Genomic DNA, 143,004 nt, shown 5'->3' with positions numbered 1-143,004 from the left:
GACTACCTGTAGGTCTGGACCACTTGTAGGTCTGGACTACCTGTAGGTCTGGACTACCTGTAAGGTCTGGACTACCTGTAGGTCTGGACCACTTGTAGGTCTGGACCACTTGTAGGTCTGGACTACCTGTAGGTCTGGACCACTTGTAGGTCTGGACCACCTGTAGGTCTGGACCACCTGTAGGTCTGGACCACTTGTAGGTCTGGACCACTTGTAGGTCTGGACTACCTGTAGGTCTGGACTACCTGTAGGTCTGGACCACTTGTAGGTCTGGACCACCTGTAGGTCTGGACCATCTGTAGGTCTGGGTCTCCTGCAGGTCTGGACTACCTGTAGGTCTGGACTACCTGTAGGTCTGGACCACTTGTAGGTCTGGACTACCTGTAGGTCTGGACCACTTGTAGGTCTGGACTACCTGTAGGTCTGGACTACCTGTAGGTCTGGACCACTTGTAGGTCTGGACCACTTGTAGGTCTGGACTACCTGTAGGTCTGGACTACCTGTAGGTCTGGACCACTTGTAGGTCTGGACTACCTGTAGGTCTGGACCACTTGTAGGTCTGGACTACCTGTAGGTCTGGACCACTTGTAGGTCTGGACTACCTGTAGGTCTGGACTACCTGTAGGTCTGGACTACCTGTAGGTCTGGACCACTTGTAGGTCTGGACCACTTGTAGGTCTGGACCACTTGTAGGTCTGGACTACCTGTAGGTCTGGACCACTTGTAGGTCTGGACTACCTGTAGGTCTGGACTACCTGTAGGTCTGGACCACTTGTAGGTCTGGACTACCTGTAGGTCTGGACTACCTGTAGGTCTGGACCACTTGTAGGTCTGGACCACTTGTAGGTCTGGACCACCTGTAGGTCTGGACCACCTGTAGGTCTGGACCACCTGTAGGACCATGTACAGGTGGTGGTGAACACCTGAGTCAGCTACATCTCCACATTGACCTGTCTCTTTGTGTTTTTAGGGTTCTCCGGTGAAGACCGGCCCGTCCAGGACTGAAGACACGAAGAGACCCAGCAGGTACCAGTAGAAACCAGCTCAGATCCTGTGTGTCTTCATGTCCTGTTTAATGTCTTTCCACCTGTCCTTCAGGAGTGTGGTCGATGGAGTCATGGTGCCCTCCTTCTGCCAGGTAAGTCCTCCGAACCTGTCTGGGTGGACGTCTCTGAGACAAAGCCCTGCTTCAGGACTGACCCTCTGTCTTTTGTCCACCCGTCATCAGAGAGGAGGTGTGGAGAGGATGAGGAGAGAAGCTCAGCTCGCTGCTCTGAGGTACGACGAAGAGAGACAGAAAACCCGCTTGGTGCAGAGAGAAACCAGTTACACCAAGGTACAGTCCACTTTAACCAGTTCCAGACCACTTTAACCAGTTACAGTCCACTTTAACCAGTTACAGCCCACTTCAACCAGTTACAGCCCAGTTTATCCAGTTACAACCCACTTTAACCAGTTACAGCCCACTTTAACCAGTTACAGACCACTTTACCAGTTACAGTCCACTTTAACCAGTTACAGCCCACTTTAACCAGTTCCAGACCACTTTAACCAGTTACAGTCCACTTTAACCAGTTACAGCCCACTTCAACCAGTTACAGCCCAGTTTATCCAGTTACAACCCACTTTAACCAGTTACAGCCCACTTTAACCAGTTACAGACCACTTTACCAGTTACAGCCCACTTCAACCAGTTACAGACCACTTTACCAGTTACAGACCACTTTACCAGTTACAGCCCACTTTACCAGTTACAGCCCAGTTTATCCAGTTACAACCCACTTTAACCAGTTACAGTCCACTTTAACCAGTTACAGCCCACTTCAACCAGTTACAGCCCAGTTTATCCAGTTACAACCCACTTTAACCAGTTACAGCCCACTTTAACCAGTTACAGACCACTTTACCAGTTACAGCCCACTTCAACCAGTTACAGCCCACTTTACCAGTTACAGCCCACTTTACCAGTTACAGCCCACTTTACCAGTTACAGCCCAGTTTATCCAGTTACAACCCACTTTAACCAGTTACAGTCCACTTTAACCAGTTACAGTCCACTTTTAACCAGTTACAGCCTAGTTTATCCAGTTACAGTCCACTTTAACCAGTTACAGTCCACTTTAACCAGTTACAGCCCACTTTAACTAGTTACAACCCAGTTTATCCAGTTACAACCCACTTTAACCAGTTACAGCCTAGTTTATCCAGTTACAACCCACTTTAACCAGTTACAGTCCACTTCAACCAGTTACAGCCCACTTTAACCAGTTACAGCCCACTTTAACCAGTTACAGTCCAGTTTATCCAGTTACAACCCACTTCAACCAGTTACAGCCCACTTCAACCAGTTACAGCCCACTTTATCCAGTTACAGCCCACTTTAACCAGTTTCACCCCACTTTAACCAGTTATAGGTTATTGATGATGATGTGGATGATGATGACAATGTTCTTTTTCAGCACAAATCAGCTCAGAGTCCATCAAAGTCCAGTTCTGATTGCGAGGTAAGACCAGACCCAGTAATTATGGTTGACAAAACTGAATGTAGACCTGATATTTATACATATTCTTACCTGGAGCTCTGACATCATCCATGTAGCCCCGCCCCTTTTCCAGACCATGTCCAATCAGCATATCTGTGTTTGTTAATGTTTTGTGTCCGTGATGTTTGTGTGTTCAGAACATCTGTCCCTTCAGACGCTCCACCCACACAGATGACTCCTCCCTCTTTATGGTAAGAATTGTCCCGCCCCCAAAAGACATGGGAAAAAGAAACAAACTAATGAGAATGTCTCAGATTTAGCTTTGATCACCAGAAACATCAGAGATGAGTGGAAACTTTAATAAATCCAGGAGCCTCATTTATCAAACTGTACGTAGCAGCGATGACTCCAGGCGGCGTACGTATGGAAAACAGGAAATGCGGTGCGAAAAAACTTCACGATTTACAAAGCAGCACGTCCCACGCCTGTTTCCTTCATAAATCAGGATCGACAGTAAATGTTGCCACGTGAGGGAACATCTGGCCACGCCCACATGTTGGCTATAAAAGGTCAGGCCGACGCCCTGATAAATATGAATCCATCTCATTTCCATGACGGTTCTGCAGGAAAAAAGAGGAATTTTCTGGAAAATGAGGAAGAAATTCCAACAGATAAAGTTGTAAAATGTAAAAGTATTTTATCTGGTGGAGACGGGACGGACATCACCACCAGCAGAAAGACAGAGGAGGTCAGCAGGGGACAGATGCTGTCAGCGTCTCATCAGACCAGCGGACTTATCCAGAAAGGACAAATAAAGTGGTCAGACAGTAAAATGTAGGGAGAGAGGACATCTTGGTCCACAGGAGGAGGAAGGGGGGGGGGGGGGGGGGGAGCTACAGCAGCAGTTTGGTTCCAACATGATGGTTGGAGGTCGGGGACAACAGCGCTGGTCGCAGCTGAACGGGACACGTTACCATTTAGTAGCATGTTATGTAGCGTCTCCACTATCTGCACACATCTGCAGCTGTACAACAGGTTTCCTCCTGGGCATGGAGGCACCTCCACCTGCCTCCATCTGCCCGATGGCCGCTACACCACGTCTGGCTGTGGAGAACATCGTTCTGTTCCTCTGCTCTGGGTTGGGAAAAGGAGCGGACCCGACCTGTCAGTCCCTTCCCTTTGGAAGGTGCCGGACTGGAGTCCAGAGTCTCCATGTTCCATGTCCACCAGCAGGGACAGATAAGCCACATTGGGGAGCATTTTATATCCAACCATCACTTCATGTTCTGTATCTGCAGGTGGAGGAAACACCTGAGCAGCCTGATGATGGGCTGTTGTCATGGCGACCGCCTCCTTTTACCTGCAGGTCTTCATGTAGAGCTTTATTAGTACGGCAGCTTCTGTACGACTTATTAACTGTGTGATGTGGCTTTTCTAACATGTAGAACTGCTTGGTTTCAGAACATTTTCCTGCTGGACGTTTTACGTGCTGGAGGAACTTTTTCTCTTCTTCTGCAGATGCTGTTAATGTCCAACATTCTGGGGGAAAGTTTACATTTCATTTGGAACAAATGGCTCAGATTTCTTTTTATTTCCTGCCTTTGGTGTCGCCGTTTCCCGTTTCTCCAGATGTTGTCGTACGCCGGGGTCAGAGTTGGCGTGGAGGTCGGGACGTTTTACCGCCAAGTCCTGCTTTTAGAAACCCCAGAAGTGGACGAGAACCGGCGTACGGCGGGTTTTGTGCGACAGCTTCGTAAATGAGGCCTGAAGTCCACGTCAGATTATCAAATTCTGTATTCCTCACGAAGTTCTATTCTATTCTCCAGTCATGAACAGACGCATTTCCCCAAAGCCATGTGAGAGTGAGAACACCACCAGCAGGAAATCACAGATCAGTGCTGGTCAGAGTCCAGTTGGGTGCAGGTGTTGCCAGGTAGAGCTGGAGGCAGATCTATACTGTTCCCTCCCTGCAACAGTCTCTTTGTGAAAATACAGAAACAATGAATCCAACAATATTTGCTGCAGAGAACTAGACCAGGTTCTCCATCTGGTCTGACAAACAGTTCAGCTAAAAGCAGAACTGAACAACTGAGTCTGCAGCATAAAGCAGATCAGGACTCTGCAGATCGGACAGAGTTCGGCAGGTCGTTCCACCATCCTGGAACAGAGGAAAAGAGTCTGGCTGGTGATTCAGTCCCAAGTAGTCATGGTAACGCTAGGCGTCTTCCACTGGTGGAGCGTAACTGTGGAGAGGGAGTGCAGCTCTGGATGAAGGAGTGAAGGTAGACGGGAGACGTTTGACTTATTGTTGTGGAAACCAGAAGCAGAGCTTTGAATCTGATTCTGCAACTGGAAACCAGTGAAGTGGAATTAGCAGCGCCAGTTTGGACTGGTTGTAGACCAGACGTGCTGCTGGTTCTGGATCATCTGCAGAGGTTTAACCAGCATGCAGGCAGACCTGCCAGTAGGGAACTGCAGTAATCCATGTGCGAGATGATCAGAGCCTGAACCAGAAGCTGAGTCGTGTGTTCTGTCAGGTACGTCTGATTCTCTTGATGTTGTAGAGAGCATATCGGCAGGTACGGGCAACCGAGGCAACATGGACCTTAAAGGTCAGCTGGTCATCCACCATGACACCCAGATTCCAGGCAGCAGTCGTAGGAACAAGTGTGATAGAGTGGAGCTTCATACGTATCTGTGGAGGTAAGGAAGGATTGGCTGGACAGACAATGAGCTCTGTCTTGGACAGATGGAGCTGAAGGTGGCGATCCTTCATCCATGCAGAGATATCAGCAAGACAAGCTGATATTCTCAGTGAAACATTGTGTCGTCTGGTGGGAAGGAGAGGAAAAGCTGAGCGTCATCTGCATAGCAGTGGTAGGAGAAGCCATGAGAGCTTCTAACTGCACCGAGTGAGGAGGTGTATGGTGGAAAGAGAAGAGGGCCGAGCACCGATCCCTGAGGCTCCCCTGTTTTCATGTGATCTGGACACTTCTCCTCACCAGGATACTCTGAAGGATCTTCCTGAGAGGTAGGACGTGGACCACGAGAGGACAGATCCAGAGATGCCGAGCTCAGAGAGTGGAGAGGAGAATCTGATGGTTGGCTGGAAGACAGAGGGAGAGACAGCGGATTCCAGAGAGGAGATGATAATATGGGTCACTGCAGATTGATTGGAGGTAAAATGCTCTGCAGGATGTCGGTAGGGACCGGATCCAGAGGACAGCTAGTGGCTTTAGAGTTGACTAGAAGTTTAGAGACTTGGTCCTCATTCAGAGGGCAAAAAGGGCAAAGTGAGGCACCACTAGCTGGATGTGGTGGGTGGATCCAGAGGACAGCTGGTGGCTTTAGAGCTGACCAGAAGACCTGGTCCTCATTCAGAGGGCAGGAGGAGGAGGGAGACGTTCTCTGATCCATGTCACATGAGCAAACTGCTGCAGAGAACGGCTCCAGCAAGTTGCTGTCAGTTGTTTCCAAAGCGTGTTCGGGCTTTTCTGAAGCTGCTGTTTCTGTCTGTTGCCATTTCCAACGTGGCTGTTGTCCTCTCCTTCAGATTAACAAACTTCAACAATCCCCATCAATCCGTCCCTTTCAGACACAAACCTGACTCTGCAGGAGTCCACCTGACTGGTTCTGGTGATTGGACCTAAAGCGGACTCTTCAGCATGAACACATCTGTCTGTCTGTCACTCAGTTTCAGCCAATCCCCTGTGGCTGTGCTGTCAAGCCCCGCCCCTCCCCCGTCTCGCCGTGTGATGTTTGTTGTCATGTTCATGTTGCCTTGACGGAACATTCGGATCAGAACATTTGTACTGATGTGACTTGGTAGGTCTGGGTGGGTGATACTTTAATCTTCATCAGAGCAGGTGATGAAGGTCATTAACGTTCTCACACATCAGTGACGGCAGGTGGAGCGTGACACATAAATACATATATGTATCTCTCTCTCTCTCTATACATATATATATATATATATATATATATATATATATATACATATATATATACATATATATATATATATATATATCCTTTGATTAAAACAAATCATATTGATCCATCTGGATCTTTATGAAAACATAGAAATCCCGATATTTTAAGTGCAGCTCCATTTTATGCTGTTCTATAATCATCTGACTCTCGCTTGGAGAAGACGATGAGCGTTCTTATCTGGTCATTGCGCTACGCAGACGCCACTGCCCTGGCGTAATGCCACGATGTCTCGCTGCAACATCTTTTGTAGTTTAGAGAGAGGCGGGACTTGCTGACAGCGTGCCTGGGTCTGCGTTGTGATTGGCTGGGAGGAAGTCGTATGAACCAAACGTACGTGGTGTCATGGAAATATCATCCAGAACTTCTCCAGACAAACTGGAACTTGAACTTCCAGAATATCTGGTTGTATGTTGGGTCTGAAGCCATCATTGTGGCCCGCTGTTGGTGGTTTCCTCTCCAATATTGATCAGATATTAGTGATCATTGATCATATTTCCCAGTTTGTTTCCTCCCACTTTCCTTAGTTTCCTTTATCTTTGACGTCTTCCTCCCGTCCGTCAGTCTGCGTCTGCAGACAGCGGTCTCTGATAGCTCCGCCTCCTCCTGTCTGCTGCAGCTACACCCATGCTGCTTATGACATCACCAGTTGGGGTTTCTTTCAGTCTTTGCATGGGTTACCTGCTGACAGGTGTTCTGGCAGAACCAGGTCGTTTCTGCTGCAGAGTAGCCGGCGGTTCTGGTTCTGCAGTGACGGGTCCGACACCGAACCTGTCAGGTGTGTGACTGTGTGTGTTGTGTCTTAGCAGGGGGAAGATCAAGCCACCCTCTCTCCGACTGGTAAGCCCAAACACCACGGTGGCACAGCCACACTGCTCACCTTTACCTGTATGTGCATAGATGTGTTCCTCCTGTAGCCAATCGGTGGCTGTCTTTCCCCGGCTCAGGGGGCGTGGCTTCCTGTCGGAGCGCCAGTGTGAGACCAGAGAGCTTCCTGTACCGCCTCAGTCAGAGGGAGGAGAGGCCGAAAGGTGTGTACGCCGCCGTTAGATAGCAGCCAACAGGAGCTTCACCTGCCAGGTGTCTGACTGCTCCTCTTCTCTGTCCACCAGAAGATCCTGCTCCTCCTCAGAGGCAGCAGGAGGCTCCTCCACCTCCTGCTGCTCCTCCTCTGGATGAAGAGGATGCTGAGGTGGTGGAACAGCTCAGAAAGGTCTGTTCCTCCACCTGCTGCCCCTGTACACACACACACTGCTGCCCCTGTACACACACACACTGCTGCCCCTGTACACACACACACTGCTGCACCTGTACACACACACACTGCTGCCCCTGTACACACACACACTGCTGCACCTGTACACACACACACTGCTGCCCCTGTACACACACACACTGCTGCACCTGTACACACACACACTGCTGCCCCTGTACACACACACACTGCTGCACCTGTACACACACACACTGCTGCCCCTGTACACACACACACTGCTGCACCTGTACACACACACACTGCTGCACCTGTACACACACACACTGCTGCCCCTGTACACACACACACTGCTGCACCTGTACACACACACACTGCTGCCCCTGTACACACACACACTGCTGCACCTGTACACACACACACTGCTGCCCCTGTACACACACACACTGCTGCACCTGTACACACACACACTGCTGCACCTGTACACACACACACTGCTGCACCTGTACACACACACACTGCTGCACCTGTACACACACACACACTGCTGCCCCTGTACACACACACACTGCTGCCCCTGTACACACACACACTGCTGCCCCTGTACACACACACACTGCTGCCCCTGTACACACACACACTGCTGCCCCTGTACACACACACACTGCTGCACCTGTACACACACACACACTGCTGCCCCTGTACACACACACACTGCTGCCCCTGTACACACACACACTGCTGCACCTGTACACACACACACTGCTGCACCTGTACACACACACACTGCTGCCCCTGTACACACACACACTGCTGCCCCTGTACACACACACACTGCTGCCCCTGTACACACACACACTGCTGCCCCTGTACACACACACACTGCTGCACCTGTACACACACACACACTGCTGCCCCTGTACACACACACACACTGCTGCCCCTGTACACACACACACTGCTGCCCCTGTACACACACACACTGCTGCCCCTGTACACACACACACTGCTGCCCCTGTACACACACACACTGCTGCTCCTGTACACACACACACTGCTGCCCCTGTACACACACACACTGCTGCCCCTGTACACACACACACTGCTGCCCCTGTACACACACACACTGCTGCCCCTGTACACACACACACTGCTGCACCTGTACACACACACACACTGCTGCCCCTGTACACACACACACTGCTGCCCCTGTACACACACACACTGCTGCCCCTGTACACACACACACTGCTGCACCTGTACACACACACACTGCTGCACCTGTACACACACACACTGCTGCACCTGTACACACACACACTGCTGCACCTGTACACACACACACTGCTGCCCCTGTACACACACACACTGCTGCCCCTGTACACACACACACTGCTGCACCTGTACACACACACACTGCTGCCCCTGTACACACACACACTGCTGCACCTGTACACACACACACTGCTGCACCTGTACACACACACACTGCTGCCCCTGTACACACACACACTGCTGCACCTGTACACACACACACTGCTGCCCCTGTACACACACACACTGCTGCACCTGTACACACACACACACTGCTGCACCTGTACACACACACACTGCTGCCCCTGTACACACACACACTGCTGCACCTGTACACACACACACTGCTGCCCCTGTACACACACACACTGCTGCACCTGTACACACACACACACTGCTGCCCCTGTACACACACACACTGCTGCACCTGTACACACACACACACTGCTGCCCCTGTACACACACACACTGCTGCACCTGTACACACACACACTGCTGCACCTGTACACACACACACTGCTGCCCCTGTACACACACACACTGCTGCACCTGTACACACACACACACTGCTGCACCTGTACACACACACACTGCTGCACCTGTACACACACACACTGCTGCCCCTGTACACACACACACTGCTGCCCCTGTACACACACACACTGCTGCACCTGTACACACACACACACTGCTGCCCCTGTACACACACACACTGCTGCACCTGTACACACACACACTGCTGCACCTGTACACACACACCTGTTACTCTGTCCAGAACATTGAGGCTCGTCTGAAGGTGTCGCTGCCGAGCGACCTGGGAGCAGCTCTGTCGGACGGCGTGGTGCTGTGTCACCTGGCCAATCACGTGAGGCCGCGGTCTGTCCCTAGCATCCACGTCCCCTCCCCTGCTGTGGTGAGTCTCCAAACGTTGGTGGTTCCTTTAGAACCGGTTCCAACCTGCTTGACCCCATCTGCTCCGCCCTCCAGCCGAAACTCACCATGGCCAAATGTCGGCGGAACGTGGAGAACTTCCTGGAGGCGTGTCGCAGGATTGGGGTTCCTCAGGTAAGAAAACACACCTGAGCCTTCCTCATCGTACGGCAAGTCCAATTCAATTCAATTCAATTCAATTCAACTTTATTTATATAGCATCACATCATGGCAATGCCATCTCAAGACGCTTTACAGACAGAGGGGAAAACATAATGATTCAACACTGTTGGGGGGGGGGGATAAAAGAGAGAGATAAAGAGAAGAAGCTCAGTGTATCAGGAAATGTCCCTCAGCAGTCTAAACCTATAGCAGCATAACTAAGGGATGCTAACCATCCCTAGCTATAGGACTTATCAAAAAGATAAGTCTTCAGCCTAGTCTTAAAGGTGGGGAGGGTGTCTGCTTCCCTAACACTAACTGGGAGCTTATTCCATAAGAGAGGGGCCTGATAACCAAAGGCTCTGCCTCCTGCTCGGCTCTTTGAGACTCTCGGAACCACAAGTAAGCCTGCAGTCTGGGAACGAAGTACTCTGCTTGGTATATAAGGAACTATGAGGTCTTTGATATATAGTGGTGCCTGGTTGTGGAGGGCTTTATATGTAAGGAGAAGGATTTTAAATTCTATTCTAGATTCAACAGGCAGCCAATGAAGAGAGGCTAAAACTGGAGAAATATGATCTCTCATGCTGGTTCTGGTCAGGACTCTGGCTGCAGAATTCTGGATCAGCTGAAGGCTTTTCAGGGCATATTTAGGACAGCCCAGTAATAGAGAGTTACAGTAATCTAGTCTCGAAGTAACAAAAGCGTGAAGCAGTTTTTCTGCATCACTCTGAGACAGAATGTCCCTAATTTTGGCTTTATTACGTAAATGAAAGAAGGCTGTTTTAGTAACCTGCTTAACATGTGGACCAAAGGACAGGTCAGGGTCAAATATTACTCCAAGGTTTCTCACTGTAGCACTGGAAGCTAAAGTAATGCCATCCAGGTTCATTACAAAAGGATAAGTATATCTGAGTATCATCTGCATAACAATGAAAGTTTATTCCATGCTGTCTAATAATTTTGCCTAAAGGGAGCATATATAGCGTGAAGAGTACTGGTCCAAGTACAGAACCTTGAGGAACTCCATGACTTACTGTAGTTTGGGAGGAGGACTTGTCATTTACATGAACGAACTGAAGTCTAGCAGATAAATATGATTTAAACCAGCTTAACGCTGTACCTGTAATTCCAATCACCTGTTCTAGTCTTTGTAACAGAATGTTATGATCGACTGTATCAAATGCAGCACTAAGATCAAGCAAGATAAGTACGGACACAAGTCCTTTGTCTGAGGCCATAAGAAGGACATTAGTAACTTTCACCAATGCCGTCTCAGTGCTATGATTAGCTCTAAATCCTGACTGAAACTCCTCGCATAAATTATTTTTGCTCAGGTGGGCATGTAGCTGAGCTGAAACTATTTTCTCCAGAATTTTGGACATAAACGGGAGGTTAGATATAGGTCTATAATTTGCTATCACCTCTGGATCCAGAGATTGCTTTTTAAGTAAAGGCTTGATGACAGCAGTTTTAAATGATTGTGGTACATATCCTGTCACTAAAGACATATTGATAAGATTTAGTCGTGATGTATTAATTAAAGGGAAAATGTCCTTAAAGAGGCTCGTTGGGAGAGGGTCTAAGATACAGGTGGATGGTTTAGATGAAGCTATTATTTTAGTTAATTCAGAGGGTTGGACAGGACAGAAACTATTTAGACACAAGTCAGATCCTGGTTCTAAGGATGCTTCGGAGACCACAACAGGCTCAACATTATAGGTAGAAGGAAGAGTATTGTGGATTTGATCTCTAATAGTGTCAATTTTATTCCTGAAAAAATACATGAAATCATCACAGCTAAGTGAGAAAGGAATACATGGCTCCACAGCGCTCCGGCTCCTAGTAAGCCTAGCTACAGTGCTGAAAAGAAACCCAGGGTTGTGTTTGTTTTCCTCTATCAATGATGAATAATAAGCTGTTCTTGCCGTACGTAAGGCTTTTTTGTATACAATTAAACTTTCTTTCCAGGTTAAGTGAGACTCCTCTAGTCCTGATGAACGCCATCTGTTTTCCAAACGCCTTGACGCCTGTTTTAGAGCTCGAAGCTGGGAATTAAACCAGGGAGCCTTCATAATCTTACCTAATTTCTTCTTCTTTAGGGGGGCAACATTATCCAAGGTTGTACGCATTGAAGCTGTTATAGTATCAGCATGCTGATCAATCTGAGCAGGAGTAAGGCTTAAAGGGGGACTCTCAGTCATGCTAACACATGGTAGAGAGGAAAAAATTGATTCAATTGATTGTTTAAATTTTGTAATATTATTGTCTGATAAACATCTACTATAGTAGAATTTATTTTTGGTCAGTGAGTAATCAAATACAGTGAATTCAAAGGTTAATAAGAAGTGATCAGACAAGACAGGGTTTTGAGGAAATACTTTGAGCTTATCAGTCTCAATACCAGATGTTAGAACCAGATCAAGAGTATGACCATGAGAGTGAGTGGCTCCATGGACATTTTGTGAAAACCCAGTTGAGTTTAGAATAGAGCTAAAGGAAATGTTTAAACTATAATTTTCATGGTCAACATGAATATTAAAATCACCTAGTACAATGACCTTATCAGCAGTCAGCACTAACTCAGACAAGAGATCAGAGAATTGGGTCAGAAACTCGGAGTAAGGTCCAGGTGGGCGATACACTAATGCTAAAAGGAGCGGTTTCTCTCAATTCCATTTTGGATGAGATAAATTTAATGTCAGGAATTCAAAGGATTTATAGTTAGTTTTGTGCTTAGGATTAATTAAAAATTCTGACTGAAAAATAGCTGCAACACCTCCTCCTCTGCCTGTAGTTCTAGGAATGTGAAAGTTTAAATAGTTAGCTGGCGTAGCTTCATTAATACTAACATAATCCTCTTGCTGTAACCAGGTTTCCATAAGACAGAATAAATCAATGTGGTGATCACCTATCAAGTCATTGACTAATAAAGACTTATTTGGGAGGGATCTGATATTCAGTAGGCCACACTTTATGGTCTTATTTTCAGATTTTATTAGATCCATTGTTTTTATTTTTATGAGGTTTTCACGACTAACCCCAGAAGTGTTTTTGTGTTGTTTAATTCTTACTGCTGGGGAGTTGTATAAGGTCGGAATGGGGTTTTGGGTGGGCGGCGGCAGGTGGGAAGCTGCAGAAAAGTGTGTAGGACTACAATTCTGCCTCCTGGTCCCAACCCTGAGTTGTCAATTTAGCTGACTAATAAAAGATTCCATATTGCTAGATAAGAGAGCGGCTCCATCCAACGTGGGATGGATGCCATCTCTCCTAATAAGACCAGGCTTTCCCCAAAAAGCGCTCCAATTATCTATAAAACCCACGTTGTTATCGGGACACCACCTAGACAACCAGCGGTTGAAGGATGACATGCGGCTAAACATGTCATCGCTGATTAAATTTGGCAAGGGACCAGAGAAAACTACGGAGTCCGACATGCTCTTGGCAAAGTTACACACCGAAGCAACATTAATTTTAGTGACCTCCGATTGGCGTAACCGGGTGTCGTTACCGCCAACGTGAATTACAATCTTACGGTATTTACGTTTAGCCTTAGCCAGCAGTTTCAGATACGATTCGACGTGGCCCGCTCTGGTCCCAGGAATGCATTTGACTATGGTCCCCGGTGTCTCTAGAGCCACGTTTCTGACTATGGAACTACCTATAATCAGGGTTTCTGCCTCAGTGGGTGTGTCGCTGAGCGGGGAAAATCTGTTAGAAACGTGAACAGGTCGGTGGTGGCCAGTGGGTTTTGGTTTGGGGCTACGCTTCCGCCTGACCGTCGTCCAGCCCGCCTCGGCTCCCGGCTGCGCGGGAACTGCTGAGGAACCGCTAGGTGGGCTAGCTGCCCTGGCTGGTAGCTCCGCACTGGCTAATGGGGGCTTGCTGACTAACTGCTTCCCTAACTGAGTGCGGAGCTGGGCTTCTAACTCACAGAGCCTCGCCTCCAAGGCTGCCAAGCTGCTACACTTAATACACCTACCGTTATCACTAAAGGAGGCGGAGGAGTAGCTAAACATCAGACACACCGAGCAAGAGAAGGCAGGGGACCGGGGTGTGGGAAGAGAGCTAGCAGCCATGCTAAAACCGAGTGCTTGAGCTGTTTAAGTCAGTAAACAGAAAGCCTAAGATCCCGAAAATAAATGCAATATATAGAACAGTGGTTTGGGAAGATATTGTGCGCTGAAGTGAGTGGTTGGTTAACAATAGATAGAAGTTAGAAAGAAGTTAAAGGAGCCAACGGCTCGTAGTAATCCACAGAGTCACACGCTAGGGAAACAGGAAATGACACGTTACTGCAACGTCCAGCCAGAAAAATCAGTGCTGTACTGATCCAGTTCTCCCCAACTGGTTGACCTCGCCTCTGGAATGTTCTACACCTCAACAGGACCAGGAGTTCTGGTCTGGGTTTGTAAGCACACTGTGGATCTAAAACAGAACCATTTTTCCTCAGAACCAGACCAGAACCGAGTCATGCCTTTGTTGTTGGTCAGTTCTTGTCCTTCTCTAACAGCTTTCTCTCTTCTCCATCCTCCCGTCTCTCCTGACCGTCTGTCCCTTCGTCCATGTCCTCCACCATGTCCATCTCACGCTCAGGACCACCTCTGTTCGGTGGGGGACGTCCTCCAGGGGACGGGGGGCGGGGTTTACAGGACACTATGCATGCTGCTCTCCATGGCCCCGCCCCTGCTCAGCCCCTCCTTTCAGGTGCAGCTGGCCGGCTTCGCCCTCTTTTACCTGTCCATCGTATCGGTGCTGTGTGCCATCTACACCCACCTGACCCCCAGACCCTAAGGTCCTTTTCAGACCGGACCAGAGACACAAAATCAAACCCGTCTGGTTCTGGTCCTGCTCTGTGGACCATATCCCAGCTGATCCATGGAATCCTGCAGAACCATCTGAAGAACCTACTGCTCAGGACTGGGACTTGGTAACCTGAACCAGACGTCCTGGTCCAAACTAGGACATGTCAATCTGGTTCTGGACCTGTGAGTCCTGACAGCGACCTGATCCATCAGCCCACCACTCGGTGGTTTCCCCACCTGTTGAAGCTCCGCCCCTTGTGCCTTATGTCTGACTGTGCACGTGTGTGTGTGTGTGTGTTTCTGTGTGTGTGTGTGTGTGTTTTCTACCGGTTGGTTCTGAGCCCGTCAGCCAGACCCGAGTCAGGGTTCCCCCCCAAGCATTCTGGCCCAAATGAATTCTGGCTTTTTCTCGCCAAGTTGCCTGAACTGAACCAAAATTCTAGTAGTCTTCCTCATCCAGGTTCAGTACCAGGTTCAGTTCCAAAACCAGGTCCAGTACCAGGACCAGGTCCATGTTCAGTCCCAGGACCAGAACCAGGACAAGGTCCAGGTTCAGTACCAAAACCAGCTCCAGAACCAAAACCAGGTTCAGGTCCAGGACCAGAACCAGGCCAAGGTCCAGGACCAGAAAGTCCTGCAAGTGTCCTCAGACTGGTCCTCGTGTTCTGAGTCGATGGAACCCAGCAGATGTGGTTCTGACTCGCATCCAGCAGGTGAAACTCGATCCGGTACCAGGACACGAAAGGAAGCTGCTGACCCGTCCTCTTCCGCCTGTCCTCCATCACTTTCCTTTTTTATTTATTCTGCTGTTTTTCCTTTGTGTTGCCATGGTTACCGTTATTTTATCCATTAATTTAATTTACCATCTGTTGACCCACTTTCTGTTGCCCCTCCCCCCGCCCCGTGTCTTCTTCTGTGGTGTTTGTACAGAGTCAGTTGTGCCTTCCGCTGCACATCCTGGAGGAGCGAGGGCTCCCCCAAGTGGCCGGAACTGTCAGCGCGCTGCTCAGTCTGGCCCCGCCCAGACAGTCTGTTTCCACGGCAACATCCGGACCCTCCATCGCCATCTAGACCCCACTGCACTCAGTCAACCAAACGGCTGCCTGCGCTTCACAACACCAGAATGTAAACAAATGATGTCATCTGTTTATGAAACAAACAGGACCGCTCATCTTCATTGGTGCCATGGTTACAATCTCTGCGCTCCCATTGGTTCACGCCACCGGATGCTGTCTGGAAGCCCATGTCTGCCAGGAAGAGGCGTAGTAGCCGGTCTGTAGGTCTGGTCCTGGTTCTGGTCTTAGTTCTGGTCCGGGATTGGGTCTGGCTCCAGCTCTGACTTCTGGGATCAGGTCTGGATCCTGGATCAGGTTCGAAATGGGGTCTGGATTCTGGATCAGATCCGGGATCCGGTCTGGGTCCGGGTTCTGGTCCGGTTCAATTAAAGGTTTTCAGGAAAATTTGATTTAAAAAAGTTTTAAAACATTTAAATGAACAAAAATCTGAAATAGAATTTTAATTTATTTTATTTTTATTTATTTATTTATGTATTTTATTGGCAGAGATGGGCTTCCGTAGCAGCGCCAGGCGAGTCTGCAGGTAGAAACCTGATGAGCTGCATGTCGGTCTGACGGAGACCGGATCAGAACCTGTCGGTCTGACGGAGACCGGATCAGACCGGATCAGAACCTGTCGGTCTGACGGAGACCGGATCAGAACCTGTCGGTCTGACGGAGACCGGATCAGACCGGATCAGAACCTGTCGGTCTGACGGAGACCGGATCAGAACCTGTCGGTCTGACGGAGACCGGATCAGACCGGATCAGAACCTGTCGGTCTGACGGAGACCGGATCAGAACCTGTCGGTCTGACGGAGACCGGATCAGAACCTGTCGGTCTGACGGAGACCGGATCAGACCGGATCAGAACCTGTCGGTCTGACGGAGACCGGATCAGACCGGATCAGAACCTGTCGGTCTGACGGAGACCGGATTAGAACTGGAGCCACATGTTTAAACTGATCAGGATGATTGATCGTTCAGGAACAGATTGGTCTTCAGGTCCAGTGAACCATTTCAATCCAGGTCCAGCTTCTGGTCCTGGTTTTGGTCCTGGTTCTGGGCCAGGTCAAGGTCCAAGTCCAGGTTCTGGTTCTGGTCCAGGTCAGGGTATGAAGTCAAGGTCCAGGTTCTGGTCCAGGTCTCTGAATGTCGACACATTTCTGATCAGTTCTCAGATTTATCAATAATCACAAGAACATCAGCAGCTAATTTGTTAGCATGTTAGCGTAGCTTCCTGCTATTAGCATTTAGCTGCACGGCAGTGATGTCACTGCTTCAGGATCAGCCCTCCGCTGTCCTCTGATTGGCCAACCGCTGGGAGCTGGAGCAATCTGATTGGTCGGATAAGGAGTGTGTCTCCATCACATCCAGACATGAAGCTTCATGTTTCTCTGAGATGCACCAGGTGATGAACCCTGAACTCTGACCCAGCAGGGTCTACAGGATCCTGCGGGGTCTGGATCCGGGTCTTGTTTCTATGTAAAGTTTTTATTTTTCATCACGTCAGCCGTGGGTGTCTGTTGTGCTGCTTTGATGGAGGTTTCAGGTGGATCATGTGACCTGTCTGCAGGTCTCACCTTGATGTAAATATATACATACATAAGATATTTTCTGTATATAAGGCTGAAACCTGTGCGTTGCCATGGCGATGCATTTTCTTAGAGGTTCCTGTCACCATGGCGACACCTCGGTCATCGTTGTCAAGGATCCATTTTGTCCTCCTGTCCACACTACTTTAGCTGACTCAGCATTTTTCAGACTTTAGATTCCAGGTCCATCTGGTCTGCGGCGGCGTCGGGAACGGGCGTCGCCGTCTCTGGCTGCCTTCAGGAGACCTAGGACTTCAGAGCGCCGCCAAGACTAGAACCAAGATGTCAGAAAACATCTGGCTGTAACGGACGTGGACGTACGTCCTGCAACGCGTGACGGCGGCGCTGCTTCTGAAGGACATTCCACCATTTTAAAGGAAAACAAAAATAATTTTTTCACAAAACCTTTAAAAATAAAACATGAAATATTTTTATCTGGAACATGTGTTGGGTTTTTATTTTTCCCGCCGGTTCTGGGTCGGCATACATTCCAGTCCAGTTCTACCCACCAGAACTCCTCAGGATGACCAAACCGACCTGTTGATGCCCGACCAGTGGACAGGAGACGCTAAGCATTGTGGGTGAAGCGCGCCATGTTTATTCCATCAGTCACAGCGAGTTGGGACGCGGCGAGCAACTGGGCCAGAAGTCATGTGGACCCTTATTGAGTTCAAACCAAGACGGATCAACACCATGGGAAACTCCCAGATGTTGCCATGGCGATGGGAAACTCCCAGATGTTGCCATGGTGATGGGAAACTCCCAGATGTTGCCATGGCGATGGGAAACTCCCAGATGTTGCCATGGTGATGGGAAACTCCCAGATGTTGCCATGGCGATGGGAAACTCCCAGATGTTGCCATGGCGACATCTTTGGCTCCCTGGCCTGTGGTGCAAAACAGCTGATCCATTGGTGCAGAACCAGCATACATACAAAACAAGACGGCAAAATCTGAACCCCACGTGCTCCTGCAGAACCCCGTAGAACCTGATCTGCAATCATACTAATGAATTATTTAAACTTGTTATTTATATACAAATTGTAATAATTAGTATTCCAACCTAAATTCCAATAATTCCAGCCTGCACCTCCCCTCCTTGCAGAATGCTCCATCATGACAAACTGCCGCCGCTTCATCCACGGCTCCTGACATTTCTTCTGCTGCTGCTGCTTCTGTTTTATCGGTGGTTAACATGAAGCGGTGCCTTACCCGTCCTCAGCAGGAGTTGCGACAATAGTGGTCTGGTCCGGACCACTGAAATGAGTGGTTCCTGCCACTAGATTAGTGTTTGCTATATACTATATATTTCAGATGCCAATAAAAGAAAGGCTAATTTTAATAATTTATTTACATTTTTTGTGAAAGAACAATTTTAAAAAAAACCAGCTGGTATAAGAATATGAAAAATGAAGTAGTAAGACATTAGATTTTGAATCCTTGGTAGGTATAAAATTAATTTCTTAAATGCTCTTTTTTCACACATTTTCACAACTTTTTTTTCCTCATTCTTACACTTCATGTAAATATAATAGAATGATAGCCATTAATAGGAAGCCCATATTTAAACAGCATTAGTGTGAAAGAGGCATTTTCTTTGTCATGGATTTTTTGGACATACATGGAAATACTTTATCAACATTTATTTTCTTATTTTCCTACAGTATAATTAATTTAAGGCGAGCCAAGTATTCCTGAACCCCCTGCGTATTGTCTTACGTGATAGTTTGCAATATTTTTTTCTGAAACAGAGTTTAACAGAAATTGCAGTAGCAGGACTTGGTTTATTGAAAAATGTGTGGACTAACAAACTCATTACTACATTTTTATATCTACGAATTCCATAAATATGATCAAAACCAGACAGACAACAGATAAGCTTCTCTCAATGATAAAGCTGAGTCTAATGTTATAGACTGGGCCTATAAGATTCAAAGTAAATGAAAAACATTTTAAAATCATAATCTATCCATTATCAGACATTTTAAACTGTAGATTTGAATTTGAGGTAAACTCAAGCTCTTTCTGTAATGTTGTAGTAGAATCCTATGAGCAATTTGTTCCCTGTCCTTTGTCAATCAGTTTCTGGGTTAATATAAGGGACGGCTGTAATTAAAGACATACAATATTCCATCCTCTAGGTTTTTGACATTATGTTTACTTCATGGTTACTCTAACCCCAATTTCTCTGATGTTTACAACATTCATATTTTATTGGGAAAATGGAGAAATAACAAACCTTCTTATGCTTGTTTAAAAAATTCATTTTTCATATATCATTCACGCCTATAAGGAAAATCCCAAACAAGTATGCAAAAATAAATAAATCTGCAGAGAAAGGTCTTGTGCATTCCTTTTGCAATTTTTGTTCTCCATAAGTCATTTTAAATTATCTTTATGTAACTGATTCACATGATTTGATGTTGGCTTTTTATACTTGAATGCTCTTTATTTAACTGTCCACTAATAATTTTTCTTCATTTACTAAATCAGAATTCATAACTTTTGGTATGTTTTTATATCAATGCTTTTGCTGACCTAGTTCATGGTTGGATTGGTATATCTGGTGCATTCTATACATTTGTAAAGTACACCTCCCACATGATAGATTGGATTTATCAGCAGTAATAAAGAGGAAAAACTAATATCAGTGGTTCCTTTTAAGCACTGCTACATGATCCTTTTTGGGAAATAAGGCTTTCCTAAAATTTGGTAAAATTAATCTAACTTTTAAAAATATTTTGTAATTGTAACTATAAAGGACCACCCAGTGGAGAGGGATAACTGTTTGCAAAAAGGCAAAAAATAGACAAAAGACATAAATGATTAGAGGATCAAAAATGAAAACATAATCAGTTGATTTTTCCATTTCTTTGTAAATTTACTTTAGTTCTTAATTGAACCAAACCACACACTTTATTCAATTATTTTCTATTACTGTCATTATTTAAGTTGACTTATGTAAGGAGGTGTCCTTATTCTTTTTAATGTTTGATTATTATGATCTGTATTTTAAATATATTGTTCTTTAATTTAGTATTTTATTGTAACACACTTTTGAGTGTCATGAAAAGCGCTCTCTAGATAAAACATCACTGCCCAAGACCACTGTTATGGGTGGTCCTCACCACTAGGGGGCGAAATTAATCAGTGGTGCCAGAGTGATCTGTTAAGTGGGATGCAAAGGACAAGCAAATCGTAGCACGTTCAGTAGTAGGTTTACATTCCGCGGCGTGAGCATCGTATCTTGAGCATCTATTAAAGGAGTCATCACCCGGAAATTGCACTTTTTCGAGTTAAAACGTGCGTATTAGTGTTGGACGGAAGTGGTAACATTCCCGGAAGCCTTTCTGTTGAAGACGGCCAGGTTTTTACGTTTGGGCGCTTTGTTCGCAGCAAAACTGTTCGCAACACCGAAGTCTCGCAAACGCATTTTCTTTATTTTCTCCCCGGGTTGTCGACAACCCAGGGAGCTATTTGCATTAACCAGCCCCTTTTCCAGCCTAAATACACCTGCTGGACCTGCCTCAGTTGCTATTAGCAACAAGCTGTGTGAAGATGTGCGAGCAGCGATCATGTCCACTGCTCGGTTGTCTGTTACCAAAACCAACATCGGCAGGTTTTTTTTCCCCACGAGAGTCCACATAAAACCCAGAAAACTCAGCTACTGTGTTAACAGAATCAATAACTAAGAGTGAAAATGATCATTTTTATTTTATTACATTGAAAATGAGCATTGGTTTTATTTCTGTACACTAATAAAGATATTGTGTTTTAAAGAGCTGTATTTTTTTTTTTTACTTCAGTTTTACATTTTACATTCATAAGTCAGATGCATAAATGTGTATATGGTAAAGTTGTGTATTTACTGTAAATCAAATGCTATTGTTCTAAGTGAATGCAGTAAAGTTACTATTTGTTATATGTAATATGAAATGCCAAGAACATATATAATCACCTTTTACAGTTATTTGCCATTTGATTAGCTTTATTTCTGAATTTTTGCACAGAAGAGAAACTTGTCTCCCATTCCCTCCAACAGGTCAATGTACATAATCCTGCTTATAAATGTTTCCTGCATTTTGTAATGAAAAAGCATTGAAGCAGACTGGTTCCACGCCAGGATGTTGGGTCAGACACGGAGGAGTTTGGACCTGATTTATCCTTCCCAGCACCTAAGGAAATGAAAAGAGAAATGTTATTTTCTAAGCACAGTAATAATATCTTGCTGTCTATTTCTGTTGGCATGTGCAGCTTAACAGAAACAATTAGACCAACATAATAGATGGTAAGTGATGCTGGAATATATAAAACACGAGTCTATATTAGTCAGCAGGAAGCCTGATCAATGATACAAGATATCTGACTTCATGTTATTTATCTGTACAGTAACACAGCAGCCCACATCAGTGGCTGCATCAACCAGAGATCTGTCATGTTGACATAACTACATTTTTCACACTCCTGGCTAAAACTGGAAATCTATATAAGCTCATTAATTTAGAAAAACACTTGACGGTAAATAAAACCTCAATAAAATGTGCAGCTTCGTGAAACTCCGTGTGGTTAAAATGTGTGTGTGCTTATCTTGGTGCAGACCGGCCGGCAGCTGGACACTGAACGTACCGACCGGTTCAGTCAACATCCGTTTCATTTTTTACATCTAACCTTGGATTGTGTTAAAAAGTACATTTATTGTTTAAAAAATGGTCCAACACGGAGTAAAACTGAGAAGTATTAACATGAACGACATGCCTCGTTGTCAACATGCTATCTGAACAGGCAAGGCGAGCAGACATTAAAAGTGAGGACTTTACCATTCAGAGACAGTTTGTTGTAAACATGCTCCTTCCACCATCTCGGTGTCTTCTCTCTCAGGCTCAGAGTCCGGTTCAGACATCAATGCTGAATTCAGAAAGCTGCTGCTGTCGGGTTAGCTGCTATCACTAGCCGCTAATGTTTTTAGCATGGAGACTACTGGCCTCGCCCCCCTTCCGACTCCGGACTTCCAGCGACCAATCAGCGAGCAGCTCATTAACATTATTTTAATTGATGTCGAGGTTGGTGAAAATCTTGCGTGAATTCTCGCAAGAAAATTTTTATTATGAATAAAGTGTCAGAAAAAGCACTTTTAAAATTTTTTTGTTTAATAAGTTTTTAAACAGTTATTTAAAAACCGTTAGAGGACAGTGGGCACATGGAAAGACCAGGTTATGACTCCTTTAAGCATCAACCAAATAGAGAAAGCCATGGCTAATGATAAATAACTGACTTTTTTACATGTTCAGTATTTTGGCACATTTTTAACAGCATGATAGGAGACTAACACCTCGGCTTCTTTTTTTTTTTTTTTCTAGATACAGTATTCCGAAGGTTGGAAGATTTATATTCCAACGAGGGCAGGGACTGTCCATACTGCCAAATCAAAACAACAGCAACTCGACAACATATCAAAAATGTGCATTTTAAATACTCCGTGTTTTTTTTAGCGTTGAAGGCATTGGTAAGTTGAGTCATTCAGTCCTTTTTTTTTTTTTTAAAAATGTTTTTCTGGTATATGCTGTCTGTAGCTATTTGCCTTACCATTTAGTATGATTTAAAAAGAATTTATTCCAATTTATACAATAGGTTTAGTTTTTATAAATTACTGACAAGCTGATCTTCGTGCCCTCCTTTGTACAGGAAACGTACATGTTAAAGTAAAACAGTTTTACATGTATGTGTCTTTACAAAAAGCTGTATGTTAGTATTTGTGTATACAGCCAATATTTAACAGTATTTGAAGTACATAATAGTGTGCCTAATTTTTGGGTAAAGAGCCAAACTGAAATTCATGCAGTTTAAATAAATGAGCTCTTTATCTTGTGCACTGTCTTTGTTAGGATATGTACTTCATCTAATTTGCTTTGACTGAATGACTGATTTGAATTAAAAAAAGTTGTACTGGGGATTACTTTCAGTGGTAATGGTAATGGCAAATGCTAAACACACAATAGGACCTCCAATGAAATTCCTGACAGCAGCATTCCAAGGTTAGTGTGGCCTGAATGTAAACAAAGATGGCGACCGGTTCCATTCTTCTGGGATGTAGCATACCTGCATTTCAATTGTGGGCACATATTTATATTCATGTTGGTCAGGCTCTTAAGAGAGGGCAATGGATTCCACAGCATCTCAATCCACACAAAATTTGTTTTTTTTATATATCTGTTGCGTTCCTCTTTGTCAACTTATCTGTTCAGTCTTGTTGTTTGTATCAATTTTTCCAATAGAAAAGTTTTGCATACCATGCCACTGCAGCCTGAAACTGGCGCTGTCCTAACTGCACAGCAGTCATGCAAAGGAAGCATAACTTTCTTACACACTTGAGATCTGATGGTTAGAATTTCCTATTATCATTACTAATTGATGTTTAAACGGCTATAGATATGTTGTTGGGCATGAAGTCCATATTTCAAAGTGATGCTGTAAAAAACACTTCAGTGGTCTGCGATGTGTTTCAGAGAAACTTCATAAAGATTCACAAGAGACATACTGCAGTCACTTATGTGCATGTTTTTCTTTCTTTCCTTACTCCTTTTTTGACGGGTTTCACTCTGCTGGACAGCAAACATAAGGAAGATATCTAGCATTTATAAAAAGAATATTTAATGTTAAGTTTTTTTTAAGATTCCACATTTTATAATGGTCAAAGAAAGAAATTATAGAGAATGTATACATATTCATTTGTATGTATGTTTGGTAGGTCCATATTGTGCTAAGTTAATGTGTAAAAGGTAAGACTAATTACGACTGAGATTGGCATTGCCATGAAAATACTAATACTTTTTTTCAAATTTATTTACAGAGATAGAATATATTGAAGACACTGACCCAGTGGAGCACAAAATGAAACCTCACTGCCCAGCACGTCCATCAACATTCTTGACTTCAGCTTCATTGCGGCGACATGAACTGGAGAAACATGACAAGGCTTCAGAATCTATAATCTTGGTAGACCAGGAGATGGATTATTTATCACGACCCAAGACAAGTCTGGACCAAGAACTATTATTCATGGATGGGAGTCCTTTGATAGTCAAAGCTTTAACTGTGAGGTCGCAGCCTGTAGAGAATATGGCTGGAGGTCAGGAATGCATCCACCTTGAGCGCTGAAAGCACTATAGAGTTCATCAACCACCTCCTTTCCTGAAGAAGTCCTCAATAGACGACATGTTTGAAAAGGGCTTCATTTCCAGCCACACAAAAGAACAATGCTGTGAGATTCACGCCAAAGCTTCCAATGACAATCCAGCTGTAGTGTTCCCTGTTTTTCTTTTAGACCACGGTTACTCTGGCAGCAAAGCGTGTTTTCCAGTTTACACTGGACGGTTGAAAAGCTGGCATGTATTTGTCAGGGTCAGAGTAACTTTTGAGCTTGCCAGTGGTATGTGGATGTACTGCTGCAAAGAAACCACAAAGAGAATGTGTGTCCATATATACTTTTCAATGAGCTGGGTCTCCAGAGTTACTGAAAATTTTCCTGTGATGCTGCCATGTGGCCAGACTCTGAAGACGAGGGAGTGGAGGCAGAGCTCATGCAATGTGAAGCACTTCAGACACAAACACAGACCTCCTCCATCCAAATAAAAGCCATGGTGGAATATATGCTCAGGGTAAAAAGAATACCGCCTCAACTTCCAGAGGACATGTCTTTAAAACCACCAGACATCCTCCTCAAACTTTCTCCTCAGGAGACAATGTGCCCATGTTGCCCTGGCCAAACACCACCCGAACTGTCAGCAGAAGAATTGGTGACAAAAAAGGCAACAATATATGGGATTCTGTCAATTCACAAAGGTTTGTTAGTGTTGAGTCTTTTTCAGTGCTAAAAGATTTAAAATATTTCTTTGTATTTTTGGCACATCTTTTTAATATAAGAAAAAATAAAACTGCGTTCGTTGAAAAACATTGCTATTGCAAATGTATTCCATGTTCAATATCAATACAAAGGCTTTAACATTCCTTTCTCCCCAGATGTCCATGTTTACAAGAAAACCTGTCCAGTCTGTAACACACCAGTAATGTTTCAAGATTACACAACAGTTTGTGATTTTAACTCTGCAGCTTTGTTCGTTTCTGACTAATTTACTGAAGGTACATTAAGTTTTAAAATCATCAATAGTCTTTTGATATTCATTCATGTGAATATTTTTATTTTGTATTACCAATATTTTCTCACTGTCCAACAGAGTCACACTGCCACAGGAAGGTTCATAAAAGCCGTGGAACTTCAGCTGAACACAACGATCCACCATAACACAAGGAGAAAGACTTTTTTCCACTACTGCGCTCTCGCAGCATACAACTACAACTTTTCATGCCTCCGATGTGGCCACAACCCAGCTATTCTGATGGAAAATTTCATTTCCCTTGCCAGGTAAATATGTACCAATTTTCTTTCCCAGAAGAATGAAAACACATTGGAAAAGATTTTAAAGTACTTTTATTTTACTCGTTGAACAAGGCATAAAATGAGAAAACCAAACATCACACACATGCACAGAAAATTACTATATATATATGTTCATTGCATAAACATAAGAATTAGTCAACTTCATCTCTGTTAGATTGATGTAGTTTATGAAATTAGGCCAAACTCTCAATGTTAAAGCTTTTTAAATAATTTAAAAACATGTCAACACAAACCACTCTTTTTCACCATTAGTCAGTCTGAAGAGGCCCGTGTCAGAAGATGTGGGGAGGCTGACCTCTCAGTCAACATCAGACAGAAATGGGACCGGCTGGAAAGCCAGATTGTGGAAAGTGGAATCTGTGAAGGTTTGTTTGAAAGTATAATTCTTGTTTTAAGCTTTTAAGTTTTTAAAGCAAAGAAATGTAACACTCTTAATATTCATAATACATTTATGAGTCAATATATTGTCTTTTTTATATATATATATATATATATATATATATATATATATATATATATATATATATATATATATATATATATATATATATATAAACTTGAAAGCACAGAACCCATTCTCCGAGAAGCTGTCCCATTCCAATTTTACCCTGTGGATTGGAGTACACAGCCGGTTTGGTGATGTCGTTCCAAAAACTGAGCTACTTAAAGGCCTCACTCATAACTCCATTACAGCAGTTTCAAAATCCAAAAAGGGCAGGCCGTCAATGAGGATGAGCTCCGACGTCTAGTAGAATCCAAGAAGGTAGTGTCATTTTATTTGTATAAATCCCAGTTTTTCAAGCAAGCAGATTTGCGTACTTAGTTTTTATTTTAGATGCTCTAGAATTACTGTTATCTTAACTAATTTGCAGCCCTCTGAAGCTGATTTGGTGAAAGCCTGCTTGGATCTTGGAGTTTCATCCACTGGAACAGAGGCAGACTCAACTGTCTGCAGGAAATACTTCTGTACAAGATGTCTATCCAAAGATGTTTAAGCTGCAGAAAACTGGAGGTATGCATACAGTTACAGAATTAGCATGAAGTTTAGTTTAAGATTGTTATAAAACTATCACAACAAATCATCAACTTTAAAAAAATGTAGGGATATGGACTAAACCCTTTTACCTCTTTTAGAAATTTTTGTTCAAGAAGGATTTGCTTTCAAATAAAAATGATTCAGCAAAAATTGGTGTTATTGAACATCATCATTCTGAAAATGTTCATGTTCATAACATCCCTATTGTGTCTGTGTAGGTGGCGTGTTGCACATGGGCTGCACTCATGCCGTCACTATCACTCCCCTCTGCCATGACAAGAGTGTCCGGGACCGTGCAGATGGGCGCCTAAGTTTTGTCCATCCGCCAAATTATGTTTCAGAAATTGCTGGTCGTGTGGCAAGGCACACCAACAATAGAACAAGGCAGATGTTTTTCCAGCCTAACGATGGAAGACTGTGAACCATCTCCTGAAAACATAGTTGCTATGCAACAAAAGACACTAAAAGTTGAGCTGCCTTGGGTCAAAACCCTACAGTTCTGGAGACGCGCACCAAACACAAGCTGTCCTGAAACAAGGCAGCACCCCATCACTGGTACTTCAGATCACTATTTACTCTGACAGATTCCATCAAGAAAGGCCAGAGGAGCTTCTTAGAAGCCTTGACATTGCACCCGACCTGGCTTTCGTTGATTCCGCTGAGGCTGAGCAGAAGAATAGGGAACTGTCTGATGACAGATACTTCCTTTGCCAGCTTAAGGAATCACATTTTTATTCTGTTTACGCTTGGTGTTTCATTTACAAAATGAACAGATAAACCAAACGTTTATCAAAAAGATAAAAAAAAACAACCAGATGTCAGTACACACATCGGTGCAGATGGGCGACTGCTTCTCCACGCTGCAGGTAAATACAGGCAAATTTGTGTCTCAGAGATCTTTTGTAAGCGTGACTGTTCTTTTGAGTAAATAATTCCTAGATTATTGACCATGTGTATCTGTTTTGTGATTGTACCATTAGGAAACAGTCCCATATGTCTGTCTGTCTGATGATCTGTCTGGGTCATCAGAAGAATCTGAAACAGGTGGTCCCAGCATTGATGTTTGAAGCTTCTCATCAGTACAAAGTCTCCAGGCTGAAGTAAACGGAGCTGCTTAGACGCAGGTTCAGGAAGGTCTGCAGAAACCTGAGAGCAAACGCCTGAGAACATGCGGGTGGACCTGTGAAAAGAATCTACGGGGGGACCTGTTGGGTCCCCTTTTACGCATGCGCATGGACAACAGCACGAGAGGAAGTGCTCTGGTCCAAGGAAGGCCTGAGAGAGACCAAGGAGGAAATCTCTCCATCTGTGGGCCGTGAGAGAAAAGAGGAAGTGAGCAGCTGCAAGAGGAGGGTGGGCCAGAGACGCAGCCTTCATCTGCAGGAGAGTCACCTGTAGAGACAGGGTCAGAAGAGTCAGTGCACATGTGCATACAGCAACCTGTCAGGGGAGCAAAATGGCAGAAAGAAGGGAGTCAATAAGGCGACGGTGACGAACTGGGTCACCATCAGATGTCAGGAAACCACGGTGTTTCCACAGCGCTCCAAAACCCACACCTGGGTCTGGGTTCTGAGAGCGGAGCCATCAAGTCAGGGTCAACTCGAGGTCGGTCAGAGAGGTCAGGTCTGGGGGTGCAGAGGATGGACAGTCCAGCCACACAGTCATGGAGCGTGTCATCGACAGGAGCGGGGAGTAGAGAGGCTGGATGTAGGACTGTGTGTCGACTGACTGTCAAATTGGGAATAAAACATCCAACACTGATGTTAAAGATGATTTCATCCACTACAACAAGACTCACACACACACACACACACACACACAGCAATACCTCCTTCTTGAGAATGTTTTTCACTGTTACACACACTTCTCCACTGGACTTAACACAAATGTGTGTATCAGAAAAGGCCAAGGCTAACGGTCTAGCATAACTAGCTTAACCTTGGAAAGATCAATATTATCCCAGATGATCGGCCTCATGTTTATGGTATTTTGAAGACTTACGAGGTTCAATTACTTGTTTGTTGAGTGTGTTGACCCAGAGACCAGGCTGTCTACTGGCAGCCTTCACAAGAGTTGCTTCCCTTCGTCAAATAAAAGCACTTGATGTCAAATTAATAATAACAGAGTTCAGATCAGGACTAACACACCGGGCTGTCAGCATATAAAAACATGGAGGATTCCAACCTTTCCTAATATTTTTCTTCGATATTGCACCTGAGTGGCGAACACCGAAGCCAGGAAATTACCACCTTATTTATTGTCATACAGTTAATGCAGCCTTATGTTGTCTGGGCTGAAAATTTAGAAATGTACACGAGCCGGGAATACTCAGCAATCATCTGTGTTCTGTCTTTAAACAGGTTTGCCACCGTAACAGCCTGCCTGGTGCATGTTTTGTCAGAGACACTGAAGATAAATGTTTTGTGATGAGGCACAGCTAGAGATGTAGAGCGTGCCAGAAGTTGTTTTGTCTGTAAGAACTGATGTTTAGCTTCACTGCAGCAGAGCAGAGAAAATACTGGGACCTTGTTCAGTTGCAAAAGTCTGCAGGACTGCAGAACTTTGGATGCATGTTCAAAGTGTAGTATGAAGCTAAGCAGAAATAGTGAGAAAATGTTTGATCTTTGGTCTAATTGTTGGCCGGGTCATGTGGATACAAGGCCAGGAATATATGTAGGTGTGTATAATCATTCAGCTCGGACCACTCGGTCTGCTCAGGAATCAGATCCACTACAGTCACCACACCCCCCCCACCAATCAGCATACAAGCAGAAATTCATGCCAGGAAGTGCCCAACACATGTCTATTAAAGCTTCCTGGTTGATAAATCAGGTTCATATGTGTAATTAATAAAGACTGACATGTAAAGGATCAGAGAGGGGGACAAAAGGTTCCAGGAAGCAGATCCAGGTTTTCCACAGAGAACTGAGTGAACACAACAGTCTTTCTGACAGAATCAGGGTGCAGCTTATTCCAGAAAACATCATCTGACTCTGTAGTCGGGGTGGGACTCGTGCTGCCTGCCGGCCACATCCATTAGTCTTTTACTTCCAGAAAATCCCACAGTCAGTCTGAGGACAAGGAGGATCCATCACCTCCAGAGGTCTAAGGTGAAAACCAAGCCCACATGTCCCCCATAAAATCCATATCCACACTGTTCACAGTCACAACCAGCAGGGCTCTGCCAGACCCTCTGGTTCTGGGATCCCCGGGCCCCATCAGCAGCGGCCGGGTCCCTGCAGTCACATCTGCATATCAGGTCCTGCTCCAGGACTCAGAGCTGGCACAGGAGGAAGGTGGAGTGTTGCAGCATGTTGTCGGGACTGTTTCTGCTCCAGTGTCCTGACTGACAGCATGTGTGACACCCAGAACTCTGCAGTGGTCCAGACCAAAACTCCCCTTCCCCAGTCCACCCCCTGAATCCCCCTTGGGCATGTTAACATGTTGGGGTCCCTGTGGAGACCATGGTGCATGCTGACAAGGGTTAAAGGGGCGGTGAGCTGCCGTGGTCGACGCCGTGCAGCAGACGAGCTTCTGAGGCTGCATCTGAATCATTTAGTCATGTGATTATAGTCTCATAATTATAATAATCTTCTGTTGAATACTGTTGCAAACATATCGTGGACCATGTTCTGTGCTGTGAAAATCCTGGACTTTGGATCATAACTGTATCTGTGTGAGACTATAGTGGCAGTGGATCCATAAGTCAGTGTTTCCCTGGGAAAGCTGAACATGACCTCGCCAAGAAGATAACGCAGCTTTAACACATGAAGATGATGTTGGTGTGTCGTTCCTGTTTTAAAGCTTGAGATTTTACCTCTTTTTTTTCCCCTATAACACCATGCTTATCTTCAACATCTCTCAGCTGGGCATTTACCAAGCACAGCCCAAAGTCTTTCTCCGTTTATTTTCAGACAACATCAATTCATTTAGTCATAATAAACATAAAAATAACTGTAATCTTAAAGAAACAAAAGTCATCATTTAATGTCTGAAAGGGATTAAACAGAAGCCCATCCAGTCCACGCAATGCACACCAACCCAACAGAATCAGCTCCCAACGCCACACATCACGTCCCTCATCTTTCGGTTTATTCTTTACTTCATCCAATGTGTTGTTACAACTAAAAATGCTATGACATCATCCCCTTCAGTGAGCATAAGGCCTTGAATGAACACACTCTTCTTCCTCACTTCCCTCTCTCATGTTTTCCTTTCCTTTGCTCTGCCTTCCTCATCCAAGCTTCTCCTTATCTCCTCCACCTGCACTGATCAGTAGTTTGTAAAATACATGTAAACATGTTAGATGTGCTCTGAACTCGTCCTCTGCTTCTAACAGTTCTTTCTAAATTTCTTAAAATTTTCTAAACTATGCAATAATACATATTTCTGTCATTTAATCTTTAACCTCCTCTTCACTAAACTGTTAAGGGAAGATAATATTCTCTCTTTTCTTTCCTGGTCCATCCAGGCACGTTCTGCCACATCTAACAGAGTCTGCCTGAACCAGGCTTTACTGTCATCTTTTGGAGAAATGCCCGTGATCTAATTTTCAATCTTTAATATATTCTTGTTCTTAGACATTGACTTGAGAAAATTTGCTGAAACATTAGTTAGTTTGGACAACAATATGTGTCTATAATTTTGATGCTAGGTACATCAGATATGTGGATTCTACAACCACTTTACCATTTGCAGACCTTTCACGGGACTTATCATATAAGCAAACTTACACACACACTGATTTCTGTGTGAATGGCCGCTATGGCCCCGTGATATCACCCAAGCCGGCCAATCACAGTTTTATTTCACCCATGAAAAGAGTCACCAAAAATAACAAAAAAAAAAAAATATCCTACAATATTTCCACACAACTCTCCAGAGAATAGCAGGTCAAGTTAATTCCTCTTATGGAGAGTGAACCAGCCCACACATTAATGTATTTTATTTTTTTTTATTAAATAGTCCCCATCGTTACTTGGTCTTATATTTCTGTTATGTCAGTCCTAAAAGTCTACTCACAGGACTTCGTTTTGGAACCTGATCTCGTAGAGTCTATGTCTATTTTTGTTTTATTTTTATTTATTGTCAAAGTCAGTCCTGGGGAAAAGGAGCGCAACCACCATTATTTATAAATTATTTATAAACAACCTTTTTAGTTCGATTAGCAATGAGAATTACTCAGTCTACAATATTATATCAAAAATGCTTTCAATCAAATTATAATTTGGAAAAACTTACTTCTCACCAGATAAATCCACGGATGGGTTGAGATCCCGTCGTGCTCGACTGAAACCGGTGACTGTGGCCCTCGTCACTCTTAAGGCCTATTCGAGGTTTGAAGATGAATCGTTTGGATTCCGGCAGCCTGCCCCTCAGTCCGGTCCCGGCAGAAACACATGGGATCCCACTTCTGACACCAAATTGTCACGGAATTTATCCGATGAGAAATAAATCTATAAATCAACTGTTTTCTGTTTAATTTATTGACCATGTACAGATGTTGCGGGCGAGAGGTCTCGAGCTCTGCCCCTGCTCAGAGTGTTACAGCGATCTTTAAGCATACACAAGCAACCTTTGCCTGGCAGCACTAGTCAAAACAATTGCTAGCCTGGTGTTACAAACCCCAGCTCGCCAGTGAAAAGGGGAAAAGGTTTGTAAACATTAAACCGACAAATAAGTTCCTTTCAGAATAAAAAAGGTTTTTATTTGTAGGCAACACTGTTGCTGCCCATGACAAACAGGCAGGAAGAAGAAACACAAAGGTTTGTAACAGGCTTTGGGTCACACCCTGAACAACACTAAGGGTGACAAACTACCCACAACTAAACCACTGCTTTTAAGACAGCTTACAAATCACCCCTACTGGGCTAACAAATACAAAGATCCATACTACAGCACAAAACCACTGTCCCAGGCTGACAACCTAGCCAAAGTGAGGCAAACTGAGCCATCCACACTCAGCTGCCCTGAATGATTGCCAGCCTGCTCCTTAAATAGGGCTGACGAGCTGGCCCAGCTGAAGGTGATGATGATGTGGATCCTGGAAGGAGCAGTGCAGCCAGGTGTTGGTAGGAAACAAAGCCGTCAGCCAAGTCTAGTGGAGATCACAGTCAGATATGCACAAGCACTGGGACGTAACACTTGGAGATAACAACAGTCAAAGCTGAAACAGGCCTTGAGCAGAACACTTAGTTTTATGCATGAATCTACCAAAGCAAGCTTACTGAACTACTCTAAACTATGCAGAATGTATATCTTGTACTACTTAAAAGAAACTTAATAAATGAGTAACATATTAAAACTACACTATACGCATAATTCCACCACATAAATCGTATTTCTACTCACAGCTTTTATTTGTAACTAGGAAATGAACCAGAATTCATCCGTACCGTTTCCCCGTGTGGTTGGACACCCGACTCCAGAGACAGGAAATCATTTCATTCTTTGGGTGAGGACTTATTTAAAACAATGTTATGATGCTGATAGGATTCAGCAGCCTGTCAATGATGATAACATCTTATTCTATAGTTCTTATTTAAATTTCAGTGGCGAGGGTGCTCCAGAAAGAATTAGTTGTGAAAGTCACATTTTACAGTAGATATAGTATGGAAGTATGAACAATAACAACCTCTTTTACAGGTTTTGAATGGCTGCAAAAAAGAAATCATGGTGTATGATTCCATGAGGCACCACATGGTCATTCCTTCACAAGACATTAATATACTCAGGTATTGCTTTGTATACTTGTCACATAGCTACCTCTGATTTAAAGCAAATCAGAAGTGCCACAGATTGCAACTACAAAAAAGTACACACCAATGGTATATCATCATCTGTTGTCTTTCAGTCCTCTTCCCCCCACACAGCAGAGGCAGATGGCTGCCTGTCCTGAGCCGGGTTCTGCCGGAGGTTTCCTTCCTGTTAAAAGGGAGTTTTTACCTTCCCACTGTCGCCAGTGTGCTTGCTCAGGATGGGAGATTGAGTTGGACTCAACTCAATCTGTTGGTTTCCTTATATAGGCTGTTATGAATTGGCCTTCATTATATTTTCCTCTCTGTCTGTAAAGTGTCTTGAGATGGCATTGCCGTGATTTGACGCTATATAAATAAAGTTGAATTGAATTGAACTGAATTGAATCATTTCATAATTTACACTTGTTTCCATTTAAAGTCGAGCATTTGAGAATGTATGGAACCTCAAAGACTGGACAGTGACCTTCCCAAACCAGTGGAAACAGGGGGACTGTGTTAACCGTGGCGTCTTTGTCTGCACAGTAAGTATTGCTAATTTGATAGACATGTTGTTGAAAATTAATTTGGAATTACATTCACAGTCTTCCTACATATGACTGTTGTCAGACAGCAGACCTATACACCAGAGGACTACAAATGAAGAACGAAGACCTGAACCAGATTCAACTAGGCCATCTCAGAGTGTATCCCTCCCTGATGGCTGATGTGGTTCCAAAGGTTAAAAGACGTTGAATATTCATTGACCTCTTAAATACTACTACATTTTGCTTGCATGGAGGAGTCACCAGAATGTTGGGTTGGGTCGGTTAATGGAAATATGTTGTGGATCATATAAGCATTTTTTTCATTTCATACAGGGACAAAAAGTGTGTGAAAATTACCTGGCAGAGGTCATTCATGGCTGCATTTTCTATGACTACAGCAGAAAAGGACAGAAACAGTAAGCTATATATGACATTAAAAAACATCTGCAACACAACCATTTTTAAAGATCTATTTCATTTGGTGTTAACATAATACAGGATAGAAAGGAAGAACATTTTGCCATACAGTTCTAACTTGTTTTGGAGAAAAAAGTTGTGTATGTATAACTTTTAACACTTACAATTGTAAACATGCTGTCAATTTATTCACTATTGCAATGTTTACCATAAAGGTTTTTTTTTAAGTGCCTAGTGCGCGAATATTCGGGGGGGTGAGCCGTCTTGGTGAGGCTGGATTTTCTCAGCTTGAAAACATCATGCTCATTGTTGGTTAAAAATGATTCAAAATCACAAATAATAATAATATTTGGAGAGCGTGAATAACACTTTGTTTACAGGAATCAACAAAGGCGATCCCAGTGTGTCATTCACCTGTCTGTATTTCAGGAAGTTGTATCCTGACATTGACAAAGAAAATTGGATAAAGTGTGGGTCATGTAATGGTTGTCTTCATGTTGAATGTGCCACATGTGACGTCTCTGCATCCGCTGACATTTTTACATGTCTGTGATCTGGATGAGTTCAAGGTGGGAACAACTCTATGGTTTGCATTTAAACAAGTTTTCAATTTGAAGGTTGACTTGTTACTCTATTCAGATATTAAGTTTATATTCTGTTGTTTATTTTCTAATTATTTTCTAGTACTCTGAACTGCCTGCGCAACAATTAAGATTTATGTTTTTACAGTTGTACTAATAAATTCAGATACCCTGGCAGAATTAGAGGTTTTATGGTCACTTTCTAGAGACTCTAGTGGTGAGGGAAAAAAATATTCATTGTTTTTTTGGTCTCATGGACCAACTGAACTCTTCCTAACACTTCAACCACTTGTTCTCACACTTTGTCTTTGCACACATGATTTGGGAAAACTGTCAAAAGTAATTCCATTTGGAAATACTTCATATTTTGTATCAATTTAAAATATGTGCTTTGTGAATTATTCTAGATCTTTTTGTTATTGTACAGACTCTAAAAGACGTGTTGGACAGTGGGGAGAGGAAGTCCCAGAGAATGTATTTGTGGAAGAATCCTGGGCAGAAGCTCACATTAAAGCAGATTCTGAATGGCAGGTCATCTGCTTTTAGTGAAAAACATGGAAGTCTGAAGTTTTTATTGTTGTTTTTATGTATTGGTAATTTTTCCAGACCAATGTGAAGACTGTAACTGGTGGAGCAAGTACAATGTTGTTGTTTTTTTTTCTTTCTCTGACAGATGGAGGATCTTATCCACAGGATCAAGACATTAAATCTGGACCACAGTGATCTCAGGATTGTGGATTACATCATTGATGTCATGGTTCCAGAGGTTGACCAAAATACTTTTTTCTTTTAATCTTGATCTAATCACAACATATATTGGTACCATTGTCATGTTTGAATCTATATGTACTAACTTTTACATCTTTGTCAAGGTATACTAATTTTTCAAAACTTTTTCTCTTTACACAGGTCACAACTGACATCCTGATGACATTTGAGGGCATGACAAGACACCAGGCAGAAAAACTCCTGGGAACATCAGTTGATAAATAAACATACTAAAGAATGTTTTGTGTGGAAAAAAATGTTATGCGGTATTTGTCTGCTTTTTAAAACCCTTTTATGGCAAATGCTCAAAGTAAAGAAAAGTCAAGGTATGTTAGGGTTGTAAAAAATGTTTTAGTGCCCCTAGGAAAAGGTTGGAAACCATCAAAAATAATCATCTTCTATAATGCAGGTAGGAGTCAGAGTGGTGGTGTCATGTAGGGATTAAGTCCTAAATGAAATTAGAAAACTGTTTATACAAAATAATGGGCATCATGACAATATCAACTCCAAGAGGAAATGTGGAAGTGTTTTGAGGTTATGAAAATAATATAAATATGTGTAAGTTATTTTTCAAATTTTTTTTTTCAAATTGTTAGGTGATTAATTAACAGGCAGTATTGTAAATGGAACACAGTAGTGGTGCTGAAAGACAGGGAGCACAGTAAATAATGTGCCAGCACACTTATTTCATCACTCACAAATGGCAGAAAGAACATCCAACAACAGGTGACCATACTGTTCTGACTTAAACAAAATGAAAGGCCTAAATTTAATTAATTAAATCCAGTTAGTTTCAGAAAACAGAAATGTGGCCTAGCAGATATTAATGAATGCAAATGCGCTTGAATCATCTAAAAACAAATTAGGCATGGTCATTCTTTTTTTTTTTTTAAAAGTTAACTAATCCATTGGTGATAGTTGTGGCAAAAGATATATTTAAAAAAATATCTAAATCTTTCTACCTCTGTAGTGATGAGTCTACGGACCACGGCAAGGACCACTAACATAGTTGAAACTAGGTGGCAGAGACCACTCATTACAGTGGTCCGGGTGGTCCGGACCATGGCCTGGACCAGACCACTATTTTCGCAACAACCCCCTCTCCCCGTCCTGAATGTTCAGATTAGAGGAAATATGAAGCGGAGCGTTCTCCTGAACTTCCCTGTGAAACCGTTTCTGAAAGTCCTTTCTGTTGTTCAGACTCGGTTCTGCTGCAGCGGGTCATGTTGCTTCTGATGGGTTGTGGCCCAGATCGGACCGCCACTGCCATCTCTTCTCCTTGCAACGTCATAATTAGTAATGATTAGTAATAATTAGTAATAATTAGTATTGATTAGCCTTTCGTTTCTTGTTTTCTCCTGAATCCTACAAACATCGGATGTGAAAGCCGTCGATCTATAATTCCCTGGAAAGTCCTTCCCCGTCCTCCCAGACTGTCGTAGAGATCTAAAGCGGATCTCATCTTTTCCCGGTGATGACATCTTCATTTATCTCCGATTCATTCTGCTTCCACAAAAGGCCCCAAAAGAGAAAAGAGGAAAAATGCCCGACAGAAAATTACATCCTGAACAAAATGAAACCTTAAAACTAAAGTTAAAATCTAAAAGTTATATCTGACATGTCCACATCAACACAGAGACTGAAAATAAAAACAATTTACAAAGTTTTATACGATACAAAAACTAGGAAAAAATAATAGATGATTTAAAATGTAATGAGAATAAATGAACAAAAAGATTTATTTATAAATACGGTAATGTACGAGTTTTTACTAAAAATCACCATCTCCGGTTAAATTGTATTTATAAACAAAAAAACGTAGATTATAAAGATGGAAGTAATATTAAAGGTTAAGTCTGCAGGTTAAGGGGTTAAAATAATAATAATATTAAAGATTAAACCTGCAGGTTTAGGAGTTATAATAATAATAATATTAAACGTTAAAGCTGCAGGTGAACAGGACATAAAATGGAACATTTTGATCAGGCGGCGCCGCGGCCACCTCTGTAGACAGAAATTACCCAGCATTCCTCTCGGTCTTCCTTTCCCTCCATCTCTACGGACAGAAGCAGGTAAGTCCAACATGCCGGTTCCGATTCTTCCCGTTGACCCGGTTCCATGGTACCAATAACCGTCTGCGCGCCGCGGACATTGTCCGCTCGAGCCTCCGGGGTTCTTCTCCCCGCGCGGGAAGACCCGATGCAGCGGATTACGAGCGGATTGAGGAGCCGGCGGAACTCCGGCTCGTGACTTTCAGAACCGAACCGACCCGTTCCGAACTCCGCCCGGCCTGACTCCTGCTACCGGGTCCTCTGGTCCGGTTTACCGAACAGAACCGGACCGTAATGATGGTTCCGACTCTAGATGGGACATCATAGTTTTTAATGTGACATCATAGTTTTGCTTTGTGTCTTCAGGTGAACACACCTGAAGAGGACGACAATGCCTGGAAGGTAAGAAACCGCTCACCGGTCCTGGTCCGGGTCCAGGTCCTGGTTCTGATCCGTATCTGGTCTGCAGACTCTGGAGCAAGGCGATCTTTGCGGGCTACAAGCGTGGTCTGAGGAACCAGCGGGAGCACACGGCGCTGCTGAAGCTGGAGGGTTGCTATGGACGCGACCAGGTGGACTTCTACCTGGGCAAGCGCTGCGCCTACGTCTACAAGGCCAAGAAGTAGGCTGGATCACCGGTTCCGATCCGCTACAACCCCGCAGTAGCTGATCCGGGTTTTGTCTCCGCAGGAACACAGTGACCCCAGGTGGGAAGCCCAACAAGACCCGGGTGATCTGGGGCAAGGTGACCCGGGCTCACGGGAACAGCGGGATGGTCCGTGCCAAGTTCAGCACCAACCTGCCGGCCAAAGCCATCGGACACCGGATCAGAGTGGTGAGTCGGAACCAGCGCTGCCCAGTTCTGGATAAAATGACAATCAGGATTTTTTTCCAATATAAATATTTATTACACATATTACCGACACATGAACTTTACAACAGCTGAACATAAAAACAATAAATGTCTCTCTTCTCTTACACACACAACCTCTGAATCATTTTAATAATAACTTTTATGAACAATATATTTTTTGTGCATAAGGTGATGAGAGGTCGGTATGTTTCCTAAAATATAAACAACAGGAGGGTTTGACATGAAGCTAGAAACTTCACACAGCAGTCCTTTGGTTAAATTTGATATTCTGACATTTAACATTGGAGGACAAAAGTGATTTATGCAATGTGGGTCTAAATGGATTCAGAATCTCCTTTTTTAAAGTGATAGCCTATTTCAGTGGCAAAAAAAAGAAAAAAACTAAATAAAAACCAACAGAACAGAGTTTATTCATAGTACTAAACATATTTAGGGTGGTTTTGACTCACCTTTTGTTTCTCCCACATTATTCCTCTCTCCTACGACGTCCATTACATTACACGCATATGGCCAGTTATGCAAATTAGGCAATGACGTCATTCAGAGACTTTTAGAACAGCCAATAGCTGCTTTCTTTACTTTGGACCAGCAAAGTGACCCAAAAGAGACACTTTGGCAGAGTTACTTCGTTTTGTTTTTTTTTGTAGTTTTCTTACTTTCGGTTTGTTTTTAGTCAAAGTAAAACATGAACATATGTCGGCAAAAACACAACTTTAAACTACTTACTGGACAGACAGTTTAAACTGGACATTAACAATCTAAATGGACCAAACAGAGACAACAGAAATGATTAGTTTACATCCCACTCCACGCCTGATCGCCAGGCTGGGATCAGGCGTGGATTTGCACATGCACTATTCATTGTGACTGAGCACATGGACTTGTGCAGGTGTCCTTTCTGCTCCTCTTACTGGCTGGGAGTGCTTTATGATGGGGAGAGGCTCCCACTGCTCGTTCCTGACAGTAACCGCGAAACAAGATGTGCTTTCAAGTCAGTCGCCAAAACACCAGAAACGTCTCCAGTAAAAGTCGCTAGATTTGTCGCTGGTCGCTTTAAACAAAAAAAGTTGCCATGGGGGTTTGGAAAGTCACCAGATTTAGTGAGAAAGTTGCCAAGTTTTTTTCAACCAGCCGGCATCTTCGTCACGTGGTATAAGGATCCACCGTCGAAGGAGCGCTTGTTTTGATGCAGTTGATGTCCCAGTTCGAAATGCAGTACATATGTGGTGTTTTGTTTTTGTTTTTTTTAAATTGTCATTTGAAAATGAGATTGTATCCAAGTATGAATCGAAATCGCGATTTTTTTTTTTAACGATTAATTGTGCAGCTCTTGTCGGAACCGTCCGATGAGCTGCTGAGCAAAATCCGAAGCGACAACGATGGGCTAGTGTGGAGGTCCGGTTCTGACGGGTAGAACTGCAGATACATGATGTCATGGATCAATCAGGTGTTTTTTTGTTTTTTGTTTTTTCACTGAACTAAACGGCTGATTCATGTCAACATGCTGCAGTAAATCACCTGACTGTAGGTGTAGTGGTTCCTCAGCAGTCCGGTTCCGCAGCAGTCTGGTTCTGCAGTAATATGAATATAGGACAAATTAACCTAAGTCACATGAAGGTTTCTTCTCAAAACGGATTAAGTTAAAAACTGAAACCATCAAAGATTTTTATTGATGAACCCAAAGTTATGATTTAAATTCTGTTTTTACCGGGATCAGATCGGTTTCACGCGTCGTTGGTCCGGCGTGGTGCTAGCAACCCTTGGCTCGGCCCTGAAGCATCGCTGCAGAAACAGGAAACTTTTGCGGGGTGTAGAAATGAGGACATTGCCATATTTTATTTAGCAATGTTTGTGACCTTTTAACCAATCAGAAACCTCCTGCGGTTAAAAGTGAAGCCTATGTGGCAGGAATAAACATGTTTACAGCAGGAATAAACACGTTTACAGCCGGCTACAAAAATCCATTTTAGGTTTAATAGGTCAGGTTTACCTTCATGACAACTGTGGGGGCACTGAATATTTTTCTAAAAAGTAATTTAATCTCTAAATTCGGCATATTTAGGGGCGTGTCCTTTTGATTGACAGGTATCCGATCTCCCACTTCAAGTCAGAAGAACGTAGAACAACTGCGGTTTTTAGCCAGTTAACAATGTGACTTAGCTTTAGCCTGCTTACCTCCGTTAGCTGGTTAGCTCCTGTTATCTCCGGTTTAGCTCGGTTAGCTCTTAGCTACAGAAAGCTCGGAGTTCGCTTGATGTCAATCATCCACCATGACGCTCACAGCCCCCCTCTCAGATCCACCTCTTTGCCCATATTTGTATTTTCCGGGCGAGACGACACGCATGCCCCTGCCAACATGGTGATGGTAGGAACCGCCCACCGAGCTTCAATTCAGCTCTTCAGAAACCTACGGGTGACGTCGCGGAGGCTCCGCCTATCTCTTATATAAATTCTATGGTTAGGACCCGTCTGACCCACTGAACGTGGAAACGCTGCGGTGTGCCTACTCTTCTCATCTCGCCACAGCAATACCAGTCTGGTCCGGTCAGCGTGATGTTGGACCATCATCACCACGTGGCTTACAGATGAGCGTTGCCATAACGACAGGAAAATAAAGAGTTCAGCTTTATGTGAAGATGGGTTCATCACTGACCTGTAGAAATCACCGTTGCCTGAAGACACCGTCCATCTCTATGGAAACCGGGCCGCACACCCTGAGGAGGAAGCAGCCAGGCGCCATAGTCAAAGCTTGTCCATCCGTCATCAGGGTTCGTAGAACGTGGCGGAACGCCGCCAGTGGTTCTGCATGGTGGAACAGGGCGGTCCGAACAGGCCTGGCGTTCCACCGGGTCGCTGCTGCGCGTCTTCGAACCACGTCAACCTGCAGATTGCTGCAATTTGTAGACCTGCTGAAAGAAGCAGCGAGGCCTTCCAGAGTCTTCCTGCCCAGGGATCAGCTGTTCAGACTGGACGGGGTCCAGTTTGATCCCCAAGCCTCGGCTACTTTTTCTTCATGTTTGCCTGCACGCCGTTTAGCTGCGATGCCGTCACTGATGCGCCATCATATGTTAGTGCGACCTGAATGTCCAACCTGTCCAGGACACCCACGATGAAGCTGTCATCACTGTTCACCCAGAAAATCCTCCTCACTGCCCGATCCTAAAGTTAGGAGAGTTCAGCTTGATTTGCATGTCTGCGGTTTCATCTGCCTCCACAGCAACAAGCGGTGCAGCAGTCATGTTGTCCCTCAGAACAGTGACGGTCGCCTCAGTCGGGTCCTTCTGAATCCTGTTTGAAGCGACAGAAAACACCGTAGACGAAGCCAAGAGGATGGCAAGTCTAACATCCTCGCTAGCTGGCAGGTGCAGCAGGTTCCTGGTCCCCACGGAGAGCCAGCTGCTGTTTTCTGAGGAAACAACTGTGAAACTTTGAGGGTTTCTGTTCTTCCTGACTGTCTCATGGTGCCGACTCGTGCCCAGCCGTCTTGCTCATCCAGAACCCGGTCAGTTCTGCTGTGACCAGATGTTTTCAGAGCAACCTGGCTCTGCAGAGTTTCCATGAGACCAAGTTGTCTAAATCATCCAGGATTCGTCCGCCAAAGAGCAAACATGGAAACGGGACCAGCCGGTACGACTGGGGTTACCCCAACAGCCAGTTGTACCATTCTGTCGTAACGTAGGAAATACTTTCCGACCCTTCCTGAGGATCGGCTCGCTCGGGTGTTCGTCTCCGATCATTAAAAGTTCTTCCTCCAAGACGGGAAAACTGTTTCAGCCTCTTGAGCGAAGTCGTTTTTTTTTTTTTTTTTTGCTGAGCCCGCCAGTAAACTTCACACCAAAGGATCAATTCACAAATTCTCTCGACATACGCCGAGCATCTTCATAGTAACGTAGCTCTCTGGAGCTCCAGAGCTTTCCAGAGGAACTGGAAGGCTCTGGAGACTCCCACCAGACTCCGGTTGGCTGAGCAGAGCGAGTCCTCGGACTGGTTCTGATGGGGGTTCTCTGGTGGATCGTCAAAACCGTGCTGAGACCAGGTTGAGGAAGTTCTGACCTGGATCAGTGGCTCCAGGTTGTGCTGTAGTTTACAGACTGGACCAGACCAAACAGTTCAGAGTAAACAACCCAACAAAAATGTTTCATGTTAGTGAGTGATGTAACTTCCTGTCTGTCTTCCAGATGCTGTATCCGTCCCGGGTCTGAAGCGGATCACTGGTTCTGATGTTCATTTGTACAGGAATAATAAAGTGATCGAGTCCAAATCAGTTGTGACCTCTTTGTCTTGTCTCAGGTTGTCAGCAGGAAGCGGAGCGGCTGTGTTACCATGGTAACTGGTGGTGCTGGTTCTGGTTAGATCCTGTATATCATTGGAGCCTCAAAGATCTAATCACACAGCAGCAGTGCACAAAGTCCGGTCTCCCTGGATTAACCCCCCACATGGTGCCGGGCCGTCCACGCCGACGGGATAACGGCAGCCATTTTGCTGCTGAACGGAGCTTTTTGTGAGATCAGTAAAACAATCGTCTTATTATTAGCTGATCGCTGGCAGTGACATCATACACCGGTCCAGAGATCTGATATGTTAAAGATTGGATTTTATTGATTAGCAATCAGGTATAATTCCTTCTGCAGTCTGGGGGCCAAATAAAAGCCTGACATTTACCTTCCAACTTTATTACGTGTCAATATAAACATGTGATCAATCAGTTAGGGCGGATCGATTGTGACAAAAATCATCACCATGATCATTTTGACTAAAATTGAGATGATTATTTAACACAATAATCCAGTATTTATAAACAACGCTGCGCGTCGTGGTGTTCTAGACTCCGTGTCGTGCATTATAACCATCTAATGGACGGTTCAGAGTTGTTCAATCTGCTTTTACTGCTTATATAGGAACTATTAAACGCTGGCCTGGATGTACATTTTATACCAAACAACCGCTGTCAGGCTGCAGCGCGTTTCTCTCATCCACCTGTTAAAAGACGGCTGATCTGAACCAGCTGGTTAACGCGTTGCTATGGTAACGCCCCGTAACGGAGGGATATTACAGTGTTTAACTGGCCGAACTATGTATAGGAAAATAATGCAGCCAGTTGTCACTGACAATGGTATAAAGTATGTTTAGGTGAACTTCCACAACCTACTGCAGTTATTCTACATGGACCTGCAGCCGGAGCCGACTGAGACTGGCCGCCTGGGAGTGCTTTAGGACGGGAGAGGCTCCCGCTGCTCCTTCCTTACAGTAACTGTAGAACAATATGTGCCTTCAAGTCAGTCGCCAAAACACCAGAAAAGTCTCTAATAACTCCAGTAAAAGCTGCTAGATTTGTCGCTTTTAACAAAAAAAAGTCTCCAGATTTAGCGAGAAAGTCTCCAAGTTGGCAACAGTGTCTGAATGAAAGCAAAGCAGCTGTGGGAGGAGTTTACAACACAGCGCTGCAACGCCAGAGACGCTCGATTAGCAGCTGAAGACAGCAGGAGAGGAAACTGCAGAGAAAAATAATCACACCCTTTTATTTTTATCATCGTTGAAAACCCAGATTGTACTGAGATTACAATACGATTCATCGTCCAGACCTACAATGAGTTAGCGCCACTTCACACACAAAGTTGATGCGAGTTTCTTGTCAGGTTCCAAACTTACATTTCAATGGCTTCTGTAAGGAGTGTAAAACGGTTTGCTGCTACCTGCAGTATCTGGTAGAGCTTCATCAGGAACTGTTATCGTCACGTCACTAACACGCCAGTTGCGTCACTAACACGCCAGACAGGAAAGGAAAACTCTCAGAAGAACTCTCTGGATGCTGCGGAAGCCCCCCCCCATCCAGAAGAAGTCTCTAGAAGCTGCGGAAGTCCCTCCCCCGCCCAGAAGAACTCTCTAGAAGCTGCGGAAGTCCCTCCCCCGCCCAGAAGAACTTTCTAGAAGCTGCGTAAGCCCCTCCCCATCCAGAAGAACTCTCTAGAAGCTGCGGAAGCCCCTCCCCCGCCCAGAAGAACTCTCTAGAAGCTGCGGAAGTCCCTCCCCCGCCCAGAAGAACTCTCTAGAAGCTGCGTAAGCCCCTCCCCCATCCAGAAGAACTCTCTAGAAGCTGCGGAAGTCCCTCCCCCGCCCAGAAGAACTCTCTAGAAGCTGCGTAAGCCCCTCCCCCATCCAGAAGAACTCTCTAGAAGCTGCGGAAGTCCCTCCCCCGTCCAGAAGAACTTTCTAGAAGCTGCGGAAGTCCCTCCCCCGCCCAGAAGAACTCTCTAGAAGCTGCGGAAGTCCCTCCCCCGTCCAGAAGAACTTTCTAGAAGCTGCGTAAGCCCCTCCCCATCCAGAAGAACTCTCTAGAAGCTGCGGAAGTCCCTCCCCCGTCCAGAAGAACTTTCTAGAAGCTGCGTAAGCCCCTCCCCCATCCAGAAGAACTCTCTAGAAGCTGCGGAAGTCCCTCCCCCGCCCAGAAGAACTCTCTAGAAGCTGCGTAAGCCCCTCCCCCATCCAGAAGAACTCTCTAGAAGCTGCGTAAGCCCCTCCCCCGCCCAGAAGAACTCTCTAGAAGCTGCGGAAGTCCCTCCCCCGCCCAGAAGAACTTTCTAGAAGCTGCGGAAGTATCTCCCCCGTCCAGAAGAACTTTCTAGAAGCTGCGTAAGCCCCTCCCCCATCCAGAAGAACTCTCTAGAAGCTGCGGAAGTCCCTCCCCCGCCCAGAAGAACTCTCTAGAAGCTGCGTAAGCCCCTCCCCCATCCAGAAGAACTCTCTAGAAGCTGCGGAAGTCCCTCCCCCGCCCAGAAGAACTCTCTAGAAGCTGCGTAAGCCCCTCCCCCATCCAGAAGAACTCTCTAGAAGCTGCGGAAGTCCCTCCCCCGCCCAGAAGAACTCTCTAGAAGCTGCGGAAGTCCCTCCCCCATCCAGAAGAACTCTCTAGAAGCTGCGTAAGCCCCTCCCCCGTCCAGAAGAACTCTCTAGAAGCTGCGGAAGTCCCTCCCCCGTGCACCAGCAGTTGATATGGGAGCCGACAGCCAATTAAAAAGCAGGTGAGGTGTGATTGTGGAAACTATGGCAACTGCCCCTCGGCCCCGCCCACTACTACTATGGCCGGTTTAGTTGGCAGCGTAATTTAGCTGGAATTAAAGAGGTGGTTTTATACGGAAGCGAAAGAGAGGAGAGGGATGCATGTCTATTAGAAATGATGCCTTCTAGAGACACGTTCCTCCTCAAACTGAGAGGAAAACGAGGATGAAGAAGTCGTAGTAGATGATGTGGAAGTTAAGCCGGGTCTGAATCTGGAGGAGGCTACTGTTAGCCTGCAGCAGCGGGAATGTCAGAGGATTTTCCTTTTCATATCAGATATGTGTTTCACCAATAAGGAGAAAAGAAAAATGGCTGAGACACAGTCAGGATGGAGCGATGAAGGAAGACATGGAGAAAGGAGGATGGAGACAAGCACTGAGAGACAGAAAGGTGTGAAGGAAAATCTGAGACACGAACTGGCCTGATGGACGTGAACAAAATGTAGAAACAAGCCAGAAAGTTACAGCACAGTGTCTAGCGTGTTGCTGTTGGTCCCACCAGCTGAAAGATGTAAGAAATGTCATTTCACAGTAAATCGTTCACAATTTTCACAATGTTGTGGTGGGGGGCCTGGGACTCTCTGGGCCCAGGCACCTCTGCACTTTTAATATGGCCCTGGCTGAAGCCACAACACAGTTTACTGTCACGTTATAATGTGTTGGTGAAGAGGACGGAAACGTGGAGAACGTTAAAATTCTGCATCACACACACACACACACACACACACACACACACACACACACACACACACACACAGAAAAAGCCTGTAACTCTACATGTCAACGTCCAGCTGTTTCCCATGATGGTCTTAGTGGTTGTGTTGTTCTCCTATGAACGGATTAAGGGGTCTGTTAATGACTGGAGCATAGATTTGACTAGACTAGCATAGAACAGAATAGAATAGAACAGAACAGAATAGAATAGAACAGAACAGGACAGGACAGGATCGACCCTGAACAAGATGACGGGAGGAAGAGGATAGTGAAGATGAAGATGAGTCCATGGGGGAGGGGCTACCTGTCAACATCATGGAAATTAAAAAGATAAATAAAATAATTTAAATTAAAGAAAAATCTCATTAATTTGGTTCCTTTTTGCGTCAGCGATGACGTCACACCGTGACTCCATCTCCCATGATGCCCCGCGGCTCCACGGAACCGCTGCGGACCAGAAGCGGGACACCGCATCACCGAACCGGGCCGGGTCAGACTAGACTGGACCAAACCGTGCACGCGCCGCTCGGACACGCGACAAGGTGAGATAAAAAGAAAACAACCGACGTGAACGCGCACGACAACCCGTCGGTTCTGAGCCGTAGCATCCGCCTGAACTAACAGAATCGGACCGAACCTGACCTGAGGTCCGTTCCCTGGAGAAGGTTCCGGTTCTGCTGGGACACTTCAGAATGACGTCATCCTAACGAAATGACTAATTTCTGTTCGGGTCACAACAGAACCTCAGCAGAACTCTGACGCATCAGTCATGCTTGTTTGTTCCCTCATCTTCCTGCATCCGGTTCCGACCCACTGGTACTTCAATATGTTCAGTTCGGACTCTGATCTGTTTGTTTGTGGCTCTTCAGACAGGTTCTGGACTTTGTGGTGAACCAGGTCAGAGGTGTCCATGTGGTCTGACAGAACATGAGCCAACATGACTGTGGATGGAGCGGGTCGGAAGTCAACCAGGTGAGAACTGGACCAGACCGGGTGCCACGACTCGGCCCGGCTGGGGTTGTGCTATTAGGTCTGGCCCGGGTTCTGGTCCTCATCAGGGCTGATGCTCTATCAGTTCAGCATACATACTTCTTAGCAAAGGGTTCGGGAACCAGAACCAGCTAACTGGTTTCCACTCAGAAACCAAAACCAACAGAACCCATAATGCTTCTCTGACCCGGTATGCCAAACCTACAGAACACCGGGTCACTTGGTTCTGGAGGGATTAGGGTTTCATGGTTCTGGAAAGAAGACCGGCTGCAGGTGTCAGCCTGAAATGCTGGATTTCACGAAGCAGGTCACCGCTCCAGAACTCCATAATCAATCTTATCAATCAGATCAATACCAGGCTGTCATCGTATAAAGAGACCAGAACCAGGACTAGAACCAGAACCAGGTCTATAACCAGAACCAGAACCAGATCAAAGCTGCAGCTGCTCTCATAAATGTTTACATAATGAAGCTCCGCCCCCTGCTGGTGCTGATTGGCTGAAGCAGAATTACGAGGTGATGAGAAAGAACATGAACGTGAGAGCTGCACGTGCTCAGTGTGTGTGTGTGTGTGTGTGTGTGTGTGTGTGTGTGTATGTCTGAGCATGCGCAGTGAGAAGGTGCTGTATGACCCGGTTGTGGTTCTGGACAAATAAAGATGGATTGAATTAGAGAAGAGTCTTGAAATAAACTCGGAACCACATTGTTCCTGTTACCATGGTTACCTGAGACTAGTTACCACGGTTACTTGTAGGCTAATGTCCATCCAGTCTCTAACAGCTGACAGACAATCAGAGGGCAGCATCCTCTGTCAGGTGTGACAACATTTTGGGTTACCTGAGCTGATCACTTTCACTGGTATTCTGCTAGAGGTTTGACAGGTTATACTGGAGGTTCGAAAGGTTCTACTGGAGGTAACACAGGTTCCACTGGAGGTTCAACAGGTTATACTGTAGGTTCTACTGGAGGTTTTACAGGTTATACTGGAGGTTTGAAAGGTTATATTGGAGGTACTGGAGGTTTGACAGGTTATACTGGAGGTTCGACAGGTTCTATTGGAGGTTTGACAGGTTATACTGGAGGTTCTACTGGAGGTTTGACAGGTTCTATTGGAGGTTCTACTGGAGGTTCGACAGGTTCTACTGGAGGTTCTATTGGAGGTTTGACAGGTTATACTGGAGGTTCGAAAGGTTCTATTGGAGGTAACACAGGTTCCACTGGAGGTTCAACAGGTTATACTGTAGGTTCTACTGGAGGTTTTACAGGTTATACTGGAGGTTTGAAAGGTTATATTGGAGGTACTGGAGGTTTGACAGGTTATACTGGAGGTTCGACAGGTTCTATTGGAGGTTTGACAGGTTACACTGGAGGTTCTACTGGAGGTTTGACAGGTTCTATTGGAGGTTCTACTGGAGGTTCGACAGGTTCTACTGGAGGTTCTATTGGAGGTTTGACAGGTTATACTGGAGGTTCTACTGGAGGTTCCACAGGTTCTACTGGAGGTTTGACAGGTTATGCTGGAGGTTTGACAGGTTATACTGGAGGTTCTACTGGAGGTTTGACAGGTTATACCGGAGGTTCTACCGGAGGTTCAACAGGTTATACTGGAGGGTTCACTGGTGTTCTACTGGAGGTTCGACAGGTTATATTGGAGGTTCGACAGGTTATACTGGAGGTTCTACTGGTGGTTCTACTGGAGGATTGACAGGTTATACTGGAGATTCTACTGGATGTTCTACTTGAGGTTTGACAGGTTATACTAGAGGTTTTACTGGAGGTTTGAAAGGTTCTACTGGAGGTAAGACAAGTTCTACTGGAGGTTCTACTGGAGGTTCAACAGGTTATACTGGAGGTTTTACTGGAGGTTCGAAAGGTTCAACTGGAGGTAAGACAGGTTCTACTGGAGGTTCAACAGTTTATACTGTAGTTTCTACTGGAGGTTTGACAGGTTCTACTGGAGGTTCTACTGGAGATTCGACAGGTTATACTGGAGGTTCTACTGGAGGTTTGACAGGTTATACTGGAGCTTCCACTGGAGGTTCTACAGGTTCTATTGGAGGTTTGACAGGTTCTACTGGAGGTTTGACAGGTTATAATGGAGGTCCTACTGGAGGTTCGACAGGTTCTATTGGAGGTTTGACAGGTTAGACTGGAGGTTCGAAAGGTTATACTGGAGGTTCTACTGGCGGTTCTACTGGAGGTTCGACAGGTTATATTGGAGGTTCGACAGGTTATACTGGATATTCTACTGGCGGTTCTATTGGACGTTCGACAGGTTCTACTGGAGGTTCTACTGGAGGTTTGACAGGTTATACTTGAGGTTCTACTGAAGGTTTGACTGGTTTTACTGGAGGTTCTACTGGAGGTTTGACAGGTTCTACCCGATGTTCGACAGGTTATACTCGAGGGTTCACTGGTGTTCTACTGGAGGTTCTACAGGTTCTACTGGAGGTTTGACAGGTTATACTGGAGGTTTGACAGGTTATACTTAAAGTTCTACTGAAGGTTTGACAGGTTTTACTGGAGGTTCTACTGGAGGTTTGACAGGTTATACTGGAGGTTCTACCCGATGTTCGACAGGTTATACTCGAGGGTTCAGTGGTGTTCTACTGGAGGTTCGACAGGTTCTACTGGAGGTTCTATTGGAGGTTTGACAGGTTATACTGGAGGTTCTACTGGAGGTTCTACAGGTTCCACTGGAGGTTCTACAGGTTCTATTGGAGGTTTGACAGCTTTTACTGGAGGTTCTACTGGAGGTTTGACAGGTCATAATGGAGGTCCTACTGGAGGTTCGACAGGTTCTATTGGAGGTTTGACAGCTTATGCTGGAGGTTCGAAAGGTTCTACTGGAGGTTCGACAGCTTATATTGGAGGTTTGACAGGTTCTACTGGAGGTTCGACAGGTTCTACTGGAGGTTTGACAGCTTCTACTGGAGGTTCTACTGGAGGTTTGACAGGTCATAATGGAGGTCCTACTGGAGGTTCGACAGGTTCTATTGGAGGTTTGACAGCTTATGCTGGAGGTTCGAAAGGTTCTACTGGAGGTTCGACAGGTTATATTGGAGGTTCGACAGGTTCTACTGGAGGTTCGACAGGTTATACTGGAGGTTCTACTGGAGCTTCGACAGGTTATAAAGGAGGTTCCACTGGAGGTTCGACAGGTTCTATTGGAGGTTTGACAGGTTCTACTGGAGATTCGACAGGTTTTACTGGAGGTTCAACAGGTTATACTAGGAGGTTCTACTGGAGGTTTGACAGGTTATTCTGGAGGTTCTATTGGAGGTTTGACAGGTTATACTGGAGGTTCTACTGGAGGTTCTACTTGAGGTTCGACAGGTTCTACTGGAGGTTTGACAGCTTCTACTGGAGGTTCTACTGGAGGTTTGACAGGTCATAATGGAGGTCCTACTGGAGGTTCGACAGGTTCTATTGGAGGTTTGACAGCTTATGCTGGAGGTTCGAAAGGTTCTACTGGAGGTTCGACAGGTTATATTGGAGGTTTGACAGGTTCTACTGGAGGTTCGACAGGTTATACTGGAGGTTCTACTGGAGGTTCGACAGGTTCTACTGGAGGTTTGACAGGTTATACTGGAGGTTCTACTGGAGCTTCGACAGGTTATAACGGAGGTTCCACTGGAGGTTCGACAGGTTCTATTGGAGGTTTGACAGGTTCTACTGGAGGTTCGACAGGTTTTACTGGAGGTTCAACAGGTTATACTAGGAGGTTCTACTGGAGGTTTGACAGGTTATTCTGGAGGTTCTACTGGCGGTTCTACTGGACGTTCGACAGGTTATACTGGAGGTTCTACTGGAGGTTTGACAGGTTATACTTGAGGTTCTACTGAAGGTTTGACAGGTTTTACTGGAGGTTCTACTGGAGGTTTGACAGGTTATACTGGAGGTTCTACTGGAGGTTTGACAGGTTCTATTGGAGGTTTCACTGGTGTTCTACTAGAGGTTCGACGGGTTATATTGGAGGTTCGACAGGTTCTACTGGAGGTTTGAAAGGTTATATTGGAGGTACTGGAGGTTTGACAGGTTATACTGGAGGTTCTACTGGAGGTTCGACAAGTTATATATGAGGTTTGACAGGTTATACTGGAGGTCCTACTGGCGGTTCTACTGGATGTTCGACAGGTTCTACTGGAGGTTCTACTGGAGGTTTGACAGGTTATACTGGAGGTTCTACTGGAGTTTTGACAGGTTATAATGGAGGTTCTACTGGAGGTTCGACAGGTTCCATTGGAGGTTTGACAGGTTATGCTGGAGGTTCGATAGGTTCTACTGGGGGTTTCACTGGTGTTCTACTGGAGGTTCGACAGGTTATATTGGAGGTTCGACAGGTTATACTGGAGGTTCCACTGGCGGTTCTACTGGAGGTTTGACAGGTTATATTGGAGGTTTGACAGGTTATGCTGGAGGTTCGACAGGCTATATTGGAGGTTCGACAGGTTATACTGGAGGTTCTACTGTCGGTTCTACTGGAGGTTTGACAGGTTATACTGGAGGTTTGACAGGTTCTACTGGAGGTTTGAAAGGTTATATTGGAGGTACTGGAGATTTGACAGGTTATACTGGAGGTTCGACAGGTTCTATTGGAGATTTGACAGGTTATACTGGAGGTTCTACTGGAGGTTCGACAGGTTATATTGGAGATTTGACAGGTTCTACTGGAGGTTCTTCTGGCGGTTCTACTGGAGGTTCAACAGGTTATACTGGAGGTTCTACTGGCGGTTCTACTGGAGGGTCGACAGGTTCTACTGGAGGTTCTATTGGAGGTTTGACAGGTTATACTGGAGGTTTGACAGGTTATTCTGGAGGTTCTACAGGAGGTTTGACTCGTGTTATACTGGAGGTTCTACTGGAGGTTTGACAGGTTCTATTGGAGGTTTCACTGGTGTTCTACTAGAGGTTCGATGGGTTATATTGGAGGTTCGACAGGTTATATTGGAGGTTTGACAGGTTATACTGGAAGTTCGAAAGGTTCTACTGGAGGTAAGACAGGTTCTACTGGAGGTTCTACTGGAGGTTGAACAGGTTATACTGTAGGTTCTACTGGAGGTTTGACAGGTTATACTGGAGGTTTGACAGGTTCTACTTGAGGTTTGAAAGGTTATATTGGAGGTACTGGAGGTTTGACAGGTTATACTGGAGGTTTGACAGGTTCGACTTGAGGTTTGAAAGGTTATATTGGAGGTACTGGAGGTTTGACAGGTGATATTGGAGGTTCGACAGGTTATACTGGATATTCTACTGGCGGTTCTACTGGAGGTTCGACAGGTTATACTGGAGGTTCTACTGGAGGTTTGACAGGTTATACTGGAGGTTCTACTGGAGATTCGACAGGTTGTTTTGGAGGTTCGACAGGTTATACTGGAGGTTTCACTGGTGTTCTACTGGAGGTTCGACGGGTTATATTGGAGATTCGACAGGTTATACTGGATGTTTCACTGGTATTCTGCTAGAGGTTTGACAGATTATACTGGAGGTTCGAAAGGTTCTATTGGAGGTAACACAGGTTCCACTGGAGGTTCAACAGGTTATACTGTAGGTTCTACTGGAGGTTTTACAGGTTATACTGGAGGTTTGAAAGGTTATATTGGAGGTACTGGAGGTTTGACAGGTTATACTGGAGGTTCGACAGGTTCTATTGGAGGTTTGACAGGTTACACTGGAGGTTCTACTGGAGGTTTGACAGGTTCTATTGGAGGTTCGACAGGTTCTACTGGAGGTTCTATTGGAGGTTTGACAGGTTATACTGGAGGTTCTACTAGAGGTTCCACAGGTTCTACTGGAGGTTTTACAGGTTATACTGGAGGTTTGAAAGGTTATATTGGAGGTACTGGAGATTTGACAGGTTATACTGGAGGTTCGACATGTTCTATTGGAGGTTCGACAGGTTACACTGGAGGTTCTACTGGAGGTTTGACAGGTTCTATTGGAGGTTCTACTGGAGGTTCGACAGGTTCTACTGAAGGTTCTATTGGAGGTTTGACAGGTTATACTGGAGGTTCTACTAGAGGTTCCACAGGTTCTACTGGAGGTTTGACAGGTTATACTGGAGGTTCTACTGGAGGTTTGACAGGTTATACCGGAGGTTCTACCGGAGGTTCAACAGGTTATACTGGAGGGTTCACTGGTGTTCAACTGGAGGTTCGACAGGTTATATTGGAGGTTCGACAGGTTCTACTGGAGGTTCTACTGGCGGTTCTACTGGAGGATTGACAGGTTATACTGGAGATTCTACTGGAGGTTCTACTGTAGGTTTGACATGTTATACTGGATGTTCTACTTGAGGTTTGACAGGTTATACTAGAGGTTTTACTGGAGGTTTGAAAGGTTCTAGTGGAGGTAAGACAAGTTCTACTGGAGGTTCAACAGTATACTGTAGTTTCTACTGGAGGTTTGACAGGTTCTACTGGAGGTAAGACAAGTTCTACTGGAGGTTCTACTGGAGGTTCAACAGGTTATACTGGAGGTTTTACTGGAGGTTCGAAAGGTTCAACTGGAGGTAAGACAGGTTCTACTGGAGGTTCAACAGGTTATACTGTAGTTTCTACTGGAGGTTTGACAGGTTCTACTGGAGGTTCTACTGGAGATTCGACAGGTTATACTGGAGGTTCTACTGGAGGTTTGACAGGTTATACTGGAGGTTCCACTGGAGGTTCTACAGGTTCTATTGGAGGTTTGACAGGTTCTACTGGAGGTTTGACAGGTTATAATGGAGGTCCTACTGGAGGTTCGACAGGTTCTATTGGAGGTTTGACAGGTTATGCTGGAGGTTCGATAGGTTCTACTGGGGGTTTCACTGGTGTTCTACTGGAGGTTCGACAGGTTATATTGGAGGTTCGACAGGTTATACTGGATATTCTACTGGCGGTTCTACTGGACGTTCGACAGGTTATACTGGAGGTTCTACTGGAGGTTTGACAGGTTATACTGGAGGTTCTACTGGCGGTTCTACTGGAGGTTTGACAGGTTATACTGGAGGTTCTACTGGAGATTTGACAGGTTATACTGGAGGTTCGACAGGTTCTATTGGAGGTTTGACAGGTTATACTGGAGGTTCTACTGGAGGTTCGACAGGTTATATTGGAGATTTGACAGGTTCTACTGGAGGTTCTTCTGGCGGTTCTACTGGAGGTTCAACAGGTTATACTGGAGGTTCTACTGGCGGTTCTACTGGAGGTTCGACAGGTTCTACTGGAGGTTCTATTGGAGGTTTGACAGGTTATACTGGAGGTTTCACTGGAGGTTCTACTGGAGGTTTGACAGGTTATTCTGGAGGTTCTACAGGAGGTTTGACTCGTGTTATACGGGAGGTTCTACTGGAGGTTTGACAGGTTCTATTGGAGGTTTCACTGGTGTTCTACTAGAGGTTCGATGGGTTATATTGGAGGTTCGACAGGTTATATTGGAGGTTTGACAGGTTATACTGGAAGTTCGAAAGGTTCTACTGGAGGTAAGACAGGTTCTACTGGAGGTTCTACTGGAGGTTGAACAGGTTATATTGTAGGTTCTACTGGAGGTTTGACAGGTTATACTGGAGGTTTGACAGGTTCTACTTGAGGTTTGAAAGGTTATATTGGAGGTACTGGAGGTTTGACAGGTTATACTGGAGGTTTGACAGGTTCGACTTGAGGTTTGAAAGGTTATATTGGAGGTACTGGAGGTTTGACAGGTTATATTGGAGGTTCGACAGGTTATACTGGATATTCTACTGGCGGTTCTACTGGAGGTTCGACAGGTTATACTGGAGGTTCTACTGGAGGTTTGACAGGTTATACTGGATGTTTCACTGGTATTCTGCTAGAGGTTTGACAGGTTATACTGGAGGTTCGAAAGGTTCTATTGGAGGTAACACAGGTTCCACTGGAGGTTCAACAGGTTATACTGTAGGTTCTACTGGAGGTTTTACAGGTTATACTGGAGGTTTGAAAGGTTATATTGGAGGTACTGGAGGTTTGACAGGTTATGCTGGAGGTTCGACAGGTTCCATTGGAGGTTTGACAGGTTACACTGGAGGTTCTACTGGAGGTTTGACAGGTTCTATTGGAGGTTCTACTGGAGGTTCGACAGGTTCTACTGGAGGTTCTATTGGAGGTTTGACAGGTTATACTGGAGGTTCTACTAGAGGTTCCACAGGTTATACTGGAGGTTTTACAGGTTATACTGGAGGTTTGAAAGGTTATATTGGAGGTACTGGAGGTTTGACAGGTTATACTGGAGGTTCGACAGGTTCCATTGGAGGTTCGACAGGTTATACTGGAGGTTCTACTGGAGGTTTGACAGGTTCTATTGGAGGTTCTACTGGAGGTTCGACAGGTTCTACTGGAGGTTCTATTGGAGGTTTGACAGGTTATACTGGAGGTTCTACTAGAGGTTCTACAGGTTCTACTGGAGGTTTGACAGGTTATACTGGAGGGTTAACTGGTGTTCTACTGGAGGTTCGACAGGTTATACTGGAGGTTCTACTGGCGGTTCTACTGGAGGATTGACATGTTATACTGGATGTTCTACTTGAGGTTTGACAGGTTATACTAGAGGTTTTACTGGAGGTTTGAAAGGTTCTACTGGAGGTAAGACAAGTTCTACTGGAGGTTCAACAGGTTATACTAGGAGGTTCTACTGGAGGTTTGACAGGTTATTCTGGAGGTTCTACTGGCGGTTCTACTGGACGTTCGACAGGTTATACTGGAGGTTCTACTGGAGGTTTGACAGGTTATACTTGAGGTTCTACTGAAGGTTTGACAGGTTTTACTGGAGGTTCTACTGGAGGTTTGACAGGTTATACTGGAGGTTCTACTGGAGGTTTGACAGGTTCTATTGGAGGTTTCACTGGTGTTCTACTAGAGGTTCGACGGGTTATATTGGAGGTTCGACAGGTTCTACTGGAGGTTTGAAAGGTTATATTGGAGGTACTGGAGGTTTGACAGGTTATACTGGAGGTTCTACTGGAGGTTCGACAAGTTATATATGAGGTTTGACAGGTTATACTGGAGGTCCTACTGGCGGTTCTACTGGATGTTCGACAGGTTCTACTGGAGGTTCTACTGGAGGTTTGACAGGTTATACTGGAGGTTCTACTGGAGTTTTGACAGGTTATAATGGAGGTTCTACTGGAGGTTCGACAGGTTCCATTGGAGGTTTGACAGGTTATGCTGGAGGTTCGATAGGTTCTACTGGGGGTTTCACTGGTGTTCTACTGGAGGTTCGACAGGTTATATTGGAGGTTCGACAGGTTATACTGGAGGTTCCACTGGCGGTTCTACTGGAGGTTTGACAGGTTATATTGGAGGTTTGACAGGTTATGCTGGAGGTTCGACAGGCTATATTGGAGGTTCGACAGGTTATACTGGAGGTTCTACTGTCGGTTCTACTGGAGGTTTGACAGGTTATACTGGAGGTTTGACAGGTTCTACTGGAGGTTTGAAAGGTTATATTGGAGGTACTGGAGATTTGACAGGTTATACTGGAGGTTCGACAGGTTCTATTGGAGATTTGACAGGTTATACTGGAGGTTCTACTGGAGGTTCGACAGGTTATATTGGAGATTTGACAGGTTCTACTGGAGGTTCTTCTGGCGGTTCTACTGGAGGTTCAACAGGTTATACTGGAGGTTCTACTGGCGGTTCTACTGGAGGGTCGACAGGTTCTACTGGAGGTTCTATTGGAGGTTTGACAGGTTATACTGGAGGTTTGACAGGTTATTCTGGAGGTTCTACAGGAGGTTTGACTCGTGTTATACTGGAGGTTCTACTGGAGGTTTGACAGGTTCTATTGGAGGTTTCACTGGTGTTCTACTAGAGGTTCGATGGGTTATATTGGAGGTTCGACAGGTTATATTGGAGGTTTGACAGGTTATACTGGAAGTTCGAAAGGTTCTACTGGAGGTAAGACAGGTTCTACTGGAGGTTCTACTGGAGGTTGAACAGGTTATACTGTAGGTTCTACTGGAGGTTTGACAGGTTATACTGGAGGTTTGACAGGTTCTACTTGAGGTTTGAAAGGTTATATTGGAGGTACTGGAGGTTTGACAGGTTATACTGGAGGTTTGACAGGTTCGACTTGAGGTTTGAAAGGTTATATTGGAGGTACTGGAGGTTTGACAGGTGATATTGGAGGTTCGACAGGTTATACTGGATATTCTACTGGCGGTTCTACTGGAGGTTCGACAGGTTATACTGGAGGTTCTACTGGAGGTTTGACAGGTTATACTGGAGGTTCTACTGGAGATTCGACAGGTTGTTTTGGAGGTTCGACAGGTTATACTGGAGGTTTCACTGGTGTTCTACTGGAGGTTCGACGGGTTATATTGGAGATTCGACAGGTTATACTGGATGTTTCACTGGTATTCTGCTAGAGGTTTGACAGATTATACTGGAGGTTCGAAAGGTTCTATTGGAGGTAACACAGGTTCCACTGGAGGTTCAACAGGTTATACTGTAGGTTCTACTGGAGGTTTTACAGGTTATACTGGAGGTTTGAAAGGTTATATTGGAGGTACTGGAGGTTTGACAGGTTATACTGGAGGTTCGACAGGTTCTATTGGAGGTTTGACAGGTTACACTGGAGGTTCTACTGGAGGTTTGACAGGTTCTATTGGAGGTTCGACAGGTTCTACTGGAGGTTCTATTGGAGGTTTGACAGGTTATACTGGAGGTTCTACTAGAGGTTCCACAGGTTCTACTGGAGGTTTTACAGGTTATACTGGAGGTTTGAAAGGTTATATTGGAGGTACTGGAGATTTGACAGGTTATACTGGAGGTTCGACATGTTCTATTGGAGGTTCGACAGGTTACACTGGAGGTTCTACTGGAGGTTTGACAGGTTCTATTGGAGGTTCTACTGGAGGTTCGACAGGTTCTACTGAAGGTTCTATTGGAGGTTTGACAGGTTATACTGGAGGTTCTACTAGAGGTTCCACAGGTTCTACTGGAGGTTTGACAGGTTATACTGGAGGTTCTACTGGAGGTTTGACAGGTTATACCGGAGGTTCTACCGGAGGTTCAACAGGTTATACTGGAGGGTTCACTGGTGTTCAACTGGAGGTTCGACAGGTTATATTGGAGGTTCGACAGGTTATACTGGAGGTTCTACTGGCGGTTCTACTGGAGGATTGACAGGTTATACTGGAGATTCTACTGGAGGTTCTACTGTAGGTTTGACATGTTATACTGGATGTTCTACTTGAGGTTTGACAGGTTATACTAGAGGTTTTACTGGAGGTTTGAAAGGTTCTAGTGGAGGTAAGACAAGTTCTACTGGAGGTTCAACAGTATACTGTAGTTTCTACTGGAGGTTTGACAGGTTCTACTGGAGGTAAGACAAGTTCTACTGGAGGTTCTACTGGAGGTTCAACAGGTTATACTGGAGGTTTTACTGGAGGTTCGAAAGGTTCAACTGGAGGTAAGACAGGTTCTACTGGAGGTTCAACAGGTTATACTGTAGTTTCTACTGGAGGTTTGACAGGTTCTACTGGAGGTTCTACTGGAGATTCGACAGGTTATACTGGAGGTTCTACTGGAGGTTTGACAGGTTATACTGGAGGTTCCACTGGAGGTTCTACAGGTTCTATTGGAGGTTTGACAGGTTCTACTGGAGGTTTGACAGGTTATAATGGAGGTCCTACTGGAGGTTCGACAGGTTCTATTGGAGGTTTGACAGGTTATGCTGGAGGTTCGATAGGTTCTACTGGGGGTTTCACTGGTGTTCTACTGGAGGTTCGACAGGTTATATTGGAGGTTCGACAGGTTATACTGGATATTCTACTGGCGGTTCTACTGGACGTTCGACAGGTTATACTGGAGGTTCTACTGGAGGTTTGACAGGTTATACTGGAGGTTCTACTGGCGGTTCTACTGGAGGTTTGACAGGTTATACTGGAGGTTCTACTGGAGATTTGACAGGTTATACTGGAGGTTCGACAGGTTCTATTGGAGGTTTGACAGGTTATACTGGAGGTTCTACTGGAGGTTCGACAGGTTATATTGGAGATTTGACAGGTTCTACTGGAGGTTCTTCTGGCGGTTCTACTGGAGGTTCAACAGGTTATACTGGAGGTTCTACTGGCGGTTCTACTGGAGGTTCGACAGGTTCTACTGGAGGTTCTATTGGAGGTTTGACAGGTTATACTGGAGGTTTCACTGGAGGTTCTACTGGAGGTTTGACAGGTTATTCTGGAGGTTCTACAGGAGGTTTGACTCGTGTTATACGGGAGGTTCTACTGGAGGTTTGACAGGTTCTATTGGAGGTTTCACTGGTGTTCTACTAGAGGTTCGATGGGTTATATTGGAGGTTCGACAGGTTATATTGGAGGTTTGACAGGTTATACTGGAAGTTCGAAAGGTTCTACTGGAGGTAAGACAGGTTCTACTGGAGGTTCTACTGGAGGTTGAACAGGTTATATTGTAGGTTCTACTGGAGGTTTGACAGGTTATACTGGAGGTTTGACAGGTTCTACTTGAGGTTTGAAAGGTTATATTGGAGGTACTGGAGGTTTGACAGGTTATACTGGAGGTTTGACAGGTTCGACTTGAGGTTTGAAAGGTTATATTGGAGGTACTGGAGGTTTGACAGGTTATATTGGAGGTTCGACAGGTTATACTGGATATTCTACTGGCGGTTCTACTGGAGGTTCGACAGGTTATACTGGAGGTTCTACTGGAGGTTTGACAGGTTATACTGGATGTTTCACTGGTATTCTGCTAGAGGTTTGACAGGTTATACTGGAGGTTCGAAAGGTTCTATTGGAGGTAACACAGGTTCCACTGGAGGTTCAACAGGTTATACTGTAGGTTCTACTGGAGGTTTTACAGGTTATACTGGAGGTTTGAAAGGTTATATTGGAGGTACTGGAGGTTTGACAGGTTATGCTGGAGGTTCGACAGGTTCCATTGGAGGTTTGACAGGTTACACTGGAGGTTCTACTGGAGGTTTGACAGGTTCTATTGGAGGTTCTACTGGAGGTTCGACAGGTTCTACTGGAGGTTCTATTGGAGGTTTGACAGGTTATACTGGAGGTTCTACTAGAGGTTCCACAGGTTCTACTGGAGGTTTTACAGGTTATACTGGAGGTTTGAAAGGTTATATTGGAGGTACTGGAGGTTTGACAGGTTATACTGGAGGTTCGACAGGTTCTATTGGAGGTTCGACAGGTTACACTGGAGGTTCTACTGGAGGTTTGACAGGTTCTATTGGAGGTTCTACTGGAGGTTCGACAGGTTCTACTGGAGGTTCTATTGGAGGTTTGACAGGTTATACTGGAGGTTCTACTAGAGGTTCCACAGGTTCTACTGGAGGTTCGACAGGTTATACTGGAGGGTTCACTGGTGTTCTACTGGAGGTTCGACAGGTTATACTGGAGGTTCTACTGGCGGTTCTACTGGAGGATTGACATGTTATACTGGATGTTCTACTTGAGGTTTGACAGGTTATACTAGAGGTTTTACTGGAGGTTTGAAAGGTTCTACTGGAGGTAAGACAAGTTCTACTGGAGGTTCAACAGTATACTGTAGTTTCTACTGGAGGTTTGACAGGTTCTACTGGAGGTTCTACTGGAGATTCGACAGGTTATACTGGAGGTTCTACTGGAGGTTTGACAGGTTATACTGGAGGTTCTACTAGAGGTTCCACAGGTTCTACTGGAGGTTTTACAGGTTATACTGGAGGTTTGAAAGGTTATATTGGAGGTACTGGAGGTTTGACAGGTTATACTGGAGGTTCGACAGGTTCTATTGGAGGTTTGACAGGTTATACTGGAGGTTCTACTAGAGGTTCCACAGGTTCTACTGGAGGTTTTGCAGGTTATACTGGAGGTTTGAAAGGTTATATTGGAGGTACTGGAGGTTTGACAGGTTATACTGGAGGTTCGACAGGTTCTATTGGAGGTTCGACAGGTTACACTGGAGGTTCTACTGGAGGTTTGACAGGTTCTATTGGAGGTTCTACTGGAGGTTCGACAGGTTCTACTGGAGGTTCTATTGGAGGTTTGACAGGTTATACTGGAGGTTCTACTAGAGGTTCCACAGGTTCTACTGGAGGTTCGACAGGTTATACTGGAGGGTTCACTGGTGTTCTACTGGAGGTTCTACAGGTTATACTGGAGGTTCTACTGGCGGTTCTACTGGAGGATTGACATGTTATACTGGATGTTCTACTTGAGGTTTGACAGGTTATACTAGAGGTTTTACTGGAGGTTTGAAAGGTTCTACTGGAGGTAAGACAAGTTCTACTGGAGGTTCAACAGTATACTGTAGTTTCTACTGGAGGTTTGACAGGTTCTACTGGAGGTTCTACTGGAGATTCGACAGGTTATACTGGAGGTTCTACTGGAGGTTTGACAGGTTATACTGGAGGTTCTACTAGAGGTTCCACAGGTTCTACTGGAGGTTTTACAGGTTATACTGGAGGTTTGAAAGGTTATATTGGAGGTACTGGAGGTTTGACAGGTTACACTGGAGGTTCTACTGGAGGTTTGACAGGTTCTATTGGAGGTTCTACTGGAGGTTCGACAGGTTCTACTGGAGGTTCTATTGGAGGTTTGACAGGTTATACTGGAGGTTCTACTAGAGGTTCCACAGGTTCTACTGGAGGTTTGACAGGTTATACTGGAGGTTTGACAGGTTATACTGGAGGTTCTACTGGAGGTTTGACAGGTTATACCGGAGGTTCTACCGGAGGTTCAACAGGTTATACTGGAGGGTTCACTGGTGTTCTACTGGAGGTTCGACAGGTTATACTGGAGGTTCTACTGTAGGTTTGACATGTTATACTGGATGTTCTACTTGAGGTTTGACAGGTTATACTGGAGGTTTTACTGGAGGTTCGAAAGGTTCTACTGGAGGTAAGACAAGTTCTACTGGAGGTTCAACAGTATACTGTAGTTTCTACTGGAGGTTTGACAGGTTCTACTGGAGGTTCTACTGGAGATTCGACAGGTTCTACTGGAGGTTCTACTGGAGGTTTGACAGGTTAGACTGGAGGTTCGAAAGGTTCTACTGGAGGTTTCACTCGTGTTCTACTGGAGGTTCGACAGGTTATATTGGAGGTTCGACAGGTTATACTGGAGGTTCAACTGGAGGTTTGACAGGTTATACTTGAGGTTCTACTGAAGGTTTGACAGGTTTTACTGGAGGTTCTACTGGAGGTTTGACAGGTTATACTGGAGGTTCTACTGGAGGTTTGACAGGTTATACTGGAGGTTTGACAGGTTACACTGTAGGTTCTACTGGAGGTTTGACAGGTTATACTGGAGGTTTGACAGGTTCTACTGGAGGTTCTACTGGAGGTTTGACAGGTTATACCGGAGGTTCTACCGGAGGTTCGACAGGTTATACTGGAGGGTTCACTGGTGTTCTACTGGAGGTTCGACAGGTTATATTGGAGGTTCGACAGATTATACTGGAGGTTCTACTGGCGGTTCTACTGGAGGTTTGACAGGTTATACTGGAGGTTCTACTAGAGGTTCCACAGGTTCTACTGGAGGTTTGACAGGTTATACTGGAGGTTCGACAGGTTCTATTGGAGGTTCGACAGGTTCTATTGGAGGTTCTACTGGAGGTTCGACAGGTTCTACTGGAGGTTCTATTGGAGGTTTGACAGGTTATACTGGAGGTTCTACTAGAGGTTCCACAGGTTCTACTGGAGGTTTGACAGGTTATACTGGAGGTTTGACAGGTTATACTGGAGGTTCTACTGGAGGTTTGACAGGTTATACCGGAGGTTCTACCGGAGGTTCAACAGGTTATACTGGAGGGTTCACTGGTGTTCTACTGGAGGTTCGACAGGTTATACTGGAGGTTCTACTGGCGGTTCTACTGGAGGATTGACAGGTTATACTGGAGATTCTACTGGAGGTTCTACTGTAGGTTTGACATGTTATACTGGATGTTCTACTTGAGGTTTGACAGGTTATACTGGAGGTTTTACTGGAGGTTCGAAAGGTTCTACTGGAGGTAAGACAAGTTCTACTGGAGGTTCAACAGTATACTGTAGTTTCTACTGGAGGTTTGACAGGTTCTACTGGAGGTTCTACTGGAGATTCGACAGGTTATACTGGAGGTTCTACTGGAGGTTTGACAGGTTATACTGGAGGTTCTACAGGTTCTATTGGAGGTTTGACAGGTTATAATGGAGGTCCTACTGGAGGTTCGACGGGTTATATTGGAGGTTCGACAGGTTATACTGGATGTTTCACTGGTATTCTGCTAGAGGTTTGACAGGTTATACTGGAGGTTCGAAAGGTTCTATTGGAGGTAACACAGGTTCCACTGGAGGTTCAACAGGTTATACTGTAGGTTCTACTGGAGGTTTTACAGGTTATACTGGAGGTTTGAAAGGTTATATTGGAGGTACTGGAGGTTTGACAGGTTATGCTGGAGGTTCGACAGGTTCCATTGGAGGTTTGACAGGTTACACTGGAGGTTCTACTGGAGGTTTGACAGGTTCTATTGGAGGTTCTACTGGAGGTTCGACAGGTTCTACTGGAGGTTCTATTGGAGGTTTGACAGGTTATACTGGAGGTTCTACTAGAGGTTCCACAGGTTCTACTGGAGGTTTTACAGGTTATACTGGAGGTTTGAAAGGTTATATTGGAGGTACTGGAGGTTTGACAGGTTATACTGGAGGTTCGACAGGTTCTATTGGAGGTTCGACAGGTTACACTGGAGGTTCTACTGGAGGTTTGACAGGTTCTATTGGAGGTTCTACTGGAGGTTCGACAGGTTCTACTGGAGGTTCTATTGGAGGTTTGACAGGTTATACTGGAGGTTCTACTAGAGGTTCCACAGGTTCTACTGGAGGTTCGACAGGTTATACTGGAGGGTTCACTGGTGTTCTACTGGAGGTTCGACAGGTTATACTGGAGGTTCTACTGGCGGTTCTACTGGAGGATTGACATGTTATACTGGATGTTCTACTTGAGGTTTGACAGGTTATACTAGAGGTTTTACTGGAGGTTTGAAAGGTTCTACTGGAGGTAAGACAAGTTCTACTGGAGGTTCAACAGTATACTGTAGTTTCTACTGGAGGTTTGACAGGTTCTACTGGAGGTTCTACTGGAGATTCGACAGGTTATACTGGAGGTTCTACTGGAGGTTTGACAGGTTATACTGGAGGTTCTACTAGAGGTTCCACAGGTTCTACTGGAGGTTTTACAGGTTATACTGGAGGTTTGAAAGGTTATATTGGAGGTACTGGAGGTTTGACAGGTTATACTGGAGGTTCGACAGGTTCTATTGGAGGTTTGACAGGTTATACTGGAGGTTCTACTAGAGGTTCCACAGGTTCTACTGGAGGTTTGAAAGGTTATACTGGAGGTTTGAAAGGTTATATTGGAGGTACTGGAGGTTTGACAGGTTATACTGGAGGTTCTACTGGAGGTTTGACAGGTTATACCGGAGGTTCTACCGGAGGTTCAACAGGTTATACTGGAGGGTTCACTGGTGTTCTACTGGAGGTTCGACAGGTTATACTGGAGGTTCTACTGTAGGTTTGACATGTTATACTGGATGTTCTACTTGAGGTTTGACAGGTTATACTGGAGGTTTTACTGGAGGTTCGAAAGGTTCTACTGGAGGTAAGACAAGTTCTACTGGAGGTTCAACAGTATACTGTAGTTTCTACTGGAGGTTTGACAGGTTCTACTGGAGGTTCTACTGGAGATTCGACAGGTTCTACTGGAGGTTCTACTGGAGGTTTGACAGGTTAGACTGGAGGTTCGAAAGGTTCTACTGGAGGTTTCACTCGTGTTCTACTGGAGGTTCGACAGGTTATATTGGAGGTTCGACAGGTTATACTGGAGGTTCAACTGGAGGTTTGACAGGTTATACTTGAGGTTCTACTGAAGGTTTGACAGGTTTTACTGGAGGTTCTACTGGAGGTTTGACAGGTTATACTGGAGGTTCTACTGGAGGTTTGACAGGTTATACTGGAGGTTTGACAGGTTACACTGTAGGTTCTACTGGAGGTTTGACAGGTTATACTGGAGGTTTGACAGGTTCTACTGGAGGTTCTACTGGAGGTTTGACAGGTTATACCGGAGGTTCTACCGGAGGTTCGACAGGTTATACTGGAGGGTTCACTGGTGTTCTACTGGAGGTTCGACAGGTTATATTGGAGGTTCGACAGATTATACTGGAGGTTCTACTGGCGGTTCTACTGGAGGTTTGACAGGTTATACTGGAGGTTCTACTAGAGGTTCCACAGGTTCTACTGGAGGTTTGACAGGTTATACTGGAGGTTCGACAGGTTCTATTGGAGGTTCGACAGGTTCTATTGGAGGTTCTACTGGAGGTTCGACAGGTTCTACTGGAGGTTCTATTGGAGGTTTGACAGGTTATACTGGAGGTTCTACTAGAGGTTCCACAGGTTCTACTGGAGGTTTGACAGGTTATACTGGAGGTTTGACAGGTTATACTGGAGGTTCTACTGGAGGTTTGACAGGTTATACCGGAGGTTCTACCGGAGGTTCAACAGGTTATACTGGAGGGTTCACTGGTGTTCTACTGGAGGTTCGACAGGTTATACTGGAGGTTCTACTGGCGGTTCTACTGGAGGATTGACAGGTTATACTGGAGATTCTACTGGAGGTTCTACTGTAGGTTTGACATGTTATACTGGATGTTCTACTTGAGGTTTGACAGGTTATACTGGAGGTTTTACTGGAGGTTCGAAAGGTTCTACTGGAGGTAAGACAAGTTCTACTGGAGGTTCAACAGTATACTGTAGTTTCTACTGGAGGTTTGACAGGTTCTACTGGAGGTTCTACTGGAGATTCGACAGGTTATACTGGAGGTTCTACTGGAGGTTTGACAGGTTATACTGGAGGTTCTACAGGTTCTATTGGAGGTTTGACAGGTTATAATGGAGGTCCTACTGGAGGTTCGACGGGTTATATTGGAGGTTCGACAGGTTATACTGGATGTTTCACTGGTATTCTGCTAGAGGTTTGACAGGTTATACTGGAGGTTCGAAAGGTTCTATTGGAGGTAACACAGGTTCCGCTGGAGGTTCAACAGGTTATACTGTAGGTTCTACTGGAGGTTTTACAGGTTATACTGGAGGTTTGAAAGGTTATATTGGAGGTACTGGAGGTTTGACAGGTTATGCTGGAGGTTCGACAGGTTCCATTGGAGGTTTGACAGGTTACACTGGAGGTTCTACTGGAGGTTTGACAGGTTCTATTGGAGGTTCTACTGGAGGTTCGACAGGTTCTACTGGAGGTTCTATTGGAGGTTTGACAGGTTATACTGGAGGTTCTACTAGAGGTTCCACAGGTTCTACTGGAGGTTTTACAGGTTATACTGGAGGTTTGAAAGGTTATATTGGAGGTACTGGAGGTTTGACAGGTTATACTGGAGGTTCGACAGGTTCTATTGGAGGTTCGACAGGTTACACTGGAGGTTCTACTGGAGGTTTGACAGGTTCTATTGGAGGTTCTACTGGAGGTTCGACAGGTTCTACTGGAGGTTCTATTGGAGGTTTGACAGGTTATACTGGAGGTTCTACTAGAGGTTCCACAGGTTCTACTGGAGGTTCGACAGGTTATACTGGAGGGTTCACTGGTGTTCTACTGGAGGTTCGACAGGTTATACTGGAGGTTCTACTGGCGGTTCTACTGGAGGATTGACATGTTATACTGGATGTTCTACTTGAGGTTTGACAGGTTATACTAGAGGTTTTACTGGAGGTTTGAAAGGTTCTACTGGAGGTAAGACAAGTTCTACTGGAGGTTCAACAGTATACTGTAGTTTCTACTGGAGGTTTGACAGGTTCTACTGGAGGTTCTACTGGAGATTCGACAGGTTATACTGGAGGTTCTACTGGAGGTTTGACAGGTTATACTGGAGGTTCTACTAGAGGTTCCACAGGTTCTACTGGAGGTTTTACAGGTTATACTGGAGGTTTGAAAGGTTATATTGGAGGTACTGGAGGTTTGACAGGTTATACTGGAGGTTCGACAGGTTCTATTGGAGGTTTGACAGGTTATACTGGAGGTTCTACTAGAGGTTCCACAGGTTCTACTGGAGGTTTGAAAGGTTATACTGGAGGTTTGAAAGGTTATATTGGAGGTACTGGAGGTTTGACAGGTTATACTGGAGGTTCGACAGGTTCTATTGGAGGTTCGACAGGTTATACTGGAGGTTCAACTGGAGGTTTGACAGGTTATACTTGAGGTTCTACTGAAGGTTTGACAGGTTTTACTGGAGGTTCTACTGGAGGTTTGACAGGTTATACTGGAGGTTTGACAGGTTCTACTGGAGGTTCTACTGGAGGTTTGACAGGTTATACCGGAGGTTCTACCGGAGGTTCGACAGGTTATACTGGAGGGTTCACTGGTGTTCTACTGGAGGTTCGACAGGTTATATTGGAGGTTCGACAGATTATACTGGAGGTTCTACTGGCGGTTCTACTGGAGGTTTGACAGGTTATACTGGAGGTTCTACTAGAGGTTCCACAGGTTCTACTGGAGGTTTGACAGGTTATACTGGAGGTTCGACAGGTTCTATTGGAGGTTCGACAGGTTCTATTGGAGGTTCTACTGGAGGTTCGACAGGTTCTACTGGAGGTTCTATTGGAGGTTTGACAGGTTATACTGGAGGTTCTACTAGAGGTTCCACAGGTTCTACTGGAGGTTTGACAGGTTATACTGGAGGTTTGACAGGTTATACTGGAGGTTCTACTGGAGGTTTGACAGGTTATACCGGAGGTTCTACCGGAGGTTCAACAGGTTATACTGGAGGGTTCACTGGTGTTCTACTGGAGGTTCGACAGGTTATACTGGAGGTTCTACTGGCGGTTCTACTGGAGGATTGACAGGTTATACTGGAGATTCTACTGGAGGTTCTACTGTAGGTTTGACATGTTATACTGGATGTTCTACTTGAGGTTTGACAGGTTATACTGGAGGTTTTACTGGAGGTTCGAAAGGTTCTACTGGAGGTAAGACAAGTTCTACTGGAGGTTCAACAGTATACTGTAGTTTCTACTGGAGGTTTGACAGGTTCTACTGGAGGTTCTACTGGAGATTCGACAGGTTATACTGGAGGTTCTACTGGAGGTTTGACAGGTTATACTGGAGGTTCCACTGGAGGTTCTACAGGTTCTACTGGAGGTTTGACAGGTTATAATGGAGGTCCTACTGGAGGTTCGACAGGTTATACTGGAGGTTCTACTAGAGGTTCCACAGGTTCTACTGGAGGTTTTACAGGTTATACTGGAGGTTTGAAAGGTTATATTGGAGGTACTGGAGGTTTGACAGGTTATACTGGAGGTTCGACAGGTTCTATTGGAGGTTCGACAGGTTACACTGGAGGTTCTACTGGAGGTTTGACAGGTTCTATTGGAGGTTCTACTGGAGGTTCGACAGGTTCTACTGGAGGTTCTATTGGAGGTTTGACAGGTTATACTGGAGGTTCTACTAGAAGTTCCACAGGTTCTACTGGAGGTTTGACAGGTTATACTGGAGGTTTGACAGGTTATACCGGAGGTTCTACCGGAGGTTCAACAGGTTATACTGGAGGGTTCACTGGTGTTCTACTGGAGGTTCGACAGGTTATACTGGAGGTTCTACTGGCGGTTCTACTGGAGGATTGACATGTTATACTGGATGTTCTACTTGAGGTTTGACAGGTTATACTAGAGGTTTTACTGGAGGTTTGAAAGGTTCTACTGGAGGTAAGACAAGTTCTACTGGAGGTTCAACAGTATACTGTAGTTTCTACTGGAGGTTTGACAGGTTCTACTGGAGGTTCTACTGGAGATTCGACAGGTTATACTGGAGGTTCTACTGGAGGTTTGACAGGTTATACTGGAGGTTCTACTAGAGGTTCCACAGGTTCTACTGGAGGTTTTACAGGTTATACTGGAGGTTTGAAAGGTTATATTGGAGGTACTGGAGGTTTGACAGGTTATACTGGAGGTTCGACAGGTTCTATTGGAGGTTCGACAGGTTACACTGGAGGTTCTACTGGAGGTTTGACAGGTTCTATTGGAGGTTCTACTGGAGGTTCGACAGGTTCTACTGGAGGTTCTATTGGAGGTTTGACAGGTTATACTGGAGGTTCTACTGGAGGTTTGACAGGTTCTATTGGAGGTTCTACTGGAGGTTCGACAGGTTCTACTGGAGGTTCTATTGGAGGTTTGACAGGTTATACTGGAGGTTCTACTAGAGGTTCCACAGGTTCTACTGGAGGTTTGACAGGTTATACTGGAGGTTTGACAGGTTATACTGGAGGTTCTACTGGAGGTTTGACAGGTTATACCGGAGGTTCTACCGGAGGTTCAACAGGTTATACTGGAGGGTTCACTGGTGTTCTACTGGAGGTTCGACAGGTTATACTGGAGGTTCTACTGTAGGTTTGACATGTTATACTGGATGTTCTACTTGAGGTTTGACAGGTTATACTGGAGGTTTTACTGGAGGTTCGAAAGGTTCTACTGGAGGTAAGACAAGTTCTACTGGAGGTTCAACAGTATACTGTAGTTTCTACTGGAGGTTTGACAGGTTCTACTGGAGGTTCTACTGGAGATTCGACAGGTTCTACTGGAGGTTCTACTGGAGGTTTGACAGGTTAGACTGGAGGTTCGAAAGGTTCTACTGGAGGTTTCACTCGTGTTCTACTGGAGGTTCGACAGGTTATATTGGAGGTTCGACAGGTTATACTGGAGGTTCAACTGGAGGTTTGACAGGTTATACTTGAGGTTCTACTGAAGGTTTGACAGGTTTTACTGGAGGTTCTACTGGAGGTTTGACAGGTTATACTGGAGGTTCTACTGGAGGTTTGACAGGTTATACTGGAGGTTTGACAGGTTACACTGTAGGTTCTACTGGAGGTTTGACAGGTTATACTGGAGGTTTGACAGGTTCTACTGGAGGTTCTACTGGAGGTTTGACAGGTTATACCGGAGGTTCTACCGGAGGTTCGACAGGTTATACTGGAGGGTTCACTGGTGTTCTACTGGAGGTTCGACAGGTTATATTGGAGGTTCGACAGATTATACTGGAGGTTCTACTGGCGGTTCTACTGGAGGTTTGACAGGTTATACTGGAGGTTCTACTAGAGGTTCCACAGGTTCTACTGGAGGTTTGACAGGTTATACTGGAGGTTCGACAGGTTCTATTGGAGGTTCGACAGGTTCTATTGGAGGTTCTACTGGAGGTTCGACAGGTTCTACTGGAGGTTCTATTGGAGGTTTGACAGGTTATACTGGAGGTTCTACTAGAGGTTCCACAGGTTCTACTGGAGGTTTGACAGGTTATACTGGAGGTTTGACAGGTTATACTGGAGGTTCTACTGGAGGTTTGACAGGTTATACCGGAGGTTCTACCGGAGGTTCAACAGGTTATACTGGAGGGTTCACTGGTGTTCTACTGGAGGTTCGACAGGTTATACTGGAGGTTCTACTGTAGGTTTGACATGTTATACTGGATGTTCTACTTGAGGTTTGACAGGTTATACTGGAGGTTTTACTGGAGGTTCGAAAGGTTCTACTGGAGGTAAGACAAGTTCTACTGGAGGTTCAACAGTATACTGTAGTTTCTACTGGAGGTTTGACAGGTTCTACTGGAGGTTCTACTGGAGATTCGACAGGTTCTACTGGAGGTTCTACTGGAGGTTTGACAGGTTAGACTGGAGGTTCGAAAGGTTCTACTGGAGGTTTCACTCGTGTTCTACTGGAGGTTCGACAGGTTATATTGGAGGTTCGACAGGTTATACTGGAGGTTCAACTGGAGGTTTGACAGGTTATACTTGAGGTTCTACTGAAGGTTTGACAGGTTTTACTGGAGGTTCTACTGGAGGTTTGACAGGTTATACTGGAGGTTCTACTGGAGGTTTGACAGGTTATACTGGAGGTTTGACAGGTTACACTGTAGGTTCTACTGGAGGTTTGACAGGTTATACTGGAGGTTTGACAGGTTCTACTGGAGGTTCTACTGGAGGTTTGACAGGTTATACCGGAGGTTCTACCGGAGGTTCGACAGGTTATACTGGAGGGTCCACTGGTGTTCTACTGGAGGTTCGACAGGTTATATTGGAGGTTCGACAGATTATACTGGAGGTTCTACTGGCGGTTCTACTGGAGGTTTGACAGGTTATACTGGAGGTTCTACTAGAGGTTCCACAGGTTCTACTGGAGGTTTGACAGGTTATACTGGAGGTTCGACAGGTTCTATTGGAGGTTCGACAGGTTCTATTGGAGGTTCTACTGGAGGTTCGACAGGTTCTACTGGAGGTTCTATTGGAGGTTTGACAGGTTATACTGGAGGTTCTACTAGAGGTTCCACAGGTTCTACTGGAGGTTTGACAGGTTATACTGGAGGTTTGACAGGTTATACTGGAGGTTCTACTGGAGGTTTGACAGGTTATACCGGAGGTTCTACCGGAGGTTCAACAGGTTATACTGGAGGGTTCACTGGTGTTCTACTGGAGGTTCGACAGGTTATACTGGAGGTTCTACTGGCGGTTCTACTGGAGGATTGACAGGTTATACTGGAGATTCTACTGGAGGTTCTACTGTAGGTTTGACATGTTATACTGGATGTTCTACTTGAGGTTTGACAGGTTATACTGGAGGTTTTACTGGAGGTTCGAAAGGTTCTACTGGAGGTAAGACAAGTTCTACTGGAGGTTCAACAGTATACTGTAGTTTCTACTGGAGGTTTGACAGGTTCTACTGGAGGTTCTACTGGAGATTCGACAGGTTCTACTGGAGGTTCTACTGGAGGTTTGACAGGTTATACTGGAGGTTCTACAGGTTCTATTGGAGGTTTGACAGGTTATAATGGAGGTCCTACTGGAGGTTCGACGGGTTATATTGGAGGTTCGACAGGTTATACTGGATGTTTCACTGGTATTCTGCTAGAGGTTTGACAGGTTATACTGGAGGTTCGAAAGGTTCTATTGGAGGTAACACAGGTTCCACTGGAGGTTCAACAGGTTATACTGTAGGTTCTACTGGAGGTTTTACAGGTTATACTGGAGGTTTGAAAGGTTATATTGGAGGTACTGGAGGTTTGACAGGTTATGCTGGAGGTTCGACAGGTTCCATTGGAGGTTTGACAGGTTACACTGGAGGTTCTACTGGAGGTTTGACAGGTTCTATTGGAGGTTCTACTGGAGGTTCGACAGGTTCTATTGGAGGTTTGACAGGTTATACTGGAGGTTCTACTAGAGGTTCCACAGGTTCTACTGGAGGTTTTACAGGTTATACTGGAGGTTTGAAAGGTTATATTGGAGGTACTGGAGGTTTGACAGGTTATACTGGAGGTTCGACAGGTTCTATTGGAGGTTCGACAGGTTACACTGGAGGTTCTACTGGAGGTTTGACAGGTTCTATTGGAGGTTCTACTGGAGGTTCGACAGGTTCTACTGGAGGTTCTATTGGAGGTTTGACAGGTTATACTGGAGGTTCTACTAGAGGTTCCACAGGTTCTACTGGAGGTTCGACAGGTTATACTGGAGGGTTCACTGGTGTTCTACTGGAGGTTCGACAGGTTATACTGGAGGTTCTACTGGCGGTTCTACTGGAGGATTGACATGTTATACTGGATGTTCTACTTGAGGTTTGACAGGTTATACTAGAGGTTTTACTGGAGGTTTGAAAGGTTCTACTGGAGGTAAGACAAGTTCTACTGGAGGTTCAACAGTATACTGTAGTTTCTACTGGAGGTTTGACAGGTTCTACTGGAGGTTCTACTGGAGATTCGACAGGTTATACTGGAGGTTCTACTGGAGGTTTGACAGGTTATACTGGAGGTTCTACTAGAGGTTCCACAGGTTCTACTGGAGGTTTTACAGGTTATACTGGAGGTTTGAAAGGTTATATTGGAGGTACTGGAGGTTTGACAGGTTATACTGGAGGTTCGACAGGTTCTATTGGAGGTTTGACAGGTTATACTGGAGGTTCTACTAGAGGTTCCACAGGTTCTACTGGAGGTTTGAAAGGTTATACTGGAGGTTTGAAAGGTTATATTGGAGGTACTGGAGGTTTGACAGGTTATACTGGAGGTTCGACAGGTTCTATTGGAGGTTCGACAGGTTACACTGGAGGTTCTACTGGAGGTTTGACAGGTTCTATTGGAGGTTCTACTGGAGGTTCGACAGGTTCTACTGGAGGTTCTATTGGAGGTTTGACAGGTTATACTGGAGGTTCTACTAGAGGTTCCACAGGTTCTACTGGAGGTTCGACAGGTTATACTGGAGGGTTCACTGGTGTTCTACTGGAGGTTCGACAGGTTATACTGGAGGTTTTACTGGAGGTTCGAAAGGTTCTACTGGAGGTAAGACAAGTTCTACTGGAGGTTCAACAGTATACTGTAGTTTCTACTGGAGGTTTGACAGGTTCTACTGGAGGTTCTACTGGAGATTCGACAGGTTCTACTGGAGGTTCTACTGGAGGTTTGACAGGTTAGACTGGAGGTTCGAAAGGTTCTACTGGAGGTTTCACTCGTGTTCTACTGGAGGTTCGACAGGTTATATTGGAGGTTCGACAGGTTATACTGGAGGTTCAACTGGAGGTTTGACAGGTTATACTTGAGGTTCTACTGAAGGTTTGACAGGTTTTACTGGAGGTTCTACTGGAGGTTTGACAGGTTATACTGGAGGTTCTACTGGAGGTTTGACAGGTTATACTGGAGGTTTGACAGGTTACACTGTAGGTTCTACTGGAGGTTTGACAGGTTATACTGGAGGTTTGACAGGTTCTACTGGAGGTTCTACTGGAGGTTTGACAGGTTATACCGGAGGTTCTACCGGAGGTTCGACAGGTTATACTGGAGGGTTCACTGGTGTTCTACTGGAGGTTCGACAGGTTATATTGGAGGTTCGACAGATTATACTGGAGGTTCTACTGGCGGTTCTACTGGAGGTTTGACAGGTTATACTGGAGGTTCTACTAGAGGTTCCACAGGTTCTACTGGAGGTTTGACAGGTTATACTGGAGGTTCGACAGGTTCTATTGGAGGTTCGACAGGTTCTATTGGAGGTTCTACTGGAGGTTCGACAGGTTCTACTGGAGGTTCTATTGGAGGTTTGACAGGTTATACTGGAGGTTCTACTAGAGGTTCCACAGGTTCTACTGGAGGTTTGACAGGTTATACTGGAGGTTTGACAGGTTATACTGGAGGTTCTACTGGAGGTTTGACAGGTTATACCGGAGGTTCTACCGGAGGTTCAACAGGTTATACTGGAGGGTTCACTGGTGTTCTACTGGAGGTTCGACAGGTTATACTGGAGGTTCTACTGGCGGTTCTACTGGAGGATTGACAGGTTATACTGGAGATTCTACTGGAGGTTCTACTGTAGGTTTGACATGTTATACTGGATGTTCTACTTGAGGTTTGACAGGTTATACTGGAGGTTTTACTGGAGGTTCGAAAGGTTCTACTGGAGGTAAGACAAGTTCTACTGGAGGTTCAACAGTATACTGTAGTTTCTACTGGAGGTTTGACAGGTTCTACTGGAGGTTCTACTGGAGATTCGACAGGTTATACTGGAGGTTCTACTGGAGGTTTGACAGGTTATACTGGAGGTTCCACTGGAGGTTCTACAGGTTCTACTGGAGGTTTGACAGGTTATAATGGAGGTCCTACTGGAGGTTCGACAGGTTATACTGGAGGTTCTACTAGAGGTTCCACAGGTTCTACTGGAGGTTTTACAGGTTATACTGGAGGTTCTATTGGAGGTTTGACAGGTTATACTGGAGGTTCTACTAGAAGTTCCACAGGTTCTACTGGAGGTTTGACAGGTTATACTGGAGGTTTGACAGGTTATACCGGAGGTTCTACCGGAGGTTCAACAGGTTATACTGGAGGGTTCACTGGTGTTCTACTGGAGGTTCGACAGGTTATACTGGAGGTTCTACTGGCGGTTCTACTGGAGGATTGACATGTTATACTGGATGTTCTACTTGAGGTTTGACAGGTTATACTAGAGGTTTTACTGGAGGTTTGAAAGGTTCTACTGGAGGTAAGACAAGTTCTACTGGAGGTTCAACAGTATACTGTAGTTTCTACTGGAGGTTTGACAGGTTCTACTGGAGGTTCTACTGGAGATTCGACAGGTTATACTGGAGGTTCTACTGGAGGTTTGACAGGTTATACTGGAGGTTCTACTAGAGGTTCCACAGGTTCTACTGGAGGTTTTACAGGTTATACTGGAGGTTTGAAAGGTTATATTGGAGGTACTGGAGGTTTGACAGGTTATACTGGAGGTTCGACAGGTTCTATTGGAGGTTCGACAGGTTACACTGGAGGTTCTACTGGAGGTTTGACAGGTTCTATTGGAGGTTCTACTGGAGGTTCGACAGGTTCTACTGGAGGTTCTATTGGAGGTTTGACAGGTTATACTGGAGGTTCTACTAGAGGTTCCACAGGTTCTACTGGAGGTTTGACAGGTTATACTGGAGGTTTGACAGGTTATACTGGAGGTTCTACTGGAGGTTTGACAGGTTATACCGGAGGTTCTACCGGAGGTTCAACAGGTTATACTGGAGGGTTCACTGGTGTTCTACTGGAGGTTCGACAGGTTATACTGGAGGTTCTACTGGCGGTTCTACTGGAGGATTGACAGGTTATACTGGAGATTCTACTGGAGGTTCTACTGTAGGTTTGACATGTTATACTGGATGTTCTACTTGAGGTTTGACAGGTTATACTGGAGGTTTTACTGGAGGTTCGAAAGGTTCTACTGGAGGTAAGACAAGTTCTACTGGAGGTTCAACAGTATACTGTAGTTTCTACTGGAGGTTTGACAGGTTCTACTGGAGATTCGACAGGTTCTACTGGAGGTTCTACTGGAGGTTTGACAGGTTATACTGGAGGTTCTACAGGTTCTATTGGAGGTTTGACAGGTTATAATGGAGGTCCTACTGGAGGTTCGACGGGTTATATTGGAGGTTTGACAGGTTAGACTGGAGGTTCGAAAGGTTCTACTGGAGGTTTCACTCGTGTTCTACTGGAGGTTCGACAGGTTATATTGGAGGTTCGACAGGTTATACTGGAGGTTCAACTGGAGGTTTGACAGGTTATACTTGAGGTTCTACTGAAGGTTTGACAGGTTTTACTGGAGGTTCTACTGGAGGTTTGACAGGTTATACTGGAGGTTCTATTGGAGGTTTGACAGGTTATACTGGAGGTTTGACAGGTTACACTGTAGGTTCTACTGGAGGTTTGACAGGTTATACTGGAGGTTTGACAGGTTCTACTGGAGGTTTGACAGGTTATACCGGAGGTTCTACCGGAGGTTCGACAGGTTATACTGGAGGGTTCACTGGTGTTCTACTGGAGGTTCGACAGGTTATATTGGAGGTTCGACAGATTATACTGGAGGTTCTACTGGCGGTTCTACTGGAGGTTTGACAGGTTATACTGGAGGTTCTACTAGAGGTTCCACAGGTTCTACTGGAGGTTTGACAGGTTATACTGGAGGTTCGACAGGTTCTATTGGAGGTTCGACAGGTTCTATTGGAGGTTCTACTGGAGGTTCGACAGGTTCTACTGGAGGTTCTATTGGAGGTTTGACAGGTTATACTGGAGGTTCTACTAGAGGTTCCACAGGTTCTACTGGAGGTTTGACAGGTTATACTGGAGGTTTGACAGGTTATACTGGAGGTTCTACTGGAGGTTTGACAGGTTATACCGGAGGTTCTACCGGAGGTTCAACAGGTTATACTGGAGGGTTCACTGGTGTTCTACTGGAGGTTCGACAGGTTATACTGGAGGTTCTACTGGCGGTTCTACTGGAGGATTGACAGGTTATACTGGAGATTCTACTGGAGGTTCTACTGTAGGTTTGACATGTTATACTGGATGTTCTACTTGAGGTTTGACAGGTTATACTGGAGGTTTTACTGGAGGTTCGAAAGGTTCTACTGGAGGTAAGACAAGTTCTACTGGAGGTTCAACAGTATACTGTAGTTTCTACTGGAGGTTTGACAGGTTCTACTGGAGGTTCCACTGGAGATTCGACAGGTTATACTGGAGGTTCTACTGGAGGTTTGACAGGTTATACTGGAGGTTCTACAGGTTCTATTGGAGGTTTGACAGGTTATAATGGAGGTCCTACTGGAGGTTCGACGGGTTATATTGGAGGTTCGACAGGTTATACTGGATGTTTCACTGGTATTCTGCTAGAGGTTTGACAGGTTATACTGGAGGTTCGAAAGGTTCTATTGGAGGTAACACAGGTTCCACTGGAGGTTCACCAGGTTATACTGTAGGTTCTACTGGAGGTTTTACAGGTTATACTGGAGGTTTGAAAGGTTATATTGGAGGTACTGGAGGTTTGACAGGTTATACTGGAGGTTCGACAGGTTCCATTGGAGGTTTGACAGGTTACACTGGAGGTTCTACTGGAGGTTTGACAGGTTCTATTGGAGGTTCTACTGGAGGTTCGACAGGTTCTACTGGAGGTTCGACAGGTTCTACTGGAGGTTCTATTGGAGGTTTGACAGGTTATACTGGAGGTTCTACTAGAGGTTCCACAGGTTCTACTGGAGGTTTTACAGGTTATACTGGAGGTTTGAAAGGTTATATTGGAGGTACTGGAGGTTTGACAGGTTATACTGGAGGTACGACAGGTTCTATTGGAGGTTCGACAGGTTACACTGGAGGTTCTACTGGAGGTTTGACAGGTTCTATTGGAGGTTCTACTGGAGGTTCGACAGGTTCTACTGGAGGTTCTATTGGAGGTTTGACAGGTTATACTGGAGGTTCTACTAGAGGTTCCACAGGTTCTACTGGAGGTTTGACAGGTTATACTGGAGGTTTGACAGGTTATACTGGAGGTTCTACTGGAGGTTTGACAGGTTATACCGGAGGTTCTACCGGAGGTTCAACAGGTTATACTGGAGGGTTCACTGGTGTTCTACTGGAGGTTCGACAGGTTATACTGGAGGTTCTACTGGCGGTTCTACTGGAGGATTGACAGGTTATACTGGAGATTCTACTGGAGGTTCTACTGTAGGTTTGACATGTTATACTGGATGTTCTACTTGAGGTTTGACAGGTTATACTGGAGGTTTTACTGGAGGTTCGAAAGGTTCTACTGGAGGTAAGACAAGTTCTACTGGAGGTTCAACAGTATACTGTAGTTTCTACTGGAGGTTTGACAGGTTCTACTGGAGATTCGACAGGTTCTACTGGAGGTTCTACTGGAGGTTTGACAGGTTATACTGGAGGTTCTACAGGTTCTATTGGAGGTTTGACAGGTTATAATGGAGGTCCTACTGGAGGTTCGACGGGTTATATTGGAGGTTTGACAGGTTAGACTGGAGGTTCGAAAGGTTCTACTGGAGGTTTCACTCGTGTTCTACTGGAGGTTCGACAGGTTATATTGGAGGTTCGACAGGTTATACTGGAGGTTCAACTGGAGGTTTGACAGGTTATACTTGAGGTTCTACTGAAGGTTTGACAGGTTTTACTGGAGGTTCTACTGGAGGTTTGACAGGTTATACTGGAGGTTCTATTGGAGGTTTGACAGGTTATACTGGAGGTTTGACAGGTTACACTGTAGGTTCTACTGGAGGTTTGACAGGTTATACTGGAGGTTTGACAGGTTCTACTGGAGGTTTGACAGGTTATACCGGAGGTTCTACCGGAGGTTCGACAGGTTATACTGGAGGGTTCACTGGTGTTCTACTGGAGGTTCGACAGGTTATATTGGAGGTTCGACAGATTATACTGGAGGTTCTACTGGCGGTTCTACTGGAGGTTTGACAGGTTATACTGGAGGTTCTACTAGAGGTTCCACAGGTTCTACTGGAGGTTTGACAGGTTATACTGGAGGTTCGACAGGTTCTATTGGAGGTTCGACAGGTTCTATTGGAGGTTCTACTGGAGGTTCGACAGGTTCTACTGGAGGTTCTATTGGAGGTTTGACAGGTTATACTGGAGGTTCTACTAGAGGTTCCACAGGTTCTACTGGAGGTTTGACAGGTTATACTGGAGGTTCTACTGGAGGTTTGACAGGTTATACCGGAGGTTCTACCGGAGGTTCAACAGGTTATACTGGAGGGTTCACTGGTGTTCTACTGGAGGTTCGACAGGTTATACTGGAGGTTCTACTGGCGGTTCTACTGGAGGATTGACAGGTTATACTGGAGATTCTACTGGAGGTTCTACTGTAGGTTTGACATGTTATACTGGATGTTCTACTTGAGGTTTGACAGGTTATACTGGAGGTTTTACTGGAGGTTCGAAAGGTTCTACTGGAGGTAAGACAAGTTCTACTGGAGGTTCAACAGTATACTGTAGTTTCTACTGGAGGTTTGACAGGTTCTACTGGAGGTTCCACTGGAGATTCGACAGGTTATACTGGAGGTTCTACTGGAGGTTTGACAGGTTATACTGGAGGTTCTACAGGTTCTATTGGAGGTTTGACAGGTTATAATGGAGGTCCTACTGGAGGTTCGACGGGTTATATTGGAGGTTCGACAGGTTATACTGGATGTTTAACTGGTATTCTGCTAGAGGTTTGACAGGTTATACTGGAGGTTCGAAAGGTTCTATTGGAGGTAACACAGGTTCCACTGGAGGTTCACCAGGTTATACTGTAGGTTCTACTGGAGGTTTTACAGGTTATACTGGAGGTTTGAAAGGTTATATTGGAGGTACTGGAGGTTTGACAGGTTATACTGGAGGTTCGACAGGTTCCATTGGAGGTTTGACAGGTTACACTGGAGGTTCTACTGGAGGTTTGACAGGTTCTATTGGAGGTTCTACTGGAGGTTCGACAGGTTCTACTGGAGGTTCGACAGGTTCTACTGGAGGTTCTATTGGAGGTTTGACAGGTTATACTGGAGGTTCTACTAGAGGTTCCACAGGTTCTACTGGAGGTTTTACAGGTTATACTGGAGGTTTGAAAGGTTATATTGGAGGTACTGGAGGTTTGACAGGTTATACTGGAGGTACGACAGGTTCTATTGGAGGTTCGACACTGGAGGTTCTACTGGAGGTTTGACAGGTTCTATTGGAGGTTCTACTGGAGGTTCGACAGGTTCTACTGGAGGTTCTATTGGAGGTTTGACAGGTTATACTGGAGGTTCTACTAGAGGTTCCACAGGTTCTACTGGAGGTTTGACAGGTTATACTGGAGGTTTGACAGGTTATACTGGAGGTTCTACTGGAGGTTTGACAGGTTATACCGGAGGTTCTACCGGAGGTTCAACAGGTTATACTGGAGGGTTCACTGGTGTTCTACTGGAGGTTCGACAGGTTATACTGGAGGTTCTACTGGCGGTTCTACTGGAGGATTGACAGGTTATACTGGAGATTCTACTGGAGGTTCTACTGTAGGTTTGACATGTTATACTGGATGTTCTACTTGAGGTTTGACAGGTTATACTGGAGGTTTTACTGGAGGTTCGAAAGGTTCTACTGGAGGTAAGACAAGTTCTACTGGAGGTTCAACAGTATACTGTAGTTTCTACTGGAGGTTTGACAGGTTCTACTGGAGATTCGACAGGTTCTACTGGAGGTTCTACTGGAGGTTTGACAGGTTATACTGGAGGTTCTACAGGTTCTATTGGAGGTTTGACAGGTTATAATGGAGGTCCTACTGGAGGTTCGACGGGTTATATTGGAGGTTTGACAGGTTAGACTGGAGGTTCGAAAGGTTCTACTGGAGGTTTCACTCGTGTTCTACTGGAGGTTCGACAGGTTATATTGGAGGTTCGACAGGTTATACTGGAGGTTCAACTGGAGGTTTGACAGGTTATACTTGAGGTTCTACTGAAGGTTTGACAGGTTTTACTGGAGGTTCTACTGGAGGTTCTATTGGAGGTTTGACAGGTTATACTGGAGGTTTGACAGGTTACACTGTAGGTTCTACTGGAGGTTTGACAGGTTATACTGGAGGTTTGACAGGTTCTACTGGAGGTTTGACAGGTTATACCGGAGGTTCTACCGGAGGTTCGACAGGTTATACTGGAGGGTTCACTGGTGTTCTACTGGAGGTTCGACAGGTTATATTGGAGGTTCGACAGATTATACTGGAGGTTCTACTGGCGGTTCTACTGGAGGTTTGACAGGTTATACTGGAGGTTCTACTAGAGGTTCCACAGGTTCTACTGGAGGTTTGACAGGTTATACTGGAGGTTCGACAGGTTCTATTGGAGGTTCGACAGGTTCTATTGGAGGTTCTACTGGAGGTTCGACAGGTTCTACTGGAGGTTCTATTGGAGGTTTGACAGGTTATACTGGAGGTTCTACTAGAGGTTCCACAGGTTCTACTGGAGGTTTGACAGGTTATACTGGAGGTTTGACAGGTTATACTGGAGGTTCTACTGGAGGTTTGAGAGGTTATACCGGAGGTTCTACCGGAGGTTCAACAGGTTATACTGGAGGGTTCACTGGTGTTCTACTGGAGGTTCGACAGGTTATACTGGAGGTTCTACTGGCGGTTCTACTGGAGGATTGACAGGTTATACTGGAGATTCTACTGGAGGTTCTACTGTAGGTTTGACATGTTATACTGGATGTTCTACTTGAGGTTTGACAGGTTATACTGGAGGTTTTACTGGAGGTTCGAAAGGTTCTACTGGAGGTAAGACAAGTTCTACTGGAGGTTCAACAGTATACTGTAGTTTCTACTGGAGGTTTGACAGGTTCTACTGGAGGTTCTACTGGAGATTCGACAGGTTCTACTGGAGGTTCTACTGGAGGTTTGACAGGTTATACTGGAGGTTCTACAGGTTCTATTGGAGGTTTGACAGGTTATAATGGAGGTCCTACTGGAGGTTCGACAGGTTCTATTGGAGGTTTGACAGGTTAGACTGGAGGTTCGAAAGGTTCTACTGGAGGTTTCACTCGTGTTCTACTGGAGGTTCGACAGGTTATATTGGAGGTTCGACAGGTTATACTGGAGGTTCAACTGGAGGTTTGACAGGTTCTATTGGAGGTTCTACTGGAGGTTCGACAGGTTCTACTGGAGGTTCTATTGGAGGTTTGACAGGTTATACTGGAGGTTCTACTAGAGGTTCCACAGGTTCTACTGGAGGTTTGACAGGTTATACCGGAGGTTCAACAGGTTATACTGGAGGGTTCACTGGTGTTCTACTGGAGGTTCGACAGGTTATACTGGAGGTTCTACTGGCGGTTCTACTGGAGGATTGACAGGTTATACTGGAGATTCTACTGGAGGTTCTACTGTATGTTTGACATGTTATACTGGATGTTCTACTTGAGGTTTGACAGGTTATACTGGAGGTTTTACTGGAGGTTCGAAAGGTTCTACGGGGGGTAAGACAAGTTCTACTGGAGGTTCAACAGTATACTGTAGTTTCTACTGGAGGTTTGACAGGTTCTACTGGAGGTTCTACTGGAGATTCGACAGGTTCTACTGGAGGTTCTACTGGAGGTTTGACAGGTTATACTGGAGGTTCTACAGGTTCTATTGGAGGTTTGACAGGTTATAATGGAGGTCCTACTGGAGGTTCGACAGGTTCTATTGGAGGTTTGACAGGTTAGACTGGAGGTTCGAAAGGTTCTACTGGAGGTTTCACTCGTGTTCTACTGGAGGTTCGACAGGTTATATTGGAGGTTCGACAGGTTATACTGGAGGTTCAACTGGAGGTTTGACAGGTTATACTTGAGGTTCTACTGAAGGTTTGACAGGTTTTACTGGAGGTTCTACTGGAGGTTTGACAGGTTATACTGGAGGTTCTATTGGAGGTTTGACAGGTTATACTGGAGGTTTGACAGGTTACACTGTAGGTTCTACTGGAGGTTTGACAGGTTATACTGGAGGTTTGACAGGTTCTACTGGAGGTTCTACTGGAGGTTTGACAGGTTATACCGGAGGTTCTACCGGAGGTTCGACAGGTTATACTGGAGGGTTCACTGGTGTTCTACTGGAGGTTCGACAGGTTATATTGGAGGTTCGACAGATTATACTGGAGGTTCTACTGGCGGTTCTACTGGAGGTTTGACAGGTTATACTGGAGGTTCTACTAGAGGTTCCACAGGTTCTACTGGAGGTTTGACAGGTTATACTGGAGGTTCGACAGGTTCTACTGGAGGTTCTACTGGAGGTTTGACAGGTTATACCGGAGGTTCTACCGGAGGTTCAACAGGTTATACTGGAGGGTTCACTGGTGTTCTACTGGAGGTTCGACAGGTTATACTGGAGGTTCTACTGGCGGTTCTACTGGAGGATTGACAGGTTATACTGGAGATTCTACTGGAGGTTCTACTGTAGGTTTGACATGTTATACTGGATGTTCTACTTGAGGTTTGACAGGTTATACTAGAGGTTTTACTGGAGGTTTGAAAGGTTCTACTGAAGGTAAGACAAGTTCTACTGGAGGTTCTACTGGAGGTTCAACAGGTTATACTGGAGATTTTACTGGAGGTTCGAAAGGTTCAACTGGAGGTTCAACAGTTTATACTGTAGTTTCTACTGGAGGTTTGACAGGTTCTACTGGACGTGCTACTGGAGATTTGACAGGTTATACTGGAGGTTCTACTGGAGGTTTGACAGGTTATAATGGAGGTCCTACTGGAGGTTCGACAGGTCCTATTGGAGGTTCGACAGGTTATACTGGATATTCTACTGGCTGTTCTACTGGACGTTCGACAGGTTATACTGGAGGTTCTACTGGAGGTTTGACAGGTTATAATGGAGGTCCTACTGGAGGTTCGACAGGTTCTATTGGAGGTTTGACAGGTTAGACTGGAGGTTCGAAAGGTTCTACTGGAGGTTTCACTCGTGTTCTACTGGAGGTTCGACAGGTTATATTGGAGGTTCGACAGGTTATACTGGAGGTTCAACTGGAGGTTTGACAGGTTATACTTGAGGTTCTACTGAAGGTTTGACAGGTTTTACTGGAGGTTCTACTGGAGGTTTGACAGGTTATACTGGAGGTTCTATTGGAGGTTTGACAGGTTATACTGGAGGTTTGACAGGTTACACTGTAGGTTCTACTGGAGGTTTGACAGGTTATACTGGAGGTTTGACAGGTTCTACTGGAGGTTCTACTGGAGGTTTGACAGGTTATACCGGAGGTTCTACCGGAGGTTCGACAGGTTATACTGGAGGGTTCACTGGTGTTCAACTGGAGGTTCGACAGGTTATATTGGAGGTTCGACAGATTATACTGGAGGTTCTACTGGCGGTTCTACTGGAGGTTTGACAGGTTATACTGGAGGTTCTACTAGAGGTTCCACAGGTTCTACTGGAGGTTTGACAGGTTATACTGGAGGTTCGACAGGTTCTACTGGAGGTTCTACTGGAGGTTTGACAGGTTATACCGGAGGTTCTACCGGAGGTTCAACAGGTTATACTGGAGGGTTCACTGGTGTTCTACTGGAGGTTCGACAGGTTATACTGGAGGTTCTACTGGCGGTTCTACTGGAGGATTGACAGGTTATACTGGAGATTCTACTGGAGGTTCTACTGTAGGTTTGACATGTTATACTGGATGTTCTACTTGAGGTTTGACAGGTTATACTAGAGGTTTTACTGGAGGTTTGAAAGGTTCTACTGGAGGTAAGACAAGTTCTACTGGAGGTTCTACTGGAGGTTCAACAGGTTATACTGGAGGTTTTACTGGAGGTTCGAAAGGTTCAACTGGAGGTTCAACAGTTTATACTGTAGTTTCTACTGGAGGTTTGACAGGTTCTACTGGACGTGCTACTGGAGATTTGACAGGTTATACTGGAGGTTCTACTGGAGGTTTGACAGGTTATAATGGAGGTCCTACTGGAGGTTCGACAGGTCCTATTGGAGGTTCGACAGGTTATACTGGATATTCTACTGGCTGTTCTACTGGACGTTCGACAGGTTATACTGGAGGTTCTACTGGAGGTTTGACAGGTTTTACTGGAGGTTCTACTGGAGGTTTGACAGGTTATACTGGAGGTTTGACAGGTTCTACTGGACGTGCTACTGGAGATTTGACAGGTTATACTGGAGGTTCTACTGGAGGTTTGACAGGTTATAATGGAGGTCCTACTGGAGGTTCGACAGGTCCTATTGGAGGTTCGACAGGTTATACTGGATATTCTACTGGCTGTTCTACTGGACGTTCGACAGGTTATATTGGAGGTTCTACTGGAGGTTTGACAGGTTTTACTGGAGGTTCTACTGGAGGTTTGACAGGTTATACTGGAGGTTTGACAGGTTCTACTGGAGGTTTGAAAGGTTATATTGGAGGTACTGGAGGTTTGACAGGTTATATTGGAGGTTTGACAGGTTATGCTGGAGGTTCGACAGGTTATATTGGAGGTTCGACAGGTTATACTGGAGGTTCTACTGGCGGTTCTACTGGAGGTTTGACAGGTTATACTGGAGGTTTCACTGGTGTTCTACTGGAGGTTCGACGGGTTATATTGGAGGTTCGACAGGTTATACTGGATGTTTCACTGGTATTCTGCTGGAGGTTCGACAGGTTATATTGGAGGTTCGACAGGTTATATTGGAGGTTTGACAGGTTATACTGGAGGTTCGAAAGGTTCTACTGGAGGTAACACTGGTTCTACTGGAGGTTCAACAGGTTATACTGTTGGTTCTACTGGAGGTTTTACAGGTTATACTGGAGGTTTGAAAGGTTATATTGGAGGTACTGGAGGTTTGACAGGTTATACTGGAGGTTCGACAGGTTCTATTGCAGGTTTGACAGGTTATACTGGAGGTTCTACTGGAGGTTTGACAGGTTCTATTGGAGGTTCTACTGGAGGTTCGACAGGTTCTACTGGAGGTTCTATTGGAGGTTTGACAGGTTATACTGGAGGTTCTACTGGAGGTTCTACAGGTTCTACTGGAGATTCTACAGGTTCTACCGGAGGTTCGACAGGTTATACTGGAGGTTTTACTGGTGGTTCTACTGAAGGATTGACATGTTACACTGGAAATTCTACTGGAGGTTCTACTGTAGGTTCGACATGTTATACTGGATGTTCTACTTGAGGTTTGACAGGTTATACTAGAGGTTCTACTGGAGGATTGACAGGTTATACTGGAGATTCTACTGGAGGTTCTACTGTAGGTTCGACATGTTATACTGGATGTTCTACTTGAGGTTTGACAGGTTATACTAGAGGTTCTACTGTAGGTTCGACATGTTATACTGGATGTTCTACTTGAGGTTTGACAGGTTATACTAGAGGTTTTACTGGAGGTTTGAAAGGTTCTACGGGGGGTAAGACAAGTTTTACTGGAGCTTCTACTGGAGGTTCAACAGTTCATACTGTAGTTTCTACTGGAGGTTTGACAGGTTCTACTGGAGCTTCTCCTGGAGATTCGACAGGTTATACTGGAGGTTCTACTGGAGGTTCGACAGGTTCTACTGGAGGTTCTACTGGAGGTTTGACAGGTTATACTGGAGGTTCCACTGGAGGTTCTACAGGTTCTATTGGAGGTTTGACAGGTTCTATTGGAGGTTTGACAGGTTAGACTGGAGGTTCGAAAGGTTCTACTGGAGGTTTCACTCGTGTTCTACTGGAGGTTCGACAGGTTGTATTGGAGGTTCGACAGGTTATACTGGATATTCTACTGGACGTTCAACAGGTTTTACTGGAGGTTCTACTGGAGGTTTGACAGGTTATACTGGAGGTTCTACCCGATGTTCGACAGGTTATACTCGAGGGTTCACTGGTGCTCCACTGGAGGTTCGACAGGTTCTACTGGAGGTTCTATTGGAGGTTTGACAGGTTATACTGGAGGTTCTACTGGAGGTTCTACTTGAGGTTTGACAGGTTATACTGGACGTCTGACAGGTTATACTGTAGGTTCTACTGGAGGTTTGACAGGTTATACTGGAGGTTCTACTGGAGATTCGACAGGTTCTTTTGGAGGTTCGACAGGTTATACTGGAGGTTCTACTGGCGGTTCTACTGGAGGTTTGACAGCTTATACTGGAGGTTTCACTGGTATTCTACTGGAGGTTCGACAGGTTATATTGGAGGTTTGACAGGTTATACTGGAGGTTCGAAAAGGTTCTACTGGAGGTAAGACAGGTTCTACTGGAGGTTCAACAGGTTATACTGTAGGTTCTACAGGAGGTTTGACAGGTTATACTGTAGGTTTGAAAGGTTATATTGGAGGTACTGGAGGTTTGAGAGGTTCTACTGGAGGTTCTACTGGCGGTTGTACTGGAGGTTCAACAGGTTATACTGGAGGTTCTACTGGTGGTTTTACTGGAGGTTCGACAGGTTCTACTGGATGTTCTATTGGAGGTTTGACAGGTTATACTGGAGGTTCTACTGGAGGTTTGACAGGTTCTATTGGAGGTTTAACTGGTATTCTACTGGAGGTTCGACAGGTTATATTGGAGGTTTGACAAGTTATACTGGAGGTTCGACAGGTTCTACTGGAGGTAAGACAGGTTCTACTGGAGGTTCAACAGGTTATACTGTAGGTTTTACTGGAGGTTTCACAGCTTATACTGGAGGTTTGACAGGTTCTACTGGAGGTTTGAAAGGGTATACCGGAGGTTCTACCGGAGGTTCAACAGGTTATACTGGAGGGTTCACTGGTGTTCTACTGGAGGTTCGACAGGTTATACTGGAGGTTCTACTGGCGGTTCTACTGGAGGATTGACAGGTTATACTGGAGATTCTACTGGAGGTTCTACTGTAGGTTTGACATGTTATACTGGATGTTCTAGTTGAGGTTTGACAGGTTATACTGGAGGTTTTACTGGAGGTTCGAAAGGTTCTACTGGAGGTAAGACAAGTTCTACTGGAGGTTCAACAGTATACTGTAGTTTCTACTGGAGGTTTGACAGGTTCTACTGGAGGTTCTACTGGAGATTCGACAGGTTCTACTGGAGGTTCTACTGGAGGTTTGACAGGTTATACTGGAGGTTCTACAGGTTCTATTGGAGGTTTGACAGGTTATAATGGAGGTCCTACTGGAGGTTCGACAGGTTCTATTGGAGGTTTGACAGGTTAGACTGGAGGTTCGAAAGGTTCTACTGGAGGTTTCACTCGTGTTCTACTGGAGGTTCGACAGGTTATATTGGAGGTTCGACAGGTTATACTGGAGGTTCAACTGGAGGTTTGACAGGTTATACTTGAGGTTCTACTGAAGGTTTGACAGGTTTTACTGGAGGTTCTACTGGAGGTTTGACAGGTTATACTGGAGGTTGTATTGGAGGTTTGACAGGTTATACTGGAGGTTTGACAGGTTACACTGTAGGTTCTACTGGAGGTTTGACAGGTTATACTGGAGGTTTGACAGGTTCTACTGGAGGTTCTACTGGAGGTTTGACAGGTTATACCGGAGGTTCTACCGGAGGTTCGACAGGTTATACTGGAGGGTTCACTGGTGTTCTACTGGAGGTTCGACAGGTTATATTGGAGGTTCGACAGATTATACTGGAGGTTCTACTGGCGGTTCTACTAGAGGTTTGACAGGTTATACTGGAGGTTCTACTAGAGGTTCCACAGGTTCTACTGGAGGTTTGACAGGTTATACTGGAGGTTTGACAGGTTATACTGGAGGTTCTACTGGAGGTTTGACAGGTTATACCGGAGGTTCTACCGGAGGTTCAACAGGTTATACTGGAGGGTTCACTGGTGTTCTACTGGAGGTTCGACAGGTTATACTGGAGGTTCTACTGGCGGTTCTACTGGAGGATTGACAGGTTATACTGGAGATTCTACTGGAGGTTCTACTGTAGGTTTGACATGTTATACTGGATGTTCTACTTGAGGTTTGACAGGTTATACTAGAGGTTTTACTGGAGGTTTGAAAGGTTCTACTGGAGGTAAGACAAGTTCTACTGGAGGTTCTACTGGAGGTTCAACAGGTTATACTGGAGGTTTTACTGGAGGTTCGAAAGGTTCAACTGGAGGTAAGACAGGTTCTACTGGAGGTTCAACAGTTTATACTGTAGTTTCTACTGGAGGTTTGACAGGTTCTACTGGACGTGCTACTGGAGATTTGACAGGTTATACTGGAGGTTCTACTGGAGGTTTGACAGGTTATAATGGAGGTCCTACTGGAGGTTCGACAGGTCCTATTGGAGGTTCGACAGGTTATACTGGATATTCTACTGGCTGTTCTACTGGACGTTCGACAGGTTATACTGGAGGTTCTACTGGAGGTTTGACAGGTTTTACTGGAGGTTCTACTGGAGGTTTGACAGGTTATACTGGAGGTTTGACAGGTTCTACTGGAGGTTTGAAAGGTTATATTGGAGGTACTGGAGGTTTGACAGGTTATACTGGAGGTTCGACAGGTTCTATTGGAGGTTTGACAGGTTATACTGGAGGTTCTACTGGAGGTTCGACAGGTTCTACTGGAGGTTCTACTGGAGGTTTGACAGATTTTACTGGAGGTTCTACTGGCGGTTTTACTGGAGGTTTGACAGGTTATATTGGAGGTTTGACAGGTTATGCTGGAGGTTCGACAGGTTATATTGGAGGTTCGACAGGTTATACTGGAGGTTCTACTGGCGGTTCTACTGGAGGTTTGACAGGTTATACTGGAGGTTTAACTGGTGTTCTACTGGAGGTTCGACGGGTTATATTGGAGGTTCGACAGGTTATACTGGATGTTTCACTGGTATTCTGCTGGAGGTTCGACAGGTTATATTGGAGGTTTGACAGGTTATACTGGAGGTTCGAAAGGTTCTACTGGAGGTAACACAGGTTCTACTGGAGGTTCAACAGGTTATACTGTTGGTTCTACTGGAGGTTTTACAGGTTATACTGGAGGTTTGAAAGGTTATATTGGAGGTACTGGAGGTTTGACAGGTTATACTGGAGGTTCGACAGGTTCTATTGCAGGTTTGACAGGTTATACTGGAGGTTCTACTGGAGGTTTGACAGGTTCTATTGGAGGTTCTACTGGAGGTTCGACAGGTTCTACTGGAGGTTCTATTGGAGGTTTGACAGGTTATACTGGAGGTTCTACTGGAGGTTCTACAGGTTCTACTGGAGATTCTACTTGAGGTTTGACAGGTTATACTAGAGGTTCTACTGGAGGATTGACAGGTTATACTGGAGGTTTTACTGGCGGTTCTACTGAAGGATTGACATGTTACACTGGAAATTCTACTGGAGGTTCTACTGTAGGTTCGACATGTTATACTGGATGTTCTACTTGAGGTTTGACAGGTTATACTAGAGGTTCTACTGGAGGATTGACAGGTTATACTGGAGATTCTACTGGAGGTTCTACTGTAGGTTCGACATGTTATACTGGATGTTCTACTTGAGGTTTGACAGGTTATACTAGAGGTTCTACTGTAGGTTCGACATGTTATACTGGATGTTCTACTTGAGGTTTGACAGGTTATACTAGAGGTTTTACTGGAGGTTTGAAAGGTTCTACGGGGGGTAAGACAAGTTTTACTGGAGCTTCTACTGGAGGTTCAACAGTTCATACTGTAGTTTCTACTGGAGGTTTGACAGGTTCTACTGGAGCTTCTCCTGGAGATTCGACAGGTTATACTGGAGGTTCTACTGGAGGTTCGACAGGTTCTACTGGAGGTTCTACTGGAGGTTTGACAGGTTATACTGGAAGTTCCACTGGAGGTTCTACAGGTTCTATTGGAGGTTTGACAGGTTCTATTGGAGGTTTGACAGGTTCTATTGGAGGTTCGACAGGTTCTACTGGAGGTTTCACTCGTGTTCTACTGGAGGTTCGACAGGTTGTATTGGAGGTTCGACAGGTTATACTGGATATTCTACTGGACGTTCAACAGGTTATACTGGAGGTTCTACTGGAGGTTTGACAGGTTATACTTGAGGTTCTACTTAAGGTTTGACAGGTTTTACTGGAGGTTCTACTGGAGGTTTGACAGGTTATACTGGAGGTTCTACCCGATGTTCGACAGGTTATACTCGAGGGTTCACTGGTGCTCTACTGGAGGTTCGACAGGTTCTACTGGAGGTTCTATTGGAGGTTTGACAGGTTATACTGGAGGTTCTACTGGAGGTTCTACTTGAGGTTTGACAGGTTATACTGGACGTCTGACAGGTTATACTGTAGGTTCCCCTGGAGGTTTGACAGGTTATACTGGAGGTTCTACTGGAGATTCGACAGGTTCTTTTGGAGGTTCGACAGGTTATACTGGAGGTTCTACTGGCGGTTCTACTGGAGGTTTGACAGCTTATACTGGAGGTTTCACTGGTATTCTACTGGAGGTTCGACAGGTTATATTGGAGGTTTGACAGGTTATACTGGAGGTTCGAAAAGGTTCTACTGGAGGTAAGACAGGTTCTACTGGAGGTTCAACAGGTTATACTGTAGGTTCTACAGGAGGTTTGACAGGTTATACTGGAGGTTTGACAGGTTATACTGGAGGTTTGAAAGGTTATATTGGAGGTACTGGAGGTTTGAGAGGTTCTACTGGAGGTTCTACTGGCGGTTGTACTGGAGGTTCAACAGGTTATACTGGAGGTTCTACTGGTGGTTTTACTGGAGGTTCGACAGGTTCTACTGGATGTTCTATTGGAGGTTTGACAGGTTATACTGGAGGTTCTACTGGAGGTTTGACAGGTTCTATTGGAGGTTTAACTGGTATTCTACTGGAGGTTCGACAGGTTATATTGGAGGTTTGACAAGTTATACTGGAGGTTCGACAGGTTCTACTGGAGGTAAGACAGGTTCTACTGGAGGTTCAACAGGTTATACTGTAGGTTCTACTGGAGGTTTCACAGCTTATACTGGAGGTTTGACAGGTTCTACTGGAGGTTTGAAAGGGTATATTGGAGGTACTGGAGGTTTGACAGGTTATACTGGAGGTTCGACAGGTTCTATTGGAGGTTTGACAGGTTATACTGGAGGTTCTACTGGCGGTTCTACTGGAGGTTCGGCAGGTTCTACTGGAGGTTTGACAGGTTATAATGGAGGTTCTACTGGAGGTTCGACAGGTTCTATTGGAGGTTTGACAGGTTATGCTGGAGGTTCGAAAGGTTCTACTGGAGGTTTTACTGGTGTTTTACTGGAGGTTCGACAGGTTATATTGGAGGTTTAACTGGTATTCTACTGGAGGTTCGACAGGTTATACTGGAGGTTTGACAGGTTATATTGGAGGTTTGACAGGTTATGCTGGAGGTTTTACTGGAGGTTTGAAAGGTTCTACTGGAGGTAAGACAAGTTCTACTGGAGGTTCTACTCGAGGTTCAACAGGTTATACTGGAGGTTTTACTGGAGGTTCGAATTGTTCTACTGGAGGTAAGACCGGTTCTACTGGAGGTTCAACAGGTTATACTGTAGGTTCTACTCGAGGTTTGACAGGTTATACTGGAGGTTCTACTGGAGGTTCGACAAGTTATATTGGAGGCTTGACAGGTTCTACTGGAGGTTCTACAGGTTCTACTGGCGGTTCTACTGGAGGTTTGACAGGTTATACTGGAGGTTCTACTGGAGGTTTGACAGGTTCTACTGGCGGTTCTACTGGAGGTTCGACAGGTTATATTGGAGGTTTGACAGGTTATACTGGAGGTTCTACTGGCAGTTCTAGTGGAGGTTTGACAGGTTATACTGGAGGTTCTACTGGCGGTTCGGCAGGTTATACTTGAGGTTCTTCTGGAGGTTCGACAGGTTATACTGGAGATTTTACTGTTGTTCTACTAGAGGTTCGACAGGTTATACTGGTAGTTTTACTGAAGGTTCTACTAAATGTTCTACTGGAGGTTTTTGTAGGTTCTACTGGTGGTTCTAATGGTGGATATACTGGAGGTTCTGGAAGTTTTACTGGAAGTTCTACTGGTTTTATTGAAGGTTTTACTGTAGGTTATGCAGGAGGTTCTGCTAAAAGGTTCTACTGAAGGTATAATGCAGGTTCTGAACGTTATATTGGAGGTTATAGTTGAGGTTCTGGAAGTTTGACTGGAGGTTCTGGAGGTTATAGTGGAGGTTCTACTGGAGGTTCTGGAGGTTATAGTGGAGGTTCTACTTGAGTTATACTGGAAGTTCTACTGGTGGTTGTACTGGGGGTACTACTGGAGGTTCTGGTGGTTCTACTAGAGATTCTACTGCAGGTTCCACTGGAGGTTCTGGAGGTTATACCGGAGCTTCTATGGGTGGTTCTAATGGTGGTTTATCTGGAGGTTATACTGTAGGTTTTACTGAAGGTTTTACTGTAGCAGTTCTATTGGAGGTTCTACTGAACGTTATACTGGTGTTTCTGGAGGTTTTACTAGAAGTTGTTCTGGAATTTTTACAGAAGGTTCTGCTGGAGGTTATACAGGAGGCTCTGCTAAAAGTTTTACTGAAGGTTCTAAAGGTTATATTGGAGGGTATAGTTGAGGCTCTGGAAGTTCCACTGGAGGTCATAGTGGAGGTTCTACTAAAGGTTGTACTGGAGGTTCTACTGGAGATTATACATTAGGTTCTACTAGAGGTTTTACTAAAGGTTTTACTGAACGTTCTACTAGAGGTTATACTAGAAGTTCTACTGAAGGTTCTGGAGGTTATAGTGGAGGTTCTACTGGAAGTTCTGGAGGTTATAGTGGAGGTTCTACTGGAAGTTCTGGAGGTTATAGTGGAGGTTCTACTCGCAGTTATACTGGAGGTTCTACTGGTGGTTGTACTGGGGGTAATACCTGAGGTTCTACTGGTAGTTGTACTGGGGGGGAAAACTGGATGCTATACTGAAGGTAATACTGGAGTTTCTGGAGGTTTTACTGGAGGTTCTATTGGAGGTTATACAGGAGGTACTGGAGGTTCTACTAGAGGTTCTTCTGGAGGTTATGCTTGATGTTCTACTGGCAGTTCTCTTAGAGGTTCTACGAGAGGTTCTGCTTGAGGTTTGACTGGAGGTTCTATTGGTGGTTCTGGAGGTTCTACTGGAAGTTCTGGGGGGTTCTACTAGTGGTTATACTGGAGTTTTGACAGAAGATTATACTAGTGGTTCTACTGGAAGATCTGGAGGTTCTACTGGAGGTTAAAATTGAGGTTCTACTGGAGGTTATAGTGGTTATACTGAAGGTTATACTGGAGGATCTGGAGGTTCTGGAGGTGCTACTAGAGGTTCTGGGGTTCTACTGGAGGTTAAAATTGAAATCCTACTGGAGGTTCTACTAGAGGTTTAAATTGAAGTTCTACTGAAGGTTATACTGGAGTTTCTGGAGGTTCTACTAGAGGTTCTGGGTGTTCTACTGGAGGTTAAAATTGAGGTTCTACTGAAGGTTATACTGGAGGATATGGAGGTTGTGGACCTGAAGCTGTTTCTGTGTCTCCAGGTGGTTCTCAGTCCAGGTGAGGACACATCAACTAGCTGCCGGCTTGAGGGGGGCGAAGCTAAAGACGTTGACCAGAACACAGGTGGACGGGAAGACAGGTAATACCTCAGAGAAGCCTTCTGTCCCGGATGAGACCCAAAGCTTCAGCTATGTGTTTTCCTTCAGGTGTGACCATCCAGTGGACAAGGCGGGGCTTTTCTCCTTCATGACATTTCATTGGCTGACTCCTTTGGCCGTACACGCCCACAGAAAAGGAAAGCTCCTATTGGAGGATGTCTGGCCCGTGTCACAGCAAGAAAGTTGCCACAACAATAGCTTGAGGTGGGCGGGGCTAATAAATTAAGAAATAAAAACTGTGTTAACTCAGTTGTTGGTTGGACAGATGTCTGTGATGTCACATGACTGTCCAGGCTGAAGACTCTGTGGGATGAAGAGTGGAGGTCAAAGGGCAGAGATGCGTCTCTGTGTCGAGTGGTTTGGTCCTTCTGTCGGACACGTCTTCTCCTGTCCATCCTCTGTCTCACCGTCACTCAGCTGGCTGGGTTCAGCGGCCCAGTAAGTCAGAACCAGTCCAACCAGTATGACCAGGGAGGCTGTTACAAATGGATTACACAGCACCAATTTACACCAGTTTAAACCTGAATTACCAGTAAAGACCAGTAGTACCAGTTGAGACTAGTTTATGCCAGTATTTACCTGTCCTGTTCTCTTCCAGGCATTTGTGGTCAAACGTCTCCTGGACTACACCCAACAAGACGACCCAGACCTAGTCTGCGGGCTCCTGCTGGTTCTGGGTCTTCTCTTCATGGAGCTGATGAGGTCCTGGTCTCTGGCTCTGACCTGGGCCCTGAACTACAGAACCGGGTCCAGACTGAGGGGAGCCATTCTCAGTCTAGCCTTCCAGAAGATCCTCAAACTGAGGAGCATCAGGGACAAATCCATGGGACAGGTGGACGCAGTTGTCTGTTTGTTTGTTCTGATTGTTTGTTTGACTTTGATGGATAGGTGCAGGACTGTGTGCTTGCCCCGCCCCTCCAGCTGGTCAACATGTCCACCGGTGACGGTCAGCGCATGTTTGATGCTGCAGCGGTGGGCAGCCTGTTGGCGGGGGGCCCCCTGGTGGCCGTCCTCGGTGTCGCATACAACCTGCACATCCTCGGACCGACGTCTCTGCTGGGATCAGCCGTCTTCATCCTCTTTTATCCCACCATGGTCAGTACCTGAATGCAGCATTACTGCTCGGCGCTTCTGTCAGATGTGTTGATCTGATGTGTTGTTCTCCTCAGATGTTTAGCTCCAGGCTGACGGCATTCTTCCGGAGGAAAGGCGTGGCCGTCACTGACAGACGAGTGCAGAAGATGAATGAGATTCTCAGCTACATCAAGTTCATCAAGATGTACGCGTGGGTCAAGGCCTTCTCCAACGACATCCAGAGTACGGCTCACCTGAAACCTGTTCGCCTGGACAGCATGTTGCTATGGTTACAGACTGACGTGGTTCGTGTTTTTTGTCCATTAGGGATCAGGGATGAGGAGAGGCGGATCCTGGAGCTCACAGGTTACTTCCAGAGTATCACGGTGGGCGTGGCTCCCATTGTGGTCGTCATTGCCAGTGTGGCGACATTCTCCGCCCATATGTTGCTAGGATACGACCTGACAGCCTCTCAGGCAAGAAACTAAACCACATCTTCTCATATGATTGCTCATCCACCTGCTGAATCACCTGAACTCCTCCCCTTTTCAGGCCTTCACCGTGGTAACAGTGTTTAACGCCATGACCTTCGCCCTGAAGGTAACTCCGTTCTCTGTCAAGTCCCTGTCAGATGCTTCGGTGGCCGTGGAGAGATTTAAGGTAACTTATGCACCTGGAAAACACCTGAAAAACACCTGGAACTTGTCGGGAGCACATCTGGAATATTTGTAGTACATGTCTAAAAGATGTCTGGATCATGTTTAGAATATGCCTGGAACGCACCTGGAACGCGTGTGAAACACCTGGAACACCTTGAATTACCTGGCCTGGTCCAACTATCCTGTTTCTATCTCCAGAGTCTTTTCCTTTTGCCGGAGGTGGATGGTGTCCGAGCGTTGCCTAGCGATACTCAGGTCGCCGTGGAGATGTGTGATGCCAGTCTGGCGTGGGAGGGGGGTGGACAGAGCGTCCAGACCAGTCCGTGTGTCCGGTCAGCTGGAAGACACCAGCAGAGGAACAGGTAAAAAGCATCGATCTGTGATCAGAACAATCTTTGTTCTGAATATTGACGAAACTGCTGCTTTGATCCACCTGCAGGTGCAGAGATACAGGTGAGCTGCAGGAGACCGGCTCCCTGCTGGGTGGACAAAGTACAGCCTCTGGTCCCGAGGAGGATGAAGGAGATGAGGAGGGGGACGAAGACACCTGTCCCCCCCTCCTAGCAGTTCCTGCTCAGCCTCTGCGTCTGCAGCGAACTCTGCATAACATTAACCTGAGTGTCCGACAGGTAGGTCCACCCCACAGGACCTGGGACAGTGTCTCTGTCCCAGGTCAGAGACACTTACCTGGGACAGAACTGACTCCTGTCTGTGTCCATGTGTCCAGGGGAAGCTGCTGGGGGTCTGTGGAAGTGTCGGCAGTGGAAAGACCTCCCTGGTGTCGGCCATACTGGGACAGGTGACATGACCTGCAGCGTGCTGTCTTCCCAGCAGACTGTGACCGATCAGTACTAAATATTGATTGGTGTGCTGACAGATGGCCGTGCTGGAGGGCAGCGTGGCGGTCCGAGGACGTTTGGCCTACGTGGCTCAGCAGGCCTGGATCCTGAATGCAACACTGAGAGACAACATCCTGTTTGGACGGGAGTACCAGGAGGACAGGTGAGACAGGTAGGACACACTGCTGGAGGACGGGACTGCGGGTACTAACGGATGTCTCTCTTCAGGTACCAGTCAGTCCTCAGCACCTGTTGTCTCAGACCTGACCTTACCCTGCTGCCCAACGCTGACCTCACAGAGGTATGGTGATGATGATGATGATGATGATGACGATGGGCAGTAGTTTCTTCTGATGCCGTTGGAACATCATCCTTTAGCTAGAATCTGCCTCCATCAGCAGGTGTACTAAGAAGGGGCGGGGCCTGTCCGCAGGTGTACTAAGAAGGGGCGGGGTCTGTCCGCAGGTGTACTAAGAAGGGGCGGGGCCTGTCCGCAGGTGTACTAAGAAGGGGCGGGGTCTGTCCGCAGGTGTACTAAGAAGGGGCGGGGCCTGTCCGCAGGTGTACTAAGAAGGGGCGGGGCCTGTCCGCAGGTGTACTAAGAAGGGGCGGGGTCTATCAGCAGGAGGGGGCGGGTCAGAAACACATGACTATATATGTTTTTTATAAATGTGATACATTCATGATCACCTCCAATCAGATTGGAGACCGCGGTGCCACCCTAAGTGGCGGACAGCGGCAGCGAATCAGCTTGGCCCGAGCTCTGTACAGCGACCGGGACGTTTATCTTCTGGACGACCCGCTCAGCGCTTTGGATGCCCATGTGGCCAATCACGTCTTCCACAATGCCGTCAGGAAGCAGCTCTGCGATAAGACTGTGATCTTCATCACTCACCAGCTGCAGGTACTCCTCATCCTCCCTCTGCTTGGTCACTGGTTACCATGGAGACAACCTCGCTCTGTTTACCTTTGTGTGTGCAGTACCTGGTGGACTGTGATGATGTCATCCTGATGAAGGAGGGGACTATAGTGGAGCGGGGTAACCATGACAACCTGATGAAACTGAATGGAGATTATGCAGCCATGTTCAACCATTTCCAGCTGGGAGACACACCTGTCATAGAGGTACCAGTCCACCTTAATGTCCACCTGTCAGTCTGTCCGTCTACCTGTCCGTCCACCTGTCCACTGGTCTACCTGACTGTCCGTCTACCTGTCCGTCCACCTGTCCCGTGTGTCCAGGCTCCCAGCAGGAAGAACGGGGGTTCTCAGAGGAAACCAGCAGACAACAAGCCAGGATCAGGGAAGAGGAACATTCTGGTGAAGCACAATGGTTAGAGAAGTTTTATAAAACTTTATTTAAACAGCTGATCATCAGAGCAACCTGAGACACAGAAAGACCCCGGCACCCCCCCGCCGAGGCTTGAACCAGCGACCTTCTGGCTGTGAGGCCACAGTGCTAACTGCTACTCCACAGTTCCGGCTTGGGAATCCACTTCCTGTTCCCAACCTGAAAAGGGAAACTGGGAGGACTGGGAGAGAACCAGGACTGGATATAAACACAGTTTCTGTTTGTTCATGTGACCCATGAAGGGGAGGAGCAACAGTGTGGGGGTGTGGCCTGGCCAGTGTTCCGCATCTACATGGCAGCGTGTGGCGGTTTCACTTCCTGTCTCCTGATCCTGGTTCTGTTCGTGCTCAACGTGGGAAGTGCAGCGTTTTGCCACTGGTGGCTGAGCTACTGGATCAGCCAGGGCAGCGGGGCGAGTCTTCATCTTTCACATCATCAGCTCTTCTTTCATGTCTCCTCCCCTTCCCTTACTGACTCTTACATCCTGTGTTTCCAGAACGCCACGGTAACCGTGGGCAACGGCTCAGCGATGAGCATCAGCATGAAAGACAATCCCATGATGCAACAGTACGCCGCCGTGTACGCCTCCTCCATGGGGGTCATGCTGCTGTTCAAGTTCCTCCGAGGCATTGCCTTCGTGAAGGTCCGATGGCTTCTGGTCCATCCTGGTCTGTTGTGGTCTGGTACGGCCTGGTATGACCTGGTCTGGTCAGGTCTGGTCCATCCTGGTCTGGCTTGGTCCAGTTTTCTGACCGGTCCTCCTGGTCTCTCAGTCCTGACTCTCTGCTTGTGTTCTCAGGGGACACTTAGGGCCTCGTCCAAACTCCACGACGAGCTCTTCCACCGGATCCTCCGCTGTCCCGTGACGTTCTTCGACGTGACGCCAACAGGACGCGTCCTCAACCGCTTCTCCAAGGACATGGACGAAGGTAAGCGAACAGCAGTCTGAGGTCCTGTACCCTCCTGACGACTCCTGACTCCTGCTGTCTCTTTTCAGTGGACACCCGTCTCCCCTTTCATGCGGAGATGTTCATCCAGAACGTGATCCTGGTTTTTTTCTGTCTCGGGGTCATCAGCTGGGTTTTTCCCTGGTTCCTGGTGGCCGTTGGTCCTTTGGTCCTGCTATTCTCTGCACTCCACAGCGTCTCCAGGGTCTTCATCCGGGAACTGAAGCGTCTGGACAACGTGACCATGTCCCCTTTCATGTCCCACATCACGTCCAGCATCCAGGGCCTGACCACCCTGCAGGCCTACGGCAGGGACCAGGACTTTCTCCGCAGGTCAGGGTTGGAACCTGAACCTAGGCAAACTGCCGCAGAGTCCAGAGAATGATCCACAACCTGTGTTGTCTTCAGGTACCAGGTTTTGTTGGACCAGAACCAGGCTCCTATTTACCTGTTCAGCTGTGCGATGCGCTGGTTGGCGGTCCGGCTGGACATCATTAGCGTGGCGCTGATAAGCATGACGGCCCTGATGATGGTCCTGATGCACGGACAGATCCCCCCCGCCTACGCCGGCCTTGCCATTTCCTACGCTGTACAGGTAAGCATAAACCCAACGTCACATCTCTTTAGCATCCCATGAAACAGATTCCAGGTTCCTTCCAGCTCATCCTACGTGGTCCCGGTCAAGCCTGAGAAAAGCTGACCCATCAGAGCAGTCTGCAGGTAGACCTCGTCTCTACCACAGACTGTATATAGATGGGTGGAGCCACCGTGACGTCCCTCGTCACACTGTAAGCCAGCTACAAACCGCAGTTGCGCAACACTGTCAGTCAGAAGGACACGCCCCCATGTATGCTGTCTGTCAAGATGAAACAACAGTCCCCCCCCCCCCCACCTAAAGAAGTTAGTAGACATTCCCGAAGACAGAACTTTGTCTCCCAGTTAACAGGGTTGTTCCAGTTCACGGTCCGCCTGGCTTCTGAGACGGAGGCTCGCTTCACCTCCGTAGAGAGAATCCACCACTACATCCAGGTACGACGATCCGTCTGTCATTCCTTCTCATTGACCGAACCCTGTTCTGGTTCTTAAATGGTGTCTCTGTCTCAGTCTCTGTCCCAGGAAGCTCCGGCCCGGGTGAAGGGTCAGTCCCCTCCTCCAGACTGGCCCCAGCAGGGGGAGCTGGTCTTCAGGGAGGTGGAGATGAGGTACCGGGAGGATCTGCCACGAGTCCTTAACAAGATCACCTGCAGCATTAGGCCCAAGGAGAAGGTCGGGATTGTGGGCAGAACAGGATCAGGTGGGAGGTTCTGGATGTTAATTAGTCCATAACAGGTACATGAGGTGGACCAGGGTTACTGCTTCCCGTCATACAATCCATTGCAGGGGACGGCGTCCCGGTACGTCCTGTCCCTGCAGGGGACGGCGTCCCGGTACGTCCTGTCCCTGCAGGGGACAGGGCGTCCCGGTACGTCCTGTCCCTGCGGGGGACGGCGTCCCGGTACGTCCTGTCCCTGCGGGGGACAGGGCGTCCCGGTACGTCCTGTCCCTGCGGGGGACGGCGTCCCGGTACGTCCTGTCCCTGCGGGGGACGGCGTCCCGGTACGTCCTGTCCCTGCGGGGGACAGGGCGTCCCGGTACGTCCTGTCCCTGCGGGGGACAGGGCGTCCCGGTACGTCCTGTCCCTGCGGGGGACAGGGCGTCCCGGTACGTCCTGTCCCTGCGGGGGACAGGGCGTCCCGGTACGTCCTGTCCCTGCGGGGGACAGGGCGTCCCGGTACGTCCTGTCCCTGCGGGGGACAGGGCGTCCCGGTACGTCCTGTCCCTGCGGGGGACAGGGCGTCCCGGTATGTCCAGGTACATGCTGCTCCCGCAGTCAATGGTGTCCTGCTATGTCCTGTCTCTGTAGAAGACATTGTCCTGTTACTTCCTCTGTTTTGTCCCCAGGTAAGTCCTCTCTGGGTGTGGTCTTGTTCCGGCTGGTTGAATCCTGTGGAGGGTCCATTTTAATTGATGGAATTGACATCGGGGACATTGGACTGGCTGACCTGCGCAGCAAACTGTCCATCATCCCTCAGGACCCTGTCCTGTTCAGTGGGACGGTTAGGTAAGAGCACCTGAGGGGATATGTCTAGACCTGTTGCCAGGTTGCCAGGTCTCAGGCCGTCTCTGTGTTTGGACAGGTTCAATCTGGACCCCTTTAACCAGTACCCTGAGAACCGGATCTGGGATGCTTTAGAGAGGACACACATGAAGGAATGTGTGAGTGTTTCAGCCGTTAGCCTGCATGACCTGTCCTGGTTGGACGTGTCTCATGAAGACGTGTCTCTCAGGTGTCCCAGCTGCCTCAGAAGTTGGACTCGGAAGTGGTGGAGAACGGGGACAACTTCTCGGTGGGGGAGAGACAGCTGCTGTGTGTCGCCAGAGCTCTGCTGAGACAGTGCAAGGTGAGAAACTGACACATAGCCCCGCCCCCCTCCTCTTCTGTCCTCTGATTGGCTGATTCTGGTCTCAGGTGCTGATCCTCGATGAGGCCACCGCAGCCATGGACGCAGAGACAGATGCTCTGATCCAGGACACAATCAGGACTTCCTTTCAGGACTGCACCACCCTGACCATCGCTCACCGTCTGCACACCGTCCTGGCCTCAGACCGCATCATGGTCCTGAACCAGGGACAGGTACGGACCAATAGGAGACCGCCATACTGGGGACACGCCCAACATCAGAACGGCTCATACCGCAAGTCCTCACTGGCCAGAACCAGGTCCAGGTCTACAGGACCCGAGTAGGAACCAGGTCCAGGTCTACAGGACCCGAGTAGGAACCAGGTCCAGGTCTACACGACCCGAGTAGGAACCAGATCCAGGTCTACACGACCCGAGTAGGAACCAGATCCAGGTCTACAGGACCCGAGTAGGAACCAGGTCCAGGTCTACAGGACCCGAGTAGGAACCAGGTCCAGGTCTACAGGACCCGAGTAGGAACCAGGTCCAGGTCTACAGGACCCGAGTAGGAACCAGGTCCAGGTCTACAGGACCCGAGTAGGAACCAGGTCCAGGTCTACAGGACCCGAGTAGGAACCAGGTCCAGGTCTACAGGACCCGAGTAGGAACCAGGTCCAGGTCTACAGGACCCGAGTAGGAACCAGATCCAGGTCTACAGGACCCGAGTAGGAACCAGGTCCAGGTCTACAGGACCCGAGTAGGAACCAGGTCCAGGTCTACACGACCCGAGTAGGAACCAGGTCCAGGTCTACAGGACCCGAGTAAGAACCAGGTCCAGGTCTACAGGACCCGAGTAAGAACCAGGTCCAGGTCTACAGGACCCGAGTAGGAACCAGGTCCAGGTCTACAGGACCCGAGTAGGAACCAGGTCCAGGTCTACAGGACCCGAGTAGGAACCAGATCCAGGTCTACAGGACCCGAGTAGGAACCAGGTCCAGGTCTACAGGACCCGAGTAGGAACCAGGTCCAGGTCTACAGGACCCGAGTAAGAACCAGGTCCAGGTCTACAGGACCCGAGTAAGAACCAGGTCCAGGTCTACACGACCCGAGTAGGAACCAGGTCCAGGTCTACAGGACCCGAGTAGGAACCAGGTCCAGGTCTACAGGACCCGAGTAGGAACCAGATCCAGGTCTACAGGACCCGAGTAGGAACCAGGTCCAGGTCTACACGACCCGAGTAGGAACCAGGTCCAGGTCTACAGGACCCGAGTAAGAACCAGGTCCAGGTCTACAGGACCCGAGTAGGAACCAGGTCCAGGTCTACACGACCCGAGTAGGAACCAGGTCCAGGTCTACAGGACCCGAGTAGGAACCAGGTCCAGGTCTACAGGACCCGAGTAGGAACCAGATCCAGGTCTACAGGACCCGAGTAGGAACCAGGTCCAGGTCTACACGACCCGAGTAGGAACCAGGTCCAGGTCTACAGGACCCGAGTAAGAACCAGGTCCAGGTCTACAGGACCCGAGTAAGAACCAGGTCCAGGTCTACACGACCCGAGTAGGAACCAGGTCCAGGTCTACAGGACCCGAGTAAGAACCAGGTCCAGGTCTACAGGACCCGAGTAAGAACCAGGTCCAGGTCTACACGACCCGAGTAGGAACCAGGTCCAGGTCTACACGACCCGAGTAGGAACCAGGTCCAGGTCTACAGGACCCGAGTAAGAACCAGGTCCAGGTCTACAGGACCCGAGTAGGAACCAGGTCCAGGTCTACACGACCCGAGTAGGAACCAGGTCCAGGTCTACAGGACCCGAGTAGGAACCAGGTCCAGGTCTACAGGACCCGAGTAGGAACCAGGTCCAGGTCTACACGACCCGAGTAGGAACCAGGTCCAGGTCTACAGGACCCGAGTAGGAACCAGGTCCAGGTCTACAGGACCCGAGTAAGAACCAGGTCCAGGTCTACAGGACCCGAGTAAGAACCAGGTCCAGGTCTACACGACCCGAGTAGGAACCAGGTCCAGGTCTACACGACCCGAGTAGGAACCAGGTCCAGGTCTACACGACCCGAGTAGGAACCAGGTCCAGGTCTACAGGACCCGAGTAGGAACCAGGTCCAGGTCTACAGGACCCGAGTAGGAACCAGGTCCAGGTCTACAGGACCCGAGTAAGAACCAGGTCCAGGTCTACAGGACCCGAGTAAGAACCAGGTCCAGGTCTACACGACCCGAGTAGGAACCAGGTCCAGGTCTACAGGACCCGAGTAGGAACCAGGTCCAGGTCTACAGGACCCGAGTAGGAACCAGGTCCAGGTCTACACGACCCGAGTAGGAACCAGGTCCAGGTCTACAGGACCCGAGTAGGAACCAGGTCCAGGTCTACAGGACCCGAGTAGGAACCAGGTCCAGGTCTACACGACCCGAGTAGGAACCAGGTCCAGGTCTACACGACCCGAGTAGGAACCAGGTCCAGGTCTACACGACCCGAGTAGGAACCAGGTCCAGGTCTACAGGACCCGAGTAAGAACCAGGTCCAGGTCTACAGGACCCGAGTAAGAACCAGGTCCAGGTCTACACGACCCGAGTAGGAACCAGGTCCAGGTCTACACGACCCGAGTAGGAACCAGGTCCAGGTCTACAGGACCCGAGTAAGAACCAGGTCCAGGTCTACAGGACCCGAGTAGGAACCAGGTCCAGGTCTACACGACCCGAGTAGGAACCAGGTCCAGGTCTACAGGACCCGAGTAGGAACCAGGTCCAGGTCTACAGGACCCGAGTAGGAACCAGGTCCAGGTCTACACGACCCGAGTAGGAACCAGGTCCAGGTCTACAGGACCCGAGTAGGAACCAGGTCCAGGTCTACAGGACCCGAGTAAGAACCAGGTCCAGGTCTACAGGACCCGAGTAAGAACCAGGTCCAGGTCTACACGACCCGAGTAGGAACCAGGTCCAGGTCTACACGACCCGAGTAGGAACCAGGTCCAGGTCTACACGACCCGAGTAGGAACCAGGTCCAGGTCTACAGGACCCGAGTAGGAACCAGGTCCAGGTCTACAGGACCCGAGTAGGAACCAGGTCCAGGTCTACAGGACCCGAGTAAGAACCAGGTCCAGGTCTACAGGACCCGAGTAAGAACCAGGTCCAGGTCTACACGACCCGAGTAGGAACCAGGTCCAGGTCTACAGGACCCGAGTAGGAACCAGGTCCAGGTCTACAGGACCCGAGTAGGAACCAGGTCCAGGTCTACACGACCCGAGTAGGAACCAGGTCCAGGTCTACAGGACCCGAGTAGGAACCAGGTCCAGGTCTACAGGACCCGAGTAGGAACCAGGTCCAGGTCTACACGACCCGAGTAGGAACCAGGTCCAGGTCTACACGACCCGAGTAGGAACCAGGTCCAGGTCTACACGACCCGAGTAGGAACCAGGTCCAGGTCTACAGGACCCGAGTAAGAACCAGGTCCAGGTCTACAGGACCCGAGTAAGAACCAGGTCCAGGTCTACAGGACCCGAGTAGGAACCAGGTCCAGGTCTACAGGACCCGAGTAGGAACCAGGTCCAGGTCTACAGGACCCGAGTAGGAACCAGGTCCAGGTCTACAGGACCCGAGTAGGAACCAGGTCCAGGTCTACAGGACCCGAGTAAGAACCAGGTCCAGGTCTACAGGACCCGAGTAGGAACCAGATCCAGGTCTACAGGACCCGAGTAGGAACCAGATCCAGGTCTACAGGACCCGAGTAGGAACCAGGTCCAGGTCTACAGGACCCGAGTAGGAACCAGGTCCAGGTCTACAGGACCCGAGTAAGAACCAGGTCCAGGTCTACAGGACCCGAGTAGGAACCAGGTCCAGGTCTACAGGACCCGAGTAGGAACCAGGTCCAGGTCTACAGGACCCGAGTAGGAACCAGGTCCAGGTCTACAGGACCCGAGTAGGAACCAGGTCCAGGTCTACAGGACCCGAGTAAGAACCAGGTCCAGGTCTACAGGACCCGAGTAGGAACCAGGTCCAGGTCTACAGGACCCGAGTAGGAACCAGGTCCAGGTCTACAGGACCCGAGTAAGAACCAGGTCCAGGTCTACAGGACCCGAGTAGGAACCAGGTCCAGGTCTACAGGACCCGAGTAAGAACCAGGTCCAGGTCTACAGGACCCGAGTAGGAACCAGGTCCAGGTCTACAGGACCCGAGTAAGAACCAGGTCCAGGTCTACAGGACCCGAGTAGGAACCAGGTCCAGGTCTACAGGACCCGAGTAGGAACCAGGTCCAGGTCTACAGGACCCGAGTAGGAACCAGGTCCAGGTCTACAGGACCCGAGTAGGAACCAGGTCCAGGTCTACAGGACCCGAGTAGGAACCAGATCCAGGTCTACAGGACCCGAGTAGGAACCAGATCCAGGTCTACAGGACCCGAGTAGGAACCAGGTCCAGGTCTACAGGACCCGAGTAGGAACCAGGTCCAGGTCTACAGGACCCGAGTAGGAACCAGGTCCAGGTCTACAGGACCCGAGTAGGAACCAGGTCCAGGTCTACAGGACCCGAGTAGGAACCAGATCCAGGTCTACACGACCCGAGTAGGAACCAGGTCCAGGTCTACACGACCCGAGTAGGAACCAGGTCCAGGTCTACACGACCCGAGTAGGAACCAGGTCCAGGTCTACACGACCCGAGTAAGAACCAGGTCCAGGTCTACAGGACCCGAGTAAGAACCAGGTCCAGGTCTACAGGACCCGAGTAAGAACCAGGTCCAGGTCTACACGACCCGAGTAAGAACCAGGTCCAGGTCTACAGGACCCGAGTAAGAACCAGGTCCAGGTCTACAGGACCCGAGTAGGAACCAGATCCAGGTCTACAGGACCCGAGTAGGAACCAGGTCCAGGTCTACAGGACCCGAGTAGGAACCAGGTCCAGGTCTACAGGACCCGAGTAGGAACCAGGTCCAGGTCTACACGACCCGAGTAGGAACCAGATCCAGGTCTAGAGGACTTGGGTCAGAACCAGGTCCAGGTCTAGAGGACTTGGGTCAGAACCAGGTCCAGGTCTAGAGGTTTGCTGACCTGAACATTAGGACCGTTGGTCACCTGACTGGATGCTTGTTTCTGATTGGTTCAGGTGGTGGAGTTCGACGAGCCCTCCAAGCTGCTGGCCAATGAGAACTCACGACTGTGCTGGATGCTGGCGGCCGTGGAGGGAAAGGTGTCAGTCCGAGGATGAGGAGGAGGCCATGAAGGCTGTGACGGAGCAGACAGTCCGACTGGTCCGACTAGTCCGACTGGTCCGTCTCAGGAGGTGCTAAGATCCTGTTCATGTTATTTATGTAAATAAAGTGTGGATATGTTTACCCCACCTGTCTGTTTATTCCTACTGGTCCTGCTGAACCTGCTGGTCCTGCTGGTCCTGCTGAACCTGCTGGTCCTGCTGGTCCTGCTGAACCTGCTGGTCCTGCTGGTCCTGCTGAACCTGCTGGTCCTGCTGGTCCTGCTGAACCTGCTGGTCCTGCTGGTCCTGCTGAACCTGCTGGTCCTGCTGGTCCTGCTAAACCTGCTAAACCTGCTGGTCCTGCTAAACCTGCTGAACCTGCTGGTCCTGCTGAACCTGCTGGTCCTGCTGGTCCTGCTGAACCTGCTGGTCCTGCTGGTCCTGCTAAACCTGCTGGTCCTGCTAAACCTGCTGGTCCTGCTGGTCCTGCTGAACCTGCTGGTCCTGCTGGTCCTGCTGAACCTGCTGGTCCTGCTAAACCTGCTGGTCCTGCTGAACCTGCTGGTCCTGCTGGTCCTGCTAAACCTGCTGGTCCTGCTGGTCCTGCTGAACCTGCTGGTCCTGCTGGTCCTGCTAAACCTGCTGGTCCTGCTAAACCTGCTGGTCCTGCTGGTCCTGCTGAACCTGCTGGTCCTGCTGGTCCTGCTGAACCTGCTGGTCCTGCTAAACCTGCTGGTCCTGCTGGTCCTGCTGAACCTGCTGGTCCTGCTAAACCTGCTGAACCTGCTGGTCCTGCTAAACCTGCTGGTCCTGCTGGTCCTGCTAAACCTGCTGGTCCTGCTGGTCCTGCTGGTCCTACTGGTCCTGCTGGTCCTACTGGTCCTGCTGGTCCTGCTAAACCTGCTGGTCCTACTGGTCCTGCTGGTCCTGCTAAACCTGCTGGTCCTGCTGGTCCTGCTAAACCTGCTGGTCCTGCTAAACCTGCTGGTCCTACTGGTCCTGCTGAACCTGCTGGTCCTGTTGAACCTGCTGGTCCTGCTAAACCTGCTGGTCCTGCTGAACCTGCTGGTCCTGCTGAACCTGCTGGTCCTGCTAAACCTGCTGAACCTGCTGGTCCTGCTAAACCTGCTGAACCTGCTGGTCCTGCTGAACCTGCTGGTCCTGCTGGTCCTGCTGGTCCTGCTGGTCCTGCTGGTCCTGCTGAACCTGCTGGTCCTGCTGGTCCTGCTGGTCCTGCTGAACCTGCTGGTCCTGCTAAACCTGCTGGTCCTGCTGAACCTGCTGAACCTGCTGGTCCTGCTGAACCTGCTGAACCTGCTGGTCCTGCTGAACCTGCTGGTCCTGCTGAACCTGCTGGTCCTGCTGGTCCTGCTGAACCTGCTGGTCCTGCTGGTCCTGCTGAACCTGCTGGTCCTGCTGAACCTGCTGGTCCTGCTGGTCCTGCTGAACCTGCTGGTCCTGCTAAACCTGCTGAACCTGCTGGTCCTGCTGAACCTGCTGGTCCTGCTGGTCCTGCTAAACCTGCTGGTCCTGCTAAACCTGCTGGTCCTGCTGGTCCTGCTAAACCTGCTGGTCCTGCTAAACCTGCTGGTCCTGCTGAACCTGCTGGTCCTGCTGAACCTGCTAAACCTGCTGGTCCTGCTGGTCCTGCTAAACCTGCTGGTCCTGCTGGTCCTGCTAAACCTGCTGAACCTGCTGGTCCTGCTAAACCTGCTGGTCCTGCTGGTCCTGCTAAACCTGCTGAACCTGCTGGTCCTGCTGGTCCTGCTAAACCTGCTGAACCTGCTAAACCTGCTGGTCCTGCTGAACCTGCTGGTCCTGCTAAACCTGCTGAACCTGCTGGTCCTGCTGGTCCTGCTAAACCTGCTGGTCCTGCTAAACCTGCTGAACCTGCTGGTCTTGCTGGTCCTGCTGAACCTGCTGGTCCTGCTGGTCCTGCTGGTCCTGCTGAACCTGCTGAACCTGCTGAACCTGCTGGTCCTGCTGAACCTGCTGGTCCTGCTGGTCCTGCTGAACCTGCTGGTCCTGCTGGTCCTGCTGAACCTGCTGGTCCTGCTGGTCCTGCTGGTCCTGCTGAACCTGCTGAACCTGCTGGTCCTGCTGGTCCTGCTAAACCTGCTGAACCTGCTGGTCCTGCTGAACCTGCTGAACCTGCTGGTCCTGCTGGTCCTGCTAAACCTGCTGGTCCTGCTGAACCTGCTGGTCCTGCTGAACCTGCTGGTCCTGCTGGTCCTGCTGAACCTGCTGGTCCTGCTGAACCTGCTGGTCCTGCTGGTCCTGCTGGTCCTGCTAAACCTGCTGGTCCTGCTGGTCCTGCTAAACCTGCTGGTCCTGCTGGTCCTGCTAAACCTGCTGAACCTGCTGGTCCTGCTAAACCTGCTGGTCCTGCTAAACCTGCTGGTCCTGCTGAACCTGCTGGTCCTGCTGGTCCTGCTAAACCTGCTGGTCCTGCTGGTCCTGCTAAACCTGCTGGTCCTGCTAAACCTGCTGGTCCTGCTAAACCTGCTGAACCTGCTGGTCCTGCTAAACCTGCTGGTCCTGCTGAACCTGCTGGTCCTGCTGGTCCTGCTAAACCTGCTGAACCTGCTGGTCCTGCTGGTCCTGCTGAACCTGCTGGTCCTGCTAAACCTGCTGAACCTGCTGGTCCTGCTGGTCCTGCTAAACCTGCTGAACCTGCTGGTCCTGCTGAACCTGCTGGTCCTGCTGGTCCTGCTAAACCTGCTGGTCCTGCTGAACCTGCTGGTCCTGCTGAACCTGCTGAACCTGCTGGTCCTGCTGGTCCTGCTGGTCCTGCTGGTCCTGCTAAACCTGCTGGTCCTGCTGGTCCTGCTAAACCTGCTGGTCCTGCTGGTCCTGCTAAACCTGCTGAACCTGCTGGTCCTGCTGGTCCTGCTAAACCTGCTGGTCCTGCTGAACCTGCTGGTCCTGCTGAACCTGCTGGTCCTGCTGGTCCTGCTGAACCTGCTGAACCTGCTGGTCCTGCTGGTCCTGCTGAACCTGCTGGTCCTGCTGAACCTGCTGGTCCCGCTAAACCTGCTGGTCCTGCTAAACCTGCTGGTCCTGCTGGTCCTGCTGGTCCTGCTAAACCTGCTAAACCTGCTGAACCTGCTGGTCCTGCTGGTCCTGCTGGTCCTGCTAAACCTGCTGGTCCTGCTGGTCCTGCTGGTCCTGCTGGTCCTGCTAAACCTGCTAAACCTGCTGAACCTGCTGGTCCTGCTGAACCTGCTGGTCCTGCTAAACCTGCTGAACCTGCTGGTCCTGCTGGTCCTGCTAAACCTGCTAAACCTGCTGGTCCTGCTGGTCCTGCTGAACCTGCTGGTCCTGCTGGTCCTGCTAAACCTGCTGAACCTGCTGGTCCTGCTGGTCCTGCTGAACCTGCTGGTCCTGCTGGTCCTGCTAAACCTGCTGAACCTGCTGGTCCTGCTGGTCCTGCTAAACCTGCTGGTCCTGCTAAACCTGCTAAACCTGCTAAACCTGCTGGTCCTGCTGGTCCTGCTGAACCTGCTGAACCTGCTGGTCCTGCTGGTCCTGCTAAACCTGCTAAACCTGCTGGTCCTGCTGGTCCTGCTGAACCTGCTGGTCCTGCTAAACCTGCTGAACCTGCTGGTCCTGCTGGTCCTGCTAAACCTGCTAAACCTGCTGGTCCTGCTGGTCCTGCTGAACCTGCTGGTCCTGCTGGTCCTGCTAAACCTGCTGAACCTGCTGGTCCTGCTGGTCCTGCTAAACCTGCTGGTCCTGCTAAACCTGCTAAACCTGCTGGTCCTGCTGGTCCTGCTGAACCTGCTGGTCCTGCTGGTCCTGCTGGTCCTGCTAAAGCTGCTGGTCCTGCTGGTCCTGCTGAACCTGCTGGTCCTGCTAAACCTGCTGAACCTGCTGGTCCTGCTAAACCTGCTGAACCTGCTGGTCCTGCTGAACCTGCTGGTCCTGCTGGTCCTGCTGGTCCTGCTGGTCCTGTTGAACCTGCTGGTCCTGCTAAACCTGCTGGTCCTGCTGGTCCTGCTGGTCCTGTTGAACCTGCTGGTCCTGCTAAACCTGCTGGTCCTGCTAAACCTGCTGAACCTGCTGGTCCTGCTGGTCCTGCTGGTCCTGTTGAACCTGCTGGTCCTGCTAAACCTGCTGGTCCTGCTAAACCTGCTAAACCTGCTGGTCCTGCTGGTCCTGCTAAACCTGCTGGTCCTGCTAAACCTGCTGGTCCTGCTAAACCTGCTAAACCTGCTGGTCCTGCTGAACCTGCTGAACCTGCTGGTCCTGCTGGTCCTGCTGGTCCTGTTGAACCTGCTGGTCCTGCTAAACCTGCTGGTCCTGCTGGTCCTGCTAAACCTGCTGGTCCTGCTGGTCCTGCTAAACCTGCTGGTCCTGCTGGTCCTGCTGGTCCTGCTGGTCCTGTTGATCCTGCTGAACCTGCTGGTCCTGCTGGTCCTGCTAAACCTGCTGGTCCTGCTGAACCTGCTGGTCCTGCTGAACCTGCTGGTCCTGCTAAACCTGCTGGTCCTGCTGGTCCTGTTGAACCTGCTGAACCTGCTGGTCCTGCTGGTCCTGCTAAACCTGCTGGTCCTGCTGGTCCTGCTAAACCTGCTGGTCCTGTTGAACCTGCTGGTCCTGCTAAACCTGCTGGTCCTGCTAAACCTGCTGGTCCTGCTAAACCTGCTGGTCCTGCTGAACCTGCTGAACCTGCTGGTCCTGCTGAACCTGCTGAACCTGCTGGTCCTGCTGAACCTGCTGGTCCTGCTGGTCCTGCTGAACCTGCTAAACCTGCTGGTCCTGCTGAACCTGCTGAACCTGCTGGTCCTGCTGAACCTGCTGGTCCTGCTGAACCTGCTGGTCCTGCTGGTCCTGCTGAACCTGCTGGTCCTGCTGGTCCTGCTGAACCTGCTGAACCTGCTGAACCTGCTGGTCCTGCTGAACCTGCTGGTCCTGCTGGTCCTGCTGAACCTGCTGGTCCTGCTGGTCCTGCTGAACCTGCTGAACCTGCTGGTCCTGCTGGTCCTGCTAAACCTGCTGAACCTGCTGAACCTGCTAAACCTGCTGGTCCTGCTGGTCCTGCTAAACCTGCTGAACCTGCTGGTCCTGCTGGTCCTGCTGGTCCTGCTGAACCTGCTGGTCCTGCTGGTCCTGCTAAACCTGCTGGTCCTGCTGGTCCTGCTGAACCTGCTGGTCCTGCTGGTCCTGCTGAACCTGCTGGTCCTGCTAAACCTGCTGGTCTTGCTGGTCCTGCTGGTCCTGCTAAACCTGCTGAACCTGCTGGTCCTGCTGGTCCTGCTAAACCTGCTGAACCTGCTGGTCCTGCTAAACCTGCTGGTCTTGCTGGTCCTGCTGGTCCTGCTAAACCTGCTGGTCCTGCTGGTCCTGCTAAACCTGCTGAACCTGCTGGTCCTGCTGGTCCTGCTAAACCTGCTGAACCTGCTGGTCCTGCTGGTCCTGCTAAACCTGCTGGTCCTGCTGGTCCTGCTGGTCCTGCTAAACCTGCTGAACCTGCTGGTCCTGCTGGTCCTGCTAAACCTGCTGAACCTGCTGGTCCTGCTGAACCTGCTGGTCCTGCTGGTCCTGCTGAACCTGCTGAACCTGCTGGTCCTGCTGGTCCTGCTGAACCTGCTGGTCCTGCTGGTCCTGCTAAACCTGCTGGTCCTGCTGGTCCTGCTGAACCTGCTGGTCCCGCTAAACCTGCTGGTCCTGCTAAACCTGCTGGTTCTGCTGGTCCTGCTGGTCCTGCTAAACCTGCTGGTCCTGCTGGTCCTGCTAAACCTGCTGAACCTGCTGGTCCTGCTGGTCCTGCTGGTCCTGCTAAACCTGCTGGTCCTGCTGAACCTGCTGGTCCTGCTGGTCCTGCTAAACCTGCTGAACCTGCTGGTCCTGCTGGTCCTGCTGAACCTGCTGGTCCTGCTAAACCTGCTGAACCTGCTGGTCCTGCTGGTCCTGCTAAACCTGCTGAACCTGCTGGTCCTGCTGAACCTGCTGGTCCTGCTAAACCTGCTGGTCCTGCTGAACCTGCTAAACCTGCTGGTCCTGCTGGTCCTGCTAAACCTGCTGAACCTGCTGGTCCTGCTAAACCTGCTGAACCTGCTGGTCCTGCTGGTCCTGCTAAACCTGCTGAACCTGCTGGTCCTGCTAAACCTGCTGAACCTGCTGGTCCTGCTGGTCCTGCTAAACCTGCTGAACCTGCTGGTCCTGCTAAACCTGCTGAACCTGCTGGTCCTGCTGGTCCTGCTAAACCTGCTGAACCTGCTGGTCCTGCTAAACCTGCTGGTCCTGCTAAACCTGCTGGTCCTGCTGGTCCTGCTAAACCTGCTGAACCTGCTGGTCCTGCTGGTCCTGCTAAACCTGCTAAACCTGCTGAACCTGCTGGTCCTGCTGAACCTGCTGGTCCTGCTAAACCTGCTGGTCCTGCTGAACCTGCTAAACCTGCTAAACCTGCTGGTCCTGCTGGTCCTGCTAAACCTGCTGAACCTGCTGGTCCTGCTGGTCCTGCTAAACCTGCTGAACCTGCTGGTCCTGCTGAACCTGCTGGTCCTGCTAAACCTGCTGGTCCTGCTGAACCTGCTGGTCCTGCTAAACCTGCTGAACCTGCTGGTCCTGCTAAACCTGCTGAACCTGCTGGTCCTGCTGAACCTGCTGGTCCTGCTGGTCCTGCTGAACCTGCTGGTCCTGCTGATCCTGCTGATCCTGCTAAACCTGCTGGTCCTGCTGATCCTGCTGGTCCTGCTGGTCCTGCTAAACCTGCTGAACCTGCTGGTCCTGCTGGTCCTGCTAAACCTGCTGAACCTGCTGAACCTGCTGGTCCTGCTGGTCCTGCTAAACCTGCTGATCCTGCTAAACCTGCTGATCCTGCTGGTCCTGCTGGTCCTGCTAAACCTGCTAAACCTGCTGAACCTGCTGGTCCTGCTAAACCTGCTGAACCTGCTGAACCTGCTGGTCCTGCTGGTCCTGCTAAACCTGCTGGTCCTGCTGAACCTGCTGAACCTGCTGGTCCTGCTAAACCTGCTGAACCTGCTGGTCCTGCTGGTCCTGCTAAACCTGCTGAACCTGCTGGTCCTGCTAAACCTGCTGAACCTGCTGGTCCTGCTAAACCTGCTGGTCCTGCTGAACCTGCTGGTCCTGCTAAACATGCTGAACCTGCTGGTCCTGCTGAACCTGCTGAACCTGCTGGTCCTGCTAAACATGCTGAACCTGCTGGTCCTGCTAAACATGCTGGTCCTGCTAAACATGCTGGTCCTGCTAAACCTGCTGGTCCTGCTAAACCTGCTGAACCTGCTGAACCTGCTGGTCCTGCTAGTCCAGCTGGTCCTGCTAAACCTCTGTTGTTGTTTGTGTTAAATACATAAATAACTATAACAAATATCCTGTTTTAACGTCTTGCTGCCCCTGGTGGTAAAATAGTGGAAGTACACAGGAGTCTTGAACAGTAAGCATCCTGTTGCCATGGTTTCAGAGAAGCTGAACACAATGCAGCAGGACAGTGAGGAAGTGGATGGAGTGATGAAGCTTCAGACATGGCTGCATGAACACATCCCTGACTGTAATGTGTCTGTACCGGGCTTTAAAACGGTCCGTGCAGACCGCAGTAGACAACACAGCGGAAAGCTAAAGGGTGGTGGAATTGCAGTGCTGGTTAACCAGCGTTGGTGTCATCCTGGACATGTTACTGTCAAGGAGAAGATATGCACAAGGGACATGGAACTGTTAGCTGTGAGCTTCCGTCCATATTATTTACCCAGAGAGTTTACCTGTGTTATTCTGGTAGCGGTTTATATAATACCTGGTACCGCACCAGACACAGCCTGTGATGTCATCAGCTCCGTCGTTGCTCGGCTACAAACACAGCATCCAAACTCATTCATGGCGATCTCCGGAGACTTCAACAACGTCTCCCTCTCTGCAACTCTACCAACATTCCAGCAGTTTGTCAGCTGCTCCACCAGAGAAAATAAGATGTTGGACTTATTTTATGCAAATATGAATAATGGATCCAGTTGTTCTGCCCTGCCTCCTTTAGGAAGATCTGACCATAATCTGGTTCTTCTCACCTCCACCTACAAGCCCATCGTTCAGCAGCAACCAGTCATCACAAAGACTATCAAAATCTGGTCTGCTGAAGCTGAAGATGCTCTTAGAGGAGGCTTTGAGGCTACAGACTGGAACGTCCTCTGTGAACCTCATGGAGACGACATCAACGCCATGACTGAGTGTGTGACAGATTACATAAACTTCTGTGTGGACAGCATCGTCCCAACAAGAACAGTGAGGTGCTTCCCCAATAACAAACCCTGGATCACCAGTGACCTGAAAAAGCTGCTGAACATCAAAAAGAAAGCCTTCAGGGATGGAGACAGGGAGTTATTGAGGGCAACACAAAAACAACTTAAAACACAAACTAAGAAGTGCAAGGAGGACTACAGGAAGAAGTTAGAAAGTCAGCTCCAGCAGAATAACCTGAGGGATGTGTGGTCTGGAATGAAGAAGATCACCGGCTTCAAGTTAAAGGGGGACCAGCCTGATGGAGGTCTGGACAGAGCTAATGAGCTGAACAGTAGGGGTAGGCGATTATTGATTTATTCGAATTTGCTGTTTATGAAGATTTATTTTTATGAAAATCAAGATTTTTGTTTTTGCCCCGCCAGCACCTTTTGGGCTTCCGTACCTTTTAGTGACGTCAGCGCACTCCCGCTGGTTTCCCACAGAAACCAATAAGCACAACATGGCAGCTAGCGATGAACAAGTGCGCCCTCTGCGTTTCCATTACATTTTTTGCTAAATAAAAACGAAATTTGTAAGTTCTGACAAACTACAATTGTGATTTGCGGGTGTTTCCATTAAACAACATTTAGCACATTCACATCAAGTGTCGTAAACTCGTTTCTCTTACAAACATGGCGGTCAATGCAAAGAGGGCACGTAGCGTTATTTTAGGGTTTTCTACTTGCTGTGGAGAATGCTTCGGATTTTCACAGCTTTTCTCCATCATTTTCTTTTCTTACACTCTGAAACTCACCGTTGTTTATTCCACACACCGCCATCTTTACCGGGAATTATTTGGTCACGACACCCACGTCACGCCTGCGGACACGTAAACGCAAAAAGTGTATTTCTATATCGAAATGTCTGAAAAACCTCTTGAGAGAGTAAAAACTTTTTAGCAATATCTGAGACGTTTTTAAACGTAGGTATTTAGCCGATTTTATGGTAATATTTAGTTTTTGCGCAGTTCTAGGTGTCATGGAAAGGCCGGGTTTTCAGTGTGGGAGGGGGCACATGCCACAGGGGTCTGAAGCCAGATGCAGCCGACAGGCTGTTGCCAAAAATGTGTCAATTAAACTAAAAACAGCAAGAATGTAATAATTCATGTTAGAAATACAGCTTTAATAACATTCAGGGATTTTAAAAAATAGTATTTTGAATTAAAGTTTTGAAAATGCCTACCCCCCACCTTCCGCCCCTACGACCTCCCGCCGGCCTCTCCCCGCCTCCACAGCGCCCTCCTGCGGCCTACACAAACTTTCTTCCCGCTGTAGTTACTTCCTGTTCAGTCCGGAGCGGAGTCCTGTCTCCTCGGTCCTGCGGCGCCGCGTCTCTCCTCTCTCTTCCCCGGACTGCCTCTCTTCTGTCTCGCTCTTGCCGTCCACGTTCAGCCGCCTGGAGGAGGTGGACCGGGGCAGCCGGAGGCAGCGCGGGGCGCCGGGCAGAGCCCCGCAGGAGGAGCCGGTGTCCGTCTGGTTTCGGCGTCCAGATGGATTTTACTGAATGTTTGTCTCAGAAGCTCCGCGACAGTCTCTGCGGAACCGGGACGGACCCGTCCGCGTGCTGTTTAACAAACCTGGTTAGCAGGGCAGCTAAACCGGGTCAGTTGGTTCCGGCTGCTTTGACCTCTAACTCGGGTTATTTTTTAAAGCTAATGGTGCTAATTTAGCAGCTAGCTGCGCGTGCACGCGGCTGAAAGCCAGGTTGGACTTGGTTCTGGAGGTTTAGAGTGACCCGGCAGTGCGACTCGGGTCAGCAGTCCGAACTGGGCCAAACTGGGCTAAAAGTTTAACTCCGGAGAACCAGACTGGAGAAGTGAACTGGTTCCTTCTGACCCAGTTGCTGTAGATGAGATCCGGTTCGGATCCCAGACCTGGTTTCTTTAGAAGCTTCAGACCTGGTCTTTTCTGCCAGATCAGTCCAGAACTTTAAAGACCCGGTCTGGTTTGTGTTGATGCAGTTGGTCCGGATCTAAGTGTGGTCTGGTCCAGGTTTGGCTGGCCATGGCAGAGTTCCACCAGAGTCCCACCTCACTTTGCTGCTGCAGGAAGTCCTTGTTGGACTCTGGGGACCGGCACATCAGGGAGTCCAACAGGCCCTCGGTGGGTCCAGGACCCGGATCCCCACACCGTCTTCTGGTGGACGTGGCCTCGGCCTCCAACTTCAGGTGCTTCCAGCTGCGGCACTTCCACCTGGATCTGCAGCTGAACTTTGCCATGAAGGAGATGAGCGGCTGGCTGGTACTGGACCTGGTCCCGGTCCAGACGGGGGTCTGCACCCTCATTCTGGACTCCCACTCCTCCCTCTTAATCCACTCCATAGACTGCAAGGTACCAGGGAACGGGCCAGAGGAGCCCGTCTCCCTGACGTACCGGGTCGACCCGTTTACTGACTACGGCTCCTCTCTTAGCATCAGTCTGCCAACCGCAGCCGGGAACGCCGATGGGGTGATCCAGATCACGGTCCGCTACACCACCACGGATGGACCAGCGGTAAGAACTTCCTCTGTATGTCGGTGTGGACTGGTTCCGGGTCCATGAGGCTGGTTCCAGATTGGGAAAAAAAAAAACTGGTTTGAGATCCAGAAAGTGAAGTAGACCTAATTTCAGACTGGTCTGAGATGGACTTAGTCTGAGTTTGACCTCTGGTTCGGGACCTTGTTTTGCTCTAGAACTGGTCCCAGAAACTGGTGGTCTTGACCTCTGGTTTAGGACCTTGTTTTGCTCTATAACTGGTCCCAGAAACTGGTGGTCTTGACCTCTGGTTTAGGACCTTGTTTTGCTCTATAACTGGTCCCAGGAACTGGTGGTCTTGACCTCTGGTACAGGACCTTGTTTTGCTCTAGAACTGGTCCCAGGAACTGGTGGTCTTGACCTCTGGTTTAGGACCTTGTTTTGCTCTATAACTGGTCCCAGAAACTGGTGGTCTTGACCTCTGGTTCAGGACCTTGTTTTGCTCTAGAACTGGTCCCAGAAACTGGTGGTCTTGACCTCTGGTTCAGGACCTTGTTTTGCTCTAGAACTGGTCCCAGAAACTGGTGGTCTTGACCTCTGGTACAGGACCTTGTTTTGCTCTAGAACTGGTCCCAGGAACTGGTGGTCTTGACCTCTGGTTCAGGACCTTGTTTTGCTCTAGAACTGGTCCCAGGAACTGGTGGTCTTGACCTCTGGTTCAGGACCTTGTTTTGCTCTAGAACTGGTCCCAGGAACTGGTGGTCTTGACCTCTGGTTTAAGACCTTGTTTTGCTCTAGAACTGGTCCCAGGAACTGGTGGTTTTGACCTCTGGTACAGGACCTTGTTTTGCTCTAGAACTGGTCCCAGGAACTGGTGGTCTTGACCTCTGGTTTAAGACCTTGTTTTGCTCTAGAACTGGTCCCAGAAACTGGTGGTCTTGACCTCTGGTTTAGGACCTTGTTTTGCTCTAGAACTGGTCCCAGAAACTGATGGTCTTGACCTCTGGTTTAAGACCTTGTTTTGCTCTAGAACTGGTCCCAGAAACTGGTGGTCTTGACCTCTGGTTCAGGACCTTGTTTTGCTCTAGAACTGGTCCCAGAAACTGGTGGTCTTGACCTCTGGTACAGGACCTTGTTTTGTTCTAGAACTGGTCCCAGAAACTGGTGGTCTTGACCTCTGGTACAGGACCTTGTTTTGTTCTAGAACTGGTCCCAGAAACTGGTGGTCTTGACCTCTGGTTTAAGACCTTGTTTTGCTCTAGAACTGGTCCCAGAAACTGGTGGTCTTGACCTCTGGTACAGGACCTTGTTTTGCTCTAGAACTGGTCCCAGGAACTGGTGGTCTTGACCTCTGGTTCGGGACCTTGTTTTGCTCTAGAACTGGTCCCAGAAACTGGTGGTCTTGACCTCTGGTTTAGGACCTTGTTTTGCTCTAGAACTGGTCCCAGAAACTGGTGGTCTTGACCTCTGGTTTAGGACCTTGTTTTGCTCTAGAACTGGTCCCAGAAACTGGTGGTCTTGACCTCTGGTACAGGACCTTGTTTTGCTCTAGAACTGGTCCCAGGAACTGGTGGTCTTGACCTCTGGTACAGGACCTTGTTTTGCTCTAGAACTGGTCCCAGGAACTGGTGGTCTTGACCTCTGGTTCGGGACCTTGTTTTGCTCTAGAACTGGTCCCAGAAACTGGTGGTCTTGACCTCTGGTACAGGACCTTGTTTTGTTCTAGAACTGGTCCCAGAAACTGGTGGTCTTGACCTCTGGTTTAAGACCTTGTTTTGCTCTAGAACTGGTCCCAGAAACTGGTGGTCTTGACCTCTGGTACAGGACCTTGTTTTGCTCTAGAACTGGTCCCAGGAACTGGTGGTCTTGACCTCTGGTTTAGGACCTTGTTTTGCTCTAGAACTGGTCCCAGGAACTGGTGGTCTTGGTGGAGGCTTGGTGAAGTCATGAGTAGACCCCATCAGTGAGATCTATCAGTTGTGTCTCTGTCCTCAGATCTGGTGGCTGGACTCGGACCTGACCTGTGGACAGTCTCGTCCTCTAGTCTTCACTCAGGGACACTCGGTCTGCAACCGATCCTTCTTCCCCTGTTTCGACACGCCAGCCGTGAAGAGCACCTACACCGCCACAGTCCGGGTGAATCAAATGGACCGACCAGAGACCAGCAGACTAGTAGACCAGCAGACTAGTAGACCAGCAGACTTTGAGACCAGTAGACCAGCAGACTATGACCAGCAGACTATGACCAGCAGACTATTAGACCAGCAGACTATTAGACCAGCAGACTAGTAGACCAGCAGGCTATTAGACCAGCAGGCTATTAGACCAGCAGGCTATTAGACCAGCAGGCTATTAGACCAGCAGGCTATTAGACCAGCAGACTATTAGACCAGCAGACTATTAGACCAGCAGGCTTTGAGACCAGCAGACTATTAGACCAGCAGGCTTTGAGACCAGCAGGCTTTGAGACCAGCAGACTTTGAGACCAGTAGACCAGCAGACTTTGAGACAAGCAGACTTTGAGACCAGTAGACCAGCAGACTATTAGACCAGCAGACTATTAGACCAGCAGACCAGTAGACCAGCAGACTATTAGACCAGCAGACTATTAGACCAGCAGACTATTAGACCAGCAGACTTTGAGACCAGTAGACCAGCAGACTATGACCAGCAGACTATTAGACCAGCAGACTATTAGACCAGCAGACTATGACCAGCAGACTATTAGACCAGCAGACTTTGAGACCAGTAGACCAGCAGACTATGACCAGCAGACTATGACCAGCAGACTATTAGACCAGCAGGCTATTAGACCAGCAGGCTATTAGACCAGCAGGCTATTAGACCAGCAGACTATTAGACCAGCAGACTATGACCAGCAGACTATTAGACCAGCAGACTATTAGACCAGCAGACTATTAGACCAGCAGACTATGACCAGCAGACTATTAGACCAGCAGACTATTAGACCAGCAGACTTTGAGACCAGTAGACCAGCAGACTATGACCAGCAGACTATGACCAGCAGACTATGACCAGCAGACTATGACCAGCAGACTATTAGACCAGCAGACTATTAGACCAGCAGACTATTAGACCAGCAGGCTATTAGACCAGCAGACTATTAGACCAGCAGACTATTAGACCAGCAGACTATTAGACCAGCAGACTATTAGACCAGCAGACTATTAGACCAGCAGACTATTAGACCAGCAGACTATTAGACCAGCAGACTATTAGACCAGCAGACTTTGAGACCAGTAGACCAGCAGACCAGTAGACCAGCAGACTATTAGACCAGCAGACCAGTAGACCAGCAGACTATTAGACCAGCAGACCAGTAGACCAGAGACCAGAGATGGAACCCGTTTTAGTGGTAAGAACATCTTCATCCTCCTCATCCTCAGGTCCCAGAGGGGGTCACGGTTCTGATGAGCGCTTCCAGGAGTTCCTATTCCAAACAGGATCGGAGGTTCCAGTTCTCCATGGAATTCCCGGTCCCGTCCTACCTGGTGGCTCTGGTGGCGGGAGAGCTGCAGCATGTGGACGTTGGTCCGAGGTGGCTCACCTGGCGGCGGCGGGGGGGGGGTATACATGATCAGGTTTTAATCAAACTTTGTCCAATCAGGAGCCGCGTGTGGGCGGAGCCATGTCTGCTGTCATGTGCAGTGAAGAAGCTGGGGGGCAGCGTGGAGCGCTGGCTGGCCGCAGCCGAGGATTTGTTTGGACCCTACCTGTGGGGCAGGTGAGACTGGAACCTTTATTGAAACGCTGGGTGGCGAGCAGCGTCATTGATGCTCCCTCTCCTCAGGTGCGACATCGTCTTCCTCCCCCCCTCCTTTCCCATCGTCGCCATGGAGAACCCCTGCCTGACCTTCATCATCGCCTCCATCCTGGAGAGCAGCGAGTTCCTGCTGATCGACGTGGTCCACGAGATCGCCCACGGCTGGTTCGGGAACGCCGTCACCAACGCCACCTGGGAGGAGATGTGGCTGAGTGAAGGTCTCGCCACCTACGCCCAACGGAGGATCACCACGGAGGCCTGCGGTGAGTGGGGTCGCTATGGCGACTGTCCACGGCGTGGCGCTCAGAGGCATGCTAACGGGAACTGTCTTGTCCTCACCTGCAGGTGAGGCATTCACCTGCCTGGAAACTGCCGTACGATTGGACGCCCTCCACAGACAGCTGCGTCTCCTTGGAGACAACAACCCCGTCAGCAAGCTGCAGGTCAAGTTTGAGCCAGGTAACACACACACACACACACACAGATGTGGTTTCCACAGCTACAGATCACTGTGGCCCCTCCCCTCCAGGTGTGAACCCGAGCACGCTGATGAACCTCTTCACCTACGAGAAAGGATTCTGCTTCGTCTCCTACTTGTCTGAACTCTGCGGGGACGTGAGACGTTTCGATCGCTTTCTCCGGGTCAGAAAACACACCTACACACACACACCTGAACACAATTACACACACACACACACACACCTGAACTGCGAGCTGTCTGGTCCCTGTACGACAGGTGTCAGAGCTTGGTCCGCATTGCCGGTAGTAAGTCGGATCCGTTTCCGGTGAGGGTTGGACTCCGCCAAGGCTGCCCTTTATCACCGATTCTGTTCATAACTTATATGGACAGAATTTCTAGGCGCAGCCGATGTGTTGAGGGGATCCGGCTTGGTGGCCTCAGGATTGGGTCTCTGCTTTTTGCAGATGACGTGGTCCTGTTGGCTTCATCTGGTCGTGATCTCCAGCTCTCGCTTGAGCGATTCGCGGCCGAGTGTGAAGCGGCTGGGATGAGAATCAGCACCTCCAAATCTGAGACCATGGTCCTCAGCTGGAATAGGGTGGATTGCCCTCTCCGGGTCGGGAGTCAGGTCCTGCCTCAAGTGGAGGAGTTTAAATATCTCGGGGTCTTGTTCACGAGTGAGGGAAGGATGGAGCGTGAGATCGACAGACGGATCGGTGCGGCGTCTGCAGTAATGCGGACTCTGCGCCGGTCTGTCGTGGTGAAGAACATTTGATTAGGTAATAATTTTTCAGACAACAGATCAGCATCACCAGCAACAAGTCACTTTATAGAAGAAAATCCAAATTGTATAAAAACAATCACAGCAGTTTATTGATTTCAAACTAGCTTTTGACTCCATGGATCATAATATAGTGATGATCAAACTGCAGCATTGGGATTGGAGGGAAGGATCTGGAGCAGATCCTGACCTGTGGTGTCCCACAGGTGTCTGTGTTGGAACCGAAATGCTTTGTTCCCGTGTTGCTTCAGTGTTTCTGATTCCGACGGCGGATAAAACCAAATCTGAAGATTTTATTCAGATTTTAGATTTTACATCACATGCTGTACAAAAAATTGCACATGACGAAAGTCAATGTGTGAACTTATAAATTTACTGTTGTGTGTGTCTGTGTCTTTAAATGTGTGTTTGTGTGTGAGCAGGACTACATCTCGGAGTTCCGGTTCCGGAGCGTGGTGGCTCAGGACCTCATCGACTACTTCCTGCGTTCCTTTCCGGACCTGAAGGACGCCGCTGTCGCTCAGAGAAAAGGTCAGGTGAATTGCAGGACTTGGTACCACAGGCCCCTCCTATTCTGTGACTGAGTGACATCACGTCCTGTGTGGGTCCCCAGGTCTGGAGTTTGAGCGCTGGCTCAGCGGTTGTGGACCACCTCTGTTTGAACCGGACCTGTCGGCGGGGGCTGCTCTGATTGGGCCGGTTCAGCAACTGTGTGACCTGTGGAGGAACGGCGAGCCTCCCGATTGCCAGACCCTGAAAAACTTCAACCTATCAGCCTGGAGCACCTTCCAGGTGGTTCTGTTCCTAGACCGCATGCTGGACCAGTCACCGCTCCCCCTGGGTATGGACACTTCAGAACTAGGACGTGTCACACCATGAACCAGGGAAATGTCATTGATCAAATGTTGAGACTTGTGTGTCCTTGGAGCTACATTTTGTGGTAGGGTAGTCTGACGTAAACAGGTCTCTGGTGAAAGACCAGACAAAGACCCTTATGATCCAGATATCTGTTGCCCGCATCCAAGTCAACAGGGATCCCTTTTGAGCCGGGCCTGGAGGTTGGGTTCTTCGTGTGCGCCCGGTGGCCAGGTCGATACTCATGGACCCAAGGAATGAGGAATGTCACCTCTCACGGGAGGAAAAGGCCCTGAGTTGGTCCTCAAGGTCAAAAGGAGACCTCAACCCAGGACATTTCTCTGGTTCTGGAACCAGTTACCTTCAAAAGGGGCTGGAGTCTGAATTTCCCCCAGTAAGAAACACTGAGATGGGGTACAGTGAGCATGCCTCCACCTGCATAATGTCTCTCGCTGAGGACAGTTTCAGAGGAGACAGCTCAGCATGTTTGTTGGGGTTTACCCCAGCAGACCAGAGTAGCCTCCTTGGGGGTCGTTGCCTGTTGTGGCAGTGATCCCAGAACTTGTTGGACAACAGCAGTGAGAGTTGCCGTCAAGCTGAAGGAGGACTCTTACCGAGACTTTTTGTCCTATGGGACTCCGAAGGCGATGGGTATCGCAACTTCGCAGGTCACTGAGGCAAAAAATTGGGAATGGGAGGAGTTCGGAGAGGGCATGGAGAATGACGTCTAGACGGAGATTCTGGTCCACCATCCGGCGACTCGGGACGGGGAGCTCCACTGTCCACAGTCAACACTGTGGACAGTGGAGCTTAAGTTGTGACAGCCTGTCTGGAGTATGTAGCGCTGCGTACTGATACAAGGTGTGATCTGTGTGTGTGATGCGGTCAGCGAGTTCCATCGGTAACTTACTGAATGACAAGTCACCATAAACGATCAGCTGGAGTGGAGCAAAGCCTCCTCCTTATCGTACACGGCCCTCTCAGTCAGCAATGAGACTTTCACACTGGCTGTTAGCAATAGCATCGCTGCAGCTATGCTAACCTAGCGTAGCATTAGCTGGCTGCTGAAAAAGCAGTATGAGTTGAAGATACTTGAGAGACCAGAACGAGTGTTCATCAGTCCGTCAGCTGCGTGTCGAGGCGTATTTTCAGAGCAGCGACAGGAAGCAGAGGGGCGGAGCTTTAATCAGCCGAAATGGAGAAATTCCAGTCTGCAGTCGCTGTCGTCGTGTTTAACTTTGTCTGGAAATACTAGAATGTGTTGCGGGCTGTAATAGCAGCAGCGCGCGTTGTTATGGAGGAAGGTTACTGTCTGACTGTTTGTGACCATTTAAAACTCCGCGGAAGACGTTGTGACGTCTGAGAAAATGATGGAGGAAAGAAAATTTAAGGTTAGAGGTCATCAGAGAGCTGCGGGGATCAGTTTTCCAGAAACGTCCCTCATTATGTTGCTAGCATACAGCATTCAGCTCCGGCCTAAACGGAAAGAAAAACTGTGCAGCTGCTGTAAAGTTCCACAAGTACTAAAGTACTAAATACTGTAAAGCAGTAAAATGTTCTGCTGGAATTAATCCTTGTTGCCGTGGGAACCATGAGGAACCAAAACAAGGAGTTATTTTATTCTTTATCAATTTCTTTTATTAATGGTCTGATGGCTTTTATTAATGGTTGTGCCGGGTCTGGATGCTTCAGGCCGTGCTTGTGGTCTGCTTGCAAACACACCGTTCTAATCGGCATCGGCCTCACGGTCCTTATCGCTCGGTCCGATTCGGATCAGCGATATAGATGAGATGTTATTGATTGGATGGTATTAATTGGTCATTTTCTGTCTCAGATGTGATGACAAGTCTGTCCAGCTGCTACTCGTCCCTGTTTGACGGTCTGAATGCTGAAGTCCAGATCCGCTGGCTCCAGATGGTGGTGAGGAGTGCCTTCTACCCCGATCTGCCGCGAGTCCGAGCCTTCCTGCAAAAACACGTAAGTACGCGGAGCCATGCCGCCATGTTTCCAGTCTGACCCTGTCTGCTTATACCACTGTTCTGATTGCAACTGGAACGTCGTCACAGTAACAGATTTTACCATGCCGTTAATTGTCTTAGAAATGATTGCGATAGATGATAACACGGCGCTGAGAGACCGTCGTCGTTTTGAGACCATTTCCATCTGAAATAATGAGAATGCAGCTCCGCTGTTGCAGAGATCGCCAAGCTTTCATTTCTACGGAACTTTTAGCTGGATGTGTCAAGTATCACTGAGTCGCAGTCGGCTGCAACGATTTGTCCTGCGCCAACGTGGTCATCTGGAACGTCTGGTCTCCTAACGCCATGTAGGACAGTTATATCGCATAGGGGACCGCGCCGTCCGGTCTACCGACCGCGCCGTCCGGTCTACCGACCGCGCCGTCCGGTCTACCGACCGCGCCGTCCGATCTACCGACCGCGCCGTCCGATCTACCGACCGCGCCGTCCGGTCTACCGACCGCGCCGTCCGGTCTACCGACCGCGCCGTCCGGTCTACCGACCGCGCCGTCCGGTCTACCGACCGCGCCGTCCGGTCTACCGACCGCGCCGTCCGATCTACCGACCGCGCCGTCCGGTCTACCGACCGCGCCGTCCGGTCTACCGACCGCGCCGTCCGGTCTACCGACCGCGCCGTCCGGTCTACCGACCGCGCCGTCCGATCTACCGACCGCGCCGTCCGGTCTACCGACCGCGCCGTCCGATCTACCGACCGCGCCGTCCGATCTACCGACCGCGCCGTCCGGTCTACCGACCGCGCCGTCCGGTCTACCGACCGCGCCGTCCGGTCTACCGACCGCGCCGTCCGGTCTACCGACCGCGCCGTCCGATCTACCGACCGCGCCGTCCGGTCTACCGACCGCGCCGTCCGATCTACCGACCGCGCCGTCCGGTCTACCGACCGCGCCGTCCGGTCTACCGACCGCGCCGTCCGGTCTACCGACCGCGCCGTCCGATCTACCGACCGCGCCGTCCGGTCTACCGACCGCGCCGTCCGGTCTACCGACCGCGCCGTCCGGTCTACCGACCGCGCCGTCCGGTCTACCGACCGCGCCGTCCGGTCTACCGACCGCGCCGTCCGGTCTACCGACCGCGCCGTCCGGTCTACCGACCGCCGTCGCATTGCACTGCCCTGTTCGTCGTTGACGTGCCGGTTCACCGCCCGGGTTGGTGGACCGGCGGGAAGAGCTGCCGGTGATGGAAGCTTGTTGTGTTTCGTTGTTTTAAAACATCGCTCGATCGACCGCCCTCTCATCCAGAGCGAGCGAGAGAGACATAAATTATTACGTGAACTTATTGTGCACGTTTTTCTTTTATGGTGCGATTATTGACGTCTTGCAACGGGTCTCTGTCGATGTGAACATGGCTGCTGATGGAACCTCATGCTGCTCTGCCGGACTACAGAGTCCACCTTCCAGTCCTGGTTCTGGATCAGTTCCTGACCTTTGGAGTGTCAGCCCAGAACCAGGTGTCAGAACTCTAGTTCCTGAAGCGGTTCTGATGGAGACCATGCTGACCCTGAACCCCCCTCTCCACAGACCTCCAGAATGTACACCGTCCCTCTGTATGAGGACTTGGTTGCCGGGGTGATGAAGTGCGTTGCCGTGGAGATCTTCTACCAGACGCAGCGCCGCCTCCATCCCAACCTGAGGCGGACGTTGCAGCAGATCCTGTTCCAGACCGGATCTGCTCTGACAAATCAGAACAGCCCGTCTCTGGACCCCGTGCCTTCCTTCCCCCCCTCCAGCCCCCCACAGCAAACACCTGCTGCCATGGCAACCACTACCGCTGCGAACGGGACAGCCGCTGCCATCGCTATGCTGGACGTCAATGTCTCAGCGTGACGACCGCTCTGATTGGTTGATGGACAGGTGCTGTGAGTGGCCAGTTGCCATGGAGACACTGAGTTTAAACACTGGAAGAGGATCCACTCCGCTGCGGCTCAAACCCTGGTCCCCGGCCCTCAGAGGCCCCCAGAGGGGCCGAGTCATGTGAGCACAAAGAACCAATGCTGGTTGTAGGATCTAACTTTGACTGGAGTCTCCTGATTGGCTGAGAGTCCACCAGGAAACCTCCTTACCTGCAGCAGGTGATGGTCCAAGTCAGGATGGTCCAAGTCAGGACCAGGACCAGAGCCAGTCCAAGTCAGGACCAGGACCAGAGCCAGTCCTTGCCTTCACTTTCTTTCCAAAAAACCTGTCATTTGATTTTTATGCTGGAAAGCAGGATTCACCCTGAACTCTACCTCCACCGGAACCGGACATGCCGACCGACCCGGACCCAGCTGGACTGAACCCAAAGCCTCCACCGGAACCGGACATGCCGACCGACCCGGACCCAGCTGGACTGAACCCAAAGCCTCCACCGGAACCGGACATGCCGACCGACCCGGACCCAGCTGGACTGAACCCAAAGCCTCCACCGGAACCGGACATGCCGACCGACCCGGACCCAGCTGGACTGAACCCAAAGCCTCCACCGGAACCGGACATGCCGACCGACCCGGACCCAGCTGGACTGAACCCAAAGCCTCCACCGGAACCGGACATGCCGACCGACCCGGACCCAGCTGGACTGAACCCAAAGCCTCCACCGGAACCGGACATGCCGACCGACCCGGACCCAGCTGGACTGAACCCAAAGCCTCCACCGGAACCGGACATGCCGACCGACCCGGACCCAGCTGGACTGAACCCAAAGCCTCCACCGGAACCGGACATGCCGACCGACCCGGACCCAGCTGGACTGAACCCACAACCTTCACCTGAGCGGCCTTTGTTCTTCTCTGGACTGATTTTTATAGAAAACATTACCAGAAGCATAGATCCAAGCTTTCACCAGAACCAGATCCAGTAAGACCAGTCACCTGGAAAACCAGGTCCCAGAACAGCTGCACAGTCAGGAAGTTCCCAGGCGACACTAAACGCCTCGTCTGAATAAACTGAAAAATAAAGTCCTACTTCCCGCTGGCTTATTGGTTCTTATCTGATTGATTTAACATTGATCAGTGAAGCAGAATAAATTGGTAATTCACCTTAATATTTATTATATTGATTCTACATGTTAACTCTGATCTATGTACAGTTTTTCTGACGTCACATTCCGGTTTGTAGTTTTATTTTGAAGGAATCTGAATCGGCATCCTGCTTTTATTTTTATGTCAAACCGGAAAAGGTTAAGTCAGAAATGATCAGTTGCTTTGATGTGTTTTTTAAATTTACCGGAAGTTTGTGATTCCACCTTCACAATAAAAGGTCGAGATAAAAGTGGAATTGATGATCTGACTTATTAATTTAATCATTTTATATCCCCCAACACTATAAATCTGAATCTTTCTGGCTAAATGTGGATTCTGCGGCCCGACTTGTTTATTTTCCCTGAACCAGAATAAGGTTTTCTGAGTTTCAGATGTAAAATAAAAAAGTGGAAATTTACTTTTAGAGACCAAGTTCCGGAAACCGTTCAATATTCGATTCACCGTTCTGATACCGAAGAGGTTCGATGGACCAGCAGCTGCTGATTGGTTCTACCTAACTAAACCGGTAATTATTGATCTCTGGTGGAACCTGAGATGTCGCCACGGAACCGGATCAGTTTTTCAGGTCGTCAGGGTTCTTCCTTTCTCTTGTTTTGAAAAACCCAACCGGAAGTTGCGCGTGGCTACGTGGTTCGGAGCACCACGGACGTGCAGCAGTTGGACCGACTCATCTCACACTGACGGACACGCGCAGGTGCCTCAGCATCCGCGCGGGGGCGAGCATGGAGGTAACCCGGGTCATCTATCACCTGGAGGACCAGGAGACCCCCTACCTGATCCGGATCAGCGTGCCCGCGCAGCGCGTCACCCTGGCGGACTTCAAGCAGGTTCTGAACAAACCGAACGTGAAGTTCTTCTTCAAGTCCGTGGACGACGACTTCGGGTGGGTGATTCATGGGGGGGGGGGGGGGCACGCGTTTGTTTGTTCATCAGCTGTCTGTAATCCTCCGTGCGCGGCGCTGACGTAACAAAGCTTACCCGGAGCAGCCACGGGCGCGCGCTGCGGGTCGGAGCTGGTTCTGGTTCAGCAGGACGGGTTTAGGGTGAAACGGCAGGTTCTGGTGGTCTCCCTGCTCCAACACAACTGACTGAAGTTCAGAAACAGGTTGAGAAGAACCTGCCGGATCCCCATGCTGGGTGGGTGGGTGGGTGCGGGGGGGGGGGGGGGGGGGGGGGGGGTCTGAAGTCCACCTCCTCCCAAGATCTCAGCAGAGTAACCAGGGAGGAGGAGGAGGCGCTCAGATGTCAGGAAGGAGGTTCTGGTGAAGATCAGCATGATCAAACAGCTGATCTCAATGAGGATGGTGATGATGAAGAAAATGGTGATGAGGATGATAGTGAAGATGATTCAGTTCAGCTTTATTTGTACAGCGCCACTTCACAACAATGTTGTCCCAGGTTTACATCCACATCATTTCAGGCCAGTTTATACATATCCTATAACAGAAACCAACTGATTGCATCGAGTCATGACTTGGATCCAATCCTCCATCCTGAGCTGCACGAGGCGACAGTGGGAAGGAAAAAACTCCCCTTTAACAGGAAGAAAACCTCCGGCAGAACCCGGCTCAGGGAGGGCAGCCATCTGCCTCGACTGGTTGGGGTGGAGAGGACAGGAAAGACAGATCAACATGTACAACTGCACTTATTCAGGAAGACCTGCGGAAAAAAGGAGAAATAAGTTAGAGACGCAATATTGTCATATATTTATACATTAATATATTAGAGAAATAGAGCGAGGTACTTCTCAGTGCATCAGGTAACATCCCCATTGCTACATAAGTAATGGATGGCTAGACTACCCATAACTATAAGAGCAATGAGCAGAACCTGGACAGTTGGGTCCCGTACATGCAGACTCCAACTCAGGAGATGCTCATATCCTAACTATAAGAATCATGGAAAAGGAAGGTTTTCAGCTCCATCTTAAAGGTGTGGAGGGAGTCTGCCTCCTGAACCCACGGTGGGAGCTGGTTCCATAAGAGAGGAGCCTGATAGCTAAAGGCCCTTCCTCCCATAGGACTCTTTGAGACTCTGGGAACCACCAGTAAACCTGCAGTCTGAGAGCCAAGTGCTCTATTTGGAATATATGGAACTATAAGATCTTTTATGTACAATGGAGCTTGGTCATGGAGAGCTTTATATGTGAGGAGAAGAATTTTAAACTTTCTCCTGGATTTAACAGGGAGCCAGTGTAGAGAGGCTAAAACTGGTGAAATATGATCTCTCCTGCTAGTCCTCATCAGAACCCTCGCTGCAGCATTTTGGATCAGCTGGAGACTTTTCAGGGCATATTTGGGACAATCCATGAATAAGGAATTACAGTAATCCAGCCTGGAAGTAATAAAGGCATGGACTCATTTTTCTGCATCTTTCTGAGACAAGATGCTCCTAATTTTTGCAATATTACGCCGGTGGAAGAAGGCGGTTCTAGAAACCTGTTTTACATGTGAGCTAAAAGACAAGTCCTGGTCAATAATGACTCCAAGGTTCCTCACAGTGGTACTGGAGGCCAGATTAATGCCATCCAGATTAATTACATAACTGGATCATTTTGTTCTAAGTTTTTCAGGCCTGAAGATAACGACCTCTGTCTTGTCTGAGTTTAAAAGGAGAAAATTCAGAGTCATCCAGGTCTTGATGTCTGTAAGACGTCTTTGTAATCTAAGAAACTGATTGGTTTCATCTGGCTTCATGGAGAGATAGATCTGAGTGTCATCCACATAGAAATGAACATTTATACCATGCTGCCTGGTGATATTTCCTAAGGGAAGCATGTATAATGTGAAAAGTATTGGTCCAAGTACAGAACCCTGAGGAACTCCATGACTTACCCTGGTGTGTGAGGAAGACTCATATGATGATGTGGAAGATGATGGTGATGATGCTGAGGATGATAATGATAATGGTGATGATGATGGTGACGATGATGATGCTGAGGATGATAATGATAATGGTGATGAAGATGATGATGGTGACGATGATGATGCTGAGGATGATAATGATAATGGTGATGAAGAGGAGGATGATGGTGAAGATGATGGTGATGAAGATGGTGATGATGATGATGCGAATGATGGTGAAGATGATGATGATGAGGATGATGATGCTGTCTTTCAGGGTGGTCAAAGAGGAGATCAGTGATGACGACGCCAGGTTACCCTGTGTGAACGGACGTGTCATCTGTTGGGTCAGAACCACACACACACACACTCACACACAGTCTGGTCCAGCTCTGGTTCCCGAGTCAGAACCAGACTTCTGGTAACTGAACCTGCAGCCTGGTTCAGACCCAGCTCTGACATCGGTCCGGAACAATCCTGATTGGACTTGGAAATTATTGATCAATCATCGATGATCTGATCGATGCCACGTCAGGGAATGTCTGCTGACTCGGACAGCTGGTTACCAGGCAACGCTTCCAGCATCAGTTTCCATGGTGATACCTCTGAGCTGAACTCCAGCTGCTTCTTCTCTGCAGGTAGTGTCATCAGACACCTGCACACCTGATTTCAGGGGCTCAGACATCCAATCAGCAGCCACGCCCTCCAGTCTGGCCCCTCCCCCGATAGAGAGGACAGGTGGGATCGGAGACTCCAGACCTCCATCCTTTCAGTAAGATCTTACCTGATGCTGAGTCATTCTCTGGACTTCCAGGAATTAAGTATGAAACATAGTGATAGGAAGTGACTTGACACTTACATATATGGTGTGTGTGTGTGTGTGTGTGTGTGTGTGTGTGTGTGTGTGTGTGTCAGTGCTGCAGCTGTTTATAACAATGAACTACAGGAGTCAGACGTTCATTCTGGTTCTCCATCAGAGAGGCTGCAGAGAACAGACGTGGCCAAGCGAGGTAAGAACACATTAGCAGATTAAGAGAGAGAGAAGTTCCGCATACCGCTTCATCGGTCTTCCTACCGAGTCATAATGTCTTCATACCGATTCATCATGTCTTCCTACCGATTCATCATGTCTTCCTACCGATTCATCGTGTCTTCCTACCGATTCATCATGTCTTCCTACCGAGTCATGATGTCTTCCTACCGAGTCATAATGTCTTCCTACCGAGTCATAATGTCTTCATACCGATTCATCATGTCTTCCTACCGATTCATCATGTCTTCCTACCGAGTCATAATGTCTTCATACCGATTCATCATGTCTTCCTACCGATTCATCATGTCTTCCTACCGAGTCATGATGTCTTCCTACCGAGTCATAATGTCTTCCTACCGATTCATCATGTCTTCCTACCGATTCATCATGTCTTCCTACCGAGTCATAATGTCTTCATACCGATTCATCATGTCTTCCTACCGATTCATCATGTCTTCCTACCGATTCATCATGTCTTCCTACCGATTCATCATGTCTTCCTACCGATTCATCATGTCTTCCTACCGATTCATCATGTCTTCCTACCGAGTCATCATGTCTTCCTACCGAGTCATAATGTCTTCCTACCGAGTCATAATGTCTTCATACCGATTCATCATGTCTTCCTACCGATTCATCATGTCTTCCTACCGAGTCATGATGTCTTCCTACCGAGTCATAATGTCTTCATACCGATTCATCATGTCTTCCTACCGATTCATCACGTCTTCCTACCGATTCATCACGTCATTCTACCGATTCATTGTCTTCTCACCGATTCATCACGTCTTCCTACCGATTCATCACGTCATTCTACCGATTCATTACGTCATTCTACCGATTCATCATGTCTTCTGACCGATTCATCACGTCATTCTACCGATTCATCATGTCTTCCTACCGATTCATCACGTCATTCTACCGATTCATTACGTCATTCTACCGATTCATCATGTCTTCCTATTGATTCATCACGTCATTCTACCGATTCATTGTCTTCTCACCGATTCATCATGTCTTCCTACCGAGCCATAATGTCTTCATACCGATTCATCATGTCTTCCTACCGATTCATCATGTCTTCCTACCGATTCATAATGTCTTCCTACCGATTCATCATGTCTTCCTATTGATTCATCACGTCATTCTACCGATTCATTGTCTTCTCACCGATTCATCATGTCTTCCGACCGATTCATCACGTCATTCTACTGATTCATCATGTCTTCCTACCGATTCATCATGTCTTCCTACCGATTCATCACGTCTTCCTACCGATTCATCATGTCTTTCTACCGAGTCATAATGTCTTCCTACCGATTCGTCACGTCATTCTACCGATTCATCATGTCTTCCTACCGATTCATCATGTCATTCTACTGATTCATCATGTCTTCCTACCGATTCATCATGTCTTCCTACCGATTCATCATGTCTTTCTACCGAGTCATAATGTCTTCCTACCGATTCGTCACGTCATTCTACCGATTCATCATGTCTTCCTACCGATTCATCACGTCATTCTACTGATTCATCATGTCTTCCTACCGATTCATCATGTCTTCCTACCGATTCATCACGTCTTCCTACCGAGCCATAATGTCTTCCTACCGATTCATCATGTCATTCTACCGATTCATCATGTCTTCCTACCGAGTCATCATGTCTTCCTACCGAGTCATCATGTCTTCCTACCGATTCATCACGTCATTCTACTGATTCATCATGTCTTCCTACCGATTCATCACGTCTTCCTACCGATTCATCACGTCTTCCTACCGAGCCATAATGTCTTCCTACCGATTCATCATGTCATTCTACCGATTCATCATGTCTTCCTACCGAGTCATCATGTCTTCCTACCGAGTCATCATGTCTTCCTACCGATTCATCATGTCTTCCTACCGAGTCATCATGTCTTCCTACCGAGTCATCATGTCTTCCTACCGATTCATCATGTCTTCCTACCGAGTCATCATGTCTTCCTACCGAGTCATCATGTCTTCCTACCGATTCATCATGTCTTCCTACCGATTCATCATGTCTTCCTACCGATTCATCATGTCTTCCTACCGAGTCATAATGTCTTCATACCGATTCATCATGTCTTCCTACCGATTCATCATGTCTTCCTACCGAGTCATGATGTCTTCCTACCGAGTCATAATGTCTTCCTACCGATTCATCATGTCTTCCTACCGATTCATCATGTCTTCCTACCGAGTCATAATGTCTTCATACCGATTCATCATGTCTTCCTACCGATTCATCATGTCTTCCTACCGATTCATCATGTCTTCCTACCGATTCATCATGTCTTCCTACCGATTCATAATGTCTTCCTACCGATTCATCATGTCTTCCTATTGATTCATCACGTCATTCTACCGATTCATTGTCTTCTCACCGATTCATCATGTCTTCCGACCGATTCATCACGTCATTCTACTGATTCATCATGTCTTCCTACCGATTCATCATGTCTTCCTACCGATTCATCACGTCTTCCTACCGATTCATCATGTCTTTCTACCGAGTCATAATGTCTTCCTACCGATTCGTCACGTCATTCTACCGATTCATCATGTCTTCCTACCGATTCATCATGTCATTCTACTGATTCATCATGTCTTCCTACCGATTCATCATGTCTTCCTACCGATTCATCATGTCTTTCTACCGAGTCATAATGTCTTCCTACCGATTCGTCACGTCATTCTACCGATTCATCATGTCTTCCTACCGATTCATCACGTCATTCTACTGATTCATCATGTCTTCCTACCGATTCATCATGTCTTCCTACCGATTCATCACGTCTTCCTACCGAGCCATAATGTCTTCCTACCGATTCATCATGTCATTCTACCGATTCATCATGTCTTCCTACCGAGTCATCATGTCTTCCTACCGAGTCATCATGTCTTCCTACCGATTCATCACGTCATTCTACTGATTCATTATGTCTTCCTACCGATTCATCATGTCTTCCTACCGATTCATCACGTCTTCCTACCGAGCCATAATGTCTTCCTACCGATTCATCATGTCATTCTACCGATTCATCATGTCTTCCTACCGAGTCATCATGTCTTCCTACCGAGTCATCATGTCTTCCTACCGATTCATCATGTCTTCCTACCGAGTCATCATGTCTTCCTACCGAGTCATCATGTCTTCCTACCGATTCATCATGTCTTCCTACCGAGTCATCATGTCTTCCTACCGAGTCATCATGTCTTCCTACCGATTCATCATGTCTTCCTACCGATTCATCATGTCTTCCTACCGAGTCATCATGTCTTCCTACCGAGTCATAATGTCTTCCTACCGAGTCATAATGTCTTCATACCGATTCATCATGTCTTCCTACCGATTCATCATGTCTTCCTACCGAGTCATGATGTCTTCCTACCGAGTCATAATGTCTTCCTACCGATTCATCATGTCTTCCTACCGATTCATCATGTCTTCCTACCGAGTCATAATGTCTTCATACCGATTCATCATGTCTTCCTACCGATTCATCATGTCTTCCTACCGATTCATCATGTCTTCCTACCGATTCATCATGTCTTCCTACCGAGTCATCATGTCTTCCTACCGAGTCATAATGTCTTCCTACCGAGTCATAATGTCTTCCTACCGAGTCATAATGTCTTCATACCGATTCATCATGTCTTCCTACCGATTCATCATGTCTTCCTACCGAGTCATGATGTCTTCCTACCGAGTCATAATGTCTTCATACCGATTCATCATGTCTTCCTACCGATTCATCACGTCTTCCTACCGATTCATCACGTCATTCTACCGATTCATTGTCTTCTCACCGATTCATCACGTCTTCCTACCGATTCATCACGTCATTCTACCGATTCATTACGTCATTCTACCGATTCATCATGTCTTCTGACCGATTCATCACGTCATTCTACCGATTCATCATGTCTTCCTACCGATTCATCACGTCATTCTACCGATTCATTGTCTTCTCACCGATTCATCATGTCTTCCTACCGATTCATCACGTCATTCTACCGATTCATTACGTCATTCTACCGATTCATCATGTCTTCCTATTGATTCATCACGTCATTCTACCGATTCATTGTCTTCTCACCGATTCATCATGTCTTCCTACCGAGCCATAATGTCTTCATACCGATTCATCATGTCTTCCTACCGATTCATCATGTCTTCCTACCGATTCATAATGTCTTCCTACCGATTCATCATGTCTTCCTATTGATTCATCACGTCATTCTACCGATTCATTGTCTTCTCACCGATTCATCATGTCTTCCGACCGATTCATCACGTCATTCTACTGATTCATCATGTCTTCCTACCGATTCATCATGTCTTCCTACCGATTCATCACGTCTTCCTACCGATTCATCATGTCTTTCTACCGAGTCATAATGTCTTCATACCGATTCGTCACGTCATTCTACCGATTCATCATGTCTTCCTACCGATTCATCATGTCATTCTACTGATTCATCATGTCTTCCTACCGATTCATCATGTCTTCCTACCGAGTCAGTCTTCCTACCGATTCGTCACGTCATTCTACCGATTCATCACGTCTTCCTACCGATTCATCACGTCATTCTACTGATTCATCATGTCTTCCTACCGATTCATCATGTCTTCCTACCGATTCATCACGTCTTCCTACCGAGCCATAATGTCTTCCTACCGATTCATCATGTCATTCTACCGATTCATCATGTCTTCCTACCGAGTCATCATGTCTTCCTACCGAGTCATCATGTCTTCCTACCGATTCATCATGTCTTCCTACCGAGTCATCATGTCTTCCTACCGAGTCATCATGTCTTCCTACCGAGTCATCATGTCTTCCTACCGAGTCATCATGTCTTCCTACCGATTCATCATGTCTTCCTACCGATTCATCATGTCTTCATACCGAGTCATCATGTCTTCCTACCGATTCATCATGTCTTCCTACCGATTCATAATGTCTTCCTACCGAGTCATCATGTCTTCCTACCGATTCATCATGTCTTCCTACCGATTCATCATGTCTTCCTACCGAGTCATCATGTCTTCCTACCGATTCATCATGTCTTCCTACCGAGTCATCATGTCTTCCTACCGAGTCATCATGTCTTTCTACCGATTCATCATGTCTTCCTACCGAGTCATCATGTCTTCCTACCGAGTCATCATGTCTTCCTACCGATTCATCATGTCTTCCTACCGAGTCATCATGTCTTCCTACCGATTCATAATGTCTTCCTACCGAGTCATCATGTCTTCCTACCGAGTCATCATGTCTTCCTACCGATTCATAATGTCTTCCTACCGAGTCATCATGTCTTCCTACCGATTCATCATGTCTTCCTACCGATTCATAATGTCTTCCTACCGAGTCATCATGTCTTCCTACCGAGTCATCATGTCTTCCTACCGATTCATAATGTCTTCCTACCGAGTCATCATGTCTTCCTACCGAGTCATCATGTCTTCCTACCGATTCATAATGTCTTCCTACCGATTCATCATGTCTTCCTACCGAGTCATCATGTCTTCCTACCGATTCATAATGTCTTCCTACCGATTCATAATGTCTTCCTACCGATTCATAATGTCTTCCTACCGATTCATAATGTCTTCCTACCGAGTCATCATGTCTTCCTACCGAGTCATCATGTCTTCCTACCGATTCATAATGTCTTCCTACCGAGTCATCATGTCTTCCTATTGATTCATCATGTCTTCCTACCGAGTCATCATGTCTTCCTACCGATTCATAATGTCTTCCTACCGATTCATAATGTCTTCCTACCGAGTCATCATGTCTTCCTATTGATTCATCACGTCTTTTTACTGATTCATCTGGTTCTTTATGCGAGGCCAGACCAGTCGGGAAGGTTTTAAGCTGGGATCAGGTGTTGAGTTGGGACGGTGAGGAAAGGCATCTGACCAAACGAGGCTCTGCAGCATGGAAGCCTGCAGGTTGAATTCCCCAGATCTCAGCTCACATGTGACACTGGCTTCTGTCTCGGCAGACATCCATCTGAATGGGTACACTAACCAACAAGATGATCAGAAGGGGGTGGGGCCATCAGGTGGAGGTGACAGCTCTTCAACCCAACAGAGCAGCGAGTTGGAGGTGACCAGTTTCTGCTCGTCTGAGGAAGACTCAGGAGGAAGGTGAGTGGAAGTCCAGCAGAGATGGAAAGAAGGAAGTGTCTGTCTGGAAGTTTTCGTTACTGAAAGTTCTGGAAAGATGGAAATGTATTTGCAGAATAATTTAGCTGTCCTGATGGAGCTGGATGTCTGTCAGCTCTCTGATGGACCCCCCATGACGCCGTGATGCTCCTAGTTTCCCCAGTCCTGCAGCTCAGCTCAGCGAACCACCAACAGGTTGGATGCTGGGAAAACTCACTGGCTGCCAAAGACATCTTGCACTTTTGCAGTTTCTGTTTGTAGGAATCCGATCTGGCCGTGCGCCCGTCAAACGCCGCCAGCGTGCACCCAACATGTGACTGGTTTCCGGGTCATGTGACTGTGTGACATCACCAGGAGCTCCTGCTGTGATTTGTCAGTGTCGGTGACACATATCCACCTGCCCTCAGGTGCTTTTCTGCTCCAGTAAAGCTCTTCTGACTCTCCAGCTGCGATTGGCTGCTGCAGGTCACATGACTGTTTGTATTGTCCATCAGATAAAAGCGTCCTGTCGGATCCGGCAGCAGGCACGATATTCATCTGCAGCTCGCCTCTCTTTTATTTTTTCATGTTTTTCTTGATATTTTTCAGGTTTGACTTTTTAACATTCATTTAGGCTTTAATCTGATTTCAGATGAAACTGAAGGTTTATTAGAACGATTTTAAAACTTTCTGATTTTACAGGTTGTCTGCAGATTTTCATGTTATCTTTTCTCCACAGATTCACTTTAGTTTAGTTCGCATGGATTATATCTGATCCTTTTCACGGGTTATGGGGTCCTTTTTTTTCTAGTTTTTCACTTTTTATAGGTTTTGTTTTAAATCTTACATTGAATCAATACATTTTAAATCTTTTTAAGAATTGTTTTATTATTTTTCATGATTTTGATGTGATATTTTTTCCTCATGTGTACTTAAATATTTTCTCTGGTTGTTTCCAACCATCAGTGTAGTCCAGCAGACATCTTGTTGCTTAGTAACCAAACAGGTATGTTACCTTCTGTGATGTCATTGCAGGTTCAGCCAATCGACAGAGCAGAGCAGCTCTTCCCCACGACTCATAAGGCAACAGCGGCGACGCCGCCGAAAACCCAAAACATCCCAGATGGAGAAAGTAAGCGCACACACACACAATCGTACACACACACACATACACACACTGTGTGTTTGGAGTGCCCGTGTGGATGTGACCAGCAGGGGGAACCAGAGAGACAAACTTAAGATATCTTTATTTAAATTTCATAAAAAATAAGCTAAATATTCAGTAACCTGACTAGTACTACTCTGAACAGTACTAACCTGACCAGTACTAACACTGGTTATGGTCTGGTTCCTGTACCTCGGACCGAGCGATAAGGACCGTGTGAGGCCGATGCCGATTAGAACGGTGTGTTTGCAAGCAGACCACAAGCACGGCCTGAAGCATCCAGACCCGGCACAACCATTAATAAAAGCCATCAGACCATTAATAAAAGAAATTGATAAAGAATAAAATAACTCCTTGTTTTGGTTCCTCATGGTTCCCACGGCAACAAGGATTAATTCCAGCAGAACATTTTACTGCTTTACAGTATTTAGTACTTTAGTACTTGTGGAACTTTACAGCAGCTGCACAGTTTTTCTTTCCGTTTAGGCCGGAGCTGAATGCTGTATGCTAGCAACATAATGAGGGACGTTTCTGGAAAACTGACCTCCAGAAACGTCTGATGACCTCTAACCTTAAATTTTCTTTCCTCCATCATTTTCTCAGACGTCACAACGTCTTCCGCGGAGTTTTAAATGGTCACAAACAGTCAGACAGTAACCTTCCTCCATAACAACGCGCGCTGCTGCTGCTATTACAGCCCGCAACACATTCTAGTATTTCCAGACAAAGTTAAACACGACGACAGCGACTGCAGACTGGAATTTCTCCATTTCGGCTGATTAAAGCTCCGCCCCTCTGCTTCCTGTCGCTGCTCTGAAAATACGCCTCGACACGCAGCTGACGGACTGATGAACACTCGTTCTGGTCTCTCAAGTATCTTCAACTCATACTGCTTTTTCAGCAGCCAGCTAATGCTACGCTAGGTTAGCATAGCTGCAGCGATGCTATTGCTAACAGCCAGTGTGAAAGTCTCATTGCTGACTGAGAGGGCCGTGTACGATAAGGAGGAGGCTTTGCTCCACTCCAGCTGATCGTTTATGGTGACTTGTCATTCAGTAAGTTACCGATGGAACTCGCTGACCGCATCACACACACAGATCACACCTTGTATCAGTACGCAGCGCTACATACTCCAGACAGGCTGTCACAACTTAAAGTGGAACTATTCTGTGCATTTCAGGCTAATTTATTTTTATTTCTGAGCCCAGAAGGGCTGGGATTGATGGAGTTATTGTGACAAATGGCTTTATTTACTTCAGACCGACCCTCTCCGTAGGCTGTCAGATCAGCCTGCGGGCAAAACGAGTGGATTGAGACTCTTCCGCATTAAGCCCCGCCTCCCGCCACTGCACTACATCGGGAGCGCGCACCGCACCTGCTTTCGCCGTCATTGTAACGTCTCATAAACAGAAGGATTAGGCTCATATGAACTCAATAAAAAAACAAACTACAATGTCAACACATAGCATCCAGCCCTACATGTTGGAACCTGAATCAGAGCCTGAAAACGAAGTGGAAAACAGCAACCCACAGCAACGAATGCAGCAGGATGTCTCTCTTTGGTAAACTCACCAGCCATCGTTGGAAATAACTTTATCCCACGTTTTCCACCCGCCTGATGTATTTGTACATGCCCTTGTTAACCAGTAGAAGGTAACCAATCACCGAACCTTATCCCCCGGGACGTCACAAGGATTTCCACGTAGAAAAAACTCTCTAAAACCACGCGTTTTCCGTCGCCATGGAAACCGAATGGAGAGGTGCTGGAACTCAAACTCAAACATGCGTTTAGGTGATAAGAAACAGTGCCGTTCACATGTCTGATGAGGATTCAACACTGTAACACTGTAGAAAGCTCAGAAAACTCCAAATACCAGAATAGGAACCCTTTAAGCTAAGTTAGCGCAGCGTTAGCAATGCAACGTAAATGAAAGGCTCTCAGTTGTCATTAAACATGGCAAAGGGAGTAAAACTTGTTCCATCCTCCACAAGAAGTGAGAACTTATTTCTCGCAGGGCTCCGAGAAGTATCGTGTGATTGGTCGGACATGTGAGGTGGGCGTGGTTAACACAGAGAAAGCGTGAAGCGGAGTTGCTGCTTCGCGTTTTTACTGCTGCAGGTAAAACGGATTGTTTTGATAAAACAGCTGATCGACGTGGTGAGAAAGTACCAACGTCCGTCCGTCCGTCCCCCCCCCCCCGCCCCGCTGCAGACTTGCTTCTCCTGGAGGATGGAACAAGCTTTAAACTGAAACTGGAGACATGCTGAGTCATTATTTTACAGGGTGGTCATGAACTCACCTGTCGGAGAGCTCTGCCCACCTGTAATGTACCTGGCTGTAGCTATACTCCTGTAGATACAGCGGTGGGGGGGTGACTGGAGTCAGAGCTCCATCTAGTGGAGATCTAGACACGTAGCAGCATTTACTGTTTTATTAGAAATAAAGAATCAATCGGCGTTTCATCGGTAGATAATGATGGTTATATTTTAAAGTCCGATAATCGGGTGATTTCATCGGTCGGGACCTTCCTGTACTGGTTCTGCCCTCAGTTTTGGTTCTCATACTGGTTTTAGTTTTGGTTATGTTGAAACTTTTATTAAATGTTTCTGTCCTGAAGCTCTGATAGCAGC

The 143,004-nt window shown here is 47.5% G+C and overlaps 5 protein-coding genes across 10 annotated transcripts in view; all 5 read left to right on the top strand.

Moving 5' to 3' along the window:
- lrch3 (leucine-rich repeats and calponin homology (CH) domain containing 3) overlaps window positions 1-17,982 on the top strand; it is a 53,122-nt gene extending 35,140 nt beyond the window's left edge. For 2 of the 6 annotated variants that reach the window (XM_079246549.1, XM_079246546.1), the window contains exons 10-20: window positions 971-1,026; window positions 1,099-1,138; window positions 1,229-1,336; window positions 2,460-2,504; window positions 2,681-2,734; window positions 7,280-7,313; window positions 7,421-7,504; window positions 7,586-7,686; window positions 9,776-9,913; window positions 9,988-10,065; window positions 15,828-17,982. In XM_079246549.1, the coding sequence (XP_079102675.1) occupies window positions 971-1,026; window positions 1,099-1,138; window positions 1,229-1,336; window positions 2,460-2,504; window positions 2,681-2,734; window positions 7,280-7,313; window positions 7,421-7,504; window positions 7,586-7,686; window positions 9,776-9,913; window positions 9,988-10,065; window positions 15,828-15,968 (879 nt within the window). In that variant the 3' untranslated portion in view covers window positions 15,969-17,982. The remainder of the gene's footprint in view (window positions 1-970; window positions 1,027-1,098; window positions 1,139-1,228; window positions 1,337-2,459; window positions 2,505-2,680; window positions 2,735-7,279; window positions 7,314-7,420; window positions 7,505-7,585; window positions 7,687-9,775; window positions 9,914-9,987; window positions 10,066-15,827) is intronic. The other 4 variants (XR_013771449.1, XM_079246547.1, XM_079246548.1 and 1 more) reach the window with 4 other exon arrangements.
- Window positions 17,983-38,079: 20,097 nt separating this feature from the next.
- On the top strand, window positions 38,080-43,274 carry rpl35a (ribosomal protein L35a). Its single transcript, XM_079245857.1, has 5 exons — window positions 38,080-38,157; window positions 38,503-38,538; window positions 38,606-38,758; window positions 38,827-38,971; window positions 43,189-43,274. The coding sequence occupies exons 2-5, from the start codon at window positions 38,528-38,530 to the stop codon at window positions 43,210-43,212; spliced, it is 333 nt and encodes a 110-aa protein (XP_079101983.1). The 5' UTR covers window positions 38,080-38,157; window positions 38,503-38,527; the 3' UTR covers window positions 43,213-43,274.
- A 3,960-nt stretch (window positions 43,275-47,234) lies between these two features.
- Window positions 47,235-107,561, top strand: abcc5 (ATP-binding cassette, sub-family C (CFTR/MRP), member 5). Its single transcript, XM_079246096.1, has 30 exons — window positions 47,235-47,321; window positions 47,649-47,751; window positions 94,913-95,010; window positions 95,078-95,233; window positions 95,323-95,467; window positions 95,628-95,861; window positions 95,951-96,124; window positions 96,199-96,346; window positions 96,431-96,579; window positions 96,656-96,763; window positions 96,961-97,124; window positions 97,202-97,391; window positions 97,490-97,561; window positions 97,640-97,764; window positions 97,830-97,902; window positions 98,302-98,505; window positions 98,583-98,726; window positions 98,844-98,934; window positions 99,195-99,364; window positions 99,449-99,595; window positions 99,752-99,881; window positions 99,950-100,232; window positions 100,308-100,494; window positions 100,839-100,928; window positions 101,004-101,193; window positions 101,841-102,000; window positions 102,077-102,155; window positions 102,227-102,340; window positions 102,409-102,573; window positions 107,443-107,561. The coding sequence occupies exons 2-30, from the start codon at window positions 47,707-47,709 to the stop codon at window positions 107,542-107,544; spliced, it is 4,137 nt and encodes a 1,378-aa protein (XP_079102222.1). The 5' UTR covers window positions 47,235-47,321; window positions 47,649-47,706; the 3' UTR covers window positions 107,545-107,561.
- Window positions 107,562-117,040: 9,479 nt separating this feature from the next.
- rnpepl1 (arginyl aminopeptidase like 1) lies at window positions 117,041-129,330 on the top strand. Its single transcript, XM_079246316.1, has 11 exons — window positions 117,041-118,253; window positions 120,210-120,350; window positions 121,622-121,773; window positions 121,843-121,959; window positions 122,026-122,261; window positions 122,344-122,457; window positions 122,528-122,640; window positions 123,662-123,770; window positions 123,853-124,080; window positions 125,929-126,071; window positions 127,651-129,330. Exons 1-11 carry the CDS (start codon window positions 117,765-117,767, stop codon window positions 127,954-127,956), a joined length of 2,148 nt encoding a protein of 715 aa, XP_079102442.1. The 5' UTR covers window positions 117,041-117,764; the 3' UTR covers window positions 127,957-129,330.
- A 490-nt stretch (window positions 129,331-129,820) lies between these two features.
- LOC306760295 (segment polarity protein dishevelled homolog DVL-3-like) overlaps window positions 129,821-143,004 on the top strand; it is a gene marked incomplete at its 3' end in the record, with an annotated part of 31,535 nt that continues 18,351 nt past the window's right edge. Inside the window, exons 1-6 of the mRNA XM_079246095.1 lie at window positions 129,821-130,032; window positions 132,270-132,339; window positions 132,631-132,764; window positions 132,908-133,002; window positions 139,067-139,211; window positions 140,244-140,340. Of these exons, the coding sequence (XP_079102221.1) occupies window positions 129,872-130,032; window positions 132,270-132,339; window positions 132,631-132,764; window positions 132,908-133,002; window positions 139,067-139,211; window positions 140,244-140,340 (702 nt within the window). The 5' untranslated portion in view covers window positions 129,821-129,871. The remainder of the gene's footprint in view (window positions 130,033-132,269; window positions 132,340-132,630; window positions 132,765-132,907; window positions 133,003-139,066; window positions 139,212-140,243; window positions 140,341-143,004) is intronic.

Source organism: Telmatherina bonti (genome assembly GCF_933228915.1).
Source record: "Telmatherina bonti genome assembly, chromosome: 9".
NCBI classification, from domain to species: Eukaryota; Metazoa; Chordata; class Actinopteri; order Atheriniformes; family Telmatherinidae; genus Telmatherina; species Telmatherina bonti.
This window is presented reverse-complemented; position numbering and strand designations above follow the sequence as displayed.

Coding starts and splice junctions, on each gene's coding strand:
- abcc5 (XM_079246096.1), top strand. CDS start 47,707: ATGAGCCAACATGACTGTGGATGGAGCGGGTCGGAAGTCAACCAG. Junction 96,580..96,655: donor ACGACCTGACAGCCTCTCAG/GCAAGAAACTAA, acceptor TCCCCTTTTCAG/GCCTTCACCGTGGTAACAGT. Junction 98,506..98,582: donor TCATCACTCACCAGCTGCAG/GTACTCCTCATC, acceptor TTGTGTGTGCAG/TACCTGGTGGACTGTGATGA.
- rpl35a (XM_079245857.1), top strand. Junction 38,759..38,826: donor TACGTCTACAAGGCCAAGAA/GTAGGCTGGATC, acceptor TTGTCTCCGCAG/GAACACAGTGACCCCAGGTG. Junction 38,972..43,188: donor TCGGACACCGGATCAGAGTG/GTGAGTCGGAAC, acceptor TCTGTCTTCCAG/ATGCTGTATCCGTCCCGGGT.
- rnpepl1 (XM_079246316.1), top strand. CDS start 117,765: ATGGCAGAGTTCCACCAGAGTCCCACCTCACTTTGCTGCTGCAGGAAG. Junction 118,254..120,209: donor CCACCACGGATGGACCAGCG/GTAAGAACTTCC, acceptor CTCTGTCCTCAG/ATCTGGTGGCTGGACTCGGA. Junction 121,960..122,025: donor GGACCCTACCTGTGGGGCAG/GTGAGACTGGAA, acceptor CCCTCTCCTCAG/GTGCGACATCGTCTTCCTCC.